Raw genomic sequence first — 144179 nt, 5'->3', positions numbered from 1 at the left:
CTTTGAAAACAGTGTGGATGCAAACTTATTCTTATCACAGCAAGTTGACATTTATGTATGCCTGCTGCATTAGCATATCCCAGCACTGTTACTTGTTAGCATCTTTAGTTCCTGGGGTAACTGTCTCATCAGCTGTACTCTATGTCTTTCTGGAGCAATAATACCAAACAGTCAGAATACATCAGCATTATAACTTTGTTGTTGTGTAAAACTTTTATCAGCAAACCTTGGCAAACCTATCAATGAACTTTTCCACTGCTTCATAATCAGCAGATGCTTTGTCTCCACAAATCTTTATAAATTTAATGCTGTGTCTTTTCTTTAATATCTACAATCAGTCTTTTGAATATTCACAGTTCCCTTCAACTTTCAGTTCGTGATAGATGATAGATCTTTGCTTGTTTCATGATCAGCATACAATTATGTGGCATGTGTTCACTGCAATGCCAGTGGATCCACTCTTTAATACACATTCAAGATCTTCATTTTCACCTTTTGCAGTGTTTTTCTACTTTTCGTCTTTTTTTTTATTTCTGAGACAGAGTTTTGCTCTTTTGCCCAGGCTAGAGTGCAATAGCATGATCTTGGCTCACCGCAACCTACATCTCCCAGGTTCAAGCAATTCTCTTGTCTCAGCCTCCTGAGTAGCTGGGATTACAGGCATATGCCACCATGCCTGAGTAATTTTGTATTTTTAGTAGAGATGGGGTTTCTCCATGTTGGTCAGGCTGGTCTCAAACTCCAGAAATCAAAGTGCAGGGATTATAGGCATGAGCCACCGTGCCTGGCCTTTTCTATTTTTTATTAACTTCTGTTCTTCACTTTCAGCATAGAACTTCAATAGTTTATTCTTCTGCTTATTTAAGTCCCATATAGTGGTCATTCTGACACCATATTCTCCTGTAAGATATTTCACACTTACACTGCTGTCTGGTTTCTCCAACAGCTTGGCTTTCTAGACTATAGATAAATATAAATGCTTTCTCTTTTTCTTATCACCGTTATCCACAGAGGTATCTTCAGGCCTTTTTGACATTTTCAGTGATATCTTCTCACCACAGGGCAGAGAACAAGCAAATGAACACAATAAGTAATTCATGTAGGTGGGGTATTGTGGGGCATTGCCCATGTGGGGCATTGTGGGGAACTTGCCATTGATGCATACAGCCCACACACATGCCATTTATCCCCCTTTTTGGATATACTTTGTGGGGAAATATGGGCATGCATGGAAAACACATGTTGCAGGTAAAGGGGGCTGAAAGGGGTTTTTCTTCCCTTGAGGACACAATAAGCTGTGTGTTGTGCTTCTGCATTTTGATTGATACTCATCATATGAGGTCAGGTGGGGAAATTTCCATTTACGGTGTCATTTTGACACTCAATTCATTTCTAATTCTAGAGAATTTTGGATTTTAGATTTTCAAATTGATGCTCAAGCTGTACAAAGTGTAGCTGAGATTGAATTGCACTGATCCATACTAATTTTAGATGCACCTGTAAGTTGAGATAAGCAGATAGCAGCAATGATGTCCTACATAACCTAGGGAAAAGGAAAGTTCATCTGGGCAAAATAGTGAAAAGAATCCAGAGCTTTACTCTCTTTTCTCTTTTTCTCGCTATCCTTTTTTTTCCCTCTGTTTCCCTTTTTCTTCTCTAGCAGCACTGATGCACCAATAAGTCTCTCTATTCCCACCCAACAATACAATAGAAAAGCACTTCAAATTCAATATTCTATAAAATGTTTTCCAATTTTGAAATCTGGTGATTTATTTTTATATCTATAATGTAGTCACCAAATACTAAAAATTTACCAACAAATAAAAGGACAAAATACTGCCTGAGAGCTATGCTGATCCCACTTTCCATCAAGGCCAGATAATCTCCTGCATTTTAGTGCCTAAGCAGTTATCATTCTGTGTCCACATTCCAAACTCATCAACAAAGTTGTAAGACCTTCTGGGCAAATACAAGGTATGATTCCCCACATAAATCTTAAACACTAGTACATAATTTAAGTAGGCACTCAACTCTGATTGAAATGTTGATAAAAAATGTTATAGACAATTGTGATTAACTTACTAATTGTGCTATTCTTTGCTTATTGTCTGTTCCTCAATATGAACCAATGGTTCTAAACCTTGTGTACATATTGGAAACACCTAGAGGGTTATAAAAAATATTACCCAATTATTTAAATGCAGAATCTCGGGTCCTGCTCAAAAACAAATGAATCTGAGCTCACCTTTTAAAACGGTTCCCAAATAATGCTATATCCTTCAAAGATCAAGACTGGCTAGAATCTAGAGTGTCAAATAGTTCTCAAATTTAATAATGCATTAGAATCATCTGGAGGTCTTATTAAAACACCAAGTTGCTTGGCTCCTTCCTCAAGAGTTTCTAATTCAGTGGATATCAGAATGCTACCTGAAATGATGAGGATTTTCAGGATGAAACCTGAAAATTTGAATTTCTGACAAATTCACAGGTGATGATAAATGACATAGCTTGAATATTTGTCCTTTTCCAAATGTCATGTTAAATTGTAATTCCCATTGATTGAGCTAGAGCCTTGTGGGAGGTGTTTGGATCATGGGGGCTGATCCTTCATGAATCGTTTGGGTGATTCTCTTGGTAATAAGTGAGCTCTCACTCTGACTTAACATGAGATCTGGTCATTTAAAAGTGTATGGCACCTCCTTCTCCAGTGTCTCTCTCTTTTGCTCCCACTTTCACTAGGATGTGTCTGTTCCGACTTTATCTTCCACCATGATTAAGTTTTTTGAGGCCTCTCCAGAAGCCATGCAGATTTTGGCACGATGTTCCCTGTAAACTCTGCAGAACTGTTAGCCAATTTCTTTATAAATTACCCACTCTCAGGTATTTCTTTATAGGAATGCTAGAATAGCCTAATACAGAAAATTGGTACCAAGGAGTAGGGCATTGCTATAAGGATAACCCAAAAATGTAGAAGCAACTTTAGAACTGGATAGCAGAGAGATGTTGGAAGAGTTTGGAGGACTCGGAAAAAGAAAGGAAGATGAGGGAAAGTTTGGAACTTCCTAGAGACTTGTTTAATCGTTGTAACCAAAATTCTTGTAGTGTTATGAACAGCAAAGGCCAGGCTGATGAGGTCTCAGATGGAGATGAAGAATTTTTTAGGAGCTGGAGCAAAGGTCCCTTTTGTTACACCTTAACAAAGAACTTGGCTGCCTTGTGTCCCTGCCCTAGGGATCTGTGGAACTTTAAACTTAAGAGTGATCATTTAGGATATGTGGTGGAGGAAATTTCTAAGCAGGAAAGCATTCAAAATTTGGCATGGCTGCTTCTAATAACCTATGCTCATTCGTGGGATCAAAGGATGACTTAAAGTTGGAACTTATGTTTGAAAGGGAAGCAGAGCATAAAAGTTTGGAAAATTCACAGTTTGGCCATGTGGCAAAGAATGAAGTTTTTTCAGGAGACGAATTCAAGCAGACTTGGAACAATCACTTGCTAGAGAGATTTGCATAACTAAAAAGGAACCAAGTGCTGATAGCCAAGACAATGAGAAAAAGCCTGCAAAAGCATTTAAGAGATCTAAGAGGCAAGCCCTCTCATCACAGGCCTGGAGGCCTAGGAAGAAATAATTGTTTTGAGGGCCAGGCCAAGGACCTCACTGCCCTGAACAGCCTCGGGACACTGCTCCCCATATCCTAGCCATGCCAGATCCATCTGTGGCTCCAAGGGCCCAGGTACAGCTCGAGTTGCCACTTTGGAAAATGCAAGCCATATACCTTGCTGGATTCCAAATAATATAAGCCTGCAGGTATAGAGAGTGCAAGACTGGTGAACTTTCAGCAACCTTGGTCTAGATTTCAGAGAATGTATGGAAAAGCCTGCGTGTCCAGGCAGAAGCCTCTTGAAGAGGCAGAGCCCTTACAAAGAACCTCCACTAGGGCAGTGTGGAAGGAAAAATGTGGGTTTGGAGGTGCCACATAGAATTGCCACTGGGGCACTGCGTAGTGGAACTGTGGGAAGAGGCCCACCACCTAATCAAGAAAGATGGATCCCCCAGCAGCTTGCCCCCTGCTTCAGGAAAAGCTGCAGGCACTCAACTCCAGCCTGTAACAGTAGCTTCAATGGCTGCACCCTACAAAGCCAGAGGTGAAGCTGCCCAAGGCCTTGGGAACCCACCCCTTACACCAGTGTGCCCTAGATATGGGATGTGAAGTCAAAGGAGATTATTTTGGAGATTTAAGATTTAATGATTGCTCTGCTCCATTCTGAACTTGAGTGGGGACTATAGCCTCTCTCTTTTGTCAAATTTCTCCCTTTTGGAATAGGAATGTTTACCAAATGCCAAAATTCCCATTGTATCTTAAGAGTAAAAACTTATTTTTAATTTGACATAGTCATAGGTTGAAGGGTCCTATCTTGTTCCAGATGAGACTGTGGGTTTTGAACTTTTAAGTTAATGCTGGAATGAGTTAAGATTTGAGTAGAATTATTGGAAAGGCATAATTGTGTTCTACAATGTGAGAAGGACATGAAATTTGGGAGTGGCGAGGAGTGGAAGAATATACTTTGGATATCTGTTCCTGCCCAAATCTCATGTTGAATTGTAATCTCCAACGATGGAGGTGGGTCCTGATGGGAGATGTTTGGATTATAGGGGCAGATCCCTCATGAATGGTTTGGGCCATCCCCTTGGTGATAAGTGAGCTCTCACCCTGAGTTCACGCAAAATCTGGTTGTTTAAAGGTGTGTGGTAACCCCTGCTCTCTCTCTCTCTCTCATTCCTGCTTTCACCATTTGACAATGCTTGCTCCCCTTCACTTTCCACCATGACTGAAAGCCTCCTGAGGCCCCTCCAGAAGCCTAACAGATGTTGGCAACACGTCCTCTGAAGTCTAAAGAACTGTGAGCCAATTAAAATTCTTTTCTTTATGAATACCCAGTCTCAGCTATTTCTTTATAACAATGCTAGTATGGCCTAATACACTGAGGTACCTAACTTGTCCAAGGACAATATTTGACAAAATCACATATTTAGAACACTTGTTCTACAAACAAACAAACAAAAAACCAAAACTGACCTTTCAGCCCAAACTGAAGAGATTTTCATTTAATTTGTCTAGGATAAAGCTTGGATATTGAATTTTAAAAGATTCCCAAACAATTTTCATATACAACAAAATTTAAGACCCACTTGTCTAGACTACGGAATAGGACATTTGAAAATATTGAAGTAAAATTTAAATAATATAAAATTAACCATTTTAAAATGGACAATTTAGTGGCACTTAGTGAATTCACAGTGCTGTGTAACCACTACCTCTACTTAGTTTCAAAAGAGTTTCTCCACTTCACTTCAAAGTAAGACCTTATAACCGTTAAGCAGTTTATCTTCATCCTCCCACTCCTATAGTCGCTGGTAACCACTTATCTGCATCCTGTTACTATGGATTTGTCTATTCTGGATATTTCATATAAATGGAATTATGCAACATGCAACCTGCTACATCTGGCTTCTTTCACTTAGCATAATGTTTTGGAGGTTAATCCACATTGTAGTATGTTAGTACTTCATTCTGCTTTATTGGTTAACAATATTCCATTGTATGTATGGGCCATAATTTGTTTATTTATTCTTCTGTTCAGGACATTTGAGCTGCTTCCATTTTTTGGCTGTTGTGAATTGTGCCACTATAAATATGCATGCGTATTAACTTATTTGAATACCCGTGTTTAATTCTTTCAAGTTTATGCCTAGATGTGAAATTGTAGGGTATCTTAGTCTGCTTTCTATTGCTGTAACAGCATACCCCAGACAAGGTAATTTATTTAAAAAAAATTCTCATTTCTGGAGGCTGAGGAGTTCAATATAAAGATGCCAACATCTTGCATGAATCTTCTTGCTGTATCATCCCATGATGGAAGGCAAGAGGGTAAGAGTGGGCAAGAGTGCAAAAAAGGGTCCAAATCACTTTTATAACAAACCCACTCTCATGATAATGATGATAATGACATTAATCTATTCATCTCTCATCACCTAATCACCTCTTTTAAATATACATATTTAGTATATTTAGAATATATATATTTAGTGTATTTATATATATTTAGTATATATACATTTAGTACATATAGAGAAAGAAAGAAAGAGAGAGAGACAAAATCATATTCTGTTACCCAATCTAGAGGTCAGTGGCGTTATCATAGCTCAATGTAACCTTGAACTCTTAGGCTTAAGAGATCTTTCTGCCTCATTAGGTCTCACATCTCAACACTGTTGCAATCTCAACATTGAAAATTTAGTTTCTAACAGATGATATTTGAGGGACAAATTCAAATCATACCATACGGTCTTATGGTGATTTTATCTTTAATGTTTGGAGAACATCCAAATTTCTTTCTACAGAAACTAAAGCTTCTTACATTTCTCTAAGCAATGTACGACACTTTCAGTCTCTTCACATGCTCTCCAAATTTTGTTATTTTCATTTAAAAAAATCATTACTGTCATCTTAAAAGGCATGAAGATACCTCATTGTGATTTGATTTGCATTTTTCAAATGACTAATTATGATGGCATCTTTTCATGTGCCTGTTAGTCCTTTGTACAGACAGTCCCCAACTTATAATGGTTTGATTTCTGAATTTTTGACTTTACACTGGTACAAAAGTGATATGCATTTAGTAAAAAGTGTGCTTCAAGTATCATACAACTATTCAATTTTCCCTTTCAGTACAGTATTTAATAAGCCAACCTATATATTTAAAACTTTATTATAAAATACGCTTTGTATTAGATGATTTTGTGCAACTATAGGTTAATGTAGAAGTTTTAAGTACATTTAAGGTAGGCTAGGCTCAACTGTGATGTTTGGTATGTTTGGTATATTAAACGCATTTTGACTTATGATATTTTCAATTTACAATGGATTTATTGGTCATTATCCCATCATAAGTTGACAAGCATCTAAATATCTCTTTGTATAAAAAAAGTTCTTTGCAATTTCAATACCTTCGCCCATTTTTAATTTTGTTGTATGTCTCCTTTGTTGAATTGTACAAGGTCTTTTTGTATTCTGGATGTTAAACCCTTATCAGATATATGACTACAAATATTTCCATCCATCTGCGAAGTGTCTTTTACTTTCTTGATAATGTCTTCTGATGTACAAAAGTTTTACGTTTTGGTTAAGTCCAACTTATCTATTTCATCTTTTGGTGTCATATTTAAGAATTTATTGCCAAATTTAAGGTAATGAAAATTTACCCCTATTTTTCTTCTAAGAGTTTTATGGTTTTAGCTCTTCTATGTAGCTTGGTATTCCATTTTTATATGATTTGAGCTAGGGGTCCAATTTCATTATTTTGCAGGTGTATATTCAGTTGTTCCAGTACCATTTGTTGAAGAGACTATTATTTACCTGATCGTATAATCTAGGTGCCCTTGTTAAAAATTAGTCAGCTATCAATACCAGGGTTTATTTCTGGTCCGCTAATTTTATTTCATTGGTTAGGCCCATATGTTTGTCCTAAAGCCAGGACCACACTGTTTTGATTGCTGTTTTGTAGTAAGTTTTGAAATTGGGAAATGTGAATCTTCCAACTTTACTCTTTGTTTTTAAATTTTTATTTTGTCTATTCAGTACTACTTCACATCTTATATGAATTTGAGGATTGTATTTTCCAACTCTAAAAAAACAGTACATTGTAATTTTGATGAGGATTTCATTGAATCTGTAGATTGTTTTGGATAGTTTTAACATTTTAATATGAAGTATTTGAATATATATGTACAAAGTGTCTTTCTATTGATTTATATTTTCTTTAATTAATGCCTGCAGTTATTGTACTGTTCATTTTGTAATTTTTATTGTATAAGTCTTTTACCTCCTCGGTTGAATTATTCTTAAGTATTTTATTATTTTGAGTGCTATTATAAATATAATTGTTTGGTTAAATTCCTTTTCAGATAGTTCATTGCTGCTGTATAGAAATATAACTGATTTTAGCACATTGATCTTAAATCTTGCAACTTTGTTGAATTTAGTTGATCTAGTAGTTTGTGCATGTGTGCGTTCTTTGTGATTTCCTATATATAGAATCCTGGTATCTGGGAATAGAGAAAGTTTCCCTTCTTCCTTTCCAATTTGGAAACATTTTATTTCTTTATGTTGTCTAATTTCTCTGACTAGAATTTTAAGTACAATTTTGAGTAGCAGTGGTGAAATGGGAGTCATTACCTTGCCGACCTCAGTGAAAAAATCTTTTCCTCTTTCACCATTGAGAATGATGTTAACTGTGGGTTTTTCATAATGTACTATGTTATACTGAGAAAGTTTCTTCACTTTCTACATTTTTAAATGGTTGAAAAACAGTCAAAATAATATTTTGTGACATATGAACCTTATATGAAATAAAAAGTTCAGTGTTCATACTACATTTTCATTAGAACCTAGCCATGCTCATTCTTTTTCACAATGTCTAAGGCCCCTCAGAGTTAAGTAGTTGTGACAGAGATGATATGGCCCACAAAGCCAAAAATATTTGTTAACTGAGCCTTTCCTGGAAAATATTTGCCAGCTCCTCATTCAGCCTTTCCAGACCATACGCTCTATGAATGCAGGCACTTCTTCTTTTATTTAAACACTGAATCTCTGATACATCATACTATTTACTGTCTAGTAAATAGTACACACTTAATAAGGATTTTTTGAATTAATAATTCTACAATCAACGAATCTGGGAAATCTTTAATCTTTTATTACCTGCTAGTTCCAATGGTTATCTAAGAAAACAACAAATAAAAAAAAAACCTTATAGATATCTTTATTGAATCAGCACCAGAGTTTAAGGTATAAAGTTGACTGGCATTACATATATGAATTAAATTATATTTGTGCATGTGTATCTGTGTTTAAAGAGATAGACTCATATACACTGTGCTTGGTACACAAGTAAGAATTTGATTTTTAGTTGCTTTTCCTTCTTGGAGTCAAAATAACTAAAAACTCTAGCAAGCTCTACATCATATTGAGTGGTATTATGTATTTTGATTCTTGTTTTTATGTAAAATTATCATAATCATGTCTGTCATAGGACTTTTGTGACTATTCCTTGAATAGCAAATGTATAGCACCCAGCACAAACCCTGGACAGAATAATATTGGAAAAAAACAAAACTATGGATTCAGAATTTAAACATCACTTTGCCAATTTTACTAAATTTCTGAATGCAGGAATGAACAGCTTTATATTGTAGATGGATATAACTTAAGATTCTGTCTGATGGATCATTTATCTCATGTCATTCAAGGTAGTGGGACGTATTATAATTCATTGAGGACAGGGGAATCATGTGATACTATAGAGACAATGTCCCAATACCAAAGAGGGAGAAAGTCTCTAGCCATCCAACTAAGGGTGACCTTGTAATAATGAGTTAGAAACCTCAGTCTTTTATAAAAGGTAGTATTAGCATGCCTGAGTCACTCTATTTGTTCAGTACAACATGGAAATATTTGCTTGCCTTTATTTCTTTCAAGGATATGAAATTGGAATCAAATACCTGTGACCATTATTATGGTCAAAAATAATAAACATGTCAGACCCTATGTTAGAAATTGTGAAGTGATAGGAAAGACCAAGAAGGAAGAGAAAGACTGGTGACTGGAGGCAGTTGACAGAGCATGATCATGTGTGTGTGGTAGAGGGTGGTAGGGTATGCCTCCTCTCTCTGCCTTCACGTGGAGCTCAACATTCTTACACAGATAACACTGGAAATCATGACTTTGTCTTTTCTCTTACAGACATCACATCCCACAGATGTCTAGAAATGGGAATTTTCACCTCAACTTTTTATATTGAGAGACTTTTTAATCCTGTCTGGGTGTGATATCTAATGTCTCCTGGCCCATCCGGGACACATCTCTGCTTTATCAGTACAGTGTGGCCAATTACTTAAGACAGTGGGTCCCAAGTTGCTGAACTGTGTTCTGAAGATCAATGCCAGACACTGTTAGAACATTTACCAGTCCATAGCAAAATTAGAAAAGGTAGAAATAACAAATTATATTCTATATAAAGCTAAATGCATTTGATTTAAAGATAGCCCTTTAACATGAAGTTATTTTCTCAGTATTAAAATGTCCCTTTTGTTCACATCACAGAGGCAAAATAAAAAGTTGTCAAGACTCTGTCAGCACATATCCTCTCTTCTCTCCTCACCTTCTTCTCTTAACATTCTGCTGGCCTGTGAAATAATTATTCTGTGAAAAACTGATTTAGACATAAGCTACCTTTGGCTGAAGTGGTCATGGAACTTAATTTAGATTTTTTTAAAAATGGACAGAGCAAAAATAGGTAGAGAGAGAAGGTGATGTGAGATTTCCATATAGAATAAACAAGGTCAGAAAAGGTACATAGAAGGCATATGTTGGTAAAAGAGTGTGTGAGAAGAAAAGACATTCAGTTTGAACAGAATTGAAGTCACAGGAAGGGTGGAAAGTAAGCTGCAGAGGCAAGTTTGAGTCCAATTGTGAAGGAAAATGACTGCAGATTTTTGCACAAGGAGTGATGTGTTTGACAGAGCTCTTAGAAGATTATTTATCTGAAACTAGTGTTCAAGACTGTTACAGTGAATGCAATGCCAGGGAGGCCAGTTTCAACTCTAAGACAGAAGTCCTAATATGTATGAGTATTAACATGAGCATAAGAAATCACCTGCGGGAGTACACAAGATAAATTCACAGGCCACCCCAAAAACCACTGCCCCCAAATATCTAGAGATTGGCCATATATAATTTATACATAGGGACCCAGGAGACAAAAGCTGAAATTTACAACAAGCAATGCGGTCAGACCCCATCCTGGGGCCATACTTGTAAGAATTATTGCCCCACTAGTGTATAAAGAGCCTCTAGGATATGTGTGCATGCAAGGGTGTCTGTGTGTGTGAGACAGAGAGAGAGAGAAAGAGAGAAAGAGAGAGAGGGAGGAAGAGAAAGGAGAGACTTGGCTCTTGAATAAAAAGGAACAGTGAAACAGTGCACTTGGAAATACATGTCTAATGCAAAAATAATACACATTTTGTCTCCATTTGGACTGTACTTCCAGGTAGAGGTTGTGCTCAATGAGAATCAAGTTGAAAATGTTTCTCTGGTCCCATTTAAAAGGTTATACATAATGAGATTTCTGCCGTTGTGGGAAAGTTAAGAATTCTGGGTGACTTGCCAAATCTTTTGATCGCAAAGAGTGCTTTTAATACACATTGCAAAGCGTTTGTCTTTGCAAGGTGTAAAATGCCAAAGCTCAGCTTCCTTTTTTAGTGTCTGATACTCTCCATAGCATCATTTATCTTCAATTTCCCAGCAGTGTTAACTCTTTAAGCTCAGTAGCAACAGAGCTACATGTAGATACATATGACTTCAGTCTAGGGGTCAGTAGAGTTACCTCTGCAGTTTTACCCACACTTGGGATTCAGAGACTATGACAAGCAGCAAAACAATTTGTCTTTTCAATTAATCAGTACTGTTGTTGAGCACCATATACATTCTCAGGCCATTTCTAAGAAATATGGCACATGATCAGTGCTCTCAGAAGAGGATGTAAAGCCTATGATATTTATAGAATTTCCTAGAAGGGTATATAAGAGACTGATAATATTGGATGCCTCTGATGAGACAAAGGGGAGAAAGGGAAAGGCTCCTCTTCACTATTTACCCTTTAATACCGTTGAATTTACACAATTTGCTTCATTTACCTATTTAAAAATAAAATATACAATGACAACTTAAAAGTTGGTTTGAAGGTAAACATTTATCGGTAGGAAACAACTAAAATGCAATTTCACAGTGTGTGTCAGATGTTTAGTGTCACATAGATTCTAGGCCCTAGAAAAGGGAAGGAAGAAGAATGAAAACTGGAATAATTAAGGACGATTTATCCAGGTCTCTTGCACTGCTTGTAGATTATGAATGAGGTCATGCACACATGGACCACAGTATTCAAAAAGTCCTCAGTCATTTTGGGTAGTCCACAAAGGTGACTCAAATACACTCACTAGCATCCTTCTGAAATCTCTGCCCTTGCCCTTTAGGCATGTGCTCTGTGTGCCCACAGTTGGGGCAGAGCCTGGGCACTGCTGTTTCTGTCCATCTTGCTCCTGCCTGGGGTGCATCTCCGCCCACAACACTGCGAGATGTTTAAGCTAAGCCAACACCTCTACAATTCACTCACTGCTCATCCTGCAGGTGTCACAGCAAAGAATGGCCTTCTGGAACTCCAGCTCTATGCTACACTTTGTCACCTGGAGTTTCTCAGATTTCACAAGCTCTATCATGGAAACAATTTTTTAACCACCTCTGTACTGTCAATTACAGCTGGTCTGTTCTCTGCATAAGGCTGGTCATGGAATGAATACCAGGCTGTTCTCACACTGTTCACTCTTTCCTGACCCTCCTTTCAGAAGCCCACATATAAATTACTGCCAGGAATATGGTTTCATGCAAAAATATAACTGGATAGACCAGTTCACCATATATGCAAAATATACTTATATATAGACTGTACATATGACATTAATAGGAGATAGTTATATGTTTTTATTTACAAATGAATCATGCAATGCTATATGCTTGTTAAATTTACATTCATTACATTTTATTCTGAAACTTTTATGATAGATGCAGTGCTGGAGAAACAGACCCCAACTCAATGGCACATCCCATGAAATTTATCAGATGGACTTAATTATCTCCAATTTATAAGGACATGAAAATTAATCTCTTCAAAAATATTGAAAGGCAAGTTTCAAGAAAAACATTTCACATATTCCAACTCTTAGCACATCTTTTGTTTTGAATCCTCTTATTAAAAAGAACTTTTTAATGGTGTACCACAGCTCCCATTTTTTTCCCACAGTTTCACAAACACTTGTTATATTTTGTCTTTTTGATAGTAGCCATTCTAACAGGTGTGAGGAAATATTTCATTGCAGTTTTAATCTGCATTTCCCTGATGATTAGGGATGTTGAGCAATTGCGTCTCCTTTTGGAAAATTTTTATTCAAATCCTTTTTACACTTTCAATTAATTGTTTTCATAGCAACTGAGTTGTTTAAGTTCTTTATATATTTTAGATATTAACTCCTTTTCAGATGTATGGTTTGCAAATATGTTGTCCCAATCTGCGGGTTGTCTCTTCACTCTGGTGATTATTCCTTTTCCCATGCAGCAGCTTTTTAGTTTGCTGTAATCCTCTTTGTCTATTTTTGCTTTTGTTGCCTGTACTTTGGGGTTCATACCCAAAAGCTGCCCACTAAATTTTCTTTTAGTAGTTTTACAGTTTTCAGGTCTTATATTTAAGTCTTTAATCTATCATGAGTTGATTTTCTATGTGGTGTGAGATAGGGTGTAATTTCATTCTTCTGCATGTGGATATCAAGTTTTCCCAATACCATGTATTGGAAAGGTTTGTAGACTCACAGTGGGAATATAAATTAGTACAGCTATTATGGAAAACAGCACAATAGTCACTTCTTATTCATAAATGATACATTCCAAGACCCTCTGCAGATGCCTAAAACCACAAGTAGTACCAAATCCTATTTACGCAGTCAGGCACCCCCATAGCTACATTTCTGTCAACAATAAACTGTATATTCAACACCAATTTCATAAGATTATAGTGGAACTAAAAAATTCCTACCATCTACTGATTTTGTAGCTGTTCTAACATTGAAGCAAAATGTATTAATCACATGTTTGTGTTGGTACTGGTGTAAACAAACCTACTGCACTGTCAGTCATATAAAAGTCCAGCACATATGATTATGTACAGCACATAATACTTGATAATGATAATAAATTACTATGCTGCTGGTTTATAGAGTTACTATACTATAATTTTTATCATTATTTTAGAGCATACTCCTGTTTATTTTTTGAAAGCTAACTCTAAAACAGCCTCAGGCAGGTCCTTCAGAAGGCATTAAGAAGAAGGCATTATTGTCATAGGAGATGACAGCTCCATGTATGTTATTGCCCCTGAAGACCTTCCAGTGGAACAAGATGTGGAGGTGGAAGACAGTGATATTGATGATCCTGACCCTGGAAACAGAGCATAAAAGTTTAAAAAAATTGCAGCCTGACAATGCCATAGAAAAGAAAAACCTAATTTTCTGGAGAAATTCAAGCCACCTGCAGAAATTTGCATAGATAAATAAGAGTCACCAAGATAATAGGAAAAATGCCTTCAGGGCATGTCAGAGAACTTCACAGCAGCTCTTCTCATCACAGGCCTGGAGGCCTAAGAGGGAAAAACGCTTTCATGAACTGGCTCCAGGGCCCCCTTGCTCTGTGCAGCTTCAGGACATGGTGCCCGGCAGCTCAGCTGCTTTAGCTCCAATAGGACCAAGGTACAGCTCAGGCCATTGCTTCAGAGGGTGAAAGCCTTAAGCCTTGGCAGCTTCCATGTGGTGTTGGTCCTGTGGGTGCACAGAAGACAAGAATTGAGGTTTGGGAACCTCCACCTACATTTCAGAGGATGTATGGAAACACCTGGATGTCCAGAGAGAAGTTTGCTGCAATGGTGGAGCCCTCATGGAGAACCTCTGCTAGGGCAGTATGAAAGGGAAATTTGGGGCTGGAGCCCCCACACAGAGTCCCCACTGGGACACTGCCTAGTGGAGCTGTGAGAAGAAGGCCACTGTCCTTCAGACCCCAGAATGGTAGATTCACCATTCTGCTTGCACTGTGCACCTGAAAAGGCTGCAAGCACTCAACACCTACCCGTGAAAAGCAGCTGGGAGTGGGGCTGTAGCCTGCAAAGTCACAAGGGTGGAGCTGCTCAAGGCCATGGAAGCCCACCTCTTGTATCAGTGTGACCTGGTTGTGAGACATGGAGTCAAAAGAGATCATTTTGGAACTTTAAGGTTTAATGACTGCCCTGTTGGGTTTTGGACTTACATGGGGCCTGTGGCCCCTTTACTTTGGCCAATTTCTCCCATTTGGAGTGGGTGTATTTTCCCAATGCCTATACCCCCATTTTATCTAGGAAGTGACTCACTTGCTTTTGATTTGCAGGATCATAGGCAAAGGGACTTGCTTTCTCTCAGATGAGACCTTGGACTTGGACTTCTGGCTTAATGCTGGAATGAGTTGAGACTTTTGGGGACTGTTGGAAGGATATAATTGTGTTTTGAAATGTGAGGACATGACATTTGGGAGAGGCCAGGGTAGGAATGATATTACTTGGCTGTGGCCCCACCCAAATCTCATTTTGAATTATAGTTCCCATCATCCCTCTGTGTTGTGGGACGGAGAGGGGGAGGTGATTGAATCATGGGGGTGATTACTCCCATGCTATTCTCATGATAGTGAGTAAGTTCTCATGAGATCTGATGGTTTTATAAGGGGCTTCCCCCTTCACTCATTTATCATTCTTCTCTCTTCTACCACCTTGTGAAGAAGGATGTGTTTGCTTCCCCATATGCCATGATTGTAAGTTTCTGAGGCATCCCCAGCCCTGCAGAACTGTGAGTCAATTAAACCTTTTTCCTTTATAAATCACCCAGTCTCAGGTATGTCCTTATAGCAGTGTGAGAACGGACTAATACAGTGCCTAAAGCCAATAATGCTGCAATTCTCAAGTATATTTTAAGTGTTCTCATTTCAAATAAATAAGTGTATGAGGTGATACATGTTAGTTATCTTGATTTAGCCACTGTACAATGTGTATATGTTTTAAAACATCACGTTTTACATAACAAATATACACAATTTTTGTTAATCAAAAATTGAAGAAGAAAGGATTAGATTGGTGCAAAAATAATTACAGTTTTTGCCATTAAAAGTTAGTAATTGTGGTTTTTGTGAAAGAAAGAGCGAGAGAAAGAGAAAAAAAGAAAGAGAGAAAGAGAGAGAGAAAGAAAGAAAGAGAAAGAAAGAAAGAAGGAAAGAGCAAAAAGAAGGAAGGAGAAATAAGAAAGAAAACTCTTGAGTCAAACATCTCATAGTGGCTTGATGGAAGAAGCATTAATTATTTTCTACCTTTGTAGAAACTCCTGGTAGATCTAAGGCCTAAATAGCTCTGTAAATTTCGTAGTAAATGCTCTTTGCTGAAGTGTGTACAAGGACTGAGTCAGGAAGTGTTGGGTATAAATGGGCAGAAGTTGCCATGAGAGATGTAAGAGGAAGATTTACAGAAAGAATACAAATTTACATTCTTAGCGGATGTTCTGTTGATGGCTTGTAATAGTCTCCTAGGAGGTTTACCTTGCATGTCTGGTATCTTCAGAAAAAATAGCCTTAGCTTGCACTGACCTTGATATTGTTATGAATTATTTGAACAGGGCAAAACTTGGAAAAACATCTCTAATGTATTAGATACCGTCCTGCTAAATGCAGCTTCTGGAATAAAGGTCTTCTCTATCTGTCTGTTTACTGTGTGCTGGAGACATGCCAGGCTATAGAAGCCAGCCAACATAAATATGTAGATCATTCTGCCTTTGCACAAGTTGATATCCAAGTTTGGAATTCTTTTCCATTAATATTTGCAATAACCTGTGAATTTTACAAGGATGAGATGCAGAAAGTTATTTAAATATTTGAGGTAATGTTATATATGGAATCAGTAAAGACAACTTCTTAGGGTAGGCATACTTCAAAAGATAATGACATCAAGTAATTTACTGGACCCAGCAAGGTATCCACTAGTTTTCAACCTGATTTCTTTATTTGATTAGCAGATGACTTTGGAAAAAACTATTTATTGTGTCTCCTATCCCAGTTTATAAATTCAGAAAGTTGACCTAAATGACCAAATAGGTTCCTTTTGGCTTTAAAATTCCATGAGTCAATGAATGCAAATGGAAGTAAGACACCTGAAACACTAAATAGACAAAATTTAGAATGCATAATTCCTTTTAAAAATGTGATTCAGGAATGCATGTATAGCAGTTTGTGCTAAGAAATGCGGGGTGGGTACCTGTGCTACCTAAAGAGGGGAGGGGCAATAACTAATTCACAGGGCAAAACAAGTTTATAAGTTTATAAATAACTCCTTTCTGGCATTCAGAAAAATAATAACCAAAGAAGTTTATTTTGTCTGTACATACAAAGATGTGCATGTCATTGCATGAGTATATAGTTTATCTGCTGGTTCACCTAGATTATGCCTGAGCTGTAGTTCTCCTTTCATTCTATTCATGGAGGACAGATTCATGGACTGGTGGATGAGGTAGGATCTGAGGGACAAAAATAATTTACTCTTTACCCAAAACAATTCTCTCTGAATTCTTACATAAGTGAATGCATTGAAGACTTTCACAATGCATTTCATCTGTCATTGCAATAATATATCAGCCTCATTTACAGAAATGTGATTATCACATCAGGCTGTCCAAGGACACCGAAGGGCTGAGATATAGGATAGGGACATAGTGACGAGTGAGAAAGGAATAAAAAAGGTTTCTACTTCTAAGAATGCCCATTTAAAAGACCAAGTGAAAAGTTCAGCAGTGGTGTTAAGAATATCAGGCACAGCAGGAGCATTGACAACACAAGGGATTGATCTGATGTGGGACAGAGGGTATCAAAAAAAAAAAGGGCAAGGCAAATGCCATATGATGCAAACTTCATGAACTGAATGCACCCACTTCCCTTAGGGGAAATGTCCATATGTCTTACCTTGAATTCTTTTTTTTTTTTTTTTTTTTTTAGATGGAGTCTCGCTCTGTCACCCAGGCTGGAGTGCAGTGGCACAATCTCAGCTCACGGTCACCACAACCTCCGCCTCCCCAGTTCAAGTGATTCTCCTGCCTCAGCCTCCTGAGTAGCTGGGACTACAGGTGTGCGCCATCATGCTCAGGTAATTTTTGTATTTTTAGTTGAGACGGGGTTTCACCATGTTGGCCAGGATGGTCTCGCTCTCTTGACCTAGTGATCCGCCCACCTCAGCCTCCCAAAGTGCTGGGATTACAGGTGTGAGCCACCATACCCTGCCCCCTTGAGTTCTTAGAGTCCTCATTTACTCATATTTTGCTCATTAAAATAGTTTGATTATCTTATTTCCACCAAGGAGATCGAAATGAAAGGATGATGCTAGTAAAAGATACAATAATAACTGTAAAAAGTGACCCTTAATATAGTTATTGAAAAAAGAAGGCAAATTTGTTAGAACCAGACATGAAATCTTGGAAAGTCAGGTGGTCTGGACCACTTGTGGGGCTAAAGGGAGATGAGCCACATTAACAATGGGCCAGGTGCCTTTTTTGTTGTTGTTTAAGATATTCTGCTATGAATAAATGTCAGGAACTCTTTTTCAAGGGTACTTTGCACTGCCCTTCCTTCTCCATTTTCCTTGCTCTTCTGAGGCTGCTGTGGAGGATCCAAAGCTTTCCCTCTACCCACTACGCTCTTGGGATTGGAGTAGAGTGAAGCCATCTGAAAAGAAGGTATGCCTTACTGTCTCATGCAGAGACATCTGATTATAGCTGACTATACAATTAATTTCTGCCTACTTGTGAGAACCCATATATATTATGAGAAGATAATAAACATTAACCAACTTTTAAAAAAGCAAACAAATGACCAAATCTTTACAGCATCAAGAGAGTCAAATCAGTAGAAAGACCCATGGCATTGAATAGAAAAAATATTTGTTTTTTACTGAACTGACAAATTCATCTGCAGTTTTGTTTCTATGCAGTCAGGCAAGGAATATTTATTGAGCACCTATTGCACTCACATAACATTGCTTGGGAATGTAAGATACTCTAACATCTTTTATGCTAAAGTTTCTGCAAAAAGAGCATAGCCTGTCTAAATAAGCAGTGCAAATAAAGGGCATGTGAGAAATAAATTAACATGCATGATTGGAGTTTTAGGGAGACAATAGCCAATTCTAGATGAGGCAAATAGGAAATGATTCCCGGATATGCTGACCTTTGAACTTGGCCTTGAAAAATTGCTAGTTATGGGAATGAGGACATACCATATTTTTCAATTATAACATACAACTTAGGTTTTTGGCATTTAGTATTACCGAAATCCACAGGTACATGAGTAATGAAAGTATACATTTAACTCAGTAAATGTATTTCTATCTCCCGTCAACCTCAAAAAGCTACACTTAAGTTGATTAAGCATTTACACAAAAATTATATTTTATAATTGAGGAAACCTAATATGTTCATAGAGTGGCATGGCAGGGACATTGTGGAGCAAAAATGGGAGTAGCAAAAATGTAAACACGTAAAAGGAGATTTGCTGCAGGGATGGGTAACATACTTGATTTTCTTGCTGTGTGACATAAGCCTAATCACCTAACCTCTCCGTGCTTTGGGTTAATTACCCAGGAGACAGTGCTAGAAAGAAGGGAAAAACATGATTACAAAGAGTTTAGGGCCGGGCGTGGTGGCTCACGCCTGTAATCCCAGCACTTTGGGAGGCCGAGGAGGATGGATCATGAGGTCAGGAGATCGAGACCATCCTGACTAACACGGTGAAACTCCGTCTCTACTAAAAATACAAAAAAATTAGCCAGGCATGGTGGCGGGCGCCTGTAGTCCCAGCTACTTGGGAGGCTGAGGCAGGAGAAAGGCGTGAACCTGGGAGGCGGAGCTTGCAGTGAGCCGAGATCGCGCCACTGCACTCCAGCCTGGGCGATAGAGCGAGACTCCGTCTCAAAAAAAAAAAAAAAAAAAAGCGTTTAGTTGATTTAATAAAATTCTATATAAATGAGTAACAATTATTAGAAAGCATGTTTAATTAGATATTGATTAAGTTATAGAGCCATATTTGAAAGATTACTTTGCTTTATAGAAATTGTGTTTCTATTTACACTTGGCTCCAATTTGTTTGTAAACATACACATTGTTGTAACCATAAATAAAATAAAGAGATCTCACCAGGAAGATGAAGAATGGATTAGCTGGAAAGCCAAGGTAAAAGGTGTTAAGGCTCAGCCAAATGACAATGTAAAGAATAATAGATTCAACCTTCTTTGAAATACTGAGAGTTACACAATGAATGTGATATCTCTTTCATTTTAGAGTCAGGAAGAATGGAGGAAGCAGGGTCACATTGTGATAAAACATCTATGGATCTCACCTAATAGTCTATTCTGGGCTCTTTGAGATAGGGGAAAGGAAAGTGCTAGCTGGGATTAATGGGAAATTCAGTTGTCTCTAGCCATGGATTACCATGGATGCACGTGGGAGTCACTAACAGTAAATGGCACACTAAGGTCAGAAAAGGTGTGAACCAAAGTGGGCCATCATCTGAGATCCCTTCTCATTGAGAAGGCAGCCTGGTCCCTTACACTGCTCCTCTCTTAGCACTTCTAATCTGCTTCCCACCATTCTGAAGTTACCCTGCAGCTCTCTCAACTGAATCTGGCCATGCATTGAGATTGACTATGTAGAACCCGTGCCAGCTTATCTCACATTCTCTGTTCTCTTTATTGCTTCAACCTAATCACACATATTTTCTGTACACTTAACTTGTAGTGTATTATCATGTGACATATTGATGTTGTTTTCTTGTATTGTTACTTAAATCACTAATATACCAGAAGCTTAAAATCATAGGGGAGGTGAAAGACCCCCCAGAGGAAATAGAATATATCATATTCACTTTTATACTCTACTGGACACAAGGAAAAGGAGCATTTCTTAAACATTTCTTCAAAGGGTGAGAGAAGGAATAAATAATTTATTCTTCATCATGTAGCAGTGTGGTCAACCGCTGTGTGTCCTCAACTTCTGTGAGGGACTACATGAAAAGAGTGAGGGTGGCTGTACCCCCCAGCCCTGGTTACAGCCTGTATTTCTGGACCCTGAATCAGCACTTCATGTCATAGCGCTTTTAGTTACACCTTCCATAAAGAAGCTACGAGTAGCTAAACAGTATCCATATTAATGCCTAATTAATCCTGCCTGTGAGCTTACTGATTGGGTATTGCAGTGCTCAAAATATGCCCAGAAACAGAGGTCTGCTTTGGTATTTTTAACTTTGTGATTATTTCTATTTGACTTATCCTCACATTGACTATTTTAAAATAGCTCTTATTGTGCAGTTTTTTACTCATATAAAATATTATATATGTGTATATATGTACACATGTTCATACACACATGTATATATATTATACATATGTACTGACAATGTTATATTTCTCCTGAGTCTTGTGATAGATCCTGGAAAATAGGGAAGGTTAAGAAATACCCCCACCCTTTTGTGTTCCAGAAAATAGCCTCCTGCAAAGAGTCACCCTTCTTCATATGATTTAGGTAAGACAATACACACACATATGCATACACCTGCATATATCAAATATGCAAATATACACACATATATATTATAAAATTCACATAATAAAAAAAGGTTTAAAAAACAGCAAATTCCTCAAAAATAATCACCTAATATTAGGCAGATATTTTGTGTTACATATGGAGGTATGGAGGGAGAAATGCAGGAAAGGAAGGAGAAAGAGGAAGGTGAGGGAGAAGGTATGGATGAGAGAATGCTAGTTTTATTGATCTGGGTTTCTTTTATATGGATGTAATTTTTTAAATGGAAAGTATTCAATCTCTATTTATGTGAATATAACCAATGAAAACAAGTATGACTAAAATTGCAAGAATAACTGAATTTGTTAAAAAACTTTAAAAACAAAATTTTTCCAAGAGATTCTGTGATGGTTAAGAAAAGCAGATTTTTAAAATTCTGCGTTTCGATTTACGGCAGCATCAATTTACTTTACATCTGGAAAGAAAAGGGCACTAACATTCTCACTTGTCATTACACCTCCCCTCTCCCACTTTTCATATTAAGGTGATATTTTTATTTTGATTATTTCAAATGTATTGAGATTTAGAGTAATTCTTAAAATTTTTAAATTTTTCCACAGGTTATTGGGGTACAGGTGATATTTGGTTACATGAGTAAGTTCTTTGCTGGTGATCTGTGAGATTTTTGTGCACCCATCACCCTAGCAGTACACACTGCACCCTATTTGTAGTGTGTTATCCCTTGTTCCCTTCCCATCCTTCCCCCCAATTCCCCAAAGTCCATTGTATCATTCTTATGCCTTTGCTTGCTCATAGCTTAGCTCCCACATATCCGTGAGAACATATGATGTTTGGTTTTCCATTCCTGAATTACTTCACTTAGAATAATAATCTCCAATCTCATCCAGGTCGCTGCAAATGCCATTAATTCATTCCTTTTTATGGCCAAGTAGTATTCCATCGTACATATATATGCAAGTTTCTTTACCCACTAGTTGGTTGATGGGGATTTGGGTTGGTTCCGTGATTTTGCAATTGTGAATTGTGCTGCTATAAATATGTGTGGGCAAGTATCTTTTTCATGTAATGACTCCTTTCCTTCTGGATAGAAACCCAGTAGTGGGATTGCTGGATCAAACGGTAGTTCTACTTTTAGTTCATTAAGGAATGTCCACACTGTTTTCCATAGTGGCTGTACTAGTTTACATTCCCACCAGCAGTGTAGAAGTGTTCCCTGATCACTGCATCCATGCCAACATCTACTGTTTTTTGATTCTTTGATTATGGTCATTCTTTCAGGAGCAAGGTAGTATCACATTGTGGTTTTGATTTGCATTTCCCTGGTCACTAGTGATGTTGAGCATTTTTTCATATGTTTCTTGGTCATTTGTATATCTTCTTTTGAAAATTGTCTATTCATGTCCTTAACCTATTTTTTATGGGTTTTTTTTCTGATTTGTTTGAGTTTACTGTATATTCTGAATATTAGCCCTTTGTCAGATGTATAGATTGTGAAGATCTTCTCCTACTCTGTGGGTTGTCTGTTTACTCTACTGACTGTTCCTTTTACCATGCAAGAGCTCTTTAGTTTAATTAAGTCCCAACTATTTATCTTTGTTTTTATTGCATTTGCTTTTGGGTTCTTGGTCATGAAATCTTTGCCTAAGCCAATGTCTACAAGGGTTTTTCCAACATTATCTTCTAGAATTTTTATAGTTCCTGGTCTTTAAGTCCTTAATCCATCTTGAGTTGATTTTTGTATAAGGTGAGAGATGAGGATCCAGTTTCATGCTCCTGTATGTGGCTAGCCAATTATCCCAGCACCATTTGTTGAAAAGGGTGACCTTTCCCCACTTTATGTTTTTGTTTGCTTTGCCTAGATCAGTTAGCTGTAAGTACTTGGGTTTATTTCTGGGTTCTCTATTCTGCTCCATCGGTCTACATGCCCATTTTTATACCAGTACCACACTGTCTTGGGTACTATAGCCTTATAGTATAGTTTGAAATCAGGTAATGTGATACTTCCAGATTTGTTCTTTTTGCTTAGTTTTGCTTTGACTATGCCAGCTCGTTTTTGATTCCATATGAATTATGGAATTGTTTTTACTAATTTTGTGAAGGATGATGGTGGTATTTTGATGGGGATTGTGTTGAATTTGTGGATTGCCTTTGGCAGTATGGTCATTTTCACAACTTTGATTCTATCCATCCATGAGCATGGGATATGTTTCCATTTGTTTGTGTCATCTATGATTCCTTTCAGCAGTGTTTTGAAGTTTTCCTTGTAGAGTTCTTTCATGTCCTTGGTTAGGTATATTCCTAAGTATTTAATTTTGCTTGCAGCTATTGTAGAAACAACTGAGTAATCTTGATTTGATTCTCTGCTTGGCCGCTGTTGGTGTACAGAAGAGCTGCTGATTTGTGTACATTAATCTTACATGCAGAAACTTTGCTAAATTCTTTTATCAGTTCTAGGAGCTTTCTGGAGGAGTCTTTAGGGTTTTGGAGGTAAACGATCATATCACCAGCAAACAGTGACAGTTTGACTTCCTCTTTACAGATTTGAATTCCTTTTATTTCTTTCTCTTGTCTAATTGTTCTGGCTATGACTTTCAGTACCATGTTGAAGAGGAGTGGTGAGAGTGGGCATCCTTGTCTTGTTCCAGTTCTCAGAGGGAATGCTTTCAACTTTTCCCCACTCAGTATTATGTTGGCTGTGGGTTTGTCACAGATGGGTTTTGTTACATTGAGATATGTCCCTTGTATGCTGATTTTGCTGAGCGTTTTAATCATAAAGCGGTGCTGGATTTTATTGAATGCTTTTTCTGCATCTATTGAGATGATCATGGGATTTTTGTTTTTAATTCTGTTTACATGGTGTATCATATTTATTTACTTGTGTAAGTTAAACCCACCCTGCATCCCTGATAAATTCACTGGATCATGGTGGGTTATCTTTCTGATGTGTTGTTGGATTCAGTTAGCTATTATTTTGTTAAGAATTTAGGTGTCAATGTTCATCAGAGATATCTGTCTGTAGTTTTCTTTTTTGGTTATGTCATTTCCTGGTTTTGGTATTAGAGTGACATGGGCTTCATAAAATGAATTGGGTGGGTCCCTCTTTTTCTATCTTGTGGAATAGTGTCAAACAGATTGGTGCCAATTCTTTGAATGACAGAATTCTGCTGTTAATCTGTCTGGCCCTGGACATTTTTTTGTTAGTAATTTTTAAACTACCATTTCAATCTCACTGCTTGTTATTGGTCTGTACAGTGTATCTAATTTTTCCTGATTTAAGCTAGGAGAGTTGTATTTTTCCAGGAATTCATCCATCTTTTCTAGGTTTACTAGTTTATTACTTTTTAAAACATTTTTTAAAAATTTATCTCTGCATTTTGAATTTGATTCATTCTTTAATTTGCTGAAATTTATATTTGGGATATTTTCTTGTTGTTTTTAAGAAAGGCTTATGAGTATTAAACTTTCTGAATGTCTTCATATTTGAAAACTGCCTGTTGTTGTCCTACTTGAGCTAGATCTTGGCATGTACTATGATAGTATTATATAGTCATATAATATTCCTATAATATCGTGTGTGTTGTATTTATGTGGACTACTTTATTCCTTCCCATAATATTTGAGACCTGGGTGCTTTCCCCTCTGAGCTAGGAGCGAGCTAGCCAAAATCTTTAGAGTTTTATTCTGGCCCTGGCCCTATATCAGGCAGCTGGATCCTGTAATTCTAGCAGCATAGCTCTATTCAACTCCTCATCTGCCCTTCAGATGTTATCATGTCTGACTGGCTTTCCTTGTCCTAGAGGAAGATTCATTTCACCAGGTTGTAGGGTGCTCACCATTTCCATAGACTCTGTGGGTTATTTGTTCCACCAGATGTGTGGAGTCAGAACATTCATATCTACCAGAAAAACGGCCCTTTCATTCATGCCTCCATTTTGCCCAGTAGTTGTGTCTAAAACATGTCAGTCAAAAGAGAGAATATGTTAGCATATAGTCAGTTTGCTCCATATTTGAGAATAATCATGAGAATTCTCAATATTGTTACTTCTATTCTATTACAGAATCTTGTGTTTCTTTCTTGAGCTCAACTCAGGAATCGTATGGCATTTGTCAGTGTCCCTTATTCTGGGGTAGCTATAAGAGAATTTCTTTGGTGATTTTGACTATATTTTGGGTCATTTTTTTTAACATCACCTTCAAGAGTCTCCCCCAGTTGTCTCTGAATCTCCAAGTTTGTCCTGCATATTCAACTGGGAAGTTCTTCCATGCTTTCGTGTTAGCCTCCAGTGATGCATGTTTCTTGCAGGACCCATGGGAGCAATATTTTATCACTGCCCCTGATACCAGCCCTCCCCTGCCAACATGGCTTCCTTTTCCTGGAGGCTGCCTTTCTCCTAGATTCCTCAACATTGCTAAGGCCCCAAGCATCCAAAAGTACTATTATGTTATACCTAGTCCTCACAGCCCCTCTATATACTTATTGAACTTTGTCTCTGGAGAACTAAAGTTGTCCAGCCTATAGTCAGAATCTCATGAAATCCCTTCTTCAAACCAATGTCTTGAGCTTTCTTTGCAGCCTACTTTCTCCTCGCACTCAGACCTGGTCCATGTAGCTGGATTAAGGGAACAGCCATATTCTTCAACTATCTCTCATTCCATGTCCTTATAAGCCTGACAGAGAATGAAGAGGACAGGGATCAGATGTCAGTACACCAATTCCTTGGAAAGAAACCTACATCTCAGTTTAAAAATGTTATGATAACTATGTAAAAATAATTTATATATTAGTATATGTTTGTGTGTATGTGTTAAAATCAATACATCTGGCTAAGTCTTTGCGTAAGTCCATATATTTGTGTATAATGAATTTCTTGAAATCATTAATAGGAATGCAAAATGTTTAGACTTTTCCTCCTAAGAAACCCTAAAGCATCACACTGACAGAAAAAGTGCCTGTATCATAACAGTCTTTCTGTGGTGTGTCTTTTTTATTGTTTTAATTTTAGCCAACTTAATGAATTAAAAATAAGCATAGTTGATTTAATATTTCTTTGCTTACTAGTAAGATTGGGTATTATTACATATGCTTACTGGAGAGTTGTATACCTGACCCTGTCCTTTATCAATTTATTTTGTTGGTGTGCTTTTTTTTCTTATTGATTTATGTATAAATACTTCTATCAATCAATCTTCTATCTTTTTTTATGTTTTGGTCATAATATTCTTTAGGAAAAGTGAGCATGCACTTTTATGTGGACTAATCTTTTTTTTTTTTAATGTGGACTGATCTTTTTTTTTTTTCTTTTTTGAGATGGCAGGAGTGCAGTGGCATGATCTCAGCTCACTGCAACCTCCGCCTCCCAGGTTCAAGCAATTCTCCTACCTCAGCCTCCTGAGTAGCTGGGACTACAGGTGTCCACCACCATGCCCAGTTAATTTTTGTATTTTTAGTAGAGATGGGATTTCACCATGTTGCCCAGGCTGGTCTCGAACTCCTGACCTCAGGTGATCCACCCATCTTGGCCTCCCAAAGTGCTGGGATTACAGGCATGAGCCACCGTGCCCAGCCTATGTGAACTAATCTTTATAGGTCCCCTTTACATCATTCTTATCCCAATGGCCTCTGTCTTCATTTTTTGATATTGTTGTTATGTTTTCATTTTGTCTCAATCTCCACTCTTAAACCTGTGACTTGTCACTTTGAAACCTTGCTTTGCCTTTTGCCTGATACATTCCTGGAAATCCACCCCAATTTCCATTCTCTGGTCAGAAGTCTTTGTATTTGTCTTAATATCTCTGTTCTAAATGATGGGTTTTGTTTTTCTCTGGGTTGATAACCTCTGGGAAGATAACCTCTCTATTCTATCTCCTCTTCCAGTTTTGTACTTTCTTCCAATACTAAACCCCATCCCACAGCCCATTTACTCTCTTTATTCTCTTGTTTTCTAGATAGAATCTGACATGTAACATTTACATAAGCAAGTGAATAGTTTTAATGTATTTTGTGCCCTTCCTCTATATATGAATATTACAGAAACAATGAGACTGCACGCCAAGCAATTTCAGGAATTATAAAACTATGGATGTATGTGAGACAATGCTTGTAGACTTACAATACAGCAAATTTTTTCAGAAGTGAATTAAAAGTTGTCTAAGGTAAATTGTCAGTTTCTCCTGCTGTAGACATTCCTGACAATTTGCTCATGCTAGTAAGCCAAGAGTCATCCCTTTAAAAATATTACTCATAGGAGACATAGTGTCTTCTATTGTGTGTAATTACAATGAATTATTTCAGATAATAACATTGGAAAATGATAAAAAATGTTGTATGGCCCCTGTGCCTTGTGTACTGCCCTATCCACATCCATATTGCCTTATAATAAAATGGCAAATGGCTTATTTGCTTTTTGGTTTGGGTAGGTACTGGCTGAGTTGACACACTCTTAAATTTCATCTATTTTCAATCAAATGCTCTACATAAACTTGGCTTCTCTCAGCTGTCTGAGCCCATTACTAAGTTATATATTCCTTTTTCATTGCTCCATCACAGTGCTATAGATTTGAATGACACAAGTCATCTGTGATTGCACTTATGAAAGGTTCTATAGTAACTTAAGATATTGTTTTCAGATTGGACCACATTGTGCAACTCATATCCTAGTTCTGCCTTGACTCCCAAAAGGACTTCTTATGTAGATAATAATATATTTGAATAAAAAACATCCAGTCCAAAATATTTGCACACACAGTAATTGAATGACTGCAGCTAGAAGATAATTTTCTTATTATTAATCCTGAACAGTTTAGCTCTACAGAATACCTGTACATTTCCAATATGTGCTCAGTTTCATTGAATTTTTTTTTCTCTCTGACATCTGGTTATTTAATCTTCTGCCAACATTGTGTCTGTAAAGCATATTTTTCCAGCTATGCCCACTCAGCTTTTAGACTATTGATGTTTTCATAGAGAACAGTGCATGTGTGTCAAATTTAGCTATTGATCTATGTTTATTTGTTAATGCATACAGTTGTTTAGACAGTGTTATGGCTTGCCTGATTATGGATGTATAAATAAAAGGAGGGAAAAGAAAAAAATACTTCTTTTTATATAAATTTCATTGTTGAGTAAAGACTGTTTATTTGAATCGAAAATCCATTGGAATCAATGTTTCTTTAGATATGAGTTATCTTTTTCCATTTTTCAATATCAAATGGAAGTAATAGGATGTAGAGCTATAATATAGAGAGAATTCTATTTTTCAACAAAATAAATCTTTTTTAACCATATTGTGTCAAATTGTCTTAAAAATAAATTTTCTGTATACTCCAAAATATTTCTCCCTATTAAATACTGTCAAAACAAGATTTATTTTTTAATTCCCACCTATTAAAGATTCTTTGCTAAAAGTTTTCAAATATAACATCTTGCTTGAGTAATTTTGTTACTAGTCATTTTCCAGTACTGATTTTCTCTACTTATTCTGTGCAATATTTAGGATGAAGCTGCAATTTAAATAGCTTTAAAAGTATTAATATTGACCTTTATTTTCATCAAAACTGGCAAAAAGCAATGCACAAACATAATGTTATCATCGTGCAATTTCAGTGTGTGGCAGTCTTAAGGCAGATATAAAGAGAAGTAAAGCATGAGTTACTTGAGAGAATGTAAACATGAAGGCCCATATTTAAGATAACTAACAATCAAACATCCAAACATACAGTAAGTTGCAATTAGAACTCACCACTTCACAACTACATGCTTTCGGCTAGGCATAGTGGCTTGTAATCCCAGCATTTTGAGAAGTCAAGGTGAGAGGACTACTTGAAGCTAGGAATTTGAGACCAGCGTGGGCAGCATAGTGAGACTCTGTCTCCACAAAAAAATTTTTAAAATTAGCAAGATGTGGTGGAACACGACTAGTCCTAGCTACTAGAGTGGCTGAGTGGGGAGAATTACTTGAGCTCAGGAGCTTGAGGCTACAGTGAGCTATAGTCACTCCCCTGCACTCCAGCTTGGGTGGCAGAGCTTTGGACATTTCACAGAGCTTCCATACCCATGACCTTAAGCAGCATGCTACTGATGAGAAATGTGTACTTTTTCTGAGAAACACACCTCTTTGACTTAGGGAGGAGACTTACAAAAATGAAACGAAATAATTTGCTGAAGACCATATAGCTAATCATTATCACATTAGAACTAGGTCTGAGGTATCCCAAGCCCAGATTGCCTTGGAAAATGCTTATTACTTAAACAAGAATCCAGTATGTTCTAGCACAATATAGGAAAAACTATAGTATACCAAAGGCCTGAGTTTAAATCTGGCTCTACTAGTTACAAAAGGTTTGACCTTATGCATGTCACTTATTCTCTTTCATGTCTGAATGAATCCTCAAATCTTTAGGTTGTTTTAAAGATTAAATAACAAATTTTTAGGAGCTTAAATAGTATGCTAGAAGCTGAGGATATATCAATGAATAAAACATAATTCCCACTTTCCAGAAGAGCACATTCTTTTGGAAGAGAAAGAAAAGTAAACTAACATTCAGTGAGAGTACTGATCCATGAATAAAGATCAACACAGGTGTTAAAGGAGCACCTGGAGGAGCACCTGCCCACGTCAGGCCAGGTGGGGCTGAGGATGAGAAAAAGCTTCCTGAAAAGATGGTGCTTGCCTTGGTTTTGAACAGATACACAGATGCCATTCAGGAAGGCAAGGAGACATTCCAGGAAGAGGGATCTGCAAGTGCAAAAGAAAGAGGCAGATAAACCATAATAATTTTCAGGAACTGCAAATGATCCCATATATAGTCTCTGGATAGGGAAATGAGAATATCGAGATGAATCATAAACTCTTATAAACTTTAAAAAATTTATTTTGATGTGTTTGGATTTTATTCCAAAACAAACATGTACCAGTAAAGTATTTTGAGTACAGGATTTTCTTTGAAAGATCAGTTTGATGACACCATAAAGTATTTACAGTATTAAAACTATGTTCACACCCAAAGAATGTATTATAGGATAAATACATTTCCTTTGTTTATAATTTTTAATTGTTCTCGAAACTAATAATCTTTTTTTAATAGTTATTATATATCCCTCCATTTGTTTTTACTTCTTCACTTTGAACAGGCATATACTACAGTTGCCTCTTAGGAAAGTGTGTATATGAAGGATACTTGAGACTTTTCACATCTAAATCTTCATTCAACCTTCAGATTTATTGACTACTTGCCCAGGAGTAAATTCCAGTTGGAAGCAGATTTCCTTTAGATTTTGGAAGTATATCTGCTTGCCTTCCAGATTCTGGTGTTATCGATCTGAAATTTCATGCCTTCTGCTCTGCAATTCTTTGAATGAGACAAATCCTTTCCTCCTGGGGGATCTCCCCTCCATCCCTTCTCCCCTTCATCTCTATTATTCAGAAAATTCATTAAGATGAATCTTGGCTTGAATTTAATGGGTCTTTTCCATCTGGAAATCTATGTCCCTCAGTTCTGAGACATTTCATTTTATTATTACCTTGATAACTCCCCTCTCCACCAGTCCTCATTTTCTATTTTCTCTCTTTCTGTGTCCTCCATTAAATATAGGAATTTCTGATTTGACCCTTTAATGATCTTACATTTGTCTTTCTATTTTCTATGTCTTAATAATTTTGTTCTAGTTTCCAAGAGATTTTCTTAATTTCAGTTCTAACTCTATCCATTTTTATTGTATAACTTACGTATTTTAAAAAATTCTAAGTTATCCTGTTTATAACATTCTATTATATTTTCATGAATGAGATATTGTCTCACATCCACCAAATATAACTTCCCAAGGCAAAATCTATTCATCAACATATCCTGAGTGCTTGGAACAGTATCTGGCATAGATGCTTTATGCTCCTGCTTAATGAATATTTGTTTCATGAACAAATAAACGATGCTCACTGAAGCATTCAATTATAGTTTCACTGAAGATTTCTTCAGATTCCTGTTTTGTCTCTATTTCTTTTGGTTTGTTATATTGTGTGATTTTCTTTCCTGTCTTTCATTTAAAATTTTACTTAAAGACAAAATAAAACAAATCAATGGTGAACCTTAGATATTATCCATATTTAAGAGTGAGATCCAAATGTGTTGATGAGAAACTATGCATGTCATGGGCAGGGCTAGAATGGCAGACTCTACCACAGTATTATAAGATGGGGACTTGGCTGTCTCATTCTCTTTGTCTTTTCCAATATCTGCACATCTTTTCTCTAGGGCTGGGGGATTTCCTTGTAGAATAATACTTCCAGTCTCCTGCCTAGGGGCAATAGTCCTCACTTTCAATATTCTGGGAGTTTGTGAAGGGAAAACAGCTACAGAAGTGGGGAATACATATGTAGCTTCTTTTGTTTGTTTTTTCAATTCTTTCATTTTTATCACGGCATCTCCATCCCTCACCTTTGCCCGTCTCTGAGGCAAGTACATTGCTGTGCACCCTCTCTCAAGGGTAAACTTTATTTATTCTTCTGAGTGGAGGAGGAGTCTCTTGACAGCATGGACTTTGAATTGGAAACTTTGTCTCAAACTGTTCTTTTAATAAATGCCAAAAAAAGTCCACTCTATTTTCAAACCCAATCTGAAACTCCCAAACTTGACAGTATCTGATACTTCAATTTCTGACTTTTTTTTTTTCCCAGAGTGGATCATATTTCTGTGTTTTATACCATAAAACTAATTATCTTCTCTAACTCTCCAGTCTGCTAAATCAGTTATTACTCATACAACTGTTTAGTCAAAAGTTTTGCTTGCCGTTTTAGTTTGATGTTTTCTCCTGTTAAATTTTCTTTGTTTTTGTGGGCTTATTTTTTTGACAAGTTGCCATTGTAATGGAGTTTCAAGAAAGAAGAGCTACAAATGTATATGTTTTTGTTCCAAAATGTACAATTAAATTATTTTGAACAGAAGGATAGATACAGAGAAAGAAAACTGGAAATACCACAATTTCTTAGAACAGTTCTTCTGTAAACAGCAAGCACACCTGTAAATTATTTTTTGTAGCAGAGTCATTAATATTGTAGGTATATTTCAGGTTTCTTTTTCAGTACTACTACTGCAACTCTGGTGTGTTGAAAGAGTGATCATGCTACCCAAAAAGAATTGTTTTCTCTTTTGTAACCCTTTGCATGTTCTGTGTCCAGTTGAAACTTTCTGGTACTTCTTTTCTTGTTTTAACCTGGGAGACTCTCTTATATACCTTAAATATAGTAAAAATATCATTATATTACACATATGTACCACTGATAGAATTGTTTTAGGTAGCATAGATGGCTAAATTGAACAGCAGAAGTCTTCCCAAATAACTCGCCATTCTCTCTACTCCAATTCACTTTCCAATCTCTAACCCACTAGTTTTCCTACTCACATTTTTGTGCACTTTAGGAATTATTTAACTCTGCTTGTTACATATATTAGATTTATTTATGAAGGTTGAGTGATGGAAAGAGACTTAAAATCAGACAGACCTAGATTTGAACTTGAATTTGGCCTTCCCTGCTAGCCACATGACCTGAAACCAGTTATCTAATGTCTCTGAGCTGCAGTTCTGTAATCCTTAAAATGGGAATAAAGTAGCACACACTTCATTAGGCAGTCATGAAGCATAACGCATGTGATAAACTGAAAGAGTACAGCTTTTTTTCCACATATTTGTTTGCAAGTGATAAATATATAAACCATTAAAAGTTAGAAAAGAGGTCTATATTTTGATGAGCCTTTATACATACTATATTCAAATATTTTAAATTTGAGTAACTAACTGAGCTGACTGAAAAATCTCTAAAAATAAAGACAAGATAATCAGCAGAAAAACAGAATGAAAAGGAAACCTGAAATTGGCAGGTTTGGTGAGGAACAGTCATTTAACTAGGATACCTTCTGACCATAAAGTCTGTTTTTTTTCCTAGTTCAGGCTAAACATTTTATAATATGAATTTAGTTATGTTTCCTGATTATATCTGGCACCCTGAGTGATATAATAAAAAATATCAACAATTTTGTCAATCTCTACCCAGTGCCCTTAACAAACCATGTTCCCCTCAGAAACACAGAGACAATCACAAATACTGCTATTAAGGATTCACATTCTGTGACCTCTAGGGCTTGACCTCTTGGAAATATGCATTGTTCTGGGAATTCAGAGAAGGGAGAGAAATGCAGACTGGAAGATATGAGGTTGCAGATGGGAAGAGGCCTTAAGTAAAGACCGGAAGCATGTCCAGGGTTTGATGGTTTGAGGAGAGTGGGACACATTAAAGAAGGAGAATAGTTTAATTGAAGACCCAGACAGGGGCATGTGGAGAAACATACAGGAGACTGATGATATCAGAGAAAACCACAGCCATGGTTGGACAACTGGAGTTGGCCCCAAAATATCCAAAAGATTTGATTGTAAAATAAAAGTTCAGAGAAGTGAAGTGACTTATTCAAGGTCACAGAGCCAATGAGTAGCCAAGTCATAAATGCATCCTTTAGTCCGGGCCTCTTTTTGATTCTGTGTTCTAAGGTTCCCACGGAGTTTGAGTCAGCATTCTAGGTATTAGGGCAAATACATAGAGGCACACACATTTGATCAATTTTTATAAGAATCGTAAATTCGGAAATCCACACATAGTCAATGCTAGTAACTGTCACCTGGACCTGATATAAAAGCCAGGTCTGAAAATGCAGCCTGAAAATGAGCCTGCTTCAGTCTGGAGTTTTCCATTCACACAGCGAATACAGCCCACATCTAACAGACACCCTGTATGATATGCACATGAGTTGCATATGGATAACTGCACACTGGTTACATGACTTCTCGCTGAGGCCCTGCTTCCCATGGCATTACACTGGGCATCGCTTAGGCCCACAGTACGTCTCATGAATGATTTGCTCCTTGCACTGGTCCATGTCCTGTTCCTTTTTGCTCATAATAAGGTAAAGTGCCCCAGCACATTTTTGTCTCCTACTTATTCCTGTTTCTGTGTTCCATTTCTTGGTTCTAATCTCCATTAAAATAAAGACTAGAAAGGAGAATATCCCCCAAATAATGGGTAGAGTCTTGACATCAGGAATGGTACTCTATACCTAATTGGGCACAAGTCATGACTTGGCTACTAACTGGCTTTGTGACCTTGAACAAGTCACTTTACTTCTCTAACTATACCCAACTGGGCACAAGTCATCATCTACCTTCTTTCTGTTTTCCTGAAATGAGTCACTGTCTTCTCACCTTCTTTGTAAGCTCCTCTATGCAGGAACTGTGCTTTATGCTTTGTCCTCCAACCCACAAAAACACAAATTGCCCAGCCTAAAATTTGGGCATCTAGCATCTAACAACTGTTGATTGATGGGTGGATTGGTTGAAAGCAGAATGAGTATTACTGGCCAAGTAATTATGCTGATGGATGAAGAGAAAGGAAACGAAATTCATTAATGCAAGTATCATTGTAGCCTTCTCTGCAGCAGTTTCCCTATTTTTGTGTATCTTGTTTATCCCCATCTCCCCTGGAATGCCTTGTGTGGTTATCCAAGAATATCTTCCCTACACTTTCTCCCCCTCATGTAAACTCTCACCTCTTTCTTCCCCTGGTACCTCCTGTGCCTTCTCGGGGTTTGAATTCTTAAAAGAGAACATGTAAACATTCTCCTGCAGCCTGCTGCCTGCCAGAGCCAAAGGCGTTGTCAGCGACAAGCCAGCAGCGGCAGCACGGTGCTGGGCTGTGTTTTTGCAAGTACAAGACAGAAAATCCATGTAATTACCTCTGAAGCCTGAGAAGCTGTGCCGCCTGACAGAACAGCATGTGTAGGAAGCACTTTGTCAGGACTCTGCTGACTAATTTCCCACTCCACCTGGGGTTGTGTGTGTGAGTGTGTGTGTAGGCGTGGGTGTGTGTGAACATGCTGGCGTCTGTAAGTCCCACCAGCAGCTCCCTCATATTTAACTCCAAGACTCCAGCCCCTCTCTTATTTACTGGCAATCCCAGCACTGCTTTATCTTAATTCAGAGGAAATCTGGGCTTTGGAAGGCCCTCAAGATAGCCTTACAACATGGCAGGAGGCAGTCTTCCCTTTCCCTGGCATTCAGTGCCGCTGTTCAGAAATAGAGCAAAATCTACTTCCTGCAACACATTGGCCATAAAGAAGTCCAAACCCGGCATTCCTGAAGGTGAGAAAACCAAATCTTCCCAAAGTAGAGTCCCTGCTTCATCCTGAGAAGCTGTAGGACCCAGAGCATCTCAACACGTGCTCTTGGATCTTGCACCCTCATTCATTTAAAGGTGTTGCAAATTAGCTTGAATGTCTAGGTCCACTTTCCAGGGGAAACCTAGACTGAGAGGGAAGTCCCATGGAGTCAAAGAGGAGGGATATAGTTATTCTTTATCTTGCCTTACTACAATTATGAACCTTGGATGATTCTTTACCTCTTGCTGACTGATAACCACATATGATGAGGGGATAATTGAGTGACAGAACTGGGTTCAAAGCATATGGCTGTTAGTGACTACATTGGGGCTTTCCCCACGAAATTGCAATATCTTAAGGTAGAAGGTTTGGTCTTTTTTTCCTCCATCTCTGTATCACCAGCACATGTAACAGTGTTTGGCACACAGTAAGGACACAATAAATATTTGTTGAATGAATGAAAGAATTAATAAATGAACGCATCAAGACAATTCAGCTTTCTAAGTTTCTTTTTTTTTTGACATGTTAAAAAAAGTTCAATAACATTTATTTCCAAGGTTATAGTGTAGTTGAATGGAATAAAACAGTCATGGGACTCTATATAAATAGGCACTACCTTATTTCCCTATCATCAAAAACGAACAGCTTAAGGAACATTTTTCCCCAATTAATGGTTGGCACCCTGAATATGATTCACTCTATGACATGCCTGGAGTTTTGCCATGGACATGTTTGGCATCATGTGGAGAAAGAAATAACCATAAGGGGAAGCTCACACTATTGTGTAGAAACTTGTTTCTCCCTGTAGCCTGACAGATAAGTTCCAAAATCTATAAGAATCCCAGTAGGAATCTAGGAGGCAGGCATACAGCTCAGTGGGCAGCCAGTGTTAAGACTCGCTGCCAGGCCTTCTGGATCCCTTGGTTGCAAATCCCACTCCCCGCAAACAGAGAGGCTGTGCTTTCAATCCATTCCCTTTCCAATTGCCTTGGACGAATAATTTGATGCACAGATTTATAATAAAAGATAGGGAGCTGGAGATGAAACCCTTTACTTGGATATTTGCATTTTATGAGTGTACACCTAAATGTAAAGAATGGGTCAGTATTAGTGACATTTAAGGTATCTGTGAAAAATAAATCTCTGACTGCTTGAGATGTCATAAGGAATGGTCTATCGTACTGTTGTACATTAGCCACCCATCACTGTGCCCGCTACACATGGGCTATCGATGAAGAGTGGGTTTCAATTTTACTCATGAAGCTGGCTTTGCTACCAAGTTCTTTGAGTGGGAATACTCATTGGCTTCAACCTATTGCTTTGATAAACTTTACTTTTTTGGAAACTTTGTGTTTGGAAAGTATGAGCAGTCATATATACACAACATCACTGGTGTTAGATATAGAAGGTGGCTGTAATCAGCCAAACCAGGCCCCAACAATTCCCCATAGAATGTCTGCTAATGTTTTGTCAGCTGAGTTTTATATGACTTAAGCAAAAAGACAGAGCCCCATGAGCAGCATGGCTGGAATTATGAGAGCTAATAATGATAATGATGAATAATTCATAAATGATAAATCTGTGGTGTTTCCTACATAGAGATTTCTCTAAAGGACTTGGGCTGAGAGACTTAGGCAGCAAAGCACTTTCTAAGCATGCAAGGGTTAATGAAGAAATAGAGCAAGACTAACAGGAATTCTTTCTCTGTTGGCCCAGGATTTAGTGCCAGAGGAAGCGGCTTTGCTTTTCTCTCCTGCCCCTGACCCTCAGGCTACCACCTTGATTAATAAACCCAATCATTTCTGACTTGTACATGCTACTGTTCATGCTACCAACTACCCCTTTTGAAAAATCTAACCTAAATAAGAACTTCCATTCCCCCACAGTAAATATTGAAGTTTCTCAAATCTCTAATAATAATAAAAGTTTGTTAGTAAGAAGACTGCTATGGTGTGACTGTGTCCTCCTAAAATTCACATGTTAAAACTGAATCACCAAAGTGATGGTATTAAGAGGTGGGGCTTTTAGCAGCCTTATAAAAGAGGTGGAGAGAACTGTTCACCCCTTCCACCATGTGAGGATACAGCAAGGAAACAGAGCAGCCCTCGACAGACACTGAGTCTGTTGGTACCTTGATCTTGATTTTTCAGTCTCTGGAACTTTAAGATAAATTTCTATTGTTTATTTGCTACCCAGTCTCAAGTATTTTGTAATAGCAGCAAGGATGGACTAAGCACCAAAATTGTGTGGCCCCAAATTTTCAGGGTTTTGTTCTTACATTAACTTGTAAACTGTATTTCTATTATACTTGGCCTAGTTTGAAGAATTGGTCAATAAATTGACTCCCCTTATATCTCTAACAGATATCAGTTTCGTCTTGTTCCAGAAAATTACTTTTCTCTCTCTTGTTTTTGTGAGTTCTAAATAGGGTGTGAGATAAGAATTAAGCCTACAACTGAAAATATTAATTATTTCTGTGTGAAGAGTAAGTGGTAGCTTGAGGATTCATGAGAAGAGAATGAAGCAAAAGAAAGCATAGGATGGGAGAAAGTGTTCATGAAATATCTGGGCAGAAACTGGAAAAATAAGGATCCACATCAACAAAAATGATCTGCCTGTATATTAAAAATAAAACACTGCACTGAAGTCCACTAAAACATTTTAGTGGACAGCACAGCAGCATATTCACTGTTTCTATGCCCAAGGAATGTAAAACTGACTTGATATGCAGGGCATTAAGAAATAAACAAAAGTAGTTACATAATCATACATGTGACAATATGGGAGATGTTGGGGAAAATAGACAATTAATTGTGAAAGGAGTAGTAGTGAGGACGTACTGTAAGTTTAAAGGCCTAAGAAAGTCTGAAGAAACTCAAACCAGATGCTATCTCTGTTTACAAATTCTAAATGCCTGGTTTCACACAAATGCATCGCAAATATGCCCCCACAATAAAACAAGTTCTGTGAAAGTTAAATAGCATATGCTACTCAGAGTTCACTCTATGTAGGCAGCCAGTCTCCCCTAAATGAACAAGAGGGTGGATGGGAAAGATAACCAGTAACATCAGCTCACTGGACAGGTTTTTCTGAATGCCCTTGAACCTCAAATAAGACTGGGAACTTACAGAGACACAAAGAAAGTGAAGATGTGAGCATTTTCCTTTGTCTGTCACTTGCAGACTGCGTGGCCTTGGTCAAATAATATCATTCTGATCTTGTTTTCCCTTCTGTAAGGACAGAATAAGCTGGGAGTGGTGGCTCACACCTGTAATCCCAGCACTTTGGGAGGCCAAGACGGGTGGATCGCCTGAGTTCCAGCAGTTCAAGAGACCAGCCTGGCCAACATGGTGAAACCCTGTCTCTACCATTAAAAAAAAAAAAATTAACCAAGCATGGTGGTGTGCACCTATAATCCCAGCTACTCGTTAGGCTGGCAGGAGAATCACTTGAACCTGGGAGGCAGAGGTTGCAATGAGCCAAGATTGTGCCACTGCACTCCAGCTTGCCTGGGAGACACAGCAAGACTCCATCTCAAAAAAAAAAAAAAAAAAAAGACAGAATAATAGTAACGATTCTAAATGCTATCTATCAGTGTCATGAAGTGATTAGGTGAGACAGCATATATCAAAGCACTTTTGGATACTTAAGTACAATGCAGAATTTTTAACGGCTTTCTTGAAGTATAACTGACAAAATAAACTGTAAATTTTTAAAAAGTATAATTTGGCAATCTTTGACATATGTGCCCCTGAAACCATCATCCTAATCAAGGTAGTGAACATATCCATCATGTCCAAAGTGATGCTCCTCTGTAATACCTCTTTCCTGTCTTTCCCTCCTTGCACCTCCCCAGGCAACTACTAACCTGCCTTATGTCACTGTAGATTAGTTAGCATTTTTCCAGAGTTTTAGATAAATGGAATCATGTAACATGTTCTATTTGTTTGGCTTCTTCTACTCAGCATAATTATTTTGAGATTTTCTCATGTTGTGTGTTACTCATTTTTACTTTATTCGTTTTCATCGATGAGTAGTATTTTACTTACTCCACAAATTGTTTATCCATTCACCATTGAAGAATATTTGGGTTGTCTGCAGTTTTTAGCTATTATAATAAAACGGTTATGAACACTTATGTACAAATAGTTATGTACAACTAACTGAATAAGCAAGCTTTCTTTTCTCTTAGGTAAATATCTGGAAGTAAAATGGCTGGATCACATAACAGATTATGTTTAGCTTTTTAAAAAAACAGCCAAACTGTTTATTGAAAAGATTGCTCCATTTTACATCCTTACCACCAGTGCTTGCGGGTTTCACTTCCTTCAAATCCTTGCCGAAACCAAACGTGATGAGCTTTTTAAATTCTAGTCATTGTGTAGGTGTGTGGTGGTGTTACCTCACTGGACTTTTAATTCGCATGACTCTAATAACTAACAATGTTCTGCATCTCACGTGCTCATTCTTCATTCCTTTTTTAGTGAAGTATCTGTTTAAATATTTTGCCCATTTATATTGAGTTGCTTTTTTTTTCTTATTATTGAATTCTGGAACTCTGGATATAAGTGATTTTTCAGAAATAAGATTTGTAAATATTTTCTCCTTCTCTATAGCCTTTTTTTCTTAACTGTCTTTTGAAGAGTAGGTTCTAATTTTGATAAAGTCAAATTTGCCAATTTTTTTTCTTTTTAATAGTGCTTTGGTGTCCTATTTAATAAATTTTGGCCTATCGTTAGTCACAAAATTTTTTTTCTATATTTTTTTCACTAGAAGTTTAATAGCTCTAGATTTTATATTTAAATGTATGATCTATTTTGACTTGATTTTTCCATATGGTGTAAAGTGTAGATGAAAGTTCATTTTGTATGTGCATATTCAGTTGTTCTAAAAACACGTGTTGAAAATACTGTTTCCACAGGACTGCCTTTGCACCTTTGTCAAAAAATTATTTTATACATATATAGACAAGTCTGTTTCTGAACTATATTCTCTTCCATTAACTTATTTATCTATTTTATGCCAATACTACACATGCTGTTTTGATATCATAGTTTTGCAATAATTCTGAAAACCATGTGATGTCAGTCCTTTGATCTGTTTCCCTTCGTTAGAGGTGTTTTAACTATTGTGTTACATTTCTGTATGAATTTTAGTATTAGCTTTTCATTTAGCCGTAACTTACATCTTAATAATAGTGAATATTCTGGCCTATGAACAAGATATATTTCTTTATTTAACCAATTCTTTAATTTATATCAACATTTTCTTTTAGTTTTAAGGATACATGTCTTTCATATTGTTTGCCCAACGAATCTCTCCAGATTTTACAGTTTTGATTTCTTGTGATTTTTTTAAAGTTCTTATTGTTTATTGCTAGTACATATAAATATAATATATTTCTGTATTATAATCTTGCATCTTGCATTCTCTCTAACCTAAGTTATTACTACAAGTAGCATTTTGGTAGATTCCATCAGATTTTCTATATAAATGATCAGTTAAACATCTTTCTTTCCAATATAGTGCTTTTAGTTTCTTTTCCTGGCTTCATGGCACACATCATTTTACTTAGCCTGCCATTTAATGTTGACTGGAAGTGGCATATTTGTCTTGTACCTAATATTATAAGGAAAGGATTCGTTTTTACCATAGTGTATGATGTTATTTCCTGGTTTTTTTCATAGATTTCCTTTATCTGGTTGAGAAAATTCCCTTCTATCCTTAGACTGCCAATAACTTTTGTCAAAAATCGGTAATAGATTTGGTCAAATACTTTTCCCCTTTGATTCTATTTAGCAGAGCATGTGATTTTTTTTCAGTTTGTTAATACAATTAGTAGCATTAACTGCTTTTTCATTGGTAAATAAATCCCACATTCCTAGGATAAATGTCACTTAATCATTATATACTATCCTTTTATATATTGCTGAATTCAAAGAGCCAACATTTTGTTTAAAATTTTTGTATCTAGTCACATGAAGAATATTGGTTTGTAGTTTATTTAATTAATAATCCCTTTATTTTTTTCTATCAAGGTAATATTGAAATCAATATCTACTGAAAGAGTGTGAGTGGAGTTGGTATTATGTCATACTTAAATGTTTGTCCAATACATCTAAACTGTTGAAATACTAGGCAAAAAGTTGTTCTTAATATTTTATCAACACTTAATATCTATAGAATCTGTAGTGATGCCACATGTCTCATTTCTGTTATTGGTAAATTGTGGCTTTTCTCTTTTTTTCCTGATCAATCTGGCTAGAGTTTTACCAATTTAATTAGCCTTTTCAAAGACCCAGCTCCTGGTATTATTGATTTTCTTTTGGTTACATTTAAAAAATATTTCACTGATTTGCACCTTACACTATTATTTACACTCTTTTTCTTTTGGGTTTCATTTGTTGTTATCTAGCTTCTTATGGTACAAGCTGTGGTCATTTATTTGAGAACTTTTATCTTTTCTGAAAAGATGTTTAGTGCTATAAATTCTGATCCTGCATGTATTTAACGATATCCCACAATTTTTTAAATTTATTCTCTTGTTTTTATTCAATCTCAAATATTGTCATAATTCAATTTAGATTTTATGTTGCCCCATGGATTATTTAGAATTGTGTTAGTTTTCAAACATTTTGAGATTTTTCAGAGCCCTGTTACTGATTTCAAATTTAATTCCATTGACAGAAAATTAGATATTTAAAAATATATCAAGATTTATTTTATAGCCCAGAATACAGTCTACATTAGCAGATGTTCTATAAGTAATTTAGAAGAATACATATTTTCCCAGTGGCAAGAGATGTGTTTTATCAATATCAATTATACTGAGGTGATTGATTTCTGTTCAAATTATCTGTATTTTATTAATTTTCTGCCTACCAGTTCTATCATTATTAAAAGAGGAATATTAACATCATCTTGTATAATGTGGACTTATCAATTTCTTCTTTTTTAAATCTGTTTTTGCTTTTTGTGTTTTGACACACTGTTCTGAAGGGCACATTTAATATTGTTATATCCTCCTGATGCATTGAACCCTGTGTCAGAGATGACTTTCATTTCCTCTGATATTACACTTCTGCCTTGGTATCTATTTTCTCCTACGTTAATGTATCCTTTCCAGCTTTCTTTTAATTAGTATTAGCATGGAATTTCTTTTTCTATACATGTTTTGTCATTATATTTACATTATGTTTTTACTATTCTCATCATGATATTTACGTTATTATTTTTGTAGGCAGCATTCATTGAGATTTGCCTTTTAACCAATTTAACAACCTATGCTTTTGAATTGGTGAATTTAGATTATTTACACTTAATGTGATCATTGATATGGTTATTTTAAATCTATCATCTTGTTATTTATTCTTTTTTTTTGTTTTGTTTTAGTTTTTTCCAATACTCCTTTTGCTTTTTCCCTGGCTTCCTTTGGGTTAATGGAGAATTTTTTTTCTTATTTCATTTTCCCTCCTTTGTAGGCTTATTACTAGTAACTTTCAATATTGTCACCTTAGTTGTTGCTTAAGAGTTTACAATATATACTTCTAGCTTATTACAGACTAACTTCAAGTGATAGTATACCACTTCGGGGATAGTACAAGAATCTTAAGCATTAGACTTCCATTTCTCTTTTCTTGGCCTTTGTGCTATTGTTGTCAAACATTTTGCTTTTATATATATTATAAGACACAAACTACATTTTTTATTTAAGCAATAAATTATTTTAAAGACATTTAAATAATAGAAAAAATTACATATTTACCAATACAGGTATTATTTCAGGTGCTCGTTTTTTGTATAAATTTATATTTTCATGTAGTATTTTCTATCTGCTTGAATCACTTTCTTTAAAATGTCTTGTAGTGTGACTCTTCTGATGATGAATCGTTTAAGCTTTTATATATCTGAAAAAAGTCTCTACTTCACTTTTAGTTTTTAAAAGATATTTTTCACACGGTATAGAATTCTAGGTAGTATTTTTGTTTCCTATTTTGATTATTTAATAATTTTACTCCACTGTCTCTTCCTTTGCATTACTTTTAGATGAGATATTTGCTATTTGTTATCATCCTTATCTTAGTTGCTCTGCATGTCTTCTTCGGCTAAAGGATTTATCTTCATTTCTGATTTTCAGCAATTTGACTATGATGTGCTTTGTTACTTTTTTATTCATCTACCTTTTTTAAAAGTAAATTTTAGTATGTATATTTAAGGTATACAACATGATTCTATAAGATATATGTAAATAGTAAAAAGCTACTACAATGAAGTACATTAGCATATCCATCATCTCACATAGTTACCCATTTTTGTGGCAAGAGCAGCTAAAACCTGTTCATTTATCATGACTCCCACATATAGGACAATTTGATTACCTATGGTCTTCATGTGATAGATCTCTAGACTTCTTCATCCTACATTATTTGCTACTTGGTATTCTCTGATCTACATCTTTGTGTTTCTTTTGCTGGAGATTTCTGGAGCTTCTTGAATCTGTATGTATTAATAACTTTTATCAGATCTGGACAATTTTTAGCCATTATTTTTTTCAGTTTTTTTTTCTGTCTCCTCTTTCTCTCTCTCTCCTCTCCTTTGAGGATGCCAATTATACCTATAATAGGATTTCTGCATGTTTAATCTTTTTATGATTAATTTTGGACATCTCCCATTACTGTGTCTTCCAGTTCACTGTATCCTTTATATTTTATAAGATGTCATAAGATCCATACAATAAACTTTTCATCTCAGATATCTAAGTTTTCATCTCTAGAAATTTGTTTTGAACCATTTTATAATATGTTCCATGTCTTTCATTAATTTTTGAAGATAATTATCTTATTGCCCTTTTCCAATGGTTTTTTACATCTGCATCAGTCCTGAGTTGATTTCAGTTATTGATTATTCTCATAATGTATCCTATTTGCACACCCCTTTGAATGCCTAGCAATTTTTTTATTGGCTACCAGATATTGTGAATTATACCTTCTTAGGTACTGGCCACTTTTGTATTTCTATAAATATATTAGAACTTTGTTTTTTGATGTTGTTATGTTACTTGAAAAACTGACTCATCCTTTTATGTCTTGCTTCTGTTTTTCTTAGGTGGGTATGGAGTAGTGCTTCATATAGAGCTAATTATTCTTATTACTGAGGCAAACCCTTATTATTCCCAATGTCTTATGGATAATGAGTGTTTCCAGTAGAGCTGGAAAAAACAGACTATTCCCTCTCCTAGATGAGTGCCAGCCTGTGTTAATTTTTTGGATAGTTATTTCCCTTGTCTCTCCATTTATTTGCTGATCAATATTATGCTGAGTACTTGAGAGTGATTATTTGCAAATCTTCAGGGTTCTCTGTCTGCATACCTCTGTCCTTTTCAGAGTTCTCTCCTATGAGCTCTAGCTCCCTTGGCCTCTCAAGATTCTCAACTCTGTGTGTACAACTCAGGAATTTATCTGCTTTCTGCTTCATCTCCCTCTCCCTGATGTCATCCTCTAAAAATACTCTCTAGGCAATAAGTTTGGGTAAGCATAGTCGTACTTCCTTTATTTTCAATCACTCAGGGATCATTATATTTCATTGCCTTATGTCCAGTGACTTGAAAACAAATTTTTGCACATATCTAGTCCATTTTCTACATTTGTTTGGTTATTTCATGTATTAGGTTAAGTCCAGCCCCTGTTACTCCATCTGCACAGAAGCAGAAGTCCCTGAGGTAAAGTATTATTATTGAGAAAATTATTATGGCTTAAAAATATAAAGATTTTTTAAAGAACATGATAGTAACAAACAAGATGAATAAATAGACATAAAAATAGACACATAAATAGATATAAATTTATTATTTCCAAAATATGCTAATGCATCTAAAGCAACCAGGGGGCAAGAAAAATGGAGAGGAGTAAAGAAGGGCTTTCTGTTGTTTTTTGTTTTTTGTTTTTGTTTTTGTTTTGAGACGGAGTCTCGCTCTTTCGCCCAAGCTGGAGTGCAGTGGCACTATCTCGGCTCACTGCAAGCTCCGCCTCCTGGGTTCACGCCGTTCTCCTGCCTCAGCCTCCCGAGTAGCTGGGACTACAGACGCCCGCCACAGTGCCCGGCTAATTTTTTGTATTTTTAGTAGAGACAGAGTTCCACCGTGTTAGCCGAGACAGGGTTTCACCGTTTTAGCCAGGATGGTCTCGATTTCCCGACCTTGTGATCTACTGCCTCGGCCTCCCAAAGTGCTGGGATTACAGGCGTGAGCCACCGCACCTGGTCGGGTTTTCCGTTTTAAATATTCCTCCATCCTAAGCCTCATTATGTTTGTTATTATCTTTTTTATTCACTAGAACTCATCAAATAATTGTCCTTGACAAAAAAAAAAAATCCACTATATGAAATGGTTTGAAAAGAATTGGCTTTCTTAGTGTAATATTAGCTGCCTTTAATAAACTACCTCTACTTGATTTTGCAGATTTGAGCTGATCACAGATTTCACTTATCCTAAGCACTTGAATTTTTCCAATATATCTGTCTGTTTCAGGCTTCTTTGTGTCTATTTACAATACATCTTTATGTTAGATGTATTCTGCAGGATTTTTGTCTGACTTGCTTCCTTTTCTAATGATACTACTCATTTGACCGCCCTGAAGTTTTCATGATTTATACTGTGACTTTAACTCCCTGTGAGCCATAACAGAACGCATCTCTTCTTCTATGATCTCTGTGTCCTATACCTACTACTTTCATGAAACTTAAACAATGCATTGCTCTTTTATCCTCCTTACAACTCTGTCAGATTTATTATATTATTATATATATTATTATTATATTCCACATATGTGTAGCACATTATGATGCATAAATATTCAACAATATTTTCTTAAATGAATATCAGCACATATGCACAAATTAATAGTACCAAGTGTGTGAGGGTTTGTATGCAGTATAATTTGTCAGACCCAAAGCCATGCTCCATTCTCTTTCCATTTCCATGGGTTCCATTTCTACCTGTAACTATGACCAAACACTGAGGCAACAATAGTGAGGAAGATCCTAACTTCACAGCCTACTCTATGGTTTCTCTTTGTTTGTTTATTATTTGTTTTTATAATGTGTTGATTTGATCTTGGACTCAGAGTTTCAATGGTACCCTGAATCATGTCCTGTCCTTTGAGTTTTAATTTTCTCCTTCTGTGTTAGTACAGAATTCAAGGAAGCATTAATTGATTTTGACAGGTGGTAAAACTGGGTGGGTGGGTCAAGGAGAAAGATTATGCCCTGAGATGAAGGAATGAGGCAACATCACCTTCCAATGCCCTGCACATTTTTGTCTAAGGGTTTTTTTTAAAATCTCAGCCTGCCAGGCAGTTGTAAGTGGTCTCAATTAATCAAGATTTCTGAAGCTAAAATCAATTTCTTTTTTTAAAATTCACATTGATCAAGATTATTTTATTATTACATAGAATGAATTCAGCAAATAGAAACCTATTCACTCACCCAGCACAAGGAAGACTCGAAGTAAGAACAAGGAAAAAGTAATGGAGATATGATTTAACTATGGGAATGCCATCAGTCAGACGTAGGTAGTACCAGTTCACTCACGCTTTCCTATCAGACTGAGGTGCCCTTTCTTTCCTTATTGTGTAAATAAATTCCACCCATCCTTCATGGGCCCTGTCTTCCAGGAAGCCTTCCTTATTGTTGCCTGTTTTCTTCCAAATTACCTTAGCATTTTAGTCTGAAACACTTAGTCTTGTGCTAACTTGCGAATCTTACATCATTGTATAGCACCCTGTCATATACTGTGCTAGCTCTTCTTGGGACAGAATCTTGTGTTTTTCTTCAATAATTTCCACAGTAACTGGCAAAAAATGAAGCATATAGGAAGAGTGTTGCTGAAGACTTTTTAATTACTGCTTTATAGCTTGGTTGATGAGACATGGGCATTTGTGAGCTTTTTTTTTTTTTAGCATTTCTTCCTATACCCATGTTCTCCAGGGGCATGCATATAGAAGCTAGTGAAGGGCACTATGAAAACATATTTTTTCTAACTTTGAGAAATGGGTCAATAATGTCTTAGGGAGATTGTGGAGTGTTTACCCTCACTCTCTTCCCACCAACCAATTCCATGTTTGACATACTGAGCCTCCGAGCATACAGTCAGCCAGTCTTTCAAAACAGCAAGCAATCAAGTTTGCTGTTTGTTAAACTAGTACAAGAGCTTTTATCTTAATCTGAACCATGAGGCAATCAACTATATTTTGAGAAAATAATACACTTAATGACCTCTGATGCCCTTTTAATGTTCTTGAATTTTATTGAGCAATGTATAAGAGAAAGAAAAAAAATCTATCAGAACTGCTGAACAGTTCTATTCACAAGCAAGCTATTTGTTCAGAATATTGAAGCAACAACAACAACAAATGTAGAAGACAACAGGTCACCTAATTGGGGAGAAGAAGTGGGTAAGCAATTCATATCAGGAAATAATTATAGTCCAACATTGTGCTGTAAACGAAAATCACTGTCATTAATAACAGCAATCTAGTTCTAAGGGAAGCTGATCGTTGAAGACAAAGATGTTTGTAGCTAACATTACCTCTCCCTCAGTCATTCTCATGAGGATTTAGGCATGGGCAGTACTCCACATTTAGGGTCAGAAAAATCTATATAAGGTATTCTCTTATGGGAAAATTTCTTTGGTTTATAGACTTTTTTTATTGTTGTTTCTGGATACTGAAGTAAATTGTTCTATGGCTGTATCTGTGTTAAGCTTTTGCTATGGTTTCAATGTGTCTTCTAAAGTTCATGTATTGGGAACTTGATTCTCAATGCAACAGTGCTGAGAGGTGTGGCCTAAAGGGAGATGCTTGGGTCATGGGGACATTGCCTTAAATAGATAGACAATGCCATTTTTATTGTGGGAGTGGGTTTTTAATAAAAGGATGAGTTCGGCCCCTTCTTGCCCTCTTCCTCTTATCTTCTTTTGTCTTTCTACCTTCCACCATGGATTGACACACCAAGAAGGCCCTTACCTTGGACTTCCCAGCTTTCAGAACTTAAGCCAAATACATTTTTTTTATTATAAGTTACCCAATCTGTTGTATTCTGTTATAACATTAAAAAATGAACTAAAACATCACATATGCCATTGTAAAAGGGCCATAGTAGCAAAATTCTGTTTCATGGTCAGCCTACTCTGAGGACTGGTTAACATTTTATGTACAAGTTGACTGCCCAGGTTACACACCTCTGTTCTTACACTGAGTTCCATACTGTTGGCTCTCCCAGGATTGACAGTTATATGCTGAGCCTTGCCCTATTTCCATCACTGCCCCCAGCATTGCAAATTCTGTTATAACACGCTAACATGAGAAGCACAGTGGATGTCTACAAAGAAATGTGAGGTATGAACACCATTTCAAGATTCCCACACATACCTTTTCACAGAAAGACTCATTATACCATGCTTTTCATATCTAAAAATGAGGAAGCCATTTAGCAAGAACATAAACTTTTTAAAGATTTCTTTCAGGTGGTTATGAAGGTTCTGTACCTATCTACCCACATTCTTGTGCTCCCTTGACTTTATGAGGTAATTAACAAATGAGATGTGAACAACACCCTTTACATACTGTTATCTAAATGTCACCTCCTCCAATTGGGGGAGAACATTGCGTATTCTCCCATTCTGTTAACTGAGAGCCTGTCTTGGAGTCATACTTGAACTTTTTTCATTAATATAATTGCTGCCACATCTGGCTCCTGTAAGGCACACTGTGAGGTCTGATGTTGTCAACTCACAGGTCTGGGAAGGAAGACAGGTTACCAAATCAGCCCTGATAGACATGCCAATAAACCAGGCTGCAGTTGGATAAAGAGTAATTAAGGGAAAGGTTCTCTCTTCTTTATGCACCGTGTGCTATTGGATTCAGAAGCTGGTGGCTGGGGAACTGAATGTCTCGTTCATGTCTCAGTGAGTTGGATCTGGGAAATAGTCTCTCACCTCCATCTCATCAGAAGCTGCTTTGCTCCAACCCCCTTGGGGTAGGCAACCAGACTGGAAACAAATTAATGAGGAAACCTCTGTGTCCAGGTGGTAGAGAAAAACTGAAGGATGGGACTGCCAATCTTAAACTTCAATTTTATTTTCCTTTTATCCACTAACCACTCTCACTTAACTTTATCTGTAAATCCTCTTTTGTTTCTCATTTTATTATCTTGTTTTCTACTCTCCAGTTAGTGTTATGTGAAGGTAGAAGAGGTAGTTACTCATATGCTCTAATTTTGTAGTATTAGACAACACCTCTCCCAAATACTATGTCTTAAAAACTGGTGTCCAGTCCCTAAATCTGTTCCTCTCATTAGAAAGTCATTAAGAGGGTTCAATGAACCCTGAAAGAAGATATCATATGACAAAGATAGTTCTGGCTTTAAAAAAACAATAAGAAGTTAGAGAGGCTAATTTTGGTTAAATAGATTCAAGATCTGTCTACAGTTTCAGCTGAACACAAGATGGTGAGTGGTCTAACATGGTCCTTTTATCACAGAATCAGGAAAGATATAGAAGTTTCTCTGAGATACTGCCTTGGTTACTGGAGGCTGGAATGTTGGATGACCTACTGAAGTTCCCAATTCATCTTTCCACTTCAAATGGGGCAGGCTTGAGCATATCTGCCTTAAAACTTCAGCTTCATTTACATTTTCTCCTAATGAAATGATCCCACTGCTAAATACTGTTTCAACATTTTTCCCCTAGTGTTTCTGTGGTACTATGTTCTTATGAAGAGAATGTTTAATAATGTGATGAATATATTCTAGTTGTTACTAAAGCAAAGTCAGTTTTGTAGGATCTCTGCTTGTGGCTTCAATTTTGTTATTGAGGACAAAGGAGGTTAAATTTTTTCATAGCAGAACTATTCTATGCACCCAATTATTTTACCCCTTGACCAAATTCACACTATAAAACAATTTTTTAAACTTGTTCAAGCATTTTGGTAAGTAGAAGAATAAGGTGAAATTGTATTATTTTAAAAATGTATGTTTACATTCCTTGTGCATACTCAACCCTAAAAGAATATTATTTAACTGAGGATAATAAAAAATCTTGGAGAAAACAAAATACTTGAATGGTTTCTGCTATAGTACATTGCTACATCAATTCTACCCACGAATGCCACTAGTTTCAGCTTCTGAATGTCCTAGCCACCCTGGAGAGCCCAACACTGGACATGCTACCAAGCGTTTAACACCTGTTTAATGAATGCATATTGGTGGAATGGATAAATGATGCTGCTGAGTCTCTGCTTGTGGGTCCTGATGGGATACTCTGTGGATGCACAGAGGGTCAGCAACGTCACTTTTTCTCATCTAGATCTCTGTTCCCAGCAATGACCTCTTTGAGAAAGACTGGTTTCAAAAATAACCTTCCATAAACACTAATAATATTGTGGTAAACCACAGCAGTACTAGTCACATGGATATCTATTGTATTATTTTTTGAAACACGCATATCATTATGTAAACTTTTTTGTGAGAATGACATATCTCATACACACACACATACACATACACATTGACACTCTGTACTTCTGAAAAGAGAAATGAATTGGCATATAGTGGACAGTCTAGGTCCAGTTTGTATTAAGTGGAGACTAGAATGTTATCTCAAAGATAATGAGCAAGAAGTTTCTTGCATGAAACTTGGAATTTTGTTTGGACATCATGGGCAGTCATTGGTACAAGGCGAAAATAAGAACACTGGGGGCCCTGACATGAATATTCTGCTACGAGCGTTTTCTACTTATCTCCTTGTGAGACTCATGGAAGTTCCTGCTGAAAGAAAAATATTTGTTTCAAGTACACTTCTCCAGTTCTAGTTTCTGTATTCATACCTTTTATTGTTCTGTTCCAGCAATTCTGAATTTTCTCTTCTCCCAGATCATAGTATTTTCCCTCTTGCTTCTCTGCCTTTGGACGTGAAATTTCCTCTTTTGGGGATTCTTTTCCCAATCTGTTTACCTAGCAAAATCTTGCTAGTCCAGAAGCGAGTCCTAATGTCACTTATGGAGAGCCTCCCCTGACTTCCCATGTAACTTCACATCTGCCCTTTCCAGCTTCCACTGCAGCACTCATCCCATGGACCATCATGCAGTCAAATGCCATATACCACCTCTCCCTCTTCATGAGATTGCCAATTTCTCAAGGGTGAAGCTCAGGATCTTCTCATTGTGCCGCCATAGTGACTAGTCCCATATAGCACCTTACTCAAAGTAGATGGCCAATATATGTTCACAGAAAAGAGGAACCAAAGAAAGGGGAAAAAATTAAAAATATGAAAGGGGAAAAATGAAGAGAGAAAGAGAAAGGAAATTTTCACAGAAGAATCCATTTAGCTGCTGCCATTATGGTGTAAGTGAGTCATGCAAATACATATTTCTACATACGTCAGAGAGCTGTGGAGCTATTTCAGATGTTCAGGAAAGTGAAGAGAGAAGTCCAGGATATGAGGAATTGTCAGAGAGAAGGATCCTGAGTGACTAGGAACAACCTGATTGAGAGTGGGGGTGTGACAGGTTTATAAATGTCAAAAATGAGAGTGGAACATTGGAAAGCAAGGCTGAAGTGGAAAGGACAACTCCTCCTGCACAGTGCTGTTCAGGGCCACCCCATGTTGTAGAGAATGTGGCAACATAGCCCTGCATCACCTCGGCTCCCTCAAATCCCACATCTAATTTAACGTGGGATAAAAGTCATCTAATGTCAGCGGAAGCATGGAGAATAGGAGAGAGGAGAGAAATGTCTATAACTGGTGAAGGCTTTTCCCAACCTGTTTACCTGGCAAAATCCTGCTATTCCAGGAGCCAGTCCAAATGTCACTTCTGGAGAGCCTCCCCTGTTGTTTTGATACACACAAGTGCTAACCTGAAGAATTTTAAGAACAATATTTAAGTGTAAGTTCAGGGCTATTAGTGTAATTAAACTGATATCAGAGGCACCTGTTGCAGGCATGTAAGAATGGAGTTTTGTCAAAGGCCCAGAGAGAAGGACCCACACCAAAGCACATAAAGACGCCCTCATACAAGTGGCCCTACCAGCCTCCTTATACCTAAAACTGCTGTAAGAAATGTACCTGCTTCTGTCTTATAACACTGAGAGAGTAAAAACGCTAACAAATAGAGGGAAAAAAGCATGGTGCCCAAGATTCATACTCATGTGTGAAAGACTGAATGTCGGTCACATACCTTTATAGATCCAGAAGTTGGTTCTAAGCCCTGTGCTCCAGGTGCGGGAAAAGGTACATGACTGAGGAAGGAGAGCAACTAGAATCCAGAGGCCGAGAGCATCAAAGTCAAGTACCACTAACTCAGCAATGCTGCTGGTCACTCACTGTGTGTCTATGCAGGGCTGGGGTGAGATGATAATTGTGGCATAGTAGAAGCTGGAATGATCTCTGTGTCTAAAATTCTTCTTTGAACAGTTAGGGAAACTAAGGTTGAATAGGAACATGGGATTCTTTACTCTAACCATACTTGGTTAATGACCCCTACAGCTAGATTTCTTATTTTTTGACTCCTAGTCCATTGCTCTTTGCTTTAATCATGATTTCTTCCATAGTAGTATCCATGACCTGAAATTGAACCTTGGGTGATAAAAATAAAAATTAGGAGGATTCTAATTTTTATTGTAGTTTTCTTCATTTCAAACTTAAGAAAAAACAATATAAAACAAAAATATATCCCGTGAGGTTATATGAGATACAAATAATAAACTGCAATTTAAAAAAATGTACAATTGCCTTTTAATCTGTAGCCTACAGCAAGTGGGAAAATGCAAGGGAAAAATTGACACAAGAATCAACTGGAATTGAAAGAAGTTTCCATTTGTCTTTTCAGTGTTTTATTATTTCTGGGTCAAGTTGCATGATTTGGAAGTCTCCCTGCTTTCCTAGCAAGGGGCCCTGCTGTTTATGTAAGTTAATCCTTTAAAAGCTTTATTTTCTTTTTCCTAGGAAGTATGGATAGGTAGAGGCAGAAAGAAGGGTCTTAAAAGCATGACCTATTCCTTGGAGATCTGCAAAGAGTATCAGATTATCTTCATTCAACACATAACACAGGCCTTGGAGACCTACATTTGCAGGTGGTAGAACCAAGTGAAAAACCTAATCAGAAATCAATTCTACAAACAGGAGGAGATGTTCCTTTTTGTCTGACTCAATTACGTGGGAAGGAAGAGACAGTGTGAGAATGGGCTGGGGATAATATATCAGTAGAGATTAAGACATTAATACCCACAATCCTTTGGGTCACATGATTTTTCTTTTTGAGTTCTCAAATGTAGAAAAATGAAACTTTGAACCAAGAAGACTTTTAGAAGCAGTCTAAACCAAGATCTTTAATTAACAGAAAAATCAGAAGCCCAGTCAAGTGAACTACCAATGAAATAAACAGCACACAATCGGTTGATGCATAGAAATAGTGTTTGCCTCAATGAACTGATCTGGACTCAAGCCCTTTAAAAGAGACAACCTGAGGCTGCTCTGGATCTGCTATAGAGCAAATAAAGTTTTATCTCCATGTTATTATTACTAGTTCCACTTCGAGCAGAAACAAAGAAAATCTGTTTATAAATGTCTCCAGTTATGTTGAAGGTTGGTAAAAACTAAATTCTCAACTTCTTATATTAATCAAACAATTCTATTAACATATTGATTGCTTTTGTAAACATTATCATGAACCTGCAGTAGCCAATGCTATATTTAAAATGTTTCCCAGCTCAGAAGAACCTGAGTTAGAGATATTTCTTTCAGAGGGAACAATTACTCATTATATCTAATGAGGATTCTGAGTATCTTCTTTGCCACTGGACAAAGGGAGAGAGATTCTCGAAGTAAAAAATTCTGGGTTAGGTGACAAAAACTTGGCCATCCTTGGCCATAGAGAAAAGAGCAGCCATTGGCGCAAACTATTCAATGCTTTCTAGGTTCCAAATGGAATGGTAAATGGGGTATATTTGAAGCATTAGGAGTTCTTCCAATAGCAATGTGCTCCCTTTCCTTACTTTGGTCTGTCATGGACATGGTTTCTGCCAAACTAAATCAAATAAAAAGAAGGTCGTGAACATACTTTTTAAATGCTAAATTTTTGATCAAATATTAATTATTTCAGGTTTTAAAAAGAAGTGAAATGAATGTACCCCTTAGGGGTCTGGATTTAATGTTAAGGAAATCTGAAGGTGCAGTATCTCACAACTGCTAGCCACCATGGCCTTCAGAGGACAACCTGTAATTATATCACTTCACCAGGAGATTAATTAAAAATGAGGACTGCCATCGAGTGTCTAACACTATCAATTGTGTACAAATTACTGCAGTATTTACTGTATATTAATTGGTTTGTAGAACATGAATGCATAGCTTTTAATATAAATAGTGCACAATATGGCCAGGTGCCGTGGCTCACATCTGTAATCTCAGCACTTTGGGAGGCCAAGGCAGGTGGATCACTTGAGGTCAGGAGTTCGAAACCAGCCTGACCAACATGGTGAAACCCTCTCTCTACTAAAAAAAATACAAAAATTAGCTGGACATGGTGGTGGATGCCTGTAATCCCACCTACTCGGGAGGCTGAGGCAGGAGAATCACTTGAACCCGGGAGGCAGAGGTTGCAGTGAGACAAGATCATGCCACTGCCCTCCAGCCTGGGCAACAGACTGGGACTCCATCACAGAAAAATAATAATAATAATAATAATAATAATAATAATAATGCACAATATGGAAGCGTATCTTTAGTTCACATATACCCTTTATAATTACTTCTCTCTGAAAACTACATCTGACTCTGATCATGTAATGAGAACACAACACAACATTCACGAGTGATAGCAGAGTTTAATAAGCCCTATGAAAACAGACCAGCAAAACCACCTGAAAGATCACTATGATCTTGGCACTATAAAATTTGTTGTGGAGGAGAAACATAAGAAAAAATCAGGATCTCTGCCCCAAGTCTAATACTACAAAGCAGCTTAAAATAAAATGAAATAATTCCAATACCAGTTCTACCATGATTCAGAGAAAAGAAAGTTGAGATAATAAGAAGTTACTCTGGAGAGGAGACATAAAATATGGAGTAGAAATTAATTCTTGAAATCTGGATACAGAGTTTCTCTGAGCTAGAGGAAAAGTCAGAGAAAAGTTTTTTTAGCAGAGGGAATATTTTGAGTAGAGCAAGAAAGAGAGAGGGAGGAGGAGCCAATGATATTGGAGGAGAGTGAGTTAAGAAGTTTGCTGGAGCAGAGAGTAGATAAAATGGAGACAGTCCATAAAAAGCTTTTGCCTACCACAGGTCTTAAGTTCGGTTCTCCAGGAAACAGGCTCTGAGATGGAAACTCGTGCACAATTTAGGTAGTTCTCTTGAGAACACCTGTGACAGTATGAAAGAAGCTGAATAAGTGAAAGCTGGTTGATGGTCTCTCCTTGTGGTTGTTTTTTTTAATTATTATTATTTTTCTTTTTCTTTCAGACAGAGTCTCACTCACTCTGTTGCCCAGGCTGGAGTGAAGTGGTGCCATCTTGGCTCACTGCAACCTCCGTTGACCTGGTTCAAGCGACTCTTTTGCCTCAGTCCCATGAGTAGCTGGGAATACAGGCGCCTGCCACCACACCTAGCTAATATTTTTGTAATTTTAGTGGAGACAGGGTTTCACCATGTTGGCCAGGCTGGTCTTGAACTCTTGACCTCAGGTGGTCCACCTGCCTCAGCCTCCCAAAGTTCTGGGATTACAGGCATGAGCCACATGCCCAGCCTCTCATTTGTTGTTAATCATTCAAATGTTAAACTATACTTATTGGCAGAGGGTATTTTATATTTGTTTTCGATAAAGTCTTCAAATGAATCAATAGTGGGCCACACACACACACACACAAATATCTAAATAAAAATAAATAAACTGCAAAGTTTTACCAGGAGAAACAAGTTCTGTCCCCTTATAGGAGGCAGGAGAAAAATATTTTGTTCATTATAAAAATATCTCAAATTCCAGTTTTCTTTAAATGTTCATGCAGAGATAAAAAAATGCATTTTCAAAATGCCCATCTTAAAAAAAAATTTAAAAACATCCTTCACTGCACCAAGTCATAACGAGGCATACCCAGCAAATGCTGCACAGTTAATGTTGCTCATGGACCCCCATGGAGCGGAAGGATTTTACTAGAACTGTATGAAGTGCCTTGAAATTAATTTTCCTATAATAGAAACTACTTAAAAGAATTATCTTGCTGTGCAGCAAATCAGTTCATGTGTCAGATTTATGCTTTCATCTGGAATTTTCTTAAAGGGGGCAAAGGCAACAAAGAGATGGTTTGGATGAACTTAAAATCAGAGTCTACCCAAGCCCCAAGCTTTGTTCTTGGGTTTAAAAGACTTCAGAAATGTTGAGACCTAAAGAAATGCAAGACTGTTTTGGATAATTTCAAGCTAATGGAACTTCTAATATACACCATTATCTTAGAGATGAAGGTACTGAGGCTGTAGGAAGGAGACAGAGAGTTGGTCAGTGGTGAACAACACACACACTTACACAAATGGACACACACATACACACAGCCACACACCTATCTGTTGAGGTGTACATAGACATGTCTCTTGTCTAGGGATTTTTCTCAATTAATTATACAGTTTATCATCTGTATTAGTGTGGCAGGGCTAGGCTTTAGGACAATAACAAACCAACTCAAACTTAACACACTAAAAGTTCACTTCTCATTTGCTTCACAGGTAGATGCAATTTGGAGGGCCTCTCTGAGTGGTCCCACTACCCCCAGATACTGACTCAGAGAACCAGCATGAGGTTCTACCATCTCAAAGACCCATGCTTCCGGTAGTACTGATGGAGGAAAGAGAAACCAAATAGAGTGGGGAGATCAAGCAGCATGTTTTATGACCACAATGGGAAATGATGTCCATTCCTTCTGCCATTTGCTAGAACTAGTCACAAGGTGCTAAAGTAAGTACACGTGATACCATGAAATAGAGTTTTATATTTTTTCCAGGAAGAAGGAAAAGGATTGCTGAGCATCCAGTCAGTCCCTGCAACAGAATGAAATTCATTACTCCTCCACCTGACATCAATAGCATTATCCACACCTTACACTGGATTCTACACTCTGTTTCACCCTATGGGAGATTCTAAAGATATGGGTGGGGGGGGGGGGAAGGATCAACTTTCCAGAAGAAATTTACATTCTAGTGGTGCATAGAGGGAATATGCTATAACGGAGATAACAGTCACATTCATCAAAAAATCTGAATAATCAATTCAGAGAAATATATGAGCAGGAACATGGGAGCATGGCTGTGACTGCGGTGAGGGAACAGTATGGTAAAAGATGATAGGAGAGTGGAATAAAGGATGAGCAACAGAGGATGTAAAGATAGAGGCAGATTCCAAGCAAGCATATCAAAGCAACAATAACACAGGTTGTGAGGGTGTGGTATGTTTCTATGCCTAGCAAGAACAGACAACAGATATACTCAGATCCTACTAAATTGTCCTTTTCCATTCTTCTTATTTTTTTTTTTTTTGACAAATATTTTTGGACCCCTTCCTGACCTGAAGAATGGAGCAGGAATTAGTTCATCAACAGCAAATTTTGGAGAAGTCTCTAGACTAATGCTCTCAGTAGTCCCCTGAAAGGTATCATTGTCTCCTTCTTTAGAGCCAAGATGAGCTCTAGGATGATTAACTTTGGCAATAAGTATTCACTGGGTACCTGCCATGAACCATGCCCTACATTTCCTTCTGGATCAAAGTCATAATACTTTTAGGGAATGTGAAAAGGATATTAAAATAGTCTTAGGACCGAAATCCAAGACTTGATTGTATTCAACCATAAAATACGGGAATCTAGAAAAGAGAAGAGTCAAGAAAATGTAGAAATGGAAAGGAAATCAGTGTTGGGAAAAAAATGTAAAAAGCAAAAGACGCAAAGATTTAGGAAGAAATATCCTTGAAGTAAGAAGTAAACATGATTGAAAACCCAGTTTTTCAATCTTCCATGCCATAGTTTATGAGAATACTGCATAATAATACTGAGGGCTTGTAAACAAACAGCCTTGGAACCCACGAAGTGTTAAGGGAGAATCATGGATTAGCAGAGATTGTTCCTTCTTGCTCTAACACATCACTAGAGACACCACTCACTCAAAATCACTGGCTACAATCATGAAGGAAATGAGGTGTGTATGTGTTTGTTATGAGGTGTGATTTCCAGGCCCTGACTAAGCATTGTTGCTGAGAAACAAATGGACAAACAGCTTGTTACTTTGTGTCTCTTCAGTTAAGCAATTTTTTTCAGCATGCTTAAATCAAGTACCAGACAAATCTCCCTGATCAAAGTGCAAAGGTGAGCTGATGTGTCAGAAGAAGGGGTGAAATCTGCAGCACTTCTGTTCAACATGCCCAAGAGGAAAAACAAGCAACAGCGACAGCACCAGAAGAGGAAGATTCCTCAAGGTAAAGCTCAATGCATATTGATCATACTCTTTACTATTCATTATCATCCCTTCCACTCTTTGTTGGTTGAGTTTGAGTACCAGTTGGAGTTTTGATCTCTAGGTTTTACCTTCCTATGTCATGAATCATTTTCAGGAAAGCTTTAAGGAAATATTCAGCAACTGAAATATCTGAAAAAAAATACTTCTCTTTGTTTTAATTACAGTCCTCACAATGTGAAAAATATTCACCATCAGGTTGTATAGTGAGATTGTGACCATTGTGCTCAAATTTGTCTGCAACACATCTTGCCATTGCTGGAAGAGACAACTCTCTTTTTTAATCAGTTTTGTTCCAGGCAGAACTTCTTCTCTTTAGTTTGAATGAGTAGGGTATTTTAGCTCATTCTGTACTCTAACTCTGGAACATTCATCTCAATCCCTTGATCAACATACATCTTACTCATCCTGGTAGTCAATTTCTTCTTGACTCTGTAGAAAGATATGCTCTAAGGGGCTGAGTAACAAGCCTTTAACTTCTGTGGGCCGAGATTCCTAGCCAGAATCCCTGTTCAGTACCTCTGATCTGTAAACCATGTCTATGCAGTCTTCTATTTCTAAACTCTCCTTATTCTAGATTTGTATTTCTTATTTGAAATTACTTTTTTATCAAAACCATTTTAATATGGGCCCCTCGTTTTCAACATGAAGAGATGGTAAGTTTAGGGAATTCTCTATGATTTGTCAATGAGGTTAAAGAAAGCAGAGACTGTATTTGTGAGTTCTAATACCTAAAAGTAGGTGATATGTGTACTTGACAGCTAACCAGTGCTGGTCCTTATAAATTCTAGAGAAGAACAATTATAAAGTCTATTAGTTTCTAGTCAACCCTCTATTCTCAAAGCTTATTGTATTTCTAGTCAATGAAAACCTTCTGCCTGATTTGAGGAGTTAGCATGTGAAAATATTTGCTGAACCTGGTTCCCTGATGGGAAATACAATCCACTAGAATCAAATGTATTTGTGAAACATAAACACATTTTCATTATCTGTAGCTTATAATCAAAGCAAAGTTTCTTGCTTTGACAAACATCCTATTCACTTTGGAAACAAAAGTGAAGCACAATTTTTCCATTTATTAATTGTACATCCCTTCGGCAAACATTAGCTACCAATTTGCAGTTGAATCTTAAGTCAATCTCTAGCCCTAAAAGGCACTGCTCAGTTTCCAAACTCTTAGGCTTCACATTCAGAGTGGGCTATAATCCTGGCAAGATGCATTTTTCCCATCAACATCCATAATGCTTCCCTAGGTAGGAATTTGTCAACGGAGGAATTTGTAAAGTCACCATCTTCACAGAGGCCCTAGAGAATGAATTTAGCTGATGTGTGTAAAGACCTCCGAAGGTGAAAAATGGGGCAGGATAATGCCAGAGGGACTTTCTTGGCAGTGTTGGGGTATCTTCCATGAATAAAACAGAAGCAATTCTCATATGACCAAGAGAGAGGGCTATTTTCTGAAAGAATTACCAGACATCATATGTGAAGTTCAAGAAGCAGTTATTTAGATGAGATACCTTTACAATGGCCCATATCTACTCATTTCAAATTTTAAAATGTTTTAAAGCAAGAAGGAGATATAAAACCTTGAAACTTAACAAAAATATTAAAAGGCCCAAAGGAAGAGATTGCAAACCTTTGAAGATACTAATCCTCAATTCTAAAGGGAGAAAAGGACTGCTAACAGTCTTACAAGATGTCCCATCTATAGAAAACTACTTCAGCCCTAGAAACCTTGCTCTGTTACATAAATTATTTTGTAAAGTTAGAAAAAGAAAATTCTACCTAAACCTAGCTCTGATGTTATAGTTTTTCTTTTGATGTACATGTCTTCTAAATATTAGACAGTGGGCAAATAGGGAATTCTTTTATACTGTGAAATATATATATACACAGTGGAAACATATATATATATATATATATATATACATATATATAGATTTTTTTCAATCAGTAAGCTTAGTAGTTTATAAATAGGAAAAGTATGAGATTCAATGGAAACATCTACATTTTGGCATCATTTATTGGCACTAGGACATATTTTAATAGGAAGTATTACGTCAACCAATCAGTAATTAATAAAGAAGTAAATAAATAAACATTGCCTCGTTCTTTTCCTTTGAGCACTAATTTGGAACTTTTGATGGCTTTACCTACCAAAACTCCTCCAGTCTCTTTCTTAATTAATTAATGACTTCTGCAGCAGGCTGTCTTTTAAATACAACACTTCAATTCTAGTTGCCAAGCTCTCAGTTTCTTTTTATTTCCTAGAGGATAAACTCTTATGCATAAATTCTTAGCATGCTAGTCACACTTTCTACAATCCAACAAATCCATTTTCCCTTTTACTCCCTTTGCAATTGCTACGTAAATCTGGATTTGGTGCTCTAACAAGCCCTGCATTACCTGACTTCCCTTCCTTGCTTCATACCTACTTCCCCTGCCTATATGTATTTGCTCCCACTTTAAACAATCCTTCAAGGCCCAGATAAAGAGCTCCTTTCTCTAAGCAGTACTCTCAGTTTACTGCTATATAACTACAATTTCTTGCTCCTGTGAAATCATATGAGCCATTGTTTTTACAACAGAACATACCTTGCCTTGTGACATCATGTACAGATATCTTCTATTGTTAACTAATTAAGTTTATGTTCATAGTTTGTTACTCCAAAATGCTGGTGAGTAACTTACAATTAAGAATAGCTTCTTTTTTTCCCCACCTCTCTTTCCTCTTTGTTCATTTACAACTACAAAGGACTTTGTACATAATCAATACTCAAAAACTATCTATTAATTAAGAAGTGTTATGAACTCCAGTTCCCACTCTAGTCTTCATTTTGATCATTTACATGTGAATATTTAGGAGAATGACAGAGCCTTTGAGTGATTCCAATTTCATCATTTTTTGGCTGTTGTGGTTTTTGTTTATGTGATCCTTTTTTTTAAATCCAACTTTTGAAAGTGGTCATTTCCTGCCTAGTGTTGATCACAATGTAATTTTGAATAAAGCACTTTCTCTAGGGTCCTTTGAGCTCTCAAGTAAAAAGCATAATGTAATGCAAAATTTGTACTCTTATATATGTATTCCATTGCTTATCAAGTAAAATCCGAATGATTCACCTATTGGAGTTGCAAATGTGATGCTTGCCAGAACAGTTTTCTTATAACACACATCCACAATTTAACAGATTTAATCATCTGACAGTTTCTCCAGATGTTCTAGATCCTTATTGTTTCATTTAATTTTATTCAATTAAAACTTTCTGTCCTCTTTTTCTTATTTAGTATCCAGTCCTTTATCTGCCAATAGTAAAAGTTTTCAGGATCATGGTCCTATAGAACCTTTTGTGAAGCTTCTACATGTGTCATGTCAACATTACACTGAATCCGTGGAGCATCTTTTTTTTTATTCACAATGGCAGGGAACCAGTGTAGTTACATTTAGTTTTCAGCTTATTCCGTGCAATGCTGGTGAGCTAAGAACCCTGAGGGAAACAGGTCTTTGCTGTAGCTGAGTTCCTTCAGATCCTTAATTTTATAGATTGAAGACTTATAACTACTAGTTGTGAGTACCTCACTACATTGACCTAATAGTAAACAAGTGTAATACAGCACATAAATATTTGAAATCCAGTCTTAAATGAAAAAATATGTATTCTATAATGAATACTTAATTAGGACTGCAAACTGAATATAAGGAATAGAGCCCCTACTGCTTCTGAGACAAAGCAGAGTAAAATGAATTACCATCATGCAGGGAATGATATTAATAGTGTCCAGCTTTATAAATGAATCCAATTTTAAGCCACTTTAGTTGCTATCATACTGAGAAAGAGTGCAACATGTCTAACATATCATTTCCTTTCTGGCAAATGACAAGATTCAAACAGAAAACAATTTTAACTTGCTGATGTTTGCCTGCATTAAATATTTCTAATTACTGAGCACTCACAGTCAAACATCATTCAGAAACAAACGTCAGTGCTCTTTTCAGCATCAGCATGTTGAGAAGAGCCATCTTTTTATTTTTCCCCTTTTACAAAAGAAATAAAGTAGTTGAAGGATTGTTTGGGTGACTTTACAGCATCGGTAATTGTTGGTTTACTCCCTTCAGTCTATCTGAGGGAAACAGTTGATGTTTTACTATATGTGGTAGCTTAGGTTTATGTGCTATGTTTGTTATTCAGATTGTTCACAGATGGGTGAATTCACCAGGAAGTAACATAGCAAAGAAAGATGCCAGATTAGCCCAGGAAATACCATTTCCACCTGGTAGGAGCAGTGGCCGTTCTGGTGATTATTGTAGTAACGGGAATGATAACTATATAAAATTGAACCTAAAATAAATCTATTTTTCAGAACTTTTTGTTTTGGTTGGGGGGATGGAGTTTCGCTTCTGTTGCCCAGGCTGGAGTGCAATGGCACGATCTCTGCTCATTGCAACTTCCGCCTTCCAAGTTCAAGCGATTCTCCTGCCTCAGCCTCCCAAGTAGCTGGGCTTACAGGCACCCGCCACCATGCCCAGCTAATTTTTGTATTTTTAGTAGAGACGGGTTTTCACCATGTTGGCCAGGATGGTCTCGAACTCCTGACCTCGTGATCCACCCACCTCAGCCTCCCAAAGTGCTGGGATTACAGGCGTGAGCCACTGTTCCCAGCCCAGAACTTCTAATTATGACAATCTATTCACCTACTATTGAGATTCTCTATTGTATGCTCAGCCTGTGCTAATCTTTGGATTAAATAGAGAGCTGGCAATAATGGAATTCCAAATTTGGAATTTAAGTCTTGCTCGGCAGAAAAGACCAACATACATGAAAAGTATTGCTCAACTCCACATGATACAAAAATCCTAAATAAGGTGGTTAAGAACTCCATGTAAGGAAGGGATAATCAGCCTCAGCTAAGAGGTATCTATTCCATTGCTGAGACAGGAGGATAGCTCATTTTTTAGAAGTCCCTCATTGTGTTTAACCAGAGCAGGGGCTCAAGGGCTTTGCTCAGTTTGGAAACACTCCCTTCCTCTAAGTCGTCTTACATGATTGTTTCTAGGCAACAACCATATTCTCAAAGGCTTTATATGAGAAGGAAATAGTAAAGAGAAGACAGGGTCAAACTCCTTGGGATCTGTGCAGCAACTTGAACTTAGGGTAGTGCTCAAGGTCCTCTTTCTGAACTATGGCAGGGCTGGAGGAGAGATGTCCTACTGCCTTAACTACCAACCCCCTTCCATTGATAACCTCATTCATGGCTATGTTCAGGGTGAAATCAAGGCCCATACATGCTCTAGTATATAACAGTATATGAATATATATCTTTATATAATACATGTAATATATATTATATAAGTTATATATATGTGTGTGTGTGTGTGTAACTAATATAAGTCAGATGAAACACAAGTTTAGGTCACCCAGATGCCCACCCAGGCTACCCATCAACAAACTCTGCCTCTGTAGATTATCTAGCCTCACATTCTCCCTCAAGCGTTGACCATCAGGAAAAAGTAGATGTATCATTAGGTTAAGGGAACAGGAAGTCCTCAAGCACATTTAATTAAACCACCAAACTCCAAGGCACTAAGACAGTGGGTAGATGGATGGATGAATGGATAGATGGATAGACTGATGGACAGAGGGCGGATGAATGGATGGATGGAGAAAAAGGACTAAATGGATTAACTTCTTCCTGAATTGTCTCTTTCTGAGCTTTACTTTCTCTTCTCTAGCTAGTGTGAAAATGTGAAACCTGAGATATCTCTTGCTTGAGAAGCTCTTTAGTTATTAAAAGAATGACTCTTCAATTTTATGACTACCTTGAATATCTTAGGCAGAAAAAAAAAGACGATAATGACGATTACCATACAGTGAAGACAATGTAAGTCCCAGGCTGTATGCTGAGGGTTTCATTTGTATTTATTCACTTATTGTTCACAATAATTCCATGAAGTAGGTAATATTTTTCATATAATACCCACTTTTGCAGTAAGAAAACTAAAAACAAAATGAAATGTTCAGTCACGTGCCTGAATCATGTAGCTAGGAAATATTTGATCAGATATTTGAACCCAGAAAACGATGACCTTTGAGAACTTGCTCTTATTGCATAGGAATTAGGCTCTTCAAGATGCTAAGAAGAGGCTGAAAACAATACCTACTGGAGGACCTCATATATTCTCACCTCTACTTCTTTTTCATTGTTTCACAAAGCATGCTCCCCCAAACCTTCACTCCACAAAATGCTGACTGATTTTGCCCCTCTCTGCAGATGAGCTCTGGAGGGAGTCAGCCGGCCTGGATAAGATTGTAATCGCACAGATATGTCTTGTTTGGGGAAAAAGCAGTGTCAGGAGGGAAGAATGGATGCTCTCCATCCATGGGCGACACCCCTTCCACTTCATGATATACGGACACCAAAGACACCGTGTATCATGGTGACATGCACTTAAACTTAAAGCTGGTCCAAGCGCTTCTGTGCTCCCCGGGGGAGCTGCCATAAGCTGTGATCTATGGAGAGGGCCCAGGGCTGCTCTCTGCTTGAGTTTGTTCTGTTTAGAGAAGTCCTCCAAATATAATTATTGACTCCACTACAAAGAGGCATTACTTGGAAAAAAATAAGTGATATGCCTCAGAAAAAGAAGGAATATGAAAAAGGAATTTGGTTTTTGTAGAAGTGGCTGTCTAAAATAAAGCGGTATGTTGTAATACAAATGAGTTAGGCTGGGAATCAAAACACCTAGTTTCTGGTGGTTTTCTCACATCAACTTCAGTGACTCTGAACAAGTCATTTTACACTGTGGGTCTCTGTTCTTTCACATGTAAAGCAGTAAAATTAAATGTGTCCTTTAATGTTTCTTAAAGTTGTCTAGAAAAGGAATTTCATTGTTACTGAAAATTAAAGTTCATTTTGTGTCCTTTTGGTATCTTTCCTGTCTAGTACAAGGCAGGCAGAGAGGCTTGTAATAAATATTTGTTGAATTAGGAGACAGGAAAGTTTGCTTATGGCTGCACAGAAAACAGGAGCCATAGGACCCTGACCTTCAGTCTGAAATATACATTTGATAAATCTGCCTCAATTTTTCACTGGACTTACTAGAGTTATTTTTATGAAAAGCCAACAAACCAACAAAATATCTTATATTGTGCTTAAACATAATGATAAAAATGAGGTTCTTGCCATTCCCCAGTGATGGCCTGGAGCCATTGTTATATTCACCAGGGATTGATCATTATTGTTTTGGTAAAGATATTACTGCGAAAGGCAAAAACATTTTTCACAAGTCAGACCAATAAAAATGCTAGAGCTATACATTATATATATATAGTCCTGGATTTCACTGGAGAAGAATGTAATTAAAATAGCTGTTCATCTTACCAGTTCTATTTTATTTAAAAAGATGATGCAATTTAGAATGTAATTTTAAGTTTTAGTGTAAAAATGTAGTTCAATTCTACAAGGCAGGCACACTAATTTTTATAAAATTTAAAATTTTGCTCAATATATAAAAATGTTCTACATCATACCGTGTCTCACAATAAAGTAAGTTTAAAAAAAAAATAACCTTTTTGATGGTTTTATAGATGATAGAAATGCTTGTTCTTTGGTATTGTAAAGAAATAGCACTTGAACATAAATTTAATTTCTACTGCTGTGTCCGGTTTCTGTTGGCTGGAACGGGACTTCATGTTCTGTATTTGTCCTGATTGGCTAGCAACTTAGAACTTTTAAAAGAGGCAAAGGCAGAGGAGAACAAAGGAAGGAGGAAGTAACTTGTGGAATGCTGAGAAAGGTAAGAACACTTTCAAATAAGGAAGAGGAACAGGCTATGAGTTAATGCTTGCTTGGACTAGTATAAGCATGCCAGGGCAAATATTTAGGCTAAATTGTGGGAGCTAAGAACATAAAGTACATTGCTTTCTTTATTATGGCTAGCAGATATTTAAGAATGTTAGCACAGGTCTTTGAATACATTTTGCTTCTAAAAGAAGTTACTATTTATTCCTAATTAGACGGGGAGGAAAGTCTTTGAAGAGGACTCTCTACTTTACTTTTTACATAGGGTTTTTGTTTACTGCTAAACTACCCTTATTTTCAAATCCCCAAAACCATCTACAATATTTTGTTTTGTTTTGTTTTTTTTGAGATGGAGTCTCGGTCTGTCACTAGGCCAAAGTGCAGTGGGTGATCTTAGCTCACTGCAACCTCAGCCTCCCGGGTTCAAGGGATTCTCCTGTCTCAGCCTCCTGAGTAGCTGGGACTACAGGCCCGAGCCAGCACACCCAGCTAATTTTGTATTTTTAGTAAAGACAGAGCTTCACCATGTTGGCCAGGATGGTTTCTATCTCTTGACCTCATGATCTGCCCTCCTCGGCATCCCAAAGTGCTGGGATTACAGGCGTGAGCCACCGCACCCAGCTTACACTGGTTTTAAAGCAGCTGGTGATTTGGTATAACATCCCTGAATTCTGTACCTTACTCTTAAGAAGACTTGCTTATTAAGGGCATTTGTACTGTTGAAGCATTGAAGGTCACATTTGGGATATTTTAGACCAGCTCTATTCAATGAAAATATGATGTGAGACACATGTAATTTAAAATTTTCTAGAAACCACATTTAAAAAGTAAAAATAAACTAGTAAAATTACTGAACTCTCTCTATGTATACTATTTTAATTCCAACATGTAATTTATATAAAAATACCAATAAAATATATGACATTGTGTTTTCCTCTCAAAGCCTTCAAAATACAGTGTGCTTTTCACATTCACACAATACACCTCCGTTCAGACCCACCTCACTCTATGTCCTTAGCAGCCTCATGGAGCCTCATAAAGCCCAGTGCTGCGTCAAATAACAGCTTCTAATGCGAGAAATGCTAGAGTCTGATTTGTTTGTTTATTTGCTTTTTTTTAAAGTTTGTTTTGTTTCACCTATTTGTTTTACATATTGGGTCAATTCTGAGATTTTGTCAGTACAATGTAAGTTTCAGTTATTTTTTTCCTTAGTGTAAATAATTCTGTAGCTGTCCCTTTTACATTCCTTCTCATCCCATTTTTGACAAAGGATTTCCAACAATGGCAGACACTGAATCAGAAGAAAAGAAAAGAACAAAGGGTCTTCTACTATATTGAATGATTAATCTCTCGCTCTCTCTCTCTCTCACACACACACACACACCACACCCATGCATGCACGCACGCACATACCCAAATGAGAGGTGACAGCATGCTGGCAGCCCTTGCAGCCCTCGCTCGCTCTTGGGGCCTCCTCAGCCTTGGCGCCCACTCTGGCCGCACTTGAGGAGGCCTTCAGCCTGCCGCTGCACTATGGGAGCCCCTTTCTGGCCTGGCCAAGGCCGCAGGCTGCTCCCTCAGCTTGCGGGTAAGTGTGGAGGGATAAGCGTGGGCGGGAACCGGCGCTGCACATGCGCTGTGGGCCAGCGCAAGTTCCGGGTGGGCGTGGGCTCCGCCGGCCGGCACTGGGATCAGCCCGCCAGCCCGCAAGCCCTGGGCAGTGAGGAGCTTAGCACCTGGGCCAGCAGCTGCTGTACTCGGTTTCTCACCGGGCCTTAGCTGCCTTCCCGTGGGGCAGGGCTCCAGACCTGCAGCCCTGCATGCCTGAGCCTCCCCCACCCCACCCGCATGGGCTCCTGTGTGACGGGAGCCTCCCGGAATAGCGCTGCCTCCTGCTCCACGGCGCCCTGTCCCATCCACCGCCCAAGGGCTGAGGAGTGTGGGCGCACTGCGTGGGACTGGCAGGCAGCTCCAGCTACGGCCGCGGGGCGGGATTCACTGGTTGAAGCCAGCTGGGCTCCTGAGTCTGGTGGGGACTTGGAGAATTTTTATGTCTAGCTAAGGGATTGTAAATACACCAATCAGCACTCTGTATCTAGCGCAAGTTTTGTAAGCACACTAATCAGCACCCTGTGTCTAGCTCAGGGTTTGTGAATACACCAATTGGCACTCTGTATCTAGTTAATCTGCTGGGGACCTGGAGAATCTTTATGTCTGGCTAAGGGATTGTGAATGCACCAGTTGGCACTCTGTATCTAGCTCAAGGTTTGTAAATGCACCAATCAGCACTCTGTATCTAGCTCAGGGTTTGTAAATACACCAATGGACACTCTGTATCTAGCTAATCTAGTGGGGAGGTGGAGAACTTTTGTGTCTAGCTCAGGGATTGTAAATGCACCAATCAGCACCCTCTCAAAATGGACCAATCAGCTCTCTGTAAAACAGACCAATCAGCTCTCTGTAAAATGGACCAATCAGCAGGAAGCGGGTGGGGCCAGATAAGAGAATAAAAGCAGGGTGCCAGAGCTAGCAGTAGCAACCCGCTTGGTCCCCTGTCACTCTGTGGAAACTTTGTTCTTTCGCTCTTTGCAATAAATCTTGCTACTGCTCACTCTTTGGGTCCACACTGCCTTTATGAGCTGTAACACTCACCATGAAGGTCTGCAGCTTCACTCCTGAGCCAGCGAGACCACAAACCCACCAGAAGGAAGAAATTCCTAACACATCCGAACATCAGAAGGAACAAACTCTGGACACACCGCCTTTAAGAACTGTAACACTCACCGCGAGGGTCCATCAGATCAAGAACCCACCAATTCCGGACATACAAACATACTACTTTTCAATTCTCTGATGAGTGGCAGAGTAGTTTAAAATTGCCACAAAATCCAGGGACTTCTATCAATTCAAGATACCATGAGGCTATGGTAACATCAGCGAATGTATTTTGAATATCTACTACATGGATGGCCTTGTGCAGACAGTAGACGACAGCGAGAGGGGACTTACTAAAATGCTTTTAGAGGTCTATTGGGAGAATTTTTTGCTGGATAATTGGTGAGAAAATAGTCACATTCAGAGCCTACGAATCTAAAACTGGGCTGTACATTCATTGGGAATTCAGAAATTCCAGGCAGCTAAGTGGTCTGATCTAGTATTTTGTAACCATATGTACTTTCCACTTTGTGTGATACTGCCAATGAAATGGCTTCCTGGATCCTGCTAGCATCCGTTTTACATAGGCATAGTGGGGAACGAATGTATCTATTGGCAACTCAGGAAGCCAGAATACAAAGAAGTTTGGTAACTTACTCAAGGTCCCATCCAGGAGATGTGAGACCAGAACCATGGGGCTCTGGCTGCCATTCATTTACTTTTTGTAAACTCTATTTCCGTAATCATTTTTGAAATATTTGTCAGTGGGGAAAGGACTTAGAAGTTTATTAGGATTTAATTAGTTAATAAGTTTAAGAAAACACAATGTTTCCTCTGCTATTTCTCCAGACCAGATACCCCCTCTTAAGTGAAGCTTAACTGGGCACCACTCCCTTGTTGAAAGTGTCTCCTCCTTTGGTGGATCTTTCTGTTAACTCCTTCCCTGCTAGAGAGGCTCTAATAATATTTTAGTGGGCACTCACACATGAGTTAGGTAAAACTGCCCCACCCTCTCCTCCTCTGGGCTGAGTCTGCGCTGAAAACAAGCTTCTCCCTACAGCAGTACACACAGTGTTTGTCATGTAGTAAAGTTTCAGTCCCGGCATGGTTTGACTGACACTGATTAGGAGTCTGGGGAGCTCAGACTTCCACTTTCCAGTGACCTTCTGGTGGGCCTGGCATGAACTTCCCTGTTCCCTACCAGTCAGTTCTCTGTCCCAACATGCTTGTGTTTGGCTTCTCCAATGGCATTTCGTGGAACTCCTTGCTTCTCCTGCTTTCAATGCAGCAGGTAAATGAACATCACACTCAATTTCAGCATCAGACCCATCCACACCTCTCCATTGCCTTCACAATGAGATTCTTCTTCCAGCCCTCAATATGGTTCTATGATAGGGCTGCTTATACAGATACTTGATGTGTTTGTCAAAAGGGGGATGCCCTAAACACACAGTGCCTATATTTCAACTCAGCATTTGGCTACACTTCTTAGATTATTTTGTATAAATATGTTCTAGTTGTAGCTGGCTGAAGGATGGGATCAACACACCAGCATTAACCTGAAGAGAGATCTCCCGTGGCCTGACACTAAGCTCTGCCCATGGCCTTGACCTGTTCATCATTCTCATCACTTTATCATTTGCAGGTTGAATCATCATTTGAAGTGTGTTTCAAAAAGGTCATTGTCCCAGAGAGCCAGTATTGCTTGGAGTTGTATAGTAGCAGTTAGGTGCAGAAATGGAACCAGAAGTGCACATACTGAATCTGGAAATGGAAATTTCAGTGGTTTCCAGTTGATTGGAAACTTGTTCCCACAGAGTATACCAGCTCAAACATGAAGAAGTAAACAGACTGCCCAGCAGGCAGATATACCTGGACATTCTTCAGGTGGACAAGCCAAACCCTTTATGAGCATACCTTGGAGCTGGCTTCTCCACCAGTTTTCTACATCTTAGTTAGTGATGTTGTCTTCCATACAGCTCCCCAGTCAGATATCTGAGTATCATCCTCATCTCTCTCTCTCTTTTCCCTACCCTCAGCTTATCACCTGACCTTCTCAATGTCTCACAAATCCACCACAAACATGGGAAAAGGACAGAATCAGGACAACAAGTACAGTTTGAAAAAGCTCTAAGTATGACCCAGATAACTCACCCACCTCCAGTTACCTGGATTCAGAAATGCAGTATTATGGTATGTCATCTCTGCAGGGACCATTCCTATTTAGCGACCCAGCCTTTCCAAACACATTTGGGTTATGTAATAATACAAGTAAAAACAGAGACTTGAGGATCAACTAAAAATCTAACACATATTTCTATTGCCTCTGAGATTTGTAAAAATATTTGTGAACAGGAAATTATATGAGGGATTTTGAACCCTCAACCCAATTAAAGGTTAGAGTGAGCCCCTGCACCTCAGAGGTAATGGCGTTTGGGAGTTTGTATCATGGTAAGAACCACCAAGTGGAACTTTTCCTCTCTGGTTGTTATCTGCTTGTTGAGTTCCAATGTATGGCTTGGGGCTGAGGGGAATGCACAACAATACAGAGAGCCCTAGAGGCCAAAACACAGTCGAGCTGTGCAGACCTCACAACAACTCAGCCAGCCAAAGAACTGGAGAAGAAAATGGCCTGAGGAGGTGATAAAGAATATCTGAGCCCTGGTGTCCGGAGAGAGTAGAAAGGGATTTGGATACATCCCGGCCCTGTTTCCCGAGGCCTTTGTCTCTGTCACCCGGTTTGTGGGGACCTGGATAGGCAGTAGCCATACTTCATGTGGCAGAATGAACAATGTAGGCTGAGGGACAGTTGGCAAAACCTTGGCAGAGTTTTTGATGCTTATTTGAAAACCTTCACCCCAGGCTCAGACCCTAACTTGGATCTGCTGTTCTCCTGTAAAACAGATGAACTTGACACACATCCAGCTTCCCTCCACATACGCAGTTGGTTCCACAAGGAGACTAGGGCTCACAATCATGGAAGGATCTACCACCAGAAAGCATTAGAGAGCCTCGTCTCTTGCAGTCAGAGATGTTAAGCAATGACAAACCCCATTTTACCTCTAGGAAGTTGCTGCTTAACAGAATTACAACTGATTCCTGGATGTTCTGAAGAACGAGGCCAACAGGCTTATGCACTGTAATACTTTCTGCACTGAGGATAAAAATAATTCGCCAACTTCACTGAGATTCAAAACAAGGGTCCCGTATATCTGAATGCATGGCCTCATGCATGCAGCAGCTTCCCTAGAAGAGCTTGTACAGGAGGTCCCAGACCAGAAAGGTCTCGCTGGAATCTGAAGGTCCACTTCTCTGGCAGTCTGTGACCTTTTCTCAAAAATAATGCTTTAAAGCACCTGAGCCAAAATGCATAGAATTACCAAAGAGACCTATTATTTTAAAAATTTATCCACAAACACCTTTTTCTCTCCGCAAACATTTTAGGAGCATCAGAACTACTGGGAGGGTCCATGGTAATAAAATAGTTTGAGGTAAAAAGAAAAATAAACTATGTATACAGCTGAAATCATGTCTTAGGACTCATCTACTCTTGCAATAACCATACACAACCCTGCCAGTATGCACAAGAGAAAAGAATCCATGAAGCTACCTACACCTTCTGCATTCTAAAGTCACCAAGAGTCGGAGTGGGAAGACAGTCGCATCTGTAAATGAACAATAGAGTCCTTCTAGGGGTGAAATCCTAATCTGTAAGAGTTCAAGCTGACCACTGAGGGCCACGTGGCTGACACATGAGAGGAAAGAAGAGGAGAGGCAAATAGATCTTTTACTGTAGGACCTCACTGCCTTTGTGACACAAATGACAAAAAGGGGAGTTTTGGAAGCCTTGGGAAAAATAGCTTCCACGGCTGACGCTGGGTATCAAGTAATTGCTTAGATCAAGTATTATGCCGGGAGGTCCAGTTCCCCACCCCATCCTGTCTATCCCTGTGTGGGTGGACACTAATAATGAATAATCCCTCGTGGAAGAGGCAGTAACCAACAGTGCCACTTTTCTTGAATTTTCTATAGGGAACCATCTCAAATTGTTGGTATTATATATTACTTTGCTCATACTGCAGCTTGGTCCTAAGTTTATTCTTCTTGAGTCCTGTGGTCTTGCAATTGTTTTTAAGACCATAAAGTCCTCTTAAAAAAAAAACTTGCTGACCCTCTGTTTTTATGTATTTAGTTAGTTGCATTTCATGTATGTCCTGATGTGGTATTAGATCCACTCAAAATAGGAATCATAAAAACCTTCCTTTATATTAGGACAGGTAATTTCATTTTCCTAAAATGAAAGCCAGTCCCTTTACTGTAACCCCCAGCACACACATATTCCTGAATTCTGGCTTTGCTGTGAGTTGGAATGCTCTAAGGGAGCTGCCATCTACAAAACCATAAACCCATAAACAAACTCTCTGAACACCAAGGATAAGCTTTTTGTTATTCTCCTTTTTTTCTGTGGGTTTGGCTATTGAATTGCAATGACCACTGTTTCTTTTAAATGCACTTTATGCTACTTCCCATAACTGCTTATTTTTATCATCTCTTTTCACTGATAGAAGCTTCCAAAATCACTGCTTCGGCCCGTCCCTCTGTTGCCTCTCCCACAGTGAAGCACGGTGATTTCTCACAGTACCTGCTCAGGGAGATGGAATAAGGAGCTATTACAGCTTCAATTGGAAACTGTGGAAAAATCAGAAGAAGTCATTCTCAGATAGTTAACTGCATTTGGTCCAAGATAAACTGCATGAAATGGAGCATTTGGGTCATTGGATAGATGTGGCAAATAGCAAAATATAATAAACAGACTCCAGTCTTCCCATCCAAAACCCACTAAACAAAAGAAGTACTTTGCGTGGCTGCCACAGACACCCAGATAGGTTTTTATTTCTAAATATTGTGATTAATCTTTCAGTGTCCAGGGCTTGGGGAGGACCCAAAACATCACTGCCCAGTGAACTTCTGTAAACTCACATCTTCATTAAGGGTGATATAATCTATACCTTTGCAGATTCGTTTACCCTTAAACCGTCCAATTGTCATTTTATGGGAGGTGTTTAGGGCCCCTAAAGCTCTGAACTATTTTAATGAGCCATCTCAGGCTTCTGTTTCTTTGTGAAAACAGTAAAAAATTGGGGCACCTCTTCCATAAACTCTACTAAGTAATAGAGGATGAGACAGGAGCCTAGGTTACATGACGCAGTCTCAATCATATTTCTGTGTTGGATTGGTCCCTTGATGAGAGAGTTTGAATACCCAAAGTTTCCTTATGCTCAGCTTCTATACTCCACTGAGGTCACTGGCTTCCTTCTATACAACACCACCTCCTCCTTTTTCTCTCCCTCTGGCAATCTGTTATGAACTATTCCTTTTGCTCCATCAGGAAATTTCTCGGGATGTCCACCTAGTCCTGTCCACATTTCCTACTATATATTGGTCAAGCCCATGGAAAATCTAAGCATTTCTGCCCCACACCAGCCCCCACCACACATATATGAAAAAAATTGACATTTAACATGTGAATCTTGGTGTCAAGTCCTGGCTTGCCTGACCATGAACTGTATACTGTTAAAGAATACCAGCTGGGATCTGGGACAAATCTGTGGGTCTTGCATATCAGCACAGGTCCAACAGAGATGGGGAAGAGAAGCCAGCCTCAGCCTGGTAGATTCGTATCCTCCATCCTTCCAACATGACCATATAGATGAAAAGAAACCTCATGATCCCCTTTATCCATAAAGAGGACAAGGAAGAGAGACAAAAGGAGAAAATGCTATGAAAATTACCTTCATCAGATTTTTATCCTCCAGATGTCTTTTTTAGCTATTTTTCTATATCTTCTGAGGCTGAAAGAGCTATATCCACTTAGCTGCATTCCAGCCTTATAGTGGATACTGAGGTCTAATATTGCTTATATTTTAATAGACAATAAATGCCATCTCTTTGCCTGTGCTGTGAGTTGCCTACAGAGTAGCCCTAACCCACTCTCTAGGCAATAAAGAATCTGATGTGGGGCTCCACAACCCAAATAACAGAGGAAACACAGAGATAAGGAAAGTGTGGAATGCTCCAGAAGAAATCCTGTGTTTAAGGAGTGGGGGAATCATGTGTGCAGCAGACTGCAGGAGATAAGTTACACAATCCAAAAATTCTGTTGGAACCAGTAAGGCTGTGTGGAAATAAAATTCTGCAGACTGTGAAACGTTTGGTATCCTCCCCCACTCACCTTGTCCCATTTCTGGCCCTGGAAATGCCCAGAGTCTTTTAGCCGGGCTCTACTGGCATGCCCTCTCTTCAGCCCTCGCACCTACAATTGACCCATATTAGTTGGCAAGAACAGAGTAAGAGTGCCACTATATTTGCCCACTATATTTTGTGTGACCTATTTGTTATACCAACATAGGTATATAAGTAAGTAAGATGTCAGGGTGGAGTTCTCTCTCCATCCCACATCATCTGTGACATTGGGAAGTCACTTAGCAGCAAGGATGAAATCCCTATTACCTTATCTGTGAAATAGGATGAGAGTAATACCTACCTCATTGGGTTATTGTAAGGATTAAAGGAGATAACATGAATGCTTAGAAGAGTTTCTGGCACATCTTAAGCCCTCAATAAATGTTAGCTGCCATCATTATTTTTATTAAACGATTATGGTTTAATATGTAACACTTCCCAAGGGAATTTTAAAGGATTTCAATTCTCGAACCCAGAAGTATTGGGTTTCAGTGATGGAATTCCAAACACCTTAAAAAGCCTATATGGCTACAAATTCAGGGCTTTTTTGGTGTGTGATCATGGAATTATAATCTGTCTGTCCACGTTTAAGTTTACTAGTGGATCCATGTCTGAGGTTAATTTATTTTTTTAATTTCATCTCTAAACTAAAGATAGTTTCCAGTTTTCAATGTGATTTGAGAATGTGGGGACTTGGAAGGCATAGCTTTGAACAGCATTGGCCTATAAACAAATGCACTGAGGCATGTTACTGAAGGCAGGCTCTGCATCTCAGGAAGGGGCATTAATTCATTTTTATGCAAGAAAGCCCATTTCCAATTATTAATGAATATTTTTAATCCTGAAAATATCGTTCAGACTTAGTCACACATCACTGAACCCATTTTGTTTAAAAATTTAAAAAAAATCATTGTGACTGAGGTTAATCCTTGCTTTTAGATTTTCTTTTGAAACAAAGAAAGTATAGTGTTCTTAATAAAGGCAACTATCAAGCTTTGAACTAAGTATGTTTAAAATGGTCACAAATAAATTCCAGTGTCCTAATTTTAGTTTACACATCAAACATCTATGTTGATGTCTACCATGCTGTCATTCGTGTATACATTGATTTGTTTAATAATTCATTCATTCTCAGCATACATTTGGTCCGGTAAGGGCTACCAAAAGAGGTAAACACTACAAAACAGCAAAGAAAAGCCTCTTAGAAATACTTAAAAATTGGAATAATCGAAAATGTTAATGAAACAGTCATTATAAAAGTAATATCGAGATCAATTAAAGCCATTGTTGATGTAGAAGGGGATCCCTGGAACTACAAGGAGGAAGAAAAACATAATAGAATATAAAAAACTATTTTTATATGAAAATATACTATACATGACAGCAAAACTCAAACAACAGATTAGGAAAGATACAGATGAGAAACAGTTTAATATTTTTAACACACATACAATTCCTATAAACCTGTAAGAAAAAGAATCTCTATTTAAAGGTCTGCCTTAACGTTATTTTAAAAATATTTGTACCGAGGTGATAAAATTGTTCTGTTATTTCTAGCCATTGGTCAAAGTGTTTGCACTCTGTACTCTGTAATGACAGAATAAGCATGGGAGATGGGACATGGGGGGGGGGGGGTAAGAAATCATGGTCCAGTTCAGATGCTCAAGAGTGTGTATCTATTGATCTGTTTTCAAAATGACTGATTTTTAAAAATAAAAATATTGCTCCTTTCATTAATCACCAATCAAAACTTTCATCTATTAGGACCATTCATGATTTCCTTCACAATCATCAGGGTATTGTTTCACCCAGCAACACAAATCAGGTTTCATATGAAAGAAAATAGGTACCTCCCTTCATGTTGTCAAATGCTCTCTCACACAAGAAAACTCCCCTTTTCATAAAAGTATATACAGTGTTTCTTCTACTTGCCTTAAATATGCATTAGCGATGTGTCTGTTTTACTAGGCTCACTTTTATTTATTTTTTATAATTTCAACTTATGTTTAGGATCCAGGGGAAATGTGTGCAGGTTTGTTACATGGGTATATTGTGTGATGCTGAGGTTTGGAGTACGAATCCTTTGTGTGCTTACTCAGTGCATTAGTCATTTACATCATACTTTGAATTCACCTGATCACCGGCTAGACAAATACAAGGAGAAAATTCGTACATTGCTGGCATATAAGAGTGTTAGAAATGTGGTATAGGAGAGGCAAAAGGAAATTGCACAACTTCGGTCCAGGCTATGAGTCTTGCCCTTCCCCAAATCTGACTTCTCTTACCCCATCACCAAGTTCTAACAGCTGTCTGAGGAATGGTGACTTATGGCCAAGGAGAAACTAACTGTCAATGCTGTCTGATATTTGGAAAACATAAAAATTCTCCTTGTATTTGTGTAGTCATCATTTTCCAATTTCCTGTGATCCAAGTTATTTATGAGCTTTTTAGTGTGGCCAGCACGGGGCTGAGTACGGCCCCCAGAAAAATGTGGTTATAGACCTTGATGCCTGCTGGTTAAAAATACACGGGGCTCTTATAAATACACAGACACTGCCTCTGGTCACTCACAGGGCTATTATCCAGATGCATCCCTGCCTTACCTTGAGGATGTTGTTCTCAGATTACAGATTTTACTGTCCTTTCTCTGACCGTGTAGAAAATAAAAGAAAAAGGCAGAAGGAAATGAAAAGAGACCAACCATTAGCCTCACACAGTTCATGACGGGCACAGGAAGAATAGAAGAGCAGGGGACGACAGATGGGGCCAGGCGGGACGAGGTCGGAGAGGAGTCAGGTTCAGTGGAGGAGAGTATGAAGCCATAGGTAGCTCTGGCCATACAATCAAAGAAAGTGTAAGCACATCTGGGGAGAGAAGGAGAGTAAGTCAATCACAGTAAATGTGACAATGTGTGAAACACCTCCAATTCCCACTCTAGGCTCTAAAGTTATTTGAAATACATTTTTTTCTTTCCTACTTTATACTCATATTCATCTTGAAGAAAATCAATTCTAAAGTAAAATAATAGAAAACCCAAATTTTGCACAGGAACTGTGGAGTCTAAAGTTTTAACGTTTATAAGAAATGGCAGCACCAGGTCTGGTCTTATGCATGTGAAAGTCATGGAGCTCAGGGTTTTGGAAACCTGGCCTTTACCCAGCATAGCCAGGAGCTACTGAGCACAGTGCAGCCTCAGCTGGTTTATGATTCTCAGAGCAAACATCGCCCAAGTGGAGCTGCTCTTCAAAAGTTCAATTTACAAGGGGATAAATATTATTTTGGAAAAGAGAAAACAAAAAAAGTTCTTAACGAAATCTAATATATTCTGGAAACAGTCCTAGACACTAAGGATGAACTACCATGAACACTCAGCAGACAGGAAACTTACCTTCATATGGCATAGACTCTATTGGGAAAAATGGTTGCTGAACTTTGGTGGTAAGTGCTATAAAGAAATCACTGCAGGGTGGGCAGACAAGTACTGATGAGGGATGTTACTATATATATGGTAGTCAGGGAAGCCTGTTCTAGGTGGGTGACAATGGAGCAGAGATCTGAATAAAATAAGGACAAAAACCTGTGGTATTAAATGAGTCCTACAAGCAAGACTCTTCTTCCTATTCAAGTTCAGAGACATGAATTAAGAAATGGAAATTAAGAGATGGGAAATGTATCAGTCAGCATTCCAGCAGGAAGGATATGCCACCCTTTAAAGGGTAGTCAAAGTGGAATTGGTTTAATGAAGAGATAATTAACAAAGGTGTAATGGGTTAAGGATAACCAGCAAAGTGTTGACCATCACAGGACTAACAACAGGGGAAGCCACATTACCCTTAGACCTGGAGATCTGGGTAGGGAGAGCAGTTATCAGTCTGGTCAAGAGAGAGAGTTAGAAATGGATAGAGAAAGAAAGCGAGAGACAGACAGACTGCAGAATAGAAGTTGTGGCCTTCAGAACAAGAATGTAACTGTCCTAGTCTGTTTGTGCTAAAACAAAATGCCACAGACTGGGTAATTAGTAAATAAAAGAAATATTATTTGTCACAGTTCTGGATGACAGGGAGTCCAAGGTTAAGCCATCAGCATTTGGTTTCTGGTTTCTGTTCCTCATAGATGATGCTGTCTAGGTGTCCTCACATGGCAGAAGGGGCAAATATGGTATCCCTACGTAGCAGAAGTTAGAAGAGCAAAATAGGGCCTAAGCTAATTTCCTCCATCCCTTTCATAAGGCATTCTTCCATTCATAATAGCAGATTTCCCGTGACCTAATCACTTCCCCAAAGCCCACCTCTTAATACCGCCACAATGGAGATTAAGTTTCAACACCTGAATTTGGAAGAACATTCAGACCGTAGCTGTAACTACTGCCAAGTGATAGCCTTGCAGGAAAAGAGTGGGAGGAAAACCTCAACCTCACCTTTCTCCTATCCTCTGATCTTATGCTGGTGCCTCCCATCGGTCAAAGCCAAATGGAAAACAGCAGGCAGAGAAGCCCTTGACAGAGAGCAAAGGTGAAAGTTAGAGAGTAGGTAAGAAAGCCAAATGGAAAATATCCAGTATGAACAATTTTTAAAGCATGTAGCATTCAAAACAAAACCTTTGATACTTATAATGCTGATATTAAGGAACTGGAAGTGTATGGATTCTGATGAAAAGGAAATATGCATGTCTTGGATCACTGGGAAGAAGGGAACCAGTGCTGAAAGGGAGCACTAAGAGGAAGTACAGAAAGAGTAGTAACAGAAACCCAAAGCATACATCATTTTCTCTGCTCACAATGGTTTCTAGAGCTGGCTGTCTGCTCACAATGGTTTCTAGAGCTGGCGAGGGGAAGGTGGATAGAGTCCACGACACTATAAGCCGTGTTATTTCCAGCTGCCTCTGAAGCCTTGGGTTTTATCTCTGATCTGCAGTGTGCTGTCATGTTCTGCGATTGTAATAATAGCAGCAGAGATAAGCACTTTTGAAATAGATTGCTGTGAAGATGAATAGACTGGATGGCTTCACAGCACCTTTTCCAGTTGCAACTTTCATGTTAACTAATGCAACATTTCGTTTATTTAAAATGCACTGAGATATTCAAAATAAGAAAAAATTGTTCTTAGCTGGACTTTGATTAAAGTAATGGGTACATTTAATCTGTTTCCACTAATTAGAGCAATTCAATTTAAAAAGAAACTTGGTTACCCCAAATTAAATGACTATCTCTAATTGAAGTATATAGGTGCAGTTTAAATTAGCCCTATAGCAATGACCTCAAGTAGAACTCTTAATAGTTTGTCCTATTGATTTATGAAAAATTCTTGTCATCTAAGTGGTAATATCACTGGACCTACTTAGGAAGCACATGTGTTTTCGCAAATGAAGAGTGAGTCGTATAACCCAGGCAGGTCCCAGACCTTCATTTTGCCAGATGAAATAGTAACCCAACCCTAAATCTGTATCAAGTACGTGCTGTGTATCAGGAGAAGAAACTAAAGCTCAAGGAGTTTAACCCTAATTGACTCTATTAGAGACAACCAGGGACAGGAACTTGGAGAATCTTTGTCCTAGACTTGGATTTTCTGCATTGCCCTGAACTCCCTTCAGATTTCACAGTACACTTCCATTCCTGAATAGATTTGTGGGGAAGAGACATTTCCCCACAGGGGTCGGCTAGGTGATATAAATGTGTCTCTCAAAAAATAAACACCATAAACGGTGTGGCCTGTGATAAACTGAAGAGGATAAGTTTCTCATTAAAGTATGCACATCCAATTTAAAAAATAAAACAAAAAGTATATTGTCACTGAAGCATATCTGTGGGCTGGATTCGGCCTGAGACCTGCCAGGAGGCCCACCTTGAAAATTAGGCTTCTTAGAAAATAATTCTTTCTCTACAATTGTGCATGATCCTAACTGAAACCTTTCTCTCCTTCCCTGCCTACAGTATTGTCTTTCTTATTTAAATGACTTCATGTTTTTCACCACTAAAATTCTGTGTTGATATTAGCAAATTTTAGGCATAATTCATTTTCAAAATGGCTGCCCACACACTGACAGAAAGAGAAAGGTAGGATTGAATTTAAGTATTTACATGGGATTCCAAAGTGTTTCTGATATTTACAATAAATTGAAATACCCATAAGAGTAGAGGCCAAGAGAAAACTTACTACTTTATGTACTTCCTGAAGCATAACATATATTAAACATCCCATCGTGCTGTCAAGTGCCAAATATTCAGGTCTATTTCAGAGGGGTCCAATGTTTTGGCTTCCCCAGGATACACTGGAAGAAGAAGAATTGTCTTAGGCCACACATAAAATACACTAATGATAGCTGATGAGCTAAAGAAAAAAATTGCAAAAAGGCCTCATTGTGTTTTTAAGAAAGTTTATAAATTTGTATTGGGCCACATTCAAAGCTGTACTAAGCTACATGCAGCCCATGGACCATGGGTTGGACATGCTTGTTCTATGTGTTCAACGGGAAGTAGTAGCAACTTCTGGAAGAAAACAAAGCCAAACTTTGTAACTATGCCGAGAAATGATTCAGCATGATTTCATATTTCTGCACTTAGCCTGTCTATGCTAGAGTCTTATATTTGAGAAATATGGCTAAAATATGTTACAATTAGAAGTTTTTGAGATAATAAAATCTGCAAATAGCTATAACTACAGCCTTCCCTCTCTTGAAAGGTGTAGCCATTTTATATGTCTAACAGAATGATCCACTGTAACATGGAGAGAATCAGATATTCCATAGACATTGACTGTCACAAAAATAAATTGAATAAATGAGCAGTTGAAGTTTATAATTATGTCTAATGGACTTGTCTGTAAGTCATACACATAAACACACACAGAGAACTATTCCTCAATAACTCTGGAAATATTTAATCCTTAATTTATGCCAACTGAAAATTTAGGCAGGGAATAAAAATCTGATAATGTATGAAATTCCATCCTTGAACACTTTTAGGAAGTTTTTCAATGCAAATGCTTTGTATGTCTCATATCAACATCTGCATTTTCATATTTCCATGCATACAAAGTATGTATTGAGTAACATGATATTTACAATAAATTTGAATACCCAGAAGAGAGAACACATACTGTCTGCTATGAACATAGGAGAAATGGTTCTCTCTCAGTTTTATCTTCAAAATGTTCATAAATTAGTTAGGGAAAGAGGACTTGAACATAATAAAATTACTAAATTTATGAGTTTAATTGTTGAGTTTATAGTATAAAAAATAAGTGCTATTGTTCCAATATTGTACCCTGGTGGGGATAAGATTGTCCCATGGAATAAATACTTAGTCTTGTGGTAGACTAGGTGTTTCATCACTTATTTAAGAAGCATATGTTGAATTCCCATGCTCCAGGCAGTGGGTTCTTTGCTTTGTGGTGACAGTACAAAAAACTGACAGTTTCAGTCTTTAGGAATAAAGGAAGGTATATACTCGTCTTGAAATATGGGTATCATGTGGTTAAGTGGAAAGGGGATGGGGAAGGCACTCCAGAATTATGAAAGCAGGTCACACATGTGGGAATGAATGAGTGAGTTGGATTTGGAGAAGAGCCTGGCTGAATAATTTATTAATCAGATGGGTAAGAGGTATGTTTATAGATAGTCACAGCCATATTGCAGAAGATCTCCTTAAATTTGATATTTTTCCCATTGAAAGCCACTGTTTATCAGAACTTTTTTGAAGTCTATGTCTTACTCCTTTGACTTTACCTCAGCAATCTAAGGCAAAATAATTATGATACAATTGATAGTAATTATTGGTATTGATACATATAGTACCTATTTCATTGCATTATCTCATCTTGTCATCTAAATAAGTCTGGGGAAAATGGATAGCACTGTTACTACCTTCTTTGAATTAGGAGGAAAAAGACAAACAGAAAACAAAAAGAGGTTCACCTTTGGTTACTTAGACTGCGGCCATGCACAGATGGCCAAACTCCTAGCCTAAGACCCTTGGAGCAAAAAACAAAAATCGTAAGTGTGTTAAAAACACATATATTGTAAGTATCAATGATTGAAAAAAAAAACAAATTTCAAAGTTTAAACTAAAAGTCTTCATTTTATATATTTTTAATTATTTCTACTGTATAAGTAACTGCTATAGTCTGGAAAGTCAGTCTATCTGAGCAGTAGCCTTATTTTACCCCAGGAGCAGGCACAGTGCACTGTTTATTCTGAAAACCCATACTTTAATCCCATAATCTCCCTTCATTACTTGGTTAGCATGTCTCTGTGGGTTGACACAATGTGTGTGAGTACTGGGAGAGAAGGTTATCAACTAGAAAAATCCCTTGATCATTATCTGAGCTCGATATGGCCTAGAACCTAATCGATCACTTTTTAAAACAATCCAAGTAATATAGTGAGAGATGGGGATTGGAGGAAGAGTCCATTTAATGACAATAAATAGCCATGTCTCAACTCTGCTACCGGATTGAAGTAGGGATTTATTGAAATATGTATGTGAAATTATAAATAATTTTCAATGAAGAAAGAATGATAGGATGAACTGGAAATCCATACTCCTAGCCCTCTCCAAGGAAATGGGAGGATTTTGATTTCCAAATAATATAATCAAAAGTGGCATCACTACTCCTAGAGGGAAAAGAAAGCTGGTTAAAGATGCTAAGAGCCAAATTCTCTATACGATGAAGGTTTTTTTTAATCTTTCTTTTCTTGCTTTATTGAGAGGGTCAACATCAAAATCATGCTAATAGGGGAATACATTTTAATCAAATGTTGTGTATTCTGAGAAAACCCAGTGTTTGTATCTTGAGTAAATGAAAATCAACCATTGATTTTTCCAATATAGAAGCTGATTTTAAGTGATAACACCTTCCCTACTTTTATAAGTAGAAATCTCAAGGTTGTAGAACTTAATTTCACCACCTTGCAAACCTTTCCATTATTGTTTGACAAAATTTTATGAAGTTTGTCATACAATAAAATCCCAAGTTTATAAAATCCCAGAAAATATCTAGGGACAAGCTTTTTCCTCTTCTATGGGAAGAGGTAGAATTTTCTTGAAAGAAAGGTCTATGTGCAAAAGAAAAAGGGAGGGAGAGAAAAGGAAAGAGGGAAGGAGGAAAAAGTGGGAAGGGAAGAGGGGGAGAGAGAAAAGATAACTCATCAGTAGGAAGCCTGAGAAAGACTTGATTCTCTGAGTCAACCATCAATCCTGCCTCAAGCTACCAAAGAGTTTCCTAGAAGACAGAAGAGGAGTACCTTTCTACTTCAAGTCACACATCCAAAGATACTGTATACTATTTTTATTAACAATGTTAAATATGAAGTTGTAATCCGTGAGCAGCAACGAGAGATCTGGTTGCAAACTGAGTCATGGTTTGTCGGTGGTAATTATATGGTAGGATCATATTTGTGTTTCATATTCAATAGATTTAAAATTTTGATATATCCAGCAAATAGCAGACTATCAGGAACAGACTATTGCCAACTATTTTCACTGGAGACCAAAATGAAAAACAGAATTCTGAATCATATAATTTCAATAAATGATTGGTCTGATGGAATTAATGCATAGAATGATACATTTATTCATTTTATTCTCAGAGAAAATATATATAATTTATCCACTGAACATCAGAAGATCTTACTAAAGAGAGTCAGAATAAAGAGATTAGTGTACACTGAAGCACTGCACAATTAGATCCTCCAAAGAGGATAGGAATCATAGCTAACAAATACTGAGTGTGCTAGGTACTGGTCTAAGGTCATTCCATGAATGTATTCACTTAAGTGGGGTGGAGGTGGGGGGCTCAACTGTTACTTCCATTTCACACATGAGTAAAAGAGGTGTAGCGAGATTAGTCCACTTGACAAATGTGATACAGGTAGTAAGTGGATGATGCTGGATTTACTGCAGATCGTCTGGCAACCTAAGCATCCTAGATGCACAGTGATCTTTCTGCTGATTGAGACACAGAGCTTCCAGTGAGGCATCCGAAAAGATGAGATCTGGAACTCCACATCTTGACAGCTCCAGCTGGTTCTAGCAGAGCCAACACAATGATATGTGTATTAATGTCCACTGAGCCTGGACCCATCCACCGTAACTATACCATAGAACAGGAAGTGTTGTTCTTATGTTTGTCTTCACCAATCATCTAGCATGGATAGGCCTGCAGTTAATATTTTTAGTTTATTACATGGATAAATCAGTAAATCAGTAAACCACTGATTGGATTAGATATTTAGGCAGCTGGACTTGGCCTGAAGCTAATCTCTGAGGTGCTCTCACAGAACCAGGGTTTGGAAACTCCTTAATCACTCATACAATTTTCTGTGGAATATTGTAGAGGAAGACAACTTTCCACATTTCTTTTCCTTTCACTTTTCCTAATTTCATTCTAAGTGTTTTGCGATGATCTTATTGTCACCATATCACTTACCCCAAGAAAGCCACACAGACCTCATGATTGTTTTGTTTTCTTTTTCTTTAGAATGTAGTATGCTTATTGACTTGTAGACTAGCTGGATTTCCATAGGTAATCTTTTGCAGGACTTGTATTAGCATGTCATCCACATAGGGATCCATTTAGAATCATCATGAATCGATTTGCTAGAGCTTATGTTTTTTCAGTCTTTGGAATTATATCCTAGGAAAACAGAAAACACATTCTTTCCTGCTGTATGAAATATGCAGGAGACTACTTTGGGTTACAGTGCTCTTTTGCATTCGCACAGATGCTGAAAAGCAAATTCTCAGCTGGTCGGTCTCACTTAGAAGGTGTGCTTCACTAATAACTGTGTATGGGGGAGCACTGCCAACTCAAAATATAACAAGTTAAACTGCATGTTTTATTAGCATTATTCTTAATGCTAATGTAATGTCTATCCACGAAGGCAGCATTGTTAGATTGTTAGTACAGTAGATTGTAATGACAAAAGGAATTAGATGGGTTTTCTATGTTAAATCAATCATTAAGCAGTGCTATAATTATTTGCTGTTGGGAACGCTCTTTTTTCTATTGTAAAATTGACACAGTCTATGAAAGTAATTGCTGTGTTTTCATCCTAGGGCCCTTTAAGATTAGAGTCTGGGAGGAAGATGTGGCACTTCTAATCCTTCTGACATTTCAGAGGGACTATCCTGGCAGGAATAATATCACATCACCATGTAATTAATCAGTGCATTTTTCCTGTGGTCTGTGAAACCCATGTTTCCCTCTGTATTTGAGAGACAGAAAGGTGGCATGTTCGAACCTTCTGTAGCTTTAAGTACAATGTGATTTTGGGTCCAATTATATTCTTGGCCAATTTGACCTTTTCAGGTTGCATATTCAGACCATTTCACTTATTCGGGGGGTTGAAGATTTTAGGCATCAATGTATGTGGGTTTGAAATCATTGGATACCTGTTTCCTTCATTTCCCTGTGAATAAGAAAGTCTTAAAGAATCTAAGCTGGTAATGATGACATTGCATTAGAAAAGAAAAACCTTTATTAGAGAAAATGGCATGCCTTCACCTCACAGATAAGGCCAGCATAGCAGGAACCTTTGTTAAAGTGCAATAACTCTCTCCTCTCCTCTCCTGTCCTCTCCTCTCCCTCTCTTTCTCTCTCTCTCTCTCTCTCTCTCTCTCATGTGTGTGTGTCTGTCTGTCCCTGTCTGTCTCTCATTCTATAATAAATGTAAAGAACTTATATATCTATGTGTGGGATTGTGATAAAATAATCTATGTTTACTTTATGGGTAATTTGCCTTTGAGATAGGTACACCAAACTATGTGTGGTTTTGATGTTGCATGGTATTATCATTAATATTAATATCAACAAAAATGAAAGAGGGACTCTTATTTGCAGGGTAATGGAGCAGATACTGTGGGAGATGCACAAGAAAAGGATATGATTTCTTTTCTCCCAGTCCTCCAAGAAAAACACACAGCAACTAGTAGCTAGAGTAGAGAAGAAAATATGATAGGATCATAGAAGTTGAATAAATGTGAATTCAGAGAAGAATAAAATATCATGTGCATAGGATATTCAAAGATAGATTCCTGTAAGAAGTGAGATCTTTATTTGGATCTTATTTTGTAGAAAATGAGAAACTCATGGATGTTTTTAAGTAGAGTCATACTATGTGAGAAGTAGTGATTTAGTGAAATTAACGTGGAGTCATTGTTTGAGTAGGAGAGGAAACACAGGAAATAAAGGGAGTAGGTTACCTGCTATGAAAGGTTTCCATCTTAATAGTGTAGGACTATATGGCGTCCCTTAGATCATGGGAATAGTTAAGTCTGAAATAATTAAATTAATATATATTGAGATCTAAGGGCGAGCACTTCAAGGAGATGCAGGAAGCATTCTGAGTGTCCATCATTAGAAAACTTTCCAAAACATTAAAACATTAAAGTGCACATGGTGAATGAATGGTATATGTAAGCATTGAGTGTGTGTGTGTGTGTGTGTGTGTGTGTGTGTGTGTTTGTAAATCTGACACTATAACTTTCATGTATTTTATTTCATTCTATTTTATCCTTCCAACTCTTGTCAAGTGGTTAATATTAACCTCATTTTATAAATTTGGATGCTGAGATCCATTTGTTCAAGTCAAATAAATAAAACAAAACAAAGTGACAGAAATAGTACTCAAACCCAGGCCTTCTGACTCCATATATTTTATTTTTTCCACTCAGAATTTCCAGGCTACAAGTCAGGAAAGGGAAATTTATTAAGTCTCTACATGCAAATGTGAAACTTTTGTAGTTAGTTATTTTTCAAATCTGTGCTAATGAGATAGATTGGGAAGCAAAAATATGGGCTTAATTGCAGTTCACAGGGTGAAAATGCACTGTGACTGCAAAAGGTTCTTGTCTGTGGCAGGTGCTGCTTAACGATTCATCATCTATTAAGGCGAGACCGTGGAAAAATACAATAAGGCTGTGATTTTCAAGAATCATAATTCAATTTTTCAAGGAAACAGAATAGATAGTGTGGACTTTATGAGAAATTCAGAAAGTATTTATGACTCTTTATTTGGTTGGCTTTTATTTATTTGGTTGTTTTTCACTTTGCTGTCTCCTCCCTTAACCTTCTCACAGTCAGGGATTTTCAATGTATGTATATTCATATGCTCACCAAAGGAGGCCTGACTTGCCCTCCCAAGGGCAGGCCTTTGTTCTAGCAGGTCTTTGATGTCCCTTGTACTGGGTGCTTCCCTGTCGGTCCTTAGTTCTCTTTGTTTAGGGCCCCTGATTTCCTCAGTTCCACTCCCCACCTCAAATCTAAGCTTATTAGTCTCTCAGCTGCAGTTTCAGCTACACCCAGGGCAGGAGACATGAGCCTCAGGACCTCCCCTCCCCCGATGGGGGGACTTCAAGATAACATCATCATCACAGCAAGGTCAACCTACTGGACAAAAATCTAACCTCTTTATTTTCACAGGATTCCTCAGGTCCCAGCTAAACCTTACCCTACAATATCCTGGATCTAGGAATGGAGCTCCTGACCTTAATCACCAAGGCCTGATGCTCTCTATGGTCTTCATTCTTAGACTGACCTTTTGCTTTAGTCCGTGTCTATTACATGAGAAAAGGATTTGGTTCTTTGTTTTTTCCAAAGTATTTTCTTGGGGACTGGAAAATGTCTCATAAAGCTCCTCACTGACACAATGAACAAGACACAGCACACACATGAAAATTTTCATTAAAGAGCTGCAAAGAGAAGAGATATTTACCCTGAGATGCCTGGTTTTACCAAGAATATTAGCAAGTGAAGAAAGCAAGCCACAATACCTTTTACATGATTTCAAATGTCATGCAATAAAACACCAGTCCACAAATTTACAAGAACAATTACAAAGTAATATCTATTAAATGCAGTAGAAATATTTCCTCTAGGATGGGGGTTATGAGAAGACTGAGTATGAGTATTTTTGTAAAAGCTAGTATATCAATTAAGAGATACCTCTTGTGGCCTTATGATCAAGATGTGCCTTTATGTGAGTAGTATGACCAAGTGGAGGCTCTAATATCTGAAAAGGCAAAATGGAAAAATAATAAAAATAAAAAAGAATGGTGGTGGTTTATTATCACATTTTCTTCTAAATTTCAATTTAACTTTCACTTTTAATTCACCATTTAAATCAGGTAAATTCACTCTGCAAATATAATCAAGGGATGTTCATATTGTATTAATAGATTGCTTTAGTTTTTTAGTTCTCACAACTTAATTATTTAGCGCCCAATTCCCTTATTTAATGTTAGCATATTAAGGCAAAATCTAATTTGCAGTAAGCAGCTTGAGGCCACAGAATCACAAAAAAGAGTAGATGGAGGCCTGTGAATATGTTGAATTTTTTATTTTGTCAGTGCATCTAAGAAGCTGATGGATGTAGTCTTGCGTCTTTCAGCATTTCGGTTGAGTAAAGCAGGGTAGATATTTAGCAGGGATGCTTGCATTTTAAGAATATTTAGTAGTTCCCCGTCTGAATAGGGGGCAATGTCTGTCACTGGGCCAAAAATACATTAGATATGAGCAAAAAATAAAGGAGAAAAGAATTACACAAGAAAAAATGAGTAAAATTTTGTCGCATAGAAGATGATTGGTAAATAAACATTTACAGGCCATTTCTGCTCTAGCAGTGTTGAATGTATCTAATCTACTCATGACGCCCTCCCTGTTCATACTGCTGTATGTTTCTACCTCAGAATATATTCTTAGACTGAGGTGGAGACAGCTAAACTAAGTAAAAGGTAAATTAAGGCAAATTAGAAAAGATTTATTCAGAACACCTATTATGGGTCGGCCATTTGCCGGACACTGTAGTTGACAATAACTGGAAGAGAATCCTCATCCTCAGCAGCAATCCTGGTAAGGAACCCCTCAGTGCTTTTGGGGTTTAGATAATCACTAATTCCACCCCCCATCACCCCTCACATTAAACAGCTGTACAACAATGTGTCAGTGTGGAGTCAAGAACTGCTTTGGATCTTTACATAAAACCTGGAGTTGCTAGAGGACTTAAACATAGAAGCAATGAGGTTGTCAACATGTAGGGAAGGTTTGTTCTTAACTGCTGAGTGACTGGAGAGGCTGTGGCTAGGCAGGAACAGTAGAGTAACCTTGGCATTTGGATTTGAAGGGAGGGATGTAGAGGGATGTTCAGCTTGAAACTCTCCCAAATGCTTTATGAAACCATATGAGTTTGGCGATTATAAAAATAACACTCACATATAATGATTGTCTCCTCTTAAAATGAGATCTGAGCGCCAGTTTGAAGCTCCAGTGATGGGTAATTCAGTGGAAGCTGCCTTTGGCAACTTGCAAAGAACTGTCTGAGGATACAGCTTTGCTATTTCTTAGTAATATTTGTCTTTAAGGAGAAGAAATGAGTCACGGTCAAATTTCACAAGTCCCTGCCTTAGACTGATTGAATCATCCACTATGCCCAGCTTCTAGCCTCCTCTAAGTCAGTCTAATTGAAAAGAAATTCAGATTTTGAGTGACTCTAAAACAGATCATTAATGGAAAGGCTGAAAGAGAGATTTGAAACCAGCTTTTATATTCCAATTACAAGAAAATTTACAGTCAGCAAGTACTATGTTTAGATTAGCCTATTACATGTTAAAGGAAGTGGCCATGGTGGTTCCAGCAAAGAGTTCACTGAACTAACAAAACACATCTCTATCCAAACTCACAGGCTTCAAAAGCATATGCTCATTCATAGACTTCACTGTGGAACACCAGAACGAGTAATTGCTCTGAAGACAGACAGTCATCACTTTAAATCTCTACTCTCCTCTTTGTCATTTATTATCTATGTAACCTTGGACATGTCTATTCAATTGTGTTAGTTTCAGAATGCGTATCTGTTGCAGAGTTGCCATGTTTATCAAGTGCGTTTTATAGTTACCTATTTAGCACAGTGCCTCAAATAGGGTAACCTCTCAACAAATGTTAGTTACCATTATTATTATTATTATTATTATTATTATTATTATTATTATTATATCAGACATTATCACCATTGCTTTTTTCTTCCTTGCAGGCAAAACTACATTTCTCTGGAGTGCCCAATCCTCTCCAATGTGACTTGGATAATTCTCAATAATTTAAGCAACTTGGAGTCCTAATGTTTTTTGCCAGAGACTAATTTAGAGTTTGCCAATGGACTGTCTCTGACCAATGAAGAAGTGAGGGGTGGTCTCCTGGGAGCTTCTTTGAAAGGTTCCCTCACTTCACAAAGAACATGAGGAAGAAATACTTGCTCTTTTGAATGTTATGTTCCTGTATAGGGCACCTAAACTGATATTGCCATGGGCATCAATGAAGGACATTAGGCAAAGGCAAAGACAACATGTAGAGAAAGATAGAACTAAAAGGCAGAAGCAACCCACGTTCAAACGTCATCATGAAGCCACTGAATTAGCCTAGTAATGGACCTCAGTGCTTAACTATTATTGAGATACTTCATTTTCTTTATTGTGTAAGCTAATTTAAGGCATATTTTCAGCATTCTGAATCTTAAAGCATCCTAAATGATGCATTATTAAATAAATATTATATTTTTCTCCAGGCCCCGACCCTTCTATCATATAAACAGACATATGTAGATGTGTGTATAAAAGCATACACACAATAGAAAAAGGCTGACATATAGAACAGCATGCCAGCTTAATATGTGGCCCTACTAAATGATAAGTCTACTAAGAAAAATCTGTTTTATTTTATTTGTCTGGGATTGGCTAAGAGTCTCATATGGTAAATATTCTGAAAAAGGCAGTATTTTCTCTCAAATGACTTATAATCAAGCAAAGAGCAAAAGTGTATAAACAACTTTCATGCAAGTCTGTGTGTAGTCTGTATCTTAGGAGAGGTATAAGACTGAGAAAGGAAAGATTGCAAGGGGTGGCTCATGATCTCTGACCAAGGAGGCACCATTTGCATCACAAACAATATGCATTTATGTTCCATTTACTTGGCATTATAATTAGTACCTCTAGTCTAATAAAAATGTTGCCCCTTCTTGGGATGGTCACCAACATCTATTTCTTATTTCCTCTCTGACATTCATCTTTCCTGAAGTCCATTTAATATTTGCCAATTCCAGAATAGAAATACCAGCTTTCATCACCAGACATTCTTCTTACATCTATTGTTTCTTCTTACAGTCTGTTGGCATAGACTGAGTTTTGAGACTCAGTTTTGAGATTCAAAAGCCTTCTCTTTCCACTTTGAGTTTTAAAAATCTATTTTAAAACTAAACAAAATTGAGAATTGACTTTTTTGTTGTTATTTGTGGCTCTGTTGTAACCTCCTGTCCCTGAGGCAGAAAATCTAGACTGCCCTGGCTACTACAAGAAATGGAAGAGGGCTGGGTAAGGATGATGAACATAGAAGAAATTTCATGGAATAACAAAAACACGTAGGATGATACAAATACCATCTCTCTACAAATGAAAAAAACTAGAGACAGAAGGAATTCTAAAGAAAAATGAGTAAAGTCACAGAAGGGGAGGAGTGAATTTTCTGTGACAATCTGGGATGTGTCAGTAATATACAGGCTCATTTTAAGCAACTTTCTCCAAAACAGTTGCTGAGTGAAATATGAACTTGCTGTGCCTTCGTTTCATTCAACAATACATGAGATAAAAATACTGGGAAGTCAACTTGGCAGAAACTGTGATAGATTCTAGTATATAAGCAAGGGTCATGTGAGACCATCCCAAAGTCCTAAGCAGAATGCTCTAATTGAATCCAGTTGAGAGGACAGAGATGAAAGGTAAGATCACAAGGACATAGTTGTTCTCTAAAAAGGCAGTTTTAAGACTGAAGTTTTTAGATTTTAATCAACAATTGACCAAACCACTAACATATCTAAATGTATGCACCCTCCTTCTCAGGGTCCATTCCTGAGAAATACCATCTCTTGTATCATGGCCCATATCTAAGTCAGCTTTTTCAGGGCTTTTTGAATGCAATTGTTTTTCCTCAGCTTTCTTTACTTCAAGATAGAGACTTCTCTCAGAACACGTTCCAGTTCTCTCTCCCAGGCTGCCACAGCTCTTTAAGCAGACATTTGAAGAACTGTCAGAATCAAGGGACAAAGAGCAGAAAGGGCAGACAAGGGAAGCAGAAGGCAGTGCAAAAAAAATGGGAAGTGCTGCGGTGGCTGGCCATTGTGCCAATTTCATGCTTTCACACCTTTGAATGAGTGTTCAAAGTGTTTCATTTTGGGAGCCTCAGACAGTGGAACACTGATTGCAATGGCTTCAGGCATTTCAGGGCACAGCTGGCCACTCGGCCACCCCTGTGTCCTCGGCGGTTTTCTGAAAATAAGGGAAATAAAATATAGGTTATTTTCAGCTCTGATAGGTGGACCTCACTGTGAACAACTGCAGGATCAGTGTTGTTTTTTCCCTTTCTTTCATTTTCTTTTCTTTTTCAAACACAGACCATGCCACATCATCTTTGAGAAATATGATTTTTTTTTTCACATAGTATGGAAGAAATAGCAGGAAAGGGAGATGCCATTTAAGATAAATAATAACAAATTCTGAGCCTGGGTTATCCCAGTGGTGTAGACAGTCCCAAATTCTGTCTCAGAGAAAAAAAAAAAAAAAAGCTGAGGATGGGGTAGAGAAACATTCTGTAGTTATTGATATAATACATGTACTAAAAAAACTTTTAAATGAATGCTTTTATAAAAAATTATTAAAAGTAATTAAAACTTTTTATTAAAATTCTTTTAATGTTTAGCCATATTACCTTTAGAATAGTGCAGTGATAAATAATGTCCCCATATTATCCCTTCTTCCTGTGTTCTCCCTTTGAAAGCTAAATGTCAGAAGACCTGAATACTAGACCTAGTTCTGCTGTTTACTGCTTGTGTTATGCTGGCAAGTCATTTACTTTCTCCAGGACTTCAATTTCTTGATGCACAAAGTGAGGACTAAAATATCTGTTTTTCTTGTAACATAAAGTCAAAGAATTAGTTAAAACTTGAAGAATTTTAGAGTTCATGTAGTTATTATTTTACAGATCAGAAAGTTACCAATTCACACGTGGTTGGTAGCATGTTCATAATGATCACCCAGCTGTCCTAATTACTAAGGTGTGCTTTACTCACTATTATTATCTTCACTTTTGCTTCACATAAATCTTCCATTTCTATAAATCTAGTCCACTCATCCCTACCCCAACCACCAATATCCTAGCCCTTCTATTTTCCCACAAATGGCCACCATCTTGGAATGCCCTCACGTGTCAATAATATCTACTCTGCTTCATGAGCACAGGAAGTACATCCTCATCACCGCAGCCTTCCTTGACCACCCTTGCAAACACACGTGCTTCTCCTCCTGAACATCATAGCACCTAATAGATCCATAATCTACTGATGCTTAAGTCATCAATCTACAAATCCAATGAATAATGCATATATATTAGTCATGACAAAGGAGCCTGACTCACACTGATTTATGTCCTCAGCAACTGAAATTGTGTCTTAAGTCACAATTTCCTTATATGTCAAAGCGGAAAAATAATAGTGATTATTTCATAGGACTTTTGTAGAGATTAAATTTTATGTGTATATCTATTTCAACATAGAGCAGCGCTTGACCCTTAGTACATTCTACATTATCTTGATAATTTCTATATTATTTGTGATTGTTGATGATGATTATAATGACGATGGTGATAATACCTCGAGGTGATGAAAATGTGTCTTCTGGGTGAGTGCTGACCAATCCCCAAACACTATTCCTAATGGTACTTACCAGAAAGTAAAGCACTAATTAAGGTAAGGGCTCCTTCATCCTTGCTTAAAGAAAATTCTATTCCTTAATTCCATGAATGCTTAAGATTGCCCGAATTTCTTGGCGCCAAACTAAAAATACAATATAATGTAAATTTCTAGAACAACTAAGCCTTAATTGCTTTACCTTATGGTTCTGATTTCTTATAACATTGGTTCATAGATAATAAGAGTTGACAATCGATGACATTTCTGGATCTTTTTAAAACTTTTAAAGATAGAGGGGGTATATAGGCTTCTTTTTCGATCTGAGAAGACATTGGTACCAGAGATATCTTTCCTATACCTAGAATTTCTCTAAACTTTAAACACTAAATTGGAAGTCATAAATCAGGTACCTTGTCATTATGGGATGTCCCCACCAGTGAAAGATGGCATTCTCAACTGAAATTCAGGATATCAACATATTTTTATAACTTTGCTTCTGAGTGTGTGGCAGACAAACCATTTCTTCTTTCTGAGTTGCAATTTTTTCATCTTCAGTATTCTAAGTCCAACTTGACTTAAAAATTTAAGTTTAAAATTCTGACAAAACAATGGTCTTTGGATAAAGGTTAGCAGAAAAATTTCCCACCCAATTTGGGCCAACTTTACATTGCTTAATCCCACAGGTGTTTCTATTAATGGACCAGCATTCCTGTAGTATCAACCCCAGGCTCACAATTAAAATTCCATGATATAAAATTTTACAAAAAATAAGGAGAAAATATATAGAATCTTAGTGGCCCCACTCTGTATCTATAGAGCATGACTAAGCAATCTCGTGTGCCTAGCCCCAGTTAAACAGTTCGTTCATCAACACAATGTAGCTGACAACGTACAGGAAGCCTACAAATTATTGATTGTGCGTAAGAGCAACAGGGGAAGAAGGATACAGGCTTCCTCAGAGAGTATTTCATTCGACAGGAAAGAATTCACAGATGGGAAATATAGATAGTACTTACTTCCCTTCTCTTTCTTCACACTGTAAGTAGATCTTACGACCCTAAGTTATGTCAGGTTAGGGCATTGGTATAAAATAGTGTGATGTTTTTGTATAATGTTATAGTGAGGTCATTTGAAGAACTGGTATATTAGCGCACAGTTAACATATTTTTGCATTCCTCACAAATAATCATTGATCTCTTTGTAGATATTTACTCTGAACATCTATGGCACTTAATCTATAACTCTCTTAAGAAAAAATTTTATTACTTTATAGTTATGAGTTTCTATATACTACTTCCCCAACATACTATACTATATGAACTTTCAGGATATGTAACTTTTATTATTTTATCTGTATATTCTCTAAGATCTACCACAGTATCTGACACAAAAGATGACGTTATGTCTTGATTTGCCTAAGGCAGTTCTGGTTTATGCCCATGGTCCTAGCATGATTATAAATAGCAAAACCTTTCATTCATAAAAGAGCCCCCACTGGATGATAAATTATTTGTTCAACCTGCTTATACAGATATGTTCCTAATAAATAGTTTAAGTGATGAATCCCCAGTGTAATACCCCCTCTCTTGACTGGATTATGTGTCAATGTTCATCTTCTACTTTATAAGTAATCACACAGCTCCACAGAGCAGTAGTATCTGATGAGAGTGGTCAGGAATTACTTTAGGAATTGTAAAAATTTCAAGTTTGATGTGAATTTGGAAGCCATTTTTTTTTCATTCAAAGCAGGGATTCTGCTACACACTCCCACAAAGATGGCTATATGTATATATATATATATATATATATATATATATATATATATATATACCTTGTTTATGAATTTAATACAATTACATGTGCCTGGCAGGCATTGTCCTAAGTGCTGAAATGCAGCGGTGACTAGAGCAGTTGTGTTGCTTGCATGTATAAAGTGTATAACTTAGTGGAGGAGGCAAACATTTCCCAGAAAAATCAAACACATAAACATCTAATGGAATTGTAATACTTAATGGAAAAGTGTCAAGGTGCCATAAAATCAAATATCAAGGTCTAATGTAAATGAAAGTGGCAAAGGGTCAATTAAGGCCTCTCAGGGAAAGTAGCATTGATGGTTCAACTTGAATGATGAGTAGGGCAAGGTTTGCAGAGTGTGGACGAAGGGTGCTCCTGGATGTAGGAATAGCATTTAGTGAATTTCTGAACTCGAAAAGAGCACTGAGATTTTTAAAATCTGAAGGTTGGCTAGCCAAACATAGTCAAAGTTAGTGATAGAGATGGAGGTTGATGCAAAGTAATATTGGGAGAGGGAGGACAAGACCAAATTATGTAGATTTGAGATCACTCTTTCTTGCAGCAGCCACTCTTTAATTTTGTCTCAATCCTGGTTAAGTTCCTAGACCTAGAAACTATGCATAGAGGAACAATACTCATTTATAGTTTACAGCCTTTCTCCACCTTTAGTGTTGTGGTTTTTTTTTTTGAACATTTAAATATTCATTCACTGAAAGGGGGTGAGGGTGAAGACAGGGAACTGAGAGTAGAAGAGGGGAGTGAAAAGGAAAACCAGATTCATTATTTCAAAGTAAACTATTCCAATCAGTGGGACTATCTACTCATTCCTTGTTTTTTTTTATTTTTATTTTTTAACTAAAACAGGCATTTACATGCTAATTGGATCTTTATTCCTTGAGAGTCCCTCTGCTCTTGTAAAGTCTTCCTCTTCTGAAGCATTTAATCCCCAGCTTGAAACATCACTGTTGATTGCAGTGGAAAGACTGTGATGTCACAAATGGGGGATTATGACTTCACAGGGGAAATAAGAGACCAAGACAGACACTTTGAAGAGACTAAGATCTTTTATTTATGAGAATGTCTCTATTAATCAAAAGGGGAGAGAAATACCAAACATATAGAAAATGACAGCAGAATTGTAGCTAAATAAAATGTTCTTCAAAATTATCCTGGCAATGTCACTTTCTCTTTAGAGGATTCCTGAGAAATGCTATTACAGAAGATAAGTTTGAGATCCAAATGTCCCTATACTTAGCACTTGAGAAATGCTTAGCCCTGGGGTAATCAAAAGTATAATCAGACCACAGAGCAAAGTCCAACACGGTGTGCTAAAAAGTAGAGTGCAATGTTATTACTCATGGTTCTTCTGCAATGTTCTAATGGGTACTTTGAAGAGCTCTCTTCATTTCCTTGAGCCCATGACATAATCTAGCTTTGAACACAGGTAACCACTACCAACAGGTACATTTTTTCTCTCAAAAGAACAGCTGACTATTTCCAACCCCAACATTACATTTTTTGATCAAGTTAAAGTTTCAATTTAGGTAATTGTACAAATTTAAAATTAAATTATGGCTGTTAATAATAACAGATTTTACTGTTTATTGAATTACAGATATGTTGCAAAGTGCTTCAGTAAATTATGTGGTTGTCTTTTCTAACTTCACGCTTTTGGTGCCAACTTTGTTGTAATACCCATGCTCATGGCTATTCATGTACCCCAGCCTCAGCCAGTGTTTCTCAAAGTGCTATTAGTGGACCGCGGGCATCAGAATGGCTTAGGGATTTTATTACAAAGGGAGATTCACAGTCCCTAACCACTGGAGATGCCTGGATGCACGCTGGATGAGGCCAAGCAATCTGCATTAGTAACAAGAGTCCCACATGGTACTTAACGCACACTGAAAATTGAGAACCATAGCCTTAAGCTTATTATGAAGCAGTGGGAAAATCACCTGAGAGCAGGAAGTCCTGCGTAGCTAAAAACTGAATGTAGATGTAGGGAATTGCCCTCCTACGTAAGTACTCAGCTTCTCCTCACTCCACCCATTACAAATGTGGTCTTCCAGTTTCTCCTTGTCCCACAAACACTTTTGTTTCCCACTAAATCTCAACATCACCTTTTTGAAGATCTTTCATGGGCCTTAGTTTAGAGCTTAGTTTTATGGGGCTTTACTCACAGTGCTGCCAACTTTTCTCTCCATAAAAATAGAACAGCTATGTTATTTTTTTTCTGTAACTGGTTTTATTGAGGTATGGTATACCTACAGAAAGGTACACAAATCATGAGTGTACTGGTTGATGAGTTTTAACCACGTGAATAGACTCATGTAGTCATCTGCTACAAAAAATAAACAGAATACCACCAGTACCCTGTAAGTTCTTCTTTTGTACCTTTCAGTCAGTATCTTACCAGGGTAATTACCTTGATTTCTGTTTCTGAGATTTATAAAAAGTGAATGATACAATATGTACTCTTTGGAATGTAGCTTCTTATGCTCAAAAATGATGTTTGTGAATCTCACCTATGTTGTTGCATATAACAATATGCACTTTCTTCTCATTTTATTAAGTGAATATACTTCATATGTTAATCTGTTTTCCTGTTGATTGACATTTGTGTTAATTACAAGTTTTGGCTATAATAGTGATATTATGAATATTCTAACATGTCTTTTAGCTAAAATGTGTATATTCTGTGTTACATACTTCAGGGTGAAGTACTCTTAGCTTTAGTACTAACTGTTAATTTAGTATGCATTTTAGTTACTAGTGTGTTATATGCATTTTTTCTTTTTCGTTACAAAATCTTTCATGAATTAATTCATACTTTTCTCCATTTTCAGCTAGAGTTTCTTATTAATGAAAAACTGTTTTTAAGACATTAAACCTCTGTTACGTATTACCAATTACACTTCTTCATGTTTTTGTTCATTATTTTATTAATATTTATTTTGATATTTTACTGCTTATATTTGCAAAAAAAAAAAAAAGACCAAACTGTAAGCACGTAAATATAATGTGCAGTGGGTTTATTATCTCAATATCACAAAAATTCTTTTTTGCTGTATTGATTTTTCATTTTAGTTCACTTGCACGTATGTGAGAAAAAAAGTTTGTATATGTGTATATACATATTTAATATTAAAATTTGTATCTGTAAAAAATATGTGTATGTAACATTTAATTTTATCTACATTTAAAAATTTAAATCTATAATCCCTCCAAACATTATGTGGGTGTGACTTCTATCAGGATCTTTATTAAATGAATATTGTGAATATGTTCTAAAAATGCTGTCAATTTGCAGTATTACATGATAATTCCCACTGCACCATTTTATAAGTATGAGATAAAATCAAGTTTTTTAAATTTGACATTTTTATAAGTGAAAATTGGTCTTATTGAAGTATAATATATCCATAGAAATATAAAAAAATTAATGCACATAGAACTGTATGTACTAACAGGGATCTCATTTTCTTAGCACCATTGCTTCATTTCATCTCCTTTCTTCAAAATGATTATCATATATAATATTATTGACTCTATTTCTGAACTTGAAACTTTGTCCATTCTTTTTCCTTATTGTCCCTTTCTGACAAATATACTCTTTAAGTATGGAAGCTTTATGTTTTGATATTCAGTGGTGCCATTCACCACTATTATCCTCTATTTTTCTAAATGTACTGAAATATTTTCAGTTGTTTCTTTATTATTATAAATTTTAAAGTTGATTTGCCAAGCTTTAACACTTAAAATAGGGTTTTTAGTTTGTTTTTAATAAATTTATAAATTGGTTTTTGGTGAATTAGCATGGTTATACTATTAAATGTTTCCATATAAAAAATATGTCGGCCAGGCACAGTGGCTCACCCCTATAATCCCAGCACTTTGAGAGGCCGAGTTGGGCAGATTCCTGAGCTCAGGAGTTAGTGATGAGCCTGGGCAACACGGTAAAACCCCGCTTCTATTAAAATACAAAAAATTAGCTGGGCATATTGGTGTGCGCCTATAGTCCCAGCTACTCGGGAGGCTGAGGCAGGAGAATTGCTTGAAACCAGGAGGTGGAGGCTGCAATGAGCCGAGATGGCACCGCTGCACTCCAGCCTGGGCGACAGAGTGAGACTCCGTCTCAAAAAAAAAAAAAAAAGAAAGAAAGAAAAAAGATATGTCTCTCAATTTTTCTCTTCTCTGTCTCTCTTTTTCTTTTCCAGGGGATTTTATAGCTTTTAATGTGTAGATTACAAATTTTTCTTGCTAAATTTTTATTTCAGAACTTCTTTTTTCTTATTTTTGCTATTGTGAATAGTATCATAGTATCTCTGTTTCCTTTCATTTATTCTTCGATTGCTATTAAAATTTCTTTATTTGGTTAAGTTAATGCAAATGTCTCTAGTTTTCTTTTCAGATTTCATGTAAAACTTTTGAAAATCTACTAGCTGCATGCCATTTATAGATATTCTCATACCAAAATAGTATTTACAGATCTTTTTAAAGTAATAGTACAAGATTATGGATTTTGAAAAACTTTTTTATTTTGAAATACTTTTAAATTAGCTGTAAAGTTAGAAACATAATAGAGTTTCTGTGTACTCTGCCTTCATTTTCACCTAATGTTAGCATCTTACATAACCATAGCAAATTTTTCAAACTACGTAATTAACCTTGGTGCAATACATTAACTAAAGACTTTATTCAGAATTCATCCCTTTTTTCAATAATGTCTATTTTCTGCTCCAGGGTCCCAAATTTCATTTAGTAGTCTAGTTTCCTTAGTCTTCACCTATCTGATATTTTCTCAACCTTTTCTTATTTTTATGACTTTGACAGTTTTAATATTGGCCAAGTATTTTGCAAATGATCTTTCAATTTGAGTTTGATGCTTTCTTATGATTAGGCTAGGGTTACAGTTTTTTTGAAATACAACAGAAATACCAGGTTAAGATGGTATCTTCCAGGTTTCTTCCCATGAAGTTATTGTTTTTCTCTTTTCATGCCTATTCATTGTAACAAGTCTCTAAATCAAGTCCACATTTCGGAAGAGGAGAATTAAGCCATTTCCCCACTCCAGGGGAGAATAACTACATATATTATTTGCAATTATTCTATAAGGATGTTTTGTCCCTTCTTCCTCATTTCCTATTTTATGGTATCATTTGCAAATTTGAATTTGAACTCCAGAATATTATTTCATACTTTGGGTTATAACTTAACAGTGTCACTACACATTTTATTGCTCAAATCATTCCAACTTTGGCCATTGTTGGCTCATGTGTCCTTTTGACAATATCCATTCTCTAATTTATTTAATTTTTTTAGTAGTTCCTTACTTTCAAATACCACAAGATCCTTTGGACTCATCCTGCATTTTCTCTGCACATCAGCACACTCTAAAATAAGACATTTCTCCAAGGAGCCCCGGTGTTCTTTTTACTGGAGACTGGTATTTTGAAATCAAGACTATTTGCATTTCAGTCTTTTCACACTCACTCATTTAAGAGCGATAGTACATTTTACATCTATACTATATAAATAAATATAGAAATATATCATTTACACATATTTATAAATTATAAAAATAAAATATATAAAATAATATATATATAAATTACCACCTATATCAATAAATTATATAAAATTTACTATAATTTAACTGCTTATGTATTTGTATGTCTGCAGATAAATGTGTTTATATATGCATATATATGTATATGTATGTTCATATATATATACCTGTATATATATATATACACATATTTGTATTTACATGTATATATATACATGTACCTGTAATATGTATGTTTATGTATTCATTACATACACATATCAATATTTATTGCTGAATATATCTGTATATCTTTTAAAATAGAAACTAGTTCATACTGACATCTGTACTTCAGCACCACAAAATTCATTCTAGCCTTCCCATTCTCTTATTTGTTACTTCTTTCTCTGTCACAAAGAAACCTGGATCCCACTATCTACAATTTATTTACTTCTTTATTCAACCATATTTATATTTTTATATATAGATCTATATAAATCTATTGCTGGATTTTATATATATGTGTGTGTGTGTGTGTGTGTGTGTGTGTGTGTGTGTGTGTGTATATATGTAAAGGCGTCTCAAGACCGCTAATTGTACCCCTGTAAGAAATAAATTAAACACTAGAGTATGGTGTTTATTCACAGTTTCTTTGACCTAAGCCTTACGTCGAAAAGAATGTTTCTAACGTTATTTAGGTCAGCTCTGCTTTTCTATACCACCTTTTGTGAAATTAAGTCACACATTTGTTATATAGTTAGATCTATTTTGGGATTCCTCCAAGATTCTGGTTGACTTATTTTTACAGTAAAGTTTGGTATATGATAAAGTTTCTTTTTCTTGAGATGTACATTTTTATGGACTTTGATAAATGCATAGAGCTATGTATCTACCAGTCTAGGACTAAAGAGAATGGTTATACTACACTAAGAGCTCACCTGTATAGCCCCTTTGTATTTAATCACTTTCAAGTTTCAAAACTCCTCACAAATACATATCTATTTTCTAAACCTACGACTATCTTCTTTTCATAATGTCATATAAATTTAATCATGTAATATGTATGATATGTAAGCTTTTTTCACTTTGCAAAATCCATTTAAGTTTCATCCATGTTGTTGCATAAATCAATAGCTCATTCCTTTTTATTGCTGTGTATTATTTCCATTTATGTAAGTATCACAGTTTGTTATCTATTCAGCTCTTAAAGAAAATCTTGGTTGTTTCAGGTTTTTGGTAATTATTAATAAAATTACTCTTAACATTTGTATATAAGTTTTTGTATGAGTATGTTTTTGATTCATTTAGGTAAATGCCTAAGGGGTGAGATTGCTGAATCTTATGGTAAGTGTATGGTTAACTTTTTAAAAAACATTCTAAACTCTCTTCCAAGTGATTATAACATTTCAGCTTCTCATCATTGACAAGGAACAGTTCTCAGCACTTGGGAGATAATCTGTTAGCCTTATCAGCTGGTATGATCATTTTTTTAAATTTTAGTAAATTGTATATTATTCCAGTTTTAATTTGGATTTCTCTAATGACAAATGATTCTGTACAATGTTATACAGGCTTATTGGCCATCCATTTTTCTGCTTCAGTGAAGTGTCTATTCAGATAGTTTCCCATTTTTTATTAGATTGTTTTCTTATTGACGAGTTTTAGAACTCCTTTCTATATTTTGGATACAAGTTCTTTATTCAATATTTAACATATAAATATTCCTACAAGACTCTAGCTTGTGATTTTTATTCTGTTATAGTGCTTTTCTTGAAATATTCTTCTGAAATTTAGATAAATTCCAGGGTATCCATTGTGTGCTTTTTATTTTTTTTAACTTTATAAACAGCACTTTTGGTGATATATCTAAAAACTCATTGCCAAACTCAAGATGAAACATATTTTACCTATGTTTCATCTATTTTTATAGTTTTGTATTTAATATTTTGGTCAGTAGTTGCATTTTGAGATAATTTTTGGGTAAGGTATAAGGTAAATATCAAGATTCATTCTTTTGCATATGAAGGTCCTATTTTTCCAGCACCATTTCTTGTAAAGACTATTCTGTCTCCACTGAATTTCTTTTGAATCTTTGTCAAAAATCAGTTGACTTTCCCTGTGTAAATCTATTGCTGGACTTTCTATCCTGTTTCATTAATCTATATCTATCCTTTGTACACTATTGATTTTTGCAACTTTACAGTAAGAACTGGAATAATGTAGTATGAATTCTCCAAATTTTGTTTTTCTTTTTTACAATAGTTTTGGCTACTTTACTGACTTCAGCATTCCATACAAATTTTAGAATCAGCTTGTCAATATCTATATAAAAGCTTTCTGGGATTTTGATTAGAGTAGTGATGAATCTATAGATCAAACTGGGAACATCTTAATATTGAATTTTCAAATCTATGAACACAGTATATCTTTCATTAGTGCTTAATAGATTTTAGCACAAAGATGCTGCAAGTATTTTGTTAAATTTATATCTAAATACTTCTCTTTTTATAGTTTTTATGCAAATGATATTGGAGTTTGATATGGTTTGACTGTGTCCCCACCCAAATCTCATCTCGAATTACAGTTCCCATAATCCCCATGTGTTGTGGATGGGACCCAGTGGGAAGTGATTGGCTAATGGGGACAGTTTCCCCCATGCTGCTTTCTGATAGTGAGTGAGTTCTCACAAGATCCAAACTTTTTTTTTTTTTTGATGGAGTTTCACTCTTGTTACCAAGGCTGGAGTGCAATGGTGCAATCTCAGCTCACTTCAACCTCTGCCTCTTGGGTTTGAGCAATTCTCCTGCCTCAGCGTCCCGAGTAGCTGAGATTACAGGCATGTGCCACCACACCCAGCTAATTTTGTGTCTTTAGTAAAGACGGGGTTTCTCCATGTTGGTCAGGCTGGTCTCGAACTCCCGACCTCAGGCGATCCACCTGCCTCTGCCTCCCAAACTGCTGGGATTACAGGTGTGAGCCTCTGCACCCGGCCGATCTGAAGGTTTCATAAGTGTCTGACATTTCCTGTTTGTACTTCTCCTTCCTGCCACATTGAGAATAAGGTGCCTTGCTTCCCCTTCACCTTCCATCATGATTCTAAGTTTCCTGAGGCCTCCGCAGCCACGCTTAACTGTGACTCAATCCTCTTTCCTTTATAAATATTCCAGTCTTGGGCATTTCCTTATAGCAAGGTGAAAACAGACCAATAAAGTAAATTGGTACTGAGGTAGTGGGGTATTGCTACAAGATACCTGAGTATTTGGAAGCAACTTTGAAACTGGGTAATAGGCAGAGGTTGGAACAGCTTGAGGGACTCAGAAGACAGGAAGACGTGGGAAAGTTTGGAACTTCCTAGAGACTTGTTGAATGGCTGTGACCAAAATGTTGATGGTGATATGGACAATAACATCCAGGCTGAGGTGGTCTCATATGGAGATGAGGAACTTGTTGGGAACTGGAGTAAAGGTCACTCTTGTTGTGTTTTAGCAAAGAGACTGGCAGCATTTTGCACCTCCTGCCCTAGAGATCTGTGGAACTTTGAACTTGAGAGAGATGATTTAAGGTATCTGGCAGAAGAAATTTCTAAGTAGCAAAGCATTCAAGAGGAAGAAGAGCATAAAAGTTTGGAAAATTTGCAGCCAGATGATGCAATAGAAAATAAAAACCCATTTTCTGAGGAGAAATTCAAGCCAGCTGAAGGGATTTGCATAAGTAGCGAAGAGCCAAATGTTAATTCCTAAGACAATGGTGAAAATGTCTCCAGGGCTTGTCAGAGACCTTCATGGCAGCCCTCCCATCTCAGGCCTAGATGCCTACAAGGGAAAATGGCTTCCTGGGCCAGGCTCAGGGTCTCCCTGCTCTGTGCAGCCTTGGGACATGGCACCCTGTGTCCCAGCTGCTTCAGCTCCAGGCATTGCTAAAAGGGGCCATGGTACAGCTGGACGATTGCTTCAGAGGGTGCAATCTCCAAGCCTTGGTGGCTTCCATGTGGTGTTGAGACTGTGGGTACATAGCAGTCAAGAATTGAGGTTTGGGATTCTCCACCTAGATTTCAGGGGATGTAAGGAAATGCCTGGATGTCCAGGCTGAAGTTCATTGCAGGGGTTACTGTTTAAGGTGGTGGACAGGAGGCAGGACTAGCTTGCAACTGCCACTTGGATGGACAGAAAAGCATGTGGAAGCTCACACTGTGAACTTTTGCTCCAAGAACTACTGTGGGAACATACCAGGGAAGCCAAGATAATCCATAGACCCTTTGAAGGAGCTGGATCACCACTACAAGCTCCCTGAGATGTCAAAAACCTGTGAGTCTGCTTGCTTTCTCAATGGGGAGGGTCACGGTCTGGGGCAGGTTCTCAGCCCTGGTCACTGGCTGCCTGGAAATAGCCTTGGTGCTGTTGTGGGAGCCAGGGTGGGGGTAAGATTGGCCTGAGGACTGAGGGCTGCATGGAACTGAGGGCTTCATGGGAACAAGGTGAGGTCTGCAACTGCTGGCTTTCCTTCACTTGCTTGGCGACCTTTATGACTTAGCAGAGGCATCCATAATGCTCCTGGAAATACAACTCCATTAGACTGGGAACCACACTCCATCCCCCACGAAAGCCACAGCAAGCCCTGCCCAGGGGGAGGCTGAACTCTATATAAACATGTGTATATCTGCCCCCACCTGGTGGTCTTTCTCTACCCGTCCTGGTAGCGGAAGACAAAGGTCATAAACTCTTTCCAGCTCTGTGGCCCTTCCCACCACCTGAACACTTAACCAGATGTCCCTAGGGCAAGTTTGCATCCTCCCTATAGGACCATAGCTGACGCACTTTTGAAAGTGCCACCTTCTGGTGGAGGTCAACCAACAAAAACCCAGTGCACTAAACAAAACACAACCAAGGACCCTCATGGAGTCCTCTTCACTCCCCTGCTACCTCACCCGAGCAGATGCTTATATCTACAGCTGCAAGACCTGAAGATGGCTCACATCACAGAACTCTTTGCAGACACTACCCACTGCCGGCCCAGAGCCCAGTAGCTCCGCTGTGTGGCTAGACCCAGAAGAGCAAAAACAATCACTACAGTTCAGCTCTCAGGAAGCCCCATTCCTAGGGGAAGTGGGAGAACACCACATCAAGGAACACCTTGTCAGACAAAATTATCTGAACAGCAGCCCTTGAATCCCAGATCTTCCCTCTGACAAAGTCTACCCAAATAAGAAAGTACCAGAAAAACAATCTGGTAATATGACAAAACAAGGTTCTTTAACACCCCCAAAAGATCATATCAGCTCACCAGCAATGAATCCAAACCAAGACGAAATCTATGAATTGCTAGAACAAGAATTCAGAAGGTCGATCATTAAGCTAATCAAAGAGGCACCAGAGAAAGGTGAAGTCCAACTTATAGAAATCAAAAACATGATACAGAATATGAAAGGAAAATTACTCAGTGACATAGATAGCAGAAATAAAAAAAATCACAACTTTTGGAAATCAAGGGCACACTTAGAGAAATGCAAAATGCACTGGAAAGTCTCAGCAATAGGACTGAAGAAATATCTGAAAGAACCTCAGAGCTCAAAGACAAGGCTTTCAAATTAACATGATTTATCAAAGACCAAGAGAAAAGAATTTTAAAAAAATGAACAAAGCCCCCAAGAAGTTTGGGTCTATGTTAAACATTCAAACCTAAGAATAACTGATGTTCCCAAGAAAGAAGAGAAAGCTAAAAGTATGGAAAACATATCTGAGGAAATAATCAAGGAAAACTTACCTGGCCTTCCATATACAAAAAGCTCAAAGAGCACCTGGGAAAATCATTACAAAAAGATCATCACCTAGGCATGTAGTCACCAGGTTATCTAAAGTCAAGATGAAGAAAAGAATCTTCAGAGCTTGAGGCAAAAGCATCAGGTAATCTACAAAGGAAAATCTATCATATTTACAGCAGATTTCTCAGCAGAAACCCTACGAGCTAGAAGGGATTGGGGCCCTATCTTCAGCCTTTTTGAGGAAAACAATTATCAGCCAATAATTTTGTATCCAGTGAAACTAAGCTTCATAAATGAAGGAAGATACAAGATTTCTGGATAAACAAATGCTGAGAGAATTAACTACCAAGCCAGCACTATAAGAACTGGTAAAAATAAGCTCTAAATTTTTAAACAAATCTTCAAAATACACCAAAATAGAATCTCCTTAAAGCATAAATCTCACAGGACCTATATAACAATAACACATGAGAAAAACAAGGTATTCTGGCAATAAATTGCACAATGAATAGAATAGTACCTCACATCTCAATACTAACATTGAACATAAATGGCCTAAATGCTCCACTTAAAGGATATAGAATAGCAGAATGGGTAAGAATTTACCAACCGAGTTTCTGCTCTCTTCAGGAGACTCACTTAATACATAAGGTCTCAAGTAAACTTAAGGTAAAGGGGTAGAAAAAGATATTTTATGCAAATGGACACAAAAAGTGAGCAGAAGTAGCTATTCTTATATCAGACAAAACAAATTTTAAAGCAACAACAGTTAAAACAGACAAAGAAGGACATTATATATTGATAAAAGGACTAGTCCAAAAGGAAAATATCACAATTCTAAATATATATGCACTTACCACTGAAGCTCACAAATTAGTACCAGACCTAAGAAATGAGATAGATGTCAAGACAATAATAGTGAGGGACTTTAATACTCCACTGACAACACTAGACAGGTCATTAAGACAGGAAGCAAACAAAGAAACAATGGACTTAAACTATAGCCTACAACAAATAGACTTAACAGATATTTACGGAACATTATGTCCAACAATTGCAGACTATATATTCTATTCATCAGCACAGGGAACATTCTCCAAGATAGATCATATCATGGGCCACAAAACAAGTCTCAGCAAATTAAAAAAAAAATTGAAATTATATGAAGTACTCTGTCTGACCACAGTGAAATAAAACTGGAAATCAACTCCGAAAGGAAAACTCAAAACCATGCAAATAAATGAAAATTAAATAACCTGCTTCTGAATGATTATTGGTTCAACAATAAAATCAAGATGGAAATTTAAAAATTATTGGAACGGACTTATAATAATGGCACAACCTATCAAAACCTCTGGAATACAGCCAAAGTGGTGCTAATAGGAAAGTTTATAGCCTTAAATGCCTACATAAAAACATCTGAAAGAGCACAAATAGACAATCTAGGGTCACTTCTCACAGAACTGGAGAAAGAAGAACAATTTAAACCCAAACTCAGCGAAGAAAAGAAATAACAAAGATCAGGGCAGAATTAATGAAATTGAAACAAAGAAAACAACACAAAAGATAAATGAAACAAAAAGCTCATTATTTGAACAGATAAATAAAATTGATAGACCATTAGCGAGATCAACCAAGGAAAGAAGAGAGAAGATCCAAATAAGCTCAATTAGAAATGAAACAGGAGATTTTACAATTGATACCACAGAAATACAAAAGATTATTCAAGGCTACTATGAACACCTTTACAGGCATAAACTAGAAAGCCTAGAGGAGATGAATAAATTCCTGGACATATGAACCCTCCTAGATTAAACCAGGAAGATACAGAATCTCTGAACAGACCAATAGCAAACAGTGAGATTGAAATGCTAATAAAAAAAATTGCCCAAGAAAAGTCCAGGAATTCTATCAGACATTCAAAGAATTGGTACCAATTCTATTGACACTATTCCAAAAAATAGGGAAAGAAGGAATTCTCCCGAAAACATTCTATGAAGCCAGTATTACCCTAATACCACAACCAGGAAAGGACATAACAACAACAACAAAAAAACTACAGACCAATATCCCTGATAAACATAGATGCAAAAGTCATCAACAAAATACTAGTGAACCGAATCCAACAGCATAGCAAAATGATACTCCACTATGATCAAGTGGGTTTCATACCAGAGATGCAGGATGGGTTTAACATATGTTAAGTCAATAAATGTGATACACCACATAAACGGAATTAAAAATAAAAATCACATGATCATCTCAATAGATGCAGAAAAAGCATTTGACAAACTCCAGCATCACTTTATGATTCAAACCCTCAGCAAAATCAACAAAGAAGGGACATAACTTAAGGTAATAAAAGCCATCTACAATAAACCCACAGCCAATATTATACTGAATGGGGAAAACTTGAAAGCATTCTCTCTAAGAACTGGAACAAGGATTCCCACTTGCACCACTGCTATTCAACACAGTACTGGAAGTCCTAGCCAGAGCAATCAGACAAGAGAAAGAAATAAAGGGCATAGAAATCCATAAAGAGGAAGTAAAACTGTCACTGTTTGCTGATTATATGATCGTATACCTAGAAAATCCTAAAGACTCATCCAAAAAGCTTCTAGAACTGATAAATGAATTCAGCAAATGTCAAGATACAAAATTAATGTACACAAATCAGCAGCTCTGCTATACACCAACAGTGACCAAGCTGAGACTCAAATCAAGAACTCAACCCCTTATCCCACACTTTTTAGAGGTCCTGTTCTTTTCTTGTTCTCCTTTTGTATAGTTTTGTATTCGAATCAGCAATTTCTTTTGACCTATCTTTGTGGTCTCAGATCTTTTCCTCAGATGTGTCAAATGTACTCATAACATAGAAGAGATTTTTTCACTTATTGTACATTTTGAATTCTAACATTTATATTTGATGTTTTCTTATAGGTTCTATCTCTCTGCTGAGACTGTTTATCTGATCTTGCATGTTGTTGCCTTTTCTCTTACAACTTATTATTCTCTTATTAGTCTTAGTTATTTTAAATGCCCTGCTTGATAGTTCCAATGTCTTTCCATATCTGAGTCTTGTTCTAATGTTTGTTTTATCTCTTTAGAATGTGTGTTTTTCTTGCCTTTTCATATATCTCATAATGCTTGGAATTCAGCATATTTTTCCTTCTGTTAGATCTTTAGTGTGGGTATTTTTGATAATATAGTCAGGAATGGGGCTTTATTTGACATTTATTGTTGCCCTGGGTACATTCGGAATACCAGAGTCTTCTAATTCCTGTACTGATACTTTCTTTCTTTCTTTTTTTTTTTTTTTTTTTTTTTTGCCACCAGGTTTGGAATCTTCCCTTTGTACTACTCTCCAAAGGAAGTCTGCTTCTCCCATTTCTCCCAGGTGTATTACACTGTGATTTTTACTTTATACTTGTTAGCATGATAGTGGGGGTACAGGAGTGAGTATGTTATCTGATATTCTGTTTGAGCCTTCATCTTAGGCAGGCACTGTGAACCTGCTCTTGGGGTGTGGTCTTCAAAAAATTGCTGCCTCTCTTCCACATGTAATGTTGAATATAGCATTTATTCTGCTCCACTTACAAGGAAAAAGTTTTTTTTTTGTTTCCTCTGTTTCCCCATCTCCTTGTCCCAGCTGCAATGTATTTCCTACAGTACCCCCAGACTACAATTGTGCTGCATTTCGCATCCCCCAGAAGGATTAGGCAATTTTTCCTACATAACAATAGAGGAGATAGGTGTGGGAATTTTCATTAGTTGGCTCCATTCCTCAGCTCAATTGTAGCTGCTATGGGGTTCCACCAGTGCCATTACGTTACAAGTATTTATGCCATTTTCTGTCCAGATTAATGCTTTTATTCTTTAAGAGAGGTAGGTGATGGGTTTTGGCAGTGAGAGGGTTTTCTCAGAATTCCCTCAAATCTTTTCCATTGGCACTTGATGAGGTTTCTGGAGTAAAACTCTGCAGGAGTGTGTGAACTCCCATATATCCATGAGAGGTTCCATACTCCCACAGTGGGCCAAGGTTTACTTTTAGCTATCCTTTCCAAATGTCTACTTAAATTCATTTACAAGCTTGTATGTTATTAGGTGGAATCTGACCGAGGTAAAAAAATGCCCAGATTTTCCTACTCCTCTCAGGGGCCTGTCTCTCTCTATCATGATTGCTGTTTACCCTGTAACCTCAGTTCACTGATAATCCTAATAAAAGTCATTAATGTACTGTTTGTCCACCTTTATTCTTGTTACAAAGGTGAGAATTGTGCTATTTTACAGCTTTTTATGTCTGTGAGATGAACCCAAATGTCCCCAAGATTGTGCTTTTACTTTAACTAACTGAAAATTCCTGCTGTTCACCACTGGAAAAAAAAAAAGTCACTTAAAGGTTTATGTGTATCTGTGACTATATGCTGAATATTAACTTTTAAAATAACAAGTTTGAATGTTTTATCATTCTCTCCAGATTATTTTTCTTGGACTTGACTTTACAAATTCATTGCAGCAGTATGAGTTCTTGGCTTTGATAAATTTTGACAGATGGACAATGCAGTGGGACAAATAAAATAAAAGCTTAAAATAGTCCTCATTTTAACATAACCCATGGGCATTTGAAAAACTAGTTTCAACAGGAATATTCATCACCCAAGACCCCCCCTAAAAATAACAATTCAACATAGAACCACCTCAAAGTAGATCATACAAAGTGTATTGGTAAGGGTTCTCTAGAGGGAAAGAACCAATGGAATGCATACATATATATATATATATACACACACACACACACACACACCCATATAGCATATATATATACCCATATACCATATATATACACACCCATATACCATATATATACACACACACATATATACACACACATTCATATACCATGTGTATATATATATGTGTGTATATATACACACGTGCCCATCCAGATTAAGGGTGGTTCTGCCTTTCCCAACCCACTGACTCAAATGTTAATCTCCTTTGGCAACTATCCATCACAAGTCCCACTTGAACCCATATACATCTCCTGAGATCATATGCAATCTTCAAATAAAGACAATAATAAGGTCATAATTATGCCTAACATAATACAACTATCCTTCATACAACTGGAAACGCACCAATCACCAACCCAAATACTGTTACATAAAGTTAACAATACCTAAATGTTCATGTGAAGTTAATAAATCTTATGTCACATGATAAAGGAGAAAGGAAATAAAATGAAGATATTTCTTAGTACAAGTGTATATATCCACAGTCATGTTTTTAACAGAAGGAGGAAATACTCATGACAACTACAGTCCTCGTTTCTGCAGCTGGTCATGTGGTTGTAGCTGGTATTGATGACTACTTTCTTCTACTACCTATTCTGTATTCCCTTTGTCTTCATCAAGCACCTCAGCAGGTCATGGTATTTTCTTGGTGGAGTGACCCAAATCTTCATTCCTGAAGGGTCTGGGTCAGGACCCTGATTCAGAGCACACACCACCTTCTGAAGAACTTTGCCCCAGCCCTGCAAAGTACTGTCACCTAGTTGGTGTAATTGTGAATTCAAAAGTTCATTTGACCAGTCTGTCAATCCAGCTGCTTTAGGATGATGGGGAACATGGTAAGACCAGTGAATTTCATGAACATGAACCCACTGCTGTACTTCTTTAGCCATAAGTGAGTGCCTTGGTCAGAGGCAATGCTGTCTGGACTACCATGACAGTGGATAAGGCATTCCATGAGTCCATGGGTGGTAGTCTTGGCAGAAGCATTGCGTGCAGGATAGGAAAACCCATATCTGGAGTAAATGTCTTTTCCAGTGTGGACAAACCTCTGCCCTTTCCATGATGGAAGAAGTCCAATATAATCAACCTGCCACCAGGTAACTGGCTGATCACCCCAAGGAATGGTGCCATACAAGGGCTCAGTGTTGGTCTCTGCTGCTGGCAAATTGGGCACTCAGCAGTGGCCATAGCCAGGTCAGTCTGGGAGAGTGGAAGTCCATGGTACTGAACCACCATCTCTGCCACCATGGCCCCTTTGTTCATGGGCCCACTGGGAGATGACAGGAGTGGCTGGGGAAAGAGGTTGAGTGGTGTCCACAGAACAGGTCATCCTGTCCAGTTGATTATTAAAATCCTTCTCTGCTGAGGTCACCCGTTGGTGAGCACTCACATGGGATACAAATATATTCACAGTTTTTGACCACTCAGAGAGTTCTATCCACATACCTCTTCCCCAGATTTTTTTGTCACCAATTTTCCAATCATGCTTGTTCCAAGTCCTTGACCAACCAATCAAACCATTGACTACAGCCCATGAATTAATATATAAATGCACATCTGGCCATTTCTCCTTCCATGGAAAGTACACTACCAGGTGCACTGCTTGAAGTTTTGCCCACTGGGAAGATTTCCCTTCACCGCTGTCCTTCAGGGATGTCTTAGAAAGAGGCTTTAGTGCTAAAGCTGTCCACTCTCAGTGGTGCCTGCATATCATGCAGAACCCTCTGTGAGCCAGGCCCTAGTCATCTCTTCCTCTGCCAGTTGAACATAGAGAACTCCCTGTGAGGCCACTGGTGTATGCTGAAGGAGAGAAGGCAGGGTGGCAGGAGTGGAGACCATCAGCATTTGAGCCACTTCCTCATGTAACTTACTTTTGCCTTCAAGACCTGCTCAAGCCCAATCACATATATACCACTTCCATTTAATGATGGAATACTGCTGTGCACAACCCACTTTATGGCTAGATGGGTCCAAAAGCACCCAGTTATGATAGGCAGTTCAGGTCGCATGGTGACATGATGACTCATAGTCAAACATTCAGTTTCCACCAAAGCCCAATCACAGGCCAAGAAATGTCTCTCAAAAGGAGAGTAGTTATCTTCAGAAGATGGCAGGGCCTTGCTCCAAAATCCTAGAGGCTTCTGCTGTGATTCATCTATGGGGGCCTGCCAAAGGCTCCAAACAGCATCCCTATCTGCCACTGAAGCCTCAAGCACCATTGGATCTGCTGGATCATATGGCCCAAGTGGCAGGGCAACTTGCACAGCAGCCTGGATCTGTTGCAGAGCCTTCTCCTGTTACGGGACCCACTCAAAACTGGAAGCCTTTCAGGTCACTCAATAAATAGGTCAGGTAACACACCCAAATAAGGAATGTGATACCTCCAAAATCTGAATAGTCCTACTAGACATTGTGCCTCTTTCTTGGTCGTAGGAGGGGCCAAATGCAGCAACTTATCCTTCACCTTAGGAGGAATATCTCAACCAGCCCCACACCACTGGACCCCTAGAAATTTTACTGAGGTAGAAGTTCCCTGAATTTTAGTTGGATTTATTTCCCACTTATTTAGTTGGATTTATTTCCCACCCTCTTAGAATGTGTGTGTGTGCGCGTGCATGCGTGTGTGTGTGTGTAAAATACAGATTGTTATAATTCTGGTGAAATTAACTGAACCATTATCAATCCTGGGAACATTTTTTTTTGTCTCTAATTCAAGGAACTAAGTAAAAACAGATTCGAAACTTTATCCTAATTGGAATTAAACTACTGCATTTTAAGTCAAAGGTGTGGAGGTAAATGAACAACCAAATGAGACCAAGGAAAGGCTATTATTCAGAGCTTGCGATAGCAAAGGAATCCTCCACCCCACCACACCACTAGCATTTTGACGGAAACATAAAGGTAGGCAGAAAAATGGGAAAACCTTATAGTGGACAAAGGGAAGGGTTCAGATATGCTCTGACTGAAAGCTGTTTGCATGGAGAAAGCTGTTGGAGAGCAAACTAGCAACAGGACATCCTATGTGATTGGTTAAGGGTACCTATTTGATTTTCCTTTGCTGGTTCTAAATTGAAAGTGGGGACACAAATTATGGAAGTTGTTAGTTATTAATCAAGTCCTGGTCATGTTGGGCCAATTGTTACAGAGTTAATTATTGGCTTCCTGGGTTGGTTTCCTATGCTAATTGCTGCAAGTTGTGGGTCAGAGTTCTACTTTTATTATGTGATCTGGTGATTGTCTCTTTGTATATTCAGTCTTTCAGTGGCAAAGAGAGTAGGGCCTCAGTAGTCTAGAGTTTATCTATTCAAAATCACCTCCAAACCAAGACACAGCCCCAGATATACTTTTCTGCACTGACCTCATGTAAGAAAGCAATAAAAGAAGGAAATACATCTCAAAAGAAGACTAACCACCATAGAATCAATAACTTGTACTCACCCCTTTTATGTAACTAAAGTCCCATTCAGCTAAAACCTATTTCAAAATTAAACTTGAGCTGGAGTCACCCACAATCACCCCCGTCTCTGCTTAGGGCACGGTGTTTAGGGAAAGTTCTCAAGAAGCCCTAGAGAAGTGTAAGGATTTTTGAACCATATTAACGACAATGTTGTGTTAGAGACGTCCTTCGCAAATTCAGTTACATATTACTTAAATTAGGAACTTTCCCAAATCTGTTAATCCAGCATTGTGGAATTCATAAGTAAATTTGGAAAAGATCAATAGTTTTACATTCGTACTCTATAAAAATTGTTGGAAACTCATTAGTTATTTTCAGTATTCCATGTGGCTTAATGGACAAAAATACTGCAAAAAGACTACACAGATTAACAAAAATATTACATACCATAATTTTTCTTAATGCAATAATATTAACTGTACATTAGGATATGAGTCTTTGAATATTAAAACTATAATTCTTCATAATACATGTGGAACATGCAAACTGTTTCAAAGTAGTGTGTCTCCAGGGGGTAAAGAATATACTCATTATTTTGTAGTAAAATAGTGAAAAACCACCTGACAAATGACATTTTGGGTCCCTTCTGATTCTATGATTTTATGCTTATAGCCGACTTTTGGCTAAAATTTTGTTTTTAAAAAATAACACAAAGGGAATCATTTTTAGTGGAATTTGTTTAATATAACTAGAAAAAACAGTTATAACTAAAGAAATATTGTCAAACCAAACATACACATTTCAATTTGAATTTGTAAAATTGAATTTCTAACAAATATGAATTAAAAATATATTTTTCAAAGGAAAAGATAGTAGTATAAAATAAATTACTAAATATAATAAATTATAAAATGTTTTTTATAAAATAACACGATATAGATATTTTTTCTTTATTTCTTCTAAAAAAAAAGAAACAGGATACATGTGCGGAACAGGCATGTTTGTTATATAGGTGTACGTGTGCCATGGCGGTTTCCTGCACCTATTGACCCATCCTCTAAGTTCCCTGCCCTCACCCCCCATCCCACAACTGGCCTTGGTGTGTGTTGTTCCCCTCTCTGTGTCCATGCTGGCAAGGCTGTGGAGAAATAGGAATGCTTTTGCACTGCTGGTGGGAATGTAAATTAGTTCAACCACTGGAGAAGACAGTATCGCGATTCCTCAAGGATCTAGAACCAGAAATACCATTTGACCCAGCAATCCCATTACTGGGTATATAAACACATAAAATTTTTCGGCTAACTTTCATTCAGAGATTTATTTTAATGAGTATTCATATTACTCAGTGTTCTCTAGAGGGACTGAAGTAATAGGATATATATATATATATACATACATATATATATATATTTTTATATATAAAGGGGGAGTTTATTGAGTATTAACTCACACAATCACAAGTTCCCACAATAGGTTATCTGCAAGCTGAGGAGCAAGGAGAGCCAGTATGAGTACCAAAAGTGAAGAACTTAAGAGCCTGAATGTTCCAGGGCAGGAAGCATCCAGCACAGGAGAAAGATGTAGGCTAGGAGGCTAGGCCAGTCTAGGCTTTTCACATTTTTCTGCCTGCTTTATAGTCTAGCCTCACTGGCAGCTGATTAGGTGGTGCCCACCCAGATTAAGGGTGGGTCTCCCTTTCCAAGCCCACTGACTCAAATGTTAATCTACTTTGGCAACACCCTCACTGATACACCATGGATCAGTACTTTGCCTCTTTCTTTTCTTTTTTTTTTTTTTTTGAGATGGAGTCTCACTCTATTGCCCGGGCTGGAGTGCAGTGGCGCAATTTCGGCTCACTGCAAGCTCCGCCTCCTGGGTTCATGCTATTCTCCTGCCTCAGCCTCTGGAGTAGCTGGGACTACAGGCGCCCGCCACCACGCTTGGCTAATTTTTTTATTTTTTGTAGAGACGGGGTTTCACCTTGTTAACCAGGATGGTTTCGATCTCCTGAACTTGAGATCCGCCTGCCTCGGCCTCCCAAAGTTCTGGGATTACAGGCCTAGCCACCGCACCCGGCCTGCTTTGCATCTTTCAATGCGATCGAGTTGACTCTCAGTATTAACCATCATAGTATTTAAGGTTTATTTTTTATTTTTTATTTTTATTGGTTTTTTTTTTTTTTAGCTTTTTTTGCATTATAAAATGGTTGCTTTAAAGAGCTTATGAATTGTCACCCCCTAATGTTTAAACATCACTCTTGGACCGAATTTTTCTAGTTACTGTACTCATTAAACTTTTTGCTTTTAAAATGCATAGGGATAATCTGTGACCCTCCCTCCACTCCACTCAGAATTGAAAAATCATTCTCTTTTCTGGATAGGGATCTGTTTGACCACTTGGCATGGTCAAAGGACATCTGTTACAGACCCTGGAGCATAAAAGGGGAAGAACTTTAGAGAAACCATTGGCAGGAAGATTTTCAGGCTTTATGCCACTGCCTCCTATCATGGCCCCAAATTACATGATGAAACTGCACTAAATGGTAGCTTTTACGAGTTGGAAGAATGGAAAATATAACCTCCACATTTCTACTCCTGTTATTTAATTACAAAAGTTGCATGTAACTTTTGAAAGCATATCAGAAAATATTCAAAGCTGAAGAGAATTGATTTTGCATATGCATGTCCCTTTTTCACTGTAAGAGCCAATAAAATGACTTCACTGAGTAAAATGACGCATTTCCAGACACCAACTACAATATCAAATTGTACAATTTTATTTCGTCTCCACACGGTTACAAATATCTTAACAAAAAACCTTCAAGAAACAACATTCCCAAATATAATAGATAAAGTACCACATAAACATTGATCACTTTGATTCTGTTAACTCTGAAGATGTCCTCAATGAAACCCATAACTTGGTGCATGAACTGAGGTCCTAGGCGACTTTGTACATATGATTTCAAAATACAATAATTCAAGGTGATCTTGCCATTGATTCATTATAGGGAACAAGGAGTTATTAAGTGATATAACCTGTTGGTGTGTATTTTACTCTGTTCATATAAACCAGTGAAGCAAGATCAATTTGTTTCTCGGTTGAATTAGTTTTCTTGTGGGCACCTCAAGCACACATTCAAGAACAGCTTCCAAGAAACAAATTTATTTTCCTGAAATGATGGTCTTTATTGGCAACATCTAGTTCTTTTAATTTTACAGTTGGTTTCCCAGCTATGATCTGTTTTCATGAAGCATGAGAAAAATCCTAGAACAGTTAAATGTGCTTACCATATAGTTTATGAATTAGTTGCTTCTTCAAATTGGCAAAAGACATAGAATAAAACTGCACTCTCAGTAACTCAGTCCTCCTTTTCCTGACTCTCCATGAATAGTACAATTATTTTCCCTGCACGCATCGCAGCTTGGTCATGGCAGGTACGAACTTGTTATTGGCATATATGTATATGTGTGTATGTCTGTGTGTACACATACACAGACATACACACACACAGAAGTAAATGAAGAGTTGGAGAACCTCCAGCTCTGACTCTACTTTATTCATTCTTTCATCAGGTGTCTTACAGATGTCAGGTAAGTCCCTCAAGCCATGGAGGCCTAATCTGTAACAGAAACAAGCAAGAGACTTATTTTTGGCCCATCGACTCCCAAGTGTGTTGTAAGGTTTGAGCAACTCGGAACTAGAAATAGGCTTTGAAAAAGCAGAGTATGCACTGCACATTTAAGGGAGTATTATTTTTCGGTCTTGTCTTATATCATCAGATCCCGCTGATGAAACTGAGATACATATGCCATATTTAGTGTTTCTAACAAAAGGAAAATATCTTTTGGGGGTCACCTTTTGCTGTATTTGAAGGAAGGAAGAAACACAGGTACATTTTAAATGACTCTTCCACTCTGCCCAGAAGGGCTTGCTCAGCCAGGGAGGGACTGCCATTAGTGAGTAAGTGAGAAGTGACATGTTCTGTCTCTCAAAGGGTTTCTTCATGTCCACTTTGGTAGCTCTCATTACACTGCCTGAATCCATTAAGACAGAAACAAGGTTTCCCCATAAAATGTTTTTGTGACTAAACAGGACATGCAGCTCTTTAATCAGTGACAGAACATCTCCTCTGACAAGACTGAGTGATACAGTGTGCTCCAGTCCCACCTTTGCTGCCGAGAGGGAATATCCCTTACAAGGACAGACAATAGTCTCATTAAATTGCCTTTGGCTGATCTATCAATGCTCCAGTGAAAACAATTATTCTGAATATATTTAATGTAAATATCTATGTCAAAAGAAATCTTACTTTGTATTGTGTGGATATCTCATCCATGATAATTCAGTTAATGTTTTGAAATTTTGGAAGTGACTGTCAGCTGGTTTTGGATTTTCCAGGGGTCTAGGTGACACTAAAGTACTAGCAAGGAGAGGGAGAACCCTGCCTAGTCCCCAAATAATAAAATTAAAATGAATCATTATATTTTTATATTATTTTATAATATATATTATATTGTATTATATAGTATGTATTTTCTTTATGAAATAAAGATAATAACATAATAAAAATTTGAAAAACCAAGTGATAGGGGAGGGGTGGGAGTGTAATGCCTGCTGTCTATTCTCTTAGCAACAGTGTCAAATGGGATCTAAAGTGATTCTGTAGCTTGAGACCTTAAAGCGAATGTGGCCTGCACTATGTAGCTTACTTCAACATATTTTTAAAGATACATGTGTGGCTGAATATGGGTCAAAGTGATATATGACATGAGTAGAGAGTTATTTATAGAAGGGACCATTCTCTAGGAAAATGTTCCATTAGCTGAGTTGGCTTGCATATACAGTATATGCTAAATTTGGAGACATTGAAAGCTAAGTGAATGTAAAAATGAAGTGGACTTTAGAGTTTCTCTAGTCTAACTGGATGAGAGGTAGATAAGAAATACGGTGCCCAGAGAACTGAAATGCCTTGCTCAGAGTTGCACCAAGAGTTAGTCTAAAACCCAGACCACTGACTCTCACATCCATTCTATGGATATTACAAACCATACCAAAACCATCAACAATTTATTTTGGAAATAGGCCATTAATTGACAAATGTCTCTGCTCTGGTATACCCCAATCTACATAACTATAGAAACAAATATGTCTCTCTTTTCCTCTTCCCAAATATTTCTCAGTAACTCAAGGGAACTGTAAGTATGCTTCTAAATTGGCCCTCTGTCTCCAGGGTGGCAGGTTCCCAAGGTTAGCCCTGGTTACTAGACACTGTGCTGGCATGTTACTCCTTTTGCTCCCAGCTGTGAACTCTCTGAGTGTATCTGAAAGCTGAGAAACACTCAAAGAGTTTCAGAATCATCTACCACCATAACTCTCCATACCAGGTCACTGTCTCCAAGCCCAGAGGCTGGGCAATGGCAAGATATTATCCCATGCTCTCAATCGCACTTCATTCCCCTCAGTCAGTCAACAAGAAAAATTTGTTATGTGTAACTGCTGTGCAAATAGAAGTCTAAATGGGCCAAACAACCTGCAGATGAAAGGTTCTGATTCTCAGCTGGGGGGCTCAGACAGAGCTCCCTGTGACTTAGTGACATCTCCAGCTGCCCTCACAAGTCACACACGGCCTTCAAGTCATCCTCTCCCTATCTAGGACCCTCACTACACAGCCTGACTCAGCTACCTGGCTAGACTTGTTTCCACTGAAAATTTCTTTCTCTTCCTCATCTAACCATGTGCAAAGAAGAATTTAAAAGACTTGGATTTTGAGTTTCTGGGTATTCTCTACACTGATAAATATTTAACTGTTTTTTCTCCAATATAAACAATTTCTGTAGATTGTGTTCTGAATGCAGACTAATGGAGAACATGGCCCAGTATAATTTTACCTATGAGCAAGATGGAGGTTTTTGGCAAGACAGGGGCATGTTCCAAAGCAGAAAGCCTACCTGTCCCATTATTGTCCATTCATGGTCAGTCTTGGGCTCTCCCAAAGAGTTCTGGACTTGAAAATGTCAAGATTCCTCAGTATCCTAATCTATCCTCATTGTACACTCAGAGAACCCATGCTATATATAAATATTTTTATCTCAGTAGGGGTCATATTAATTTTATTGATTAGATACAGTAATATTTAGCTTCACAGAATGGAGACTTTCTTGGTGTGGGATAGAGAAAGGTCCAAGGATAATACATGCTTCTGTATAGGCTCACTCACCACAACTTTTACTCGTTTTTCTGATCCCAGGCCATGAACTTTCCTTTGAGGAAACATACACTTGAAATTAACTCTGCCCCATGCTATTACTATTTAAATTTTTTCCTCTCAATATGCACTTCAGTTTATTTTGCTTTCACACTTCAGAAATGACACCCATAAAATATAATGCTCTTTCTCAAAATTGTGGTGTCTTTGAACATACAAGGCCATAAATAAGCTCAGTGGTTAAACTTCTACGTTTCAAACTTCTGCCTCTTTATCTCTGTCACTGCAAAGGTCTATCTGGTCTGTCTTCCCTTGTGCCTATGATAAAATGCTTATGTACTAGTAATCAGTCTTGCATTCTCCCCTCCTTACCATCCATTTATTTTTAGTTTTCCAGTTTCAAGCAACCACTACTTTGGGAGTTGTGATATGCCTGAGTTTGGTGTGCTCCCATGGCCTTTAGAAATTAGTGTTGAAGGAGTACAGTGACTGAGTGGTCTCTTCCCAGGTCTTCCTGATGCTTGCCCCCACTTTATCTGCAGGCCACCTTAATCCCACACATTTCTGATTTACCTACCTATGGGATGAATATAGTTGCTCTTCAATCCTTTTTCTTGACACTTTTTGCTAAACCCAATGAGTGGCCCAATTAGTTTAATCTTCTTTAATATCCATCATTCTCATTTCTTCCTGGTTTTACTAATTTCTTGTGCTTGATCAACACAGCTCATGAATGCCCATATCTTGCAAACTCCTGCAGTTGCAAAGCCTCTGTCACTTTCTATATTTATCTTTAGTTTCCCTTTTGTCTTGTTCTAACACATTAGTCAGTGTCTAATATTGCAAGGGCAAATGAAAAATAGATGTAATACTTTAAACTTTACCTTTCAATGTTCAATAATTAAAGTGTTCATATAAGGCTGTTTCCCTATAAATGTTTTTTTTTCAATTCTATTTTTTTTAATTAAAAAAAGAGAGAAAACTATGTATATACAGAAACCTGCATTTTCTTAGCTAGAGAGCAGCCAAGTATTCTTGGAGAATTCTATTAATAAGAACTGCAACAAATCCCGTTTTTAAGAATGTGACCTTTCTTCAGTAATAAAGAATTTCCCAAGCATCACGTTGTTTAAAGTCACATCATCACAATTATCTGAACAAGGAAGTAGGCGAGACTTTTGTAAATCAAAACCCAGAAGCAGTAACAGGTAATCAAATGTCTATTGACTCAATGGAAACAAAAGCCAGGGTATCTCCTTGTCTTGTGAAAAACCTTGCATATTTCATAAAGTACAGAGTAGGAAAACAATAGATATATTTTACTTAATTTCCTGAATATGTAAATAGAATACACACTACAAATAGCTAAAGTATTTGAATAATTAATTGACTTTCTGCATATTTTCAGAGTGAGTATTAAGGGTTACAGTCCTATTTTCTTCAAATCTTCATCATCTTTTTCTTTAACTTTTCACATTTTTTGTAACTGTGAAATATATCTAAAAATATGTGACTAATTGAGTCAATAGCAAATTGTACTTATGGCCATTCTCCATAATTTTTCAAGAGAAAATAAGATACATTGACTTATTTAGAGATTTTCAACCATTTAGGTAAAATGTTTTCTCTCCAATCTTTTGTACAGAACACAATTTGCCGGTTATTCTGTCCTGTATTATTTCCCCTCTCCAGTTGCTTCAAATTACAAAATAATAATTTTCCTGATAAAGTGACTAGTCTCTCAAAAGCTATAACAGTTTTCTATTAGTTTCTATTTCTATTAGTTTTCCCAAACTGCTATGACACTTTTTAAAATACTAATTTAAACATTTAAAAAATAACAGCTTTCTGTTTTGCAAAGCAGCTATGACACATATTGGTCGTGAGAGTGGAAAACAGCACAACTAGTTAGGAGTAGTGTTTGGGTATCGGTCATAGCAGTTTATTTAACCTATGAGATCTGTCAAATTTCATCTAACTCTACACAGAAAACCCCTGGTTTTCACTGCATGTAAACTATACCTAAATTTTTTGAAAAAGTGACTTGTTCATCATATAAAATATTATGGGATCTTTAGAAAAAATCTCTGAAAAGGAAAGAAAGAAAACAGTCATCAGGGTAATGTAATATTGTTTATAAAATTAAAACCAAAATCCAAAATAATTTAAGTAAGCTAAAACCAAATAATAGGAATAAAAGCCAGGTATATTAATTATCTTTTAGAGTAATCAAGGAAAATACTATAACATAGGTTTTAGGTGAATAAGAATATTAAGAGTAAAGTTGTTCAGATAGAAAGATACAGAATTATAACTTGGATTTAAGTACTCTAGAATGTTTTCTTTAGGTATCCTCTTTATTAGAAAGAAAATGAGCGGTTCTCACCCGACCTCCTAAACTAAGCACTTTCCTTTCATCCAAGACTGCTTCAGCCCTGCCTGCATGCATCAGAAGTCACTCCTCAGGCTGCATTCCCCAGTGACAGTAGGAGGGTCAGTTTTTTGCCTCTTTTCCCTCTTTATCAAGAGTTAGTCCGATGTTCTTATAACTGTTTTCATGATGAGTTAATTTGACCTAAAATATTCATAGATTCTAATAACTTAGTATGTGGTTAGATTTCAGTACTTAGTCTCATAGGTCAAGGGAAGAGAGGAGAGATCACAGACAATGTATAACAAGATGTTTATACCTGTTAGTGACTTAGATAGACATTAATTTTCCAAGCTTCAGATCAGTACTTATGAAGTTTCCTTAATCATCCTGTAGGGTAAATGGTACTTTGGAATTAAAATAATTTAGGAAGGTAAAATTAAGTGAAGCAACATAATATTGTTCTACTTGAAACCAAGGCTCACTGAGTGAAATCATTCTCTTTAGGTAGATTTAAAGAAGTGACTTCTAAACTATGACTATGGACTCAGATATATACTGATAGAGGTGTTTAAGATAAGTTCAATGTGTGCAATTACCATTTGAAGTTTGAGCTGTTGGAGCGGTTTCTTTCTGATTTTATGCATGTCTCCCTGTTTTGGGATAAAGTTTTGTCAACTCATAATAGCACCATTTGTGAGCTCTTGTGGACCACAAGCTCCTATTGGTAGTAGCATACAGCCAATTATTTTTAAGTGAAAAGCTGGATTAACTATTACTCAATGATGGTATTTACTTCCTGGATTAAACCAGGATTGTAATAAAATTTACTTCTATCTCAAAACCATAATTTTACTCCAGTATTTGGGAAATACTAGACAAGATTATGCCAAGTATTGCTCAGGGACTTCGATCTCAGTGTCTTACAGGTCTACCTTTTCCCCAGATGAAAGTCATGATCATAATGTGGAACACACTGTATTAGTTATCTATTGTACCACAAGAAATTACCCCCAAATTTTGTTACATAAAGCAACAAACATTTATTCTCTTGCAGATTCTGTGGATGAATAATTCAGAAACGTTCCAGTTGGATGGACTGATTCAGGGTCTCTCATGATGCTGCAGCCAAGGTGTTTGCAAGCATTGCCATAAACTGAAAACTTGACTGGGGCTAAAGAATTTTCTTCTATGATGGCTCATTCATGTGGCTGTTGGTGGGAGGCCTCAGTTTCTCCCATGTGAACCTCTCCATGGTACTCCTTGGGTGTCTTCATGACAAGGCAGTTGGCTTTCTCCTGAGCAAGTGATCCAAGAGTGAGCAAGGAAGAAGCCTCAATGCCTTTTATGGCTTTGTCCCAGAAATCATACATTGTCACTTCTGTCACATTCTATTAACTAGAAGGTAGTTAGTAAGTACAGCCTACACTCTAGGAGAAAGATATCAGGTTACACTTTTTGAAGAGAAGAATGTGTGAACATATTTTAATATCAGCACACAACGAATGCCTTCAAACCTCAGTAAATTTCTGGCCCCTGTAAAAAAAAAAAAAAAAAAAAGGGAGGGGCAGCTTACTCTGTAGAGTTTCAATAGTAAAGCATTGGTTTCAACAACAAAGCATTAGCATGTAGAGGGGGAGGCATAAAAAAAGGAAAATCATTTCCAAAACTGATACTGGAATGAAGTCAGTAAAACAGGAAATGTAAAGGAGGAACTTGCCTTGGATGCAAATTAAGGGGGTAAAAAATGCAAAATGATTGTTTTGCTTTAATTTTGCCTGATTTAAAAAAAATTGCATTAGAATATTATTTGTCTTCATTACTGAGCTTTTTACCCACACCCCCCCATATTACAGTTTGCACTTGAGAACAGTGCCTCACTTCCTTTGTTTGCACCACCCTAGTCACACCCCACTGTCTTCCTATTTTATATATTAGCTGCTCAGGACAGTTATTTCCAGCTTTGTGAAATTAGTAGATTGACAGTATGCTGGAAGCAGACTAGAGTAGCACAGAACAGCAGGAAAACTGCCTGGCTTGATATCAGGTGGCTTGGGTACCAGTCAAATCTTCTCTAATTAGCTATGGAACTTTAATAATATCATTTCACCTAAAAGTGTCTCAGTTTCTTGGTGATAAATTTGAAGAGGCCAAACTAGAGATTTTCTAAGGCCCAGTAAAGGCTTAACATTTTAACAGCATATAGCCTTAGAGTACCAGATGACATTTTCCCTTCCCTTACATCCATCATCTGTAGCTAGAGACCTGAAATCCATTACTCTTCAGAGTAAAGCTAATGCTTTCTTATGTGCTTGTTGTTTTTAATTTTAATTTGGAATTATGCTTTTTGCAATCATTTGCCCAATCTTGCTCTGGGGTAGTCATCGGGGCATGATGCAGCATTGGTATCATTTTCTATTTTCATTAAGGTGCCCTGAGGACTTCCAGCATTAGATGCCAACAAATTTAAATTATTAATTTTATTACAACAAGAGTTCTACAACAGCAGAGTTACTGAAATGCTTTTTAAATTGGTTTTTAACTAGAAAAATAAAGAGATAGAATATGGACACTTGGGAAATAATAAGAAAAGTGAGACAGCACTGCTACTGATTTAAAGTCAGGTAAGGGGATATTTCTTTTAAGTTCAATATTCACAAATCATTGGACTTGGATAAGATACTAATGAGAGTACTGAACAGCCTCATAGGTACGAAATAATGAAGAAGAAATCAAGTAATAAAAAAAACCCAAAAACCGTGGTACTGACATGTAAGAATGGAAAAACTGATCTCACTAATTGATATTCTTTTAATTGATTCCACTTCTTAATTAAAAAACTATATTTTTAATATGCCTACCTAAAGGCCTACTGTAAGCAGTAGATATATAATCAGAGACAAGCGGTGAATTTTCCATTTCTGAATGATCTTGGGTAAATCACAAAAGTCAATTTAAAACTGTCTTCACCTGAAAAATGGGGACATTAAAACCCCCACATAGGGATTTTTGTGTGGCTCAAATAAGGTATTGTGCATAGAAGCAATTGTAAACTGTAAAATACTCTGCACATATGAAGAATTTATAAATTTATAGATATTTGTCACTTCCAATTAATATTACTGGGAGTCTTGTGATGATATTAGGGATGAAAGAACAGTGGAATTCTAAGGTGACTTTATCCATCCAATGACTCAGACCTGACCCTGAAAAATACAGGCATACATAAATTTCACATCTCAGAGTGATGGGCTTTATAATTAATTATAATATCCCAGAATATTTTACCAATTCTTGTCAGTATGTGTGTTTGTTAGATTCTTAAATAAGGAGAATCTCGGCTGGTAGACACAATAACAAACAAGTTCTCAAAATTCATTAGGGTTATCCTGTGCCTGATCTGCCAAATCAGCCACCCTTATGCTCCCTATTCAGTTCTGTTTTATCAACCCTGACAGTGGGTTACTCTAAGGGTGGAAAGAGGCTCAGCTGAAGAGCCAATCTAGGATGAGACTGGAGACATGTCCTTGTGCAGATTTAAGAAATCTGTGTTGGCCCCGTGGATGAAGAAAACCTCTGGGGTTCTCCCTTGGGATCTAACAGGAGCTCAGAACTATTTTCTTTTCCAGAAATTGGGCAAGGTTAACCCAATGCCCCAAAGCTAAACATCATTTTTAGGAGGAATCCAGAAGCTTAATTGCTCCTATAAAAAGTTTGGCTAGTGTGGGAGATTATAGAGCCATAATCTGAAAGTTAAACCCAGGTATCAGTTTGGTAGAAACATCTATGAGTGATATAGGAGGTAGAAGCCATGAAGACTCCAAGACTAGGGGATGGGATGAAGAGTCAGTAGCCAAGAACTGGTAGAGGAAGAAATGCAAACCAGTCACATGGCAAATGTCACCTCCTTACGTTCCCTTTTATCATGAGGAGATTCTGAATAAAAATAGTGAGAATCAGAGCCGTTCCTTGAAAATTGAGAAAAACCAGTAAATGCTGAAGTGGTATTCTGATAGCATGCTTGAATAATTTGTTTGTTGGTGCTATTGATTCAGGCCCCAGATAGAGCAAAAGAACATAAAGTCACCCTATTCATTGCTCCTGTAGAGCAAGACCAGGAGCTGCTAGTGGGAGAACTCATTTCTCTAGCACAACACTGCAAGGAGAATATCACTAAGTGCAAAAGTAATGTTTGGATGGCATAATTGCTTAACCGAATATCATATAAGAAAAACACTGGGTCCATATATCTGTTTATGAACTAAAATCTGAGGAACTGTTTTTATATTTAGCATCCTTTTTCTCCTAGAATCTTGTTAGATAGAAATGAATGTCAGAGAACTGTTTGGAATAATAGAATAACTATGCTTTATTGAAGGCTAACTGTGTGCCAGGCTCTGTGCTAACTGCTTTCCATTGTGAGCTTATTTAAGCTTCAATTCAACCATATGCAGTAAGCAGTATAATTTCCATTTTACTGATGAGAAAATCGAGGATTCCAGATAGTAAGTGGTAGAGTGGGACTCGAACACAGTTTTATTACAAGCCCTGCTTTACAGCACCACATTCTACTGTTTTGTTCTGGGACTATGGAGGAAACTTGATGACTGCATGCTCTTACAAAGTGTGTGTAGTTTTTCTGATGGTGGAAAGTGGGAGTGGAGTTTCTTCTGGTGGAGTGACCAGCTGGTTGGGTTGTTCATATGAGCTGGTCTATAAATTAGAGGAAGGAAACCAGATCAAGAGTGAAGGGAGCACACAGCACTCACCCACTTTCCAAGAGTAAACCTTGAAGTAACTTCTCTAAGGAGGACTAAGAAAAAGACCAAGTTAACTACCTATATTTCCACCTTTGTCCTTCCTATGGTGTAATGCTCTTCTGAGAGCACTCTGAATCTTCAGTAAAGATGTGCTTTGATGTCTGACAGGCAGGACAGATGGAACCTAAGGAGAAAACACAGGCAAAGGGGTACTGAGCAAGCCTAGCTACATTTCCAGGAAAGAAGGTGGTGCCGAGACCTCAAGAGAGGACCCCAGGAGGTCTTCCACATCCACAGAAAAATCCAATGCTTAGGAGTACAGGAGATGGCACATAGGAAGAGAAAATGAAACTCAATTTCCAGGGTAATTAAGGGTTCCTTTTGATAGAGCTCAGAATGCTGAACTTATATTCAAACAGCTCAAGAAGTTACTCTCTGATCAGTTTGCTGCTGGCATGCTGCTGACTTCTGAGCATCTATTATCTGTTCTTAAAGGAGAAAGGGACAGTAGCATCCCCTGTAGCTGACTACTTTATTGATTTCCTTCCATAGCTTTAATGTACAACTTCAGATTTTATGATGACTGCTGAAAGATCTTTCCATATCTCCTACTCATGGAAATGCCCATCTGCCTGCATTCCATCACTTCTAGCTGGATTTGACACAAGTTTGTCACTAATAACAAGTTCTTTTTCCTTACTTTCCCCAAACCCTAGACTGAACATCTGCCTTATTCACTGGCAAGATTAATATATCCCACTTGAGCAAGTGCAATATGCTCTCTTGGTGTCACTCTTAGAGATAGGATTTAACTTGCCAATGGTGATAATTGTGCAATATTATACCAAGAAGACATACATTCCATACTGATCTAGATATCATGCAATCCTTCATATCAAAGCTCATGCCACTGACCACTGTCAATGACACACTGGGAGTGACATGGGTGTCTTTCTCCTGCATGTAAGAAAAAATATGCATAATTGCCTTTGTAAGACAAAGAAAAATTTTCCATCCTTACTTCTCTTATAATTATCTGTGGATGTTTTTATAATATGTGATTTCATACTCAGAATATATCTCACCCATATCATGGCCCCAGTGTCTAACACAGTGCAAGGGAAATTATAGGCCCTCAAGGGGTATTGGTTGAATGTGTAAATTAACCTTGTAAGAGACTTCTTACATCTTAAACAAGTTACAGTTACTCTACCAAAAACCTTATTTACAAAATTTTCTCTTTCTCAAAGAATTTTAGAATATTATTTAATTTATCATTAGAGAAATCATATTTCTAGATTCCAAAATGTAATTCTGACTCCACAAACTATTAGGCATCATCAAAGTCTAAAAAATAGAAAGATCTTCCTAAAGTGAAGGTTCATACAATCATTATCGAGGTGGGGATCCAGAAGATGGTTTTTAAATACAAATAAATTGATTTATTTCTACCTTTTACTTTTTCACAGTTCTATTACATGAAGTAAAGCATCTGTAACCTAGAAATGATGGGTAACGTTCAAAGCTGATATCCCAGATGATTCTGCTATGACAGACTTCCCCTGCCTATTGAAATCTTAAGGTTGTCTAACCCCAAAATTCTAGACTATGAAAAGTTGTATTGTAATTTTAAATTCAGGCTACAGAAATAAAAACAAACAATCTTTAGGAAGCTAAACTAAGGTATAACCATTTTCCAAAATTCCCGATTTCATCTATTTTAGAAAAAGACCACTCCTGGGAGAAACACAAGTTACATGGTATTGCTCTTCTCACATGAACCATCTCCACAACCAACGTGCCCTGAATCCCAGTGCTTGGCCAACCCCATCACTAGTAATCAACCATCATCCCAAGAAGCGAACATAATCAGAAGCTAAATCAAATAAATATGTCTTACTCTCTGTTCTGACGTCGGCCAAGTTCCATTTCTGGTGGGAGGCCAAGGGGAACAAGTGCCAAAGGCATATGGCTGTGGGCACCATTGCGCCAGAAAGATGTCAACACATTGGAAAGGATTCAGAGAAGAGTGGCGGGGGTGATTAAGGGGCTGAGGAATTTACTTATGCGGGAGATTAAGAGAACTAAGTGTGTATACATTGGCTAAGCAGTATATGGGAGGCAGTGGAGCTGGAGATAATTTAAAGTGTCGACAATTCCATACAAGGAATTCGTGGCATGGGAGCCAGAGGAAATACTGAGGCTTGGGAAAAGGAGGAGCAGGAAATAAGCACAAAAGCCAGGCTCCAGTTGTCATCAAAATGTTTTATGGGTATGCTGATTTAAAATGAGAGCATTTTACAGCATCACATGTAGAATACTCATAGTTAAAAAGGAGGCAAAAAGAACATGAAAGCAAGCCAGGTGGGCCTGGGACATGAGGTATAAGAAACAAAGTATGTCTTCCCCCTTTCTTCCCCTATGGGATCATGATTACTAAGAAAATGCCTACAACCCCCTTCCAACTATCTGGAGTTCTCCAGTCATATCATAAGGACTACTGGACCAAAGATCAGCCCTTTCCTTGTGCCTTCTCCTTCCAACGCTTTATCATCCCTGACTCCTTTCAACAGTAAAGTGATTGATACATAGTGAGTGCTCAATATACAGTAAACTATAAATTTGTTAACTTTATTAAAACATAATTTACATAATCAAAACATTATTAACTGTATTAAAACATTTACATAAACTGTATATAATTTACATATAATGTATCACATAATTCACTCATTTAAAGTGCACAACTCCACAACTTTTAGTATATCCTAGCATTGTGCATTCATTGCCATTGTTAATTTTGTAATATTCTAATTACTTTAAACAGAAATCTCATACCAATTAGCCATCATCCCCCAATCCTCACAAAAAAGTAAGTCTAACTATAAAACATAGACCTTGTCAAAGTCCATTTAAAAATGAAAAAGATTACACAAAAATGATAAACATGCAATTAATAATTTGATAAGGATCCAGGAGGTAGCTTACAAATACGGGTGAATTGCTTTTTCTCCATATTTGGATCCTTCACAGCTTCCATTGCACAACGAATTAACAATCTCAATCCTTTCATTCTTCAGCCATAGAAAAACAGTGTCTTAGTCAGGTTCTCTAGAGGGACAGAACTAATAGGATATATATATATATATATCCATATATCCATATATATATATATCCATATATCCATATATATATATATGGAGTTTATTAAGTATTAACTCACATGATCACAAGGTCCCACAATAGGCTGTCTGCAAGCTGAGGAGCAAGGAGAGCCAGTTTGAGTCTCAAAAACTGGAGAACTTGGGGTCTGATGTTCGAAGGCAGGAAGTATCCAGCAAGGGAGAAAGATGTAGGCTGAGAGGCTAGGCCAGTCTCTCCTTTCCACATTTTTCTGCCTGCTTTATATCCACTGGCAGCTGATTAGATTGTGTCCATGAGACTAAGGGTGGATCTGCCTTCCCCAGCCCACTGACTCAAATTTAATCTCTTTTGGCAACACCCTCACAGACACACCCAGGATCAATACTTTGTACCCTTCAATCCAATCAAGTTGACACTCAGTATTAACCATCACAAACAGTAATCTATTTTCTGTCTCTGTAGAGTTGCCTATTCCGTCCATTTCATAAATGTGGAATCATATAACGTGATCCTTTGTGACTGGCTGCTTTAAATTCGCATAATGTTTTGAAAGTTCATCTGTGTTATAGCATGAAACAGTATGTCCTTCCTTTTTATGGCCAGATAACATTTTATTGTATGGATATGCCACATTTTATTTATCTAGTCATCAGTTAATGGATATATATTATTAATAGCAAAAATCACATAATTTTTCTCCTCTTGAAAATACCTAGGTTTTCACTTAATCACATGATTTACACTAGGGCGTTAGAAGCTGATTTCATCACCTCTCTCGGGAAAGAGATATACTTTCTATAATGAAAGAAATGAATGATATTAGAATTTGATGTTCCAGGTTTGGTTTGGCTGGAAGTCGATTTGTGCATTGAGTTCCATGTCCAATGGCTTAAATATATTGTATTTCCAGTTATGTAACTTCTAAGGAACATATGCACACTGTCTCTTAATAGCTCTTAGCCTTCAGTCCTTCCCATAAAAATTAAACAGATTACTCCAGCAGAGGTTGGTGCAGCCTTCCCACTCGTCTAACAACAATGAAGTGAGTTTCCGTGTGCCTTCTCTTAGAGCAGATTTCCTTCTAAGAAAGTAGTGGGATGGGATGTTTTGGAATGTTCTTTAGGTGGCTTAAAACCACACTCCAACTCTTGATAGTGGTGTGACTGAGAAAGTTATTTAAAATCCCTGAGACCTTGTACACTTATGGTGGCAAAGAAACTTTGACTATTGTAATTAAGCAAAGCAAATGACATACAAAATTTCCTGGCACATACTAAGGACTCAATAATATTACTTGATTTTTAACAAGATGTGATCCTACAAGGAGTAGAGGAGTGGGAAGCGCATGTAGGCAGGAAAAGGCTTACGGTGAATTAGGACAATATTTGATTATACCTCCAGTAAATAAGAACGTCACAGCAGCTATCATTTAAAAGACCTACATATGCCTGGCACTGTTCCCCAGCTCTGTTCATATATTAACCCTTGCAATAATTCTACAAACTAGGTACCAGTAATACCTTCCTGTATTAACAGAAGGGCTTGCTGAAAGTCTCTCAGATTGTCAGAGGTGGGATTTGCATGCAGGTAGCTAGTTTGTGGACTGAATTCCCAACCAACACCTCCTGCTGCTGATCACCCAGTTCCTCTGCAAGTGACTGGGACAGGCACGCATTTCACTGAAGGATATATTCAGGTTTGGGGTGTATGAAGCAATTTGTTCTTGAAGGTCAACATTTTAGCTTACATTGTTAATTTTAAGCATATTGTTTTAAGTTACTGCTCTTTTCTCCCTGTGATAACTTCAACTTTTACAACTCTCTCTTTCACCATGTTAAAGCCTAAGAAAAGACCTTGGTAAAAATTGAGCTGTTCATCTCTTTCAGAGTTGTCTTTTGTATGCCATCTTTCATTGCTATAAACTCGCAAAGCGAAGCAGGTGGTGAGGATAAAAATATTTTAGTATTCACATTTCTAGCCAAAAGTCACCTACATTTCATTTGAGGCAAATAGGAAACAAGCAAAAATACCTCCCTTCTATTCCTGCCTCATTTATGCCCAACAGCCTAGTCAGATCCTGATCCTCCGTTTCTGAATTATTGCCACATATCCTACGCACCCACAGACTCTGTTACCTTCAGCCCTTCCTATACACTGCTGCCAGCCAGAAGATCCTTTGTATAAGACATTACCACTGTTAGTTCAAAAATCATTTTTTTATTTTCTTCTTCTTCTTCTTCTTTTTTTTTTTTTTAAGAGACAGGGTCTTATTCTGTTGCCCAAGCTCAAGTGCAGTGGTGCGAACACAGCTCATAGCAACCTCAATCTCCTGGGCTGAAGCAATCCTCCCGCCTCAGCCTCCTGAGTATCTGGAACCATAGGTACATGCCACCATGCCTGGGTAATGTTTTCAATTCTCTTTTTTTTTTTTTGCTAAAGATGAGGCCTCGCCCTGTTTCTCAAACTGGTCTTGAATTCTGGGCTCAAGCATTCCACCTGTCTCAGCATCCTGAGGTGCTGGCATGAGAGTCATGAGCCACCACGCCTAGCCAAGAACCTTAAATGCACACCTTCTGTCAAAGAGATCCAATTTCAAACTTCTGTACTTTACCTTGCCCCATTCAAGCCCTCCCCCAGTGTATTCCTCTGTCTCAGATATATAAATCTTATCACAGTATTCTGAACATAGTCACCCTCACATCTTAAGGCTTTCCCACTGTATGTATACATACACACACACACATGCGTGTATGCACACACACACCCACACATGCACAAGTGTGAGGTAGTAGAGAGAATGGTAATAGATAGTAAATACTTGTTCTTGTCTCTTCCTCTCTTCAGCTCTATAGGTAAGTCTTCTCTAATTTCCTCAGCCTAGAATACTCTCTCTGCTTAAATCACTGCCATAAATGTTGTCATGCTGCTTAGTATTTGACTATTCTTTAATTGTCAATTATCTCTATGATGTATAAGTTGAGGAAATGTGTTAAGCTCTATTTCAGAAACTAGGCTGAGTGTTCAACAGTTATTCAATACCTTTTACCTAATTGATTTATTCATCAAATCTGAATCAATGGCTTGAAATTAAATATCATTTCTATTCTGTAGCCTTCACTGATCTGAATATTTCTGAATGATCCCCATAGTGTTGTGTGTTGTATATCTACCACTACAGATAGAATTCTACAGTCCAGTTATTGTAATAAAGCTATTTTCTCCAAATAGAATATACACTTCTTGAAGGCAGGGGCCTCACTCACTCACCTTGTATCCCCAAGGCCTCGATACCTAATAATTAATAAGTTGCTCCATCAACCTTTTGAATTTAACTTAATTAAAAGTGCAGAACTCTGAAAGAAAAGGATTAAATGTGTTGAAATGGGTCCAGGGGTGAAGAAGTTGGAGTGGCTCAGATGTACAGGGTGCTTCTTCTTTTCATACATTGCATTAGATTTGCTCTCTTTCCAGGACCTACTGTGCCAAATCAGGCTTGTGATTAAGATCAAGTCTACCGGGAAATCAGCAGAGAGTTGGAGAGCATTTGAAAAGGGCCTTGCTGTCCAAAGTGTGCAACTCTGGCAAACAGCTGTTATGGTTCTATTGTTTTATTTTTGCTTCCTTTAAAGGGCAAGGTTGGAAAAATCAGGGAATTTATAAAAAGAATTTCAGTATAAAGAAAACACTTCAGGAATCATTCTCTCTTGGAACAAAGTGAGTTTCCAGCTGCACAGAATGCTCCATAAGGTGGCTGCACCAGCCTCGGGAACTGCTTAGACCAAAATCACCTTTTTCAGACATAAAAGACCTATTCTGCCCTTGGGCAGGACTTCAAATATACTGACACTATTTTAGAGAAGACTGCTTTCAGACCCATTTAGAGCGTCTGAAAGAATATGTCTCCCATTCCCTGGAGAACCAAAAGTGTTTCCTCTTTGGATCAAAGAATATTAGGGCTGGAAAAGACCTTAGAGGTAATCTGGTTTAAATGTCTTTTCTTTTCGTCCTTTTTCTTTCTTTCCTTTCCTTCTCTTTTCTTTTCCAAAAGAAAACCAGAGAAAGAAAGAAAGAACAAAACAAAACAAAACACAGCTCCATGTTACAGATGGAAGACTAAGATATCAAGTTAAGTTCATTTCTGCCACACCTCAGAGCCTCTACTAGTATTTATTTCTATACAACTGCAAACCAACATCTACTCAGACAGTGTTATTAAGGTAAAATGCTATCTAATATTGTGTCTAAACTACTTTTTTAAAAAAACAGTGTTGTGTAAACAGAAGCTCCTGGATTTCTTTATTCCATTTGCATATATAGAGGACGGCAAAGTTGAAGCCTATACTTAAAATTCCATGTTTGTCATCCAAATCACGTGTGTGTGTGTGTGTGTGTGTGTGTGTGTGTGTGTGTGTGTTATAGCCACAAATGGTTGTTTTTGTGAGACTGGTGAGGTAAAAGGTAATGTATTGGTGAGGAAGAGAAGTGGACTTGATATTTGACTAAGAAGGCAACCTAGTATCTAGTGATTTCAGACAACTTGCAGAAGAGAAAGGCAACCTTGAACTCTGGAATTAAGGAAGGGACACAGAAGCATTCTTGGAAAGTAATATCCCTAGACTGACACTCCTGGGGAAGAGCGAGAGGTAATGCTGCAGCTAAGGCTGGATTCACAGAGCCAGCATGTCAGTCAAATTACTAATGCAACTGCCTGCTTGGGTTCCACTTATCTTGTCTGTGATTCTTTGTCCAAGAATGTATACTAACTGGAACCAGGAACATTAAGATGCTCTTAAAACAATTGGTCATATAAGAAAAGTCCTTTGGAAAACATAAAGGGATAGTTAAATAGAAGGCATCAGCTATTTTGACTTCAAGGATAATATCTTCATAATGTAAAAGTGTTTCTCCATGTATAGATATAGCAAGAACTGGTATAGATTGGTCCAAAAATAGACCACACAGAAAACCGTGTTTTGAGAAAAAGGGAATACTTAAGAACATACATATCTCATTAAAAACGTGAACTGTTAGTAATGGTTGGGCATCTATTCAAGCACTGGCTCTCACCCTGCCCAATTTGGCTTTGGAGAAACCTTCTTTCTAATTAGATGCAGACAATAGAAAATACTGATAAAGGTCCAAATCTGTGTGTGAGTAGAAGTCTTTTCATCTTTCAGTCAAATCAATATTTTATTTTTGAACTTCTTGAAGTCCAAAAATCCTTGAAATTTTGTGATTTAGTCATAAAATGAAGCATGGCTTAACAACATTGCCTAAGAAATTCATACAAAAAGAGCACATTTGGGTACCCCAGTAGTAAGGAGATAACTGAGCACCTCGGGTGTCTGTGGTGTTCGAAGTTTCTTTGATTTAAACCAATCACACTGTGTCTTCAGCTCAGCCCACTTTATAACTTTAATTAAACAAAATTAAAATTAATTATTTATGGGAATGATTAGATGAATTAGCTAAGGTGGCCTGATACTTATTTATTAATTTTTTGTTCTCTGTAAGGAGCCACCAGTATACCCAGCACGAATGGTTTAGCTTGAACAGTGCTGAATAACAACAAAGTTCTTGCCCCAAGGTGGTTTCCTTCTATAAATGAGTCAGTAAAAGACAGTTTATAACTTAAGCTGTAGCTGGCAGAATTGCTACTTCCAAACTAAGACAGTATCAATGGCAAATTCTCATCAAGAGATGCAGTTGAAATGTGATTCTCTAGAGAATCTAACTAAAGGATTAATTCAGTAATTGATGTGGGTTTTATGAATATTTACAGACAAAAAATACGAAGCTCCTCTGAACTCTAGAGCTAACACTGTTCTATAAAGCAACTTCAGTTTATACCATCAATTGAACCTGTTATAGCCACTGGATAGTTACTAGCTGATTCTTACTTCATGTTTTGGATTGCTTAGTTTTTCACCACACAAACCTCAGGAATTTCTTACATTTCCTTGAAAGATATTTCTTTAAAATTACTTACGGACCAAGAACCACATGATTAGTGTACAATGGAAACTAAAATAGGTGTGAAAAGAATGCATTTTAGAAAGAATTTGATAATGTCTGTTACAAGAAAGTAGGGCAGAGGTGCTGCATCAACTCTGAGGCTGAGCATTCTGAGTTGCATAATGTAATGGTTGCAGGCGGGACTCACTGAGAGGCAGAGCAAGTGCACAAACTTAGAAGGAAGACCCATGGGTCAAGTTTTAATCATGCTTGTGGGTCAATGCTTTAATCATTTCTATCGAGCTACTAGAGAAATATCTAAATGTGGGACCAAGAGAGCAGTTCTGTGTAGGGGTTGGAAATTTGTGGCTAAGTCTGGCCAGATATTTTTCACTCTCATAAAAATGACAATAGCTACCATTTATTTTAATTTTTGCCTGGGAGCTCATATCCACTGTATATTTACCTGTAGGAGTCTCTGAGTTTGGCTAAACTTGCATGGTCTCACAGACTATTCAATTTTGCTTTTCCTAGCTGACCAAGACCAAGTTTGCACCACTTTAACATAAAGTCTAACTTTAAGTGTTTTAGATGACCCAGGCACACAAAATTTGGACCATAATTGACAAACTCACATAATGGTTAACCTGATGTTACAAATCCTTTGGAGAGATTTTTAACTGTCTTCAATCTAGCATCCAAATGAAACCAGGAGAGTATTTTTGCCATACCTTTCTGTAGGCTGGGTTTATTTACAATCCTCTGGGGTTCTAGTTTTATACAGAAGACTCCTTTTAGACTACCTTTGATCCATAGGTTCTAGATAATGTCTCCTCTTTACTCCTTTCCTCACAAGGTCAAAATGAAAGCTGAGGTTACCAAGCTTGGCTTTGGTCAGACCTTGGCATTTGTGAGCAAACTTCCTTCACTGGAGTCCAGGCTTCGTTTGACTTTTGGCTTCTGAACTTACCTTAATTTCCCACCAGCTAAGTAATGCATTTGAAAATGACCTTTAAAATATCTATGGGTATATTGTATTCTGAAATTTTAGTTGTTTTAGGTGGGGTAGTTGTTCAGAGTATCTTATCTGTCATGAGGACTGAAAAAAAAACTGTGATATTTTATTTGTTATTGATTATTTTCCAAACATCTGTTATTGATTATTTTCCAAACATTTGTTATGTGACTTACATCCATGATGTTATCCAATCCTTAAAGCATCACCTGTAGTAAATGTTTTTATCATTGCTTCCAGAAGAGGAGCCTGAGGTTTGAAGAGATAAGTAATTACCCAAGGCAACAGAACTATTAGTGTCTATTACTTCATATTTGAGCTCACAGCTGCTTACCTTCCAGCTTATGTCTGTAACAATTGTAGGCATTGAGTCATTGCAACCCTTAGGTAATGTTACCACCTATACTTTTTTCTATTTTTGTCCCCCTCCAAAATGTGTTTTCTTTATTCCCCAAACTTCTTGATCATAAATCTTTTCTTATCTCAGTAAACCACACCACCACTCTTCCTCCAGTTGCTTAGGCTAAAACTGTAGAGTCATTCTTGTTTTTGTTTTTTTAATCAGCATTATAGCTATCCCTCTGGTCCAGGCCACCATCACAGATTGCCTAGATGTCTGCAAGAGTACCATTACATGTATCCCTTCTTCCACTAGAACATTTACAGTACATTTTCACCAAGCAGCTAGGCTAGCTTTCTTGAAAAGTGAATCATACAACATCTCTTTCTTCATTGAGAAATGACATGTTTTCCATCTTCAAGTAATAACTCACCTCTTAGCCATGGCCTTTAAGACACTATGTAGCCTGGCCCTACTATTTTTCCAATGTCATCTTGTAATACTCTCTTCTTGATTCAATGCTTTCTAGTCTCACTGCTTCCTCTCAGTTTCTCAAACATGCAAAGCCTGTTCATGTTCTAGAGTGTTGTACTTACTATTCCTTCAATTGACATGTGTTTTACTCAGAGGTTTGCATATGATTCTTTCTTGTCCACTATGTCTCAGGTCAAATATCACCAACAATTGAAATAATCCCTTCCTCTGTATCTATTATATTGTTGTGCTCAATTTTTATCTTGCAATTTCTCTCTAAAATTATTCTATTTATTTATAAATCTACTTTATTGTATGTTTCCTTCACTGAAGTTCAACTGCATGAGAGTCAGGACCTTGTTTATCTCATTTAAAACCATATTAATAAGGGCTGCCCAAAATGTGCTACTCAATGAATTTATTTTTGAATAAAATAGCCTATGGAATTGGATCATGCCTGAGTAGCACTTTCCATGATCATAGTTCATCAATTTGGACCACTCTGAGCATGGGTTCAAAAGAGTTGGATCATTGTTCACCTGTGAGTCTTGGCCAGGAAGTAGGGTGGAACTTAGATAAATAAAGCTGCAGGAAAGAGAGCAAAGATAAGTGCCAGAGAAGGGTATAATTGAGTCCAAGAACATTATTCCACAGATGTGATCAAGGAATCAGAAAGTCAGAAGAAGGAAGCCACTGCAGCTCCATCTGGCTCTTATTCACCATAAAGCTGATGACTGAACACTGGAAAAATGAGTCACTCCTTCAGCACTCATTGGTGCATCTGTTTCTTGACACCCATGATGTTAAAGACTTGACACTTACACACTGTTTCAGGTAAACTTCAACTTTCCAGCCGTACTAACTGGGAAAGGCAGCCAAAGCAGCAGGAAGATGCCTGACCTCACTTGTGTCTTCTAAATCCCTCTCCAGTGCCTTGCATTCAAATAACTTAGTTTTCCCTGGATCTTTAGCTTTAAGGAAAAATATATCATATTTAAGTTTTTGGACTCTATAATATAGAGGGCACAACAGAATGAAGAAGGAGCAGGTGCTGGATACCTATTAACCACAAAACAGCACACCTCGACATCACTAGAGATGATTCACAAAACCCAGTGTTCCCAGTATAATTTCTTGAAGAAACTGAGCTGGGCCGGACTCCAAACATCTGTCATTCACCACGTAGTTACCAGTCATTGTGCTATATTCTAAAGTTATAGTAAGCCAGTACATATGATCCATTCATGCACACAAGTTAAACTGACAGATGGATTTATACTTCTGAATAATTGAAAATGGCTTTACCATTCTCAAAAAAAAAAAAAGTGGATCACTGATTATTTTAGGCAGAACACCCCTAACTTTAGGCTCTTCTTCATTAGTGTCTCCATAGGAGGGAAGGTTGCTTTCTAGAGTCAGTCTGGGACAAATATCATACTAAGCCTCAAATAACATGTCATAAATGACCCAATTATTTTTATTTGAGTGAGACCGACCACTCTTTCCATACTTACTGGACTTCCCCTAGGTCATCAGTGCACATCCCAAGAAGCCCCAAAGACCTTGGGCTATCCCATAAGGAAATTAAACATATCTACAGAGATTAGAGAATGTATTTTCCAACTTTGTGTGAAAAAAACTCAAAGCAGTTTCTTCCTGAGTAATGTTAGGGGGCTTTTCAGAAGTTTTCCCTTTTGCATTTAAAATTCATTAGTATAAACACGTGTAGCAGCTGTCTTCCTTACAACTAAGGAAAATCAGGTTGTGTTTTGGAAGCAAACTTTCTTGAAATTTGTTCTCAATTTGTGTTTCTTCCAAGCCAATAAAAAAATTAGAAATGTTGATGCCTTCGAGGTCTGCCCCATCTGGTAATCCTATTGTTTACTTCTTAATCTTCCCTTTCCATTTTCTTCTATGTTGTCTGCATTATTATTCAAGTGTTAACTAGGTGATGAACTCCTTTGTGGATACTTTGTCTAATTTTGCATAGCCTTTCCAAGCTGTGGTTATAAAAATAGACACTGGACTGCTGAAGATCTCTTGAAAATAGCCATTTGATCATGGCACAAGGGCAAAACCCTCCAGGAACACCTGGTTTTCTGCCTGCAAATCTGGCATGTAAATATTACAAACATTAGCAAGAAATGTATCCACTAAAACATGTTCACACCCCCTGGCTAACTATACACACTTACACAGAAAAAATAAAGAAGATTCTTCTTTTCCTTTATTTCCTGCCTCTTTTCCTTCTCCTTACCTACTAGTTAAAAAGCAAAAATGGGCCAGGCACAGTGGCTCATACCTGTAATCCCAGAACTCTGGAGGCCAAGGTGGACAGATCACTCAAGCCCAGGAGTTCGAGACCATCCTGGGCAACATAAAGAAAGCCCTCTGCAAAATATACAAAAAATTAGCCAGGTGTGGTGACATGCACCTGTGGTCCCAGCTACTCAGGAGGCTGAAGTGGAACAATCACTTGAGTCCAGGAGTTTGAGGATGCAGTAAGCCATGCTCAAGCCACTGCACTCCTTTCAGCCTGGGTGACATAGTGAGACTCTATCTCAAAAGAAAAAAAAAAAGCCTCCTTGTTTCTAATAAGGAGATTAAGACCAGAGAAACTGACGATATTCTTAGGGTCCCATAGCAGTTTGTGGCTAAGCTGTCCTGTGGCTCCCAAGTTATAACTGATTGCTCATATTTCTACCCCGTGGTATCTTCAGGAAATGTGCCACTCAGAGGAGCAACCAAAGTTGCCTTTAATACCTGAATGCCCACTCACCTATTTCTCATTATTGGAAATTTTATAGGCAGGGTTTTTGTACCACAAGGTGTTGTGGACTGAATGTTTGTATCCCCTGAGAAAAAACCATATGTTGAAATCCTAACCCTCAATGTAACCATATTTGGAGACCGATCCTGTTAAGTAGGTGATAAAGGTTAAATGAGGGCATAAGGGTGTCCTGGTGCCCTTTACTCTAGAATTTATAGAGAACATTAGACATTTATATGCAAGGACATTTTCAGAATTTTATTATCTGATATTGGCTTTCCTAAAGGAGATGCTAGCAGTTAACTTATTTAAAAATGTCTGAGGTCATATCTCATTTGTAAAGCAAATAATAAAACATATTTGAGGAAATTAACAGTCTTTAATATTATGTTA

The 144179-nt window shown here is 37.4% G+C and overlaps 3 long non-coding RNA genes across 4 annotated transcripts in view, besides 3 other annotated features; 2 read left to right on the top strand and 1 right to left on the bottom strand.

The window, feature by feature from the left end:
- The window catches only part of LOC105372077 (uncharacterized), a 22686-nt gene extending 20395 nt beyond the window's left edge, over positions 1 to 2291 (bottom strand). The window contains exon 1 of the long non-coding RNA XR_935397.2: positions 2246 to 2291. This is a non-coding gene — a long non-coding RNA (uncharacterized LOC105372077). The remainder of the gene's footprint in view (positions 1 to 2245) is intronic.
- Positions 34512 to 34561: a silencer, noted in NCBI's record as "silent region_9409". NCBI's record gives its function as "represses an Ori minimal core promoter by ATAC-STARR-seq in GM12878 lymphoblastoid cells {active_cell/tissue: GM12878}" and the evidence as "EXISTENCE:reporter gene assay evidence [ECO:0000049][PMID:35858748]".
- Positions 34991 to 35070: a silencer, noted in NCBI's record as "silent region_9408". NCBI's record gives its function as "represses an Ori minimal core promoter by ATAC-STARR-seq in GM12878 lymphoblastoid cells {active_cell/tissue: GM12878}" and the evidence as "EXISTENCE:reporter gene assay evidence [ECO:0000049][PMID:35858748]".
- Positions 53899 to 92215, top strand: LOC105372076 (uncharacterized). Of its 2 annotated transcripts, none has more exons than XR_935395.2 (4): positions 53899 to 54137; positions 57267 to 57495; positions 58847 to 59004; positions 91758 to 92215. It is a non-coding gene; the product is annotated as an uncharacterized LOC105372076 (long non-coding RNA). The 2 variants fall into 2 exon arrangements; XR_935396.3 differs by lacking the exon at positions 91758 to 92215 and adding an exon at positions 64771 to 64885.
- Positions 67996 to 68557: an enhancer, noted in NCBI's record as "H3K27ac-H3K4me1 hESC enhancer chr18:36298608-36299169 (GRCh37/hg19 assembly coordinates)". NCBI's record gives its function as "activates a minimal SCP1, AML or CMV promoter by ChIP-STARR-seq in primed H9 embryonic stem cells {active_cell/tissue: H9 hESC(primed)}" and the evidence as "EXISTENCE:reporter gene assay evidence [ECO:0000049][PMID:30033119]".
- A 35603-nt stretch (positions 92216 to 127818) lies between the features above and the next one.
- Positions 127819 to 131992, top strand: LOC124904338 (uncharacterized). Its single transcript, XR_007066432.1, has 2 exons — positions 127819 to 127952; positions 131813 to 131992. It is a non-coding gene; the product is annotated as an uncharacterized LOC124904338 (long non-coding RNA).
- Positions 131993 to 144179: the final 12187 nt, after the last annotated feature.

Source organism: Homo sapiens, chromosome 18 (assembly GCF_000001405.40).
Source record: "Homo sapiens chromosome 18, GRCh38.p14 Primary Assembly".
NCBI lineage: Eukaryota > Metazoa > Chordata > Mammalia > Primates > Hominidae > Homo > Homo sapiens.
This window is presented reverse-complemented; position numbering and strand designations above follow the sequence as displayed.